At 41.7% G+C, this 120,987-nt stretch overlaps 1 protein-coding gene across 2 annotated transcripts; it reads left to right on the top strand.

Annotated features, from left to right (window-relative positions):
- Positions 1-45,624: 45,624 nt before the first annotated feature.
- Positions 45,625-105,762, top strand: LMAN1 (lectin, mannose binding 1). 2 transcript variants are annotated; one of them, XM_090037890.1, is made up of 14 exons: positions 45,625-45,949; positions 47,678-47,832; positions 47,921-48,028; positions 50,637-50,698; positions 51,503-51,602; positions 52,963-53,086; positions 54,733-54,791; positions 55,463-55,595; positions 56,229-56,422; positions 56,540-56,610; positions 63,147-63,300; positions 86,195-86,364; positions 89,900-89,987; positions 105,535-105,762. In XM_090037890.1, the coding sequence occupies exons 1-14, from the start codon at positions 45,757-45,759 to the stop codon at positions 105,760-105,762; spliced, it is 1,839 nt and encodes a 612-aa protein (XP_089894016.1). In that variant the 5' UTR covers positions 45,625-45,756. The 2 variants fall into 2 exon arrangements, with proteins under 2 accessions (XP_089894016.1, XP_089894017.1); XM_090037891.1 differs by lacking the exons at positions 86,195-86,364; positions 89,900-89,987; positions 105,535-105,762 and adding exons at positions 65,393-65,514; positions 67,829-70,890 and having other exon boundaries at positions 45,632-45,949.
- Positions 105,763-120,987: the final 15,225 nt, after the last annotated feature.

The raw sequence follows: 120,987 nt of genomic DNA, 5'->3' as shown, positions 1-120,987 counted from the left end.
TTGAAGATCCCTTCAAACCTCCCTTTCTTTCTGGAAGATGTCTCACTGGACCTATCGTCTTCTAGGCATTATCTACAAGGACCTTGAAACTCGTTATATTTTTGGGGGCCCAACTGAGCCTACTGTTTTCTTCCAGGAAGGCAGAGGGAAAAGAGGAACTTGGTTGAAAGCAGAGACCTCATTAAACTAAGGAAAGAGGTGGTTAATGGGAGAGGAAGGCCAGCTAGAAGCAGAGGCCTTGTTGAGCCAAAATATTGTTAGGTCTTAGTAGGGCAGTGTCAGGGCCACAGGGCCTGTGTGTCACTCACCTGTTAAATGTTGGGCACTTTTAAATCCCCCTGCTGGACTGACGGTACAACTCTTTAGAAATCCTCTAACATTAAAAAAGTTTGGTTTTTTTCCTCTCTACTGTTCCCGGCCTTTAAAGTCCCAGAGGAGAGGATATTAAGGTGGGTGATGTGCTTTGTAATGGCTCATTGCCAGCCATGAACAGAACCCAGCTAACCTGTTTATTTAAAGCAGGAGAACCTCTCTTGCACTGTTTGGGCCATGACATCCCCACAAATAATTAATTCCCCCTTTTTCATACATATTTTGTTCCCATGGGCCTTCATCATTAGTTTCAATTGCTTTCTGCTGACACACACTTGAATCCAAAAATGTATACTTTTTCTAGTGACGTGCTCCTTCAGCTAGCTGCTTGGTTACACCAGAATCAATCCATCAATCAAGAATCAGTCTTGATTACAGAGATTGAACTGAGCACTTGTCCAGGTATTCTGCGTATGCACAGGCCAGACTTAGGAATTTATCAGTGTGGGGATCACATGCAATAAGTGCAGCAGCTGCATAATCCCCTGTGAAGCATTGAGGGTAGAGGACACGTTATATTATAGATAGAAACTGGAAAGGATGAAGCAGTGTTTGTAGGCCAAGGTTGATTTATATTTAATCACTCTTTGGGGTGTCCCCCACAGCAGGAGCAAGAGAAAAGTAAGTATGTCCAAATAAGAATAGTCTTGTGACCACAAACTGTAAAGGTCAGACTGCAAATATTCATGTATAACTCAACCTGAGCTCCTGATTTTATCAGCCTTCTCATTTTGTGAGGGCATTTGGCTAAATATGGCATATCCTATCATTCTGGCTGCAGCTTTACCTTTTTACTGTAGCATTTCCCAAGAGGGAACCCCAGAATGATTAGAATAAAGAGTGGGTGGGAGATCTGTCTATTCTGAATATTTAAATCATCCATATGTAGCACCAGCACCTACGTACTACATCAATAGGCTTCTTCAAATGCCCGTAGGGAGTAGCAGTCAGAATCCTAATATCAGAAAATATTATAATCCCTGATAAATTATGCTGTTTTTAAATCCTATTTTTTATCCTTTCTCAGAGAATGAGAGAAAGCAATACAACAGCCTTGACCTCTGTGAGAAATGCATCTGATTCGATTGCTGCAAACCACAAAGAGCAGCTGGTTTTGACTTACATTTGACGGTGAAAGGGATCATCAGATTTTACCTTTGCGCTCAGCTGTATCCAAGCATGGCATATTACAGCTAGAAGAAAGATGTGTTGTTTTGTTTTTTACCCCCCAAGATCATGAGCAGCTGAAAACAAGGAAAGTTGTATCTATCAGGTAACTGTCATGTGGATACTTTTCTTCACTTCCTTTAAATCTCATTGATGTATTATAATACTGTAAATAGCTGATATGTATTTCAATGATATCTTGGTTCCCTGTTATAGTTCAGGTTATGAAAACAAAGAATAATTTCTACCTACACTTTCGACTGTCCACCTTTTTTGTGGGGGGCGGGAGGGGAATGGAGGAAGAGAGAGATGAGTGCATTTCACTTACTGAAAATCCTCACACATATATTACATAAAACACACATGTCCATTCTGAATTAGTTCTTTACAGTCTTCCTTAAATGCCTGAAGTGACCTGTGTCACTGTTCAGTTGCATAGGCTATTCATCCATCCTTTCATACATCGCTCTCACCGTTGCTTCTGACAACACCTTCACCATTGCCTTTCCCAGCATTGGGTCCTTTGACCATTTTCTTAAGGCTAAATATGAACACAAGGGGGCAATGGCATACTGCTCCACTCCCCTGTGTAGATTACATTAGTTTTATGAAGACTCTAGTTGCCTTAAACCTGAATGTTTCCCATTGACCTACAATGTTTTCATCTTTTTTACTTCCATTTATGCCTCTTTTTCATTCTTATGCTCTTATGGGAATTAAAACTGGCCCAAAATTTCAATTTGCACAGGTTTGGGAAGGCTTGCAGATTTCACCTCTTCCCATTTCTCTACCAGTAACCCAGTTCAGATCTGGTTCTTTGTTTTGAGTTACAAGCAATCTAAACCTTCTTTCTTAGCCTAGTGGTACTCTTGCCTCAAAATATGTCCTTTGTAAGCATTACCTTGTCCTGAATTGATCCCTCAGGCTCATGTCAAATTTGAGAGCTCCTTTTTTGATCACAAATCCAAGAGCTATGTAGAGTTTTTGGACAATTCACGTTTTGCACAGGATCAGACAAAGGACATTCACCAGAGAGAAGGGAGTCCTGGGTTCTGGTTTCTTTATCGAAGTCCTAGGATCAGGGATCAAACACCAGCTTTCCCTCTGCCCAGGAAATGCTCTAACCACTACGTTCGTGAGTCATGCTCCTTCTTGTTCATTCATTCTAGACAAATAATTTTTTGCAGCATGGCACAGTTTCAGAGGGAAGGGTGAGAAGTCTTAGCATAGCATAGCATGTCTTACAGCCTGATGGTTCAAGCAGCTCCTGGGAACCCAGAGAATCCCCCCAGGGAATGGACCCCAAGTCAGCCACTTCTTGGGTGAATACTTTAAACACTATCCTGTAGTGTAAAAGGTGGGCAATAGTGCTGCATTTTGTGAGGGCCTGTCAGACCTGATCTGAGAACACAGGGGTTAGCAATGATGGACTGGCTCCACAGTGGACTTAAGTGGAGGATCACTTTGTGCCTAGATATTGATCAAGCTTAGGCAGGAGCTAGATGCCTATTTGCTCAGACTGCAGATGCATAGAAACAGAGGTGCAGGGAACAAGAGAATTTAAAGCTCAATGGGGAGGCACTTTGTGAAATGTGGAACCTGAGGTCTAGGGGATCAATTTAGTGGTGTTTTTTCATATAATTTGGGGATTAGATAGTGCCTACACTCTGCTTAGGTGCCTAAAGCTCTGGGCGGAAAGAAAAATTATACCAAGATAAAATGGGGAGGCAGGGGGGAGGGGGGATGACTTACTGCATGCCAGCTGCTCTATCTCTATGCCTATCCAGCAGTGAGTGGACACTAAACCAGCAAAGCTTTCTCCTGAATGAAACAATTGCTAAATTACTCTGGTTTAATTTCCACTTACTCTGGGACAGAGCATACATATGAAACAGCATGAATCAGATGCTATTTGGCAAATACTCTACCCCCTTTCTAACTTTATATAATTGATTTGCCAATCAACACTTTTAGTGAAAAAAACTACATAAATAGACTTAAAACATCTTAGATAATGCTCATGAAACAAAAAAGAGAAAAGAACATGGGTTAAAGTCCAGCTATATTTCTTTATTGTAAATTTCTAGCACAAATAAGTGAGTTTGTCACTTTGCACTCACAGTTAAGTGCGGGCAGAATTAATGTCACTTCTGTTATCTTCAGAAATCAGGCTGTCAACTATCAAAATAACCTTTTACTGTTTCAGAAAACAACTGAAATAAAAAGGTGCAGCAGTAAATATTTGGAGCCATAAAAATATGTGCAATTATTTTCATATTTTGAGCCTCAAGACTGAACCCCCATGAAGTCCAGCTTGAAAATTTGGTCCAAAATGCTTATGAGGACAACCTGCAAAACTTCTTGTCACTGAACATTTCTTAGTTGAATTAAATTTCCATGCTCTGCACCCCATGCTGCACTTTTAAAAGACAGCGGTGTTTCTCAATAACAAAACTCATTTCCTATTACTTAAATGTGTTTGTACCCTTTTTGGGGGGGATAAAACAATATTTAGTGCATAAGATACACCACTTAGAAGAGGTGAAATGCTGTTCACCAACATTAAACAAATATAAGGACATTAAGGAGTAACCTCCCTGAAGTTAGAAGTCTGGCTCAGCACTGATGGAGAAATAGAGGCAATGTTACAGGCACTTGGTGCATTAACTACCCTTTTGCCCTTAGAAGTGATCTCTCCAGACGAGTTTGAAACATGTTGGGGGAGGGCAGCTTGCATTGTTGCTATCCAGGCTGGAACTTTCTCATGGGTAAATAGAGGCCTTCATTCTCCAGGAAGGCCCAACCAACCTCTTATACAAGTTCACACACACGGATGTAATGCAGAATCGCATCCATGTCTATGTACAAGAAAATACTGGGGTAAAATTTGCTCCCTGCACCACCACCAAGCCAGGTTTTAAAGTACCTCATCTCTTTTACTTGATCGGTATTTTATGAAGCTGTGCATTTCATGCACCTGCCAAAAGTTTTGCTCAAGCCACCTTTACTTTGAGACCTGGGGATGAAAAGTGCTATAAAAGTACTGAGTATCACTACTACTAAGAGGGGAAAGGGGAAATGCAGGCTGTTTGGTTGCCAGACTAGTGAATTTCTGCTTGAAAGTTCATTTAGCTTTGATTTTCAGCTGTGGAGCACTGAGAACAAGTGGTTCTTGCAATTCAGGGACCCTATCCTGTTTTTCCTTCTGCAGGCATGTCTCCCAGTGGCTCTGTGTGGATTTCATATGAAACAGAAGTGTAAGAATGAAGCCTCCGGCTAGCAGTAATAGCCATGTGATGAGGTCGAGACGGGACAATGGGAAAAACTGAACTTGGCTGCAACTGAATGCCACGCTGATAAATGCAACTCCACTGGTTTTTATAAACAAAAATTAAACTTAATTTGCTTCACAGTGGTTAAGGTGCTGTTAATTCAAAAACCACAGAATAACCCACTGGACGCAGTTAATAGTCAGCATACTACATAGGCCAGAACTTGAAAGCATTTAATATTCACTGAAGTGCTGCTTGTATCCAATTATAGCTCACTACTTGCCATCTTAATAATTTAAATCTGTCCACCCTTTCTGAGAGAAAAAAATTCACTAATCAAAGACATGAATGCACCTTTTGCTTTTGACAGCATTAAATTAAAGCTAAATGGTAGATCTTGAATGAGTTACTTTGCAAGAATAAAGGCATTAATGAGGTAATTTCATTATAGAGGCTCATCCAAGCCTATGTGAAAACAAGGGGAGTAAATGGAGAGGAAAGCTGCTGAGGAAATTAGGGTTCCTTCCACACTAATTAATGTTTTGGGGCATTTAGTACAGGCACCAAATTAACTGCTCCAAAGAACTCTCATTGAAAAAAATACATTGTTGCCCTCCCATGTAATTAGAAGACAGTACAACTAGAACACTTAATGAGTATAAAGCCGGCCTTTAACTTATTCTGCCCAGCCACTGAAAACATGCCATTATTGAAGCCTAAGTTTAAGGAAGCACTAAGCGTACAATATAGGATTGTTTAGGTCCTTCTGCTCTGTGAGCTGTAAACAGGTAGCCCCTGAATGAGGAACTATGAGACTCCTGGGAGGCCTGTCTTCCCAGCAAAACAGTTTTAAATGCATCCAAAGGAAAGAAAAAAAGGTGAATAGGCCCGGCACAGTTAGCACAGTGAATGCTCAATGCTGTCTTAAGTGATTACATGATGTTATGCCACCCCCTCTCATTGAGTTATCTTTACACTGCTTTTGTCTCCTCTAATTGGAGCTGATGAGGTGCTAATTGGTTGCTTTTTTAAAAAAGCACTACTTAAGCACTGGCAAACAGAGTGAGACAGCGTGAGTGGAGTTAATGAGGGTTTAACCAAAAAAAAAAAAAAAGCAGCAAGAAGTATTGAGCTTTCGGACATAGGGAAATGTTTTATATAAATGGCTTTGGAAAGTTGAATTTTGTAAGAGATAGGACACAAACTGTCATCCATGCACCCCCCACTACCCTTCACATTCTTCAAAGACACTGTAACCTCATTATTATCTTGATAGGCTTACAGAAAAGAACCCTCCAGGCAAAGCACTCGAAGCAGATAGGTCTCTCATCTACCTGAATGAGGGCTACTGCCACTTTCATTCGGTTGTTAGACCTTCTTCACTTCCCTGTTTGCCAACAGGCCTTGGACAAATGATGCCAAAGCATTTCGTTTGTGTTTATAACCCTCAGTGTGTCCCAGTGTGTTGGAACACTTTGCTGTCCTGTATGTATTTACTTAGACTGTGACATCTTTGAAGCAAAACTTCAAAGATGTTATGCACAACTAGACCCAGACACAGGCATGGGTGAACCAGGCGGCTGCCCAGGTCCCGGACAGACAAGGGACCCAAAAATGGGGGAAAAAAATTAAAATAGAAAAAAAAAAGTTGTAACATTGCACGTATGCATATACCTAATCCTGTGCTTTTAGTTCCACAAATTCAATCATTCAATGACTGAAGCAGTCAGTAATTTTTTACCATTGTCCGATTATTATTATCATTCTCTCTGGTGAAGAGGGGTGCAATACTAAAAGTTCACTCGGGGCATACAGCACTGTGTACAATGTCTAGCATAGTGGGCCTTTGGCTGTTACCACAGCACAAATAACACCAAAGAATCACTGATGGGTTTTAAGGTGTAACAGTGTATAGCACGAGCCCTTATCTTCTCCAGGAAATCTAAAGTCTTAGTTTCTACTGGTTTCCTGGGATTCATTGCATGAGAGGGCTTGTGCTAATGCAGTCACAAACCATACTATACAGACACACACCTAATGTAGGGAATGACAGCTGTGATCCAGCCATCAGAAATCCTGAAATCTTGGAGAACTCCCTGTTGAAGGGCATTGTAAGAAGTGTGAATTTTAAGAAGGTATTTTACAGTCATGTAAGAGTGGTGTGATAGCAGTAATAGTCCAGAAATTATGTAAGGCAAGGATTTCTTAGGGTGATACCTTCTATTGGACCAACTATGTAGCTAGGATAAAGTTAGACAAGACATTCTTTCTCTGATATTTCTACATTCTGGTAAAAAGAGGGGACACAACCCTCAGGACTTTCCCTTAATGTGACAATTGATTCCTTAAGTGAAGATGCTTTCATGGGGCCACTCACATCACTAAAGCCTGCAGCATGAGGTCCAAAATGTATATCTTCATTAATCCTGTGATTCTCTGGTTATAAGAGAGACATCAGTGGAAAGACCATGAGTGAGTTCAGTGGGAAATATAAAGACAATTACAGTATTTTACCACTGTATACACACAACTCAGTCCCTGTTAAAGAATGTTTCTAACAGCAAATCAGCTTCTCTTACTTATTCTGAGTTTGCAGTTAACAGGAAAAAATTGAAAAGATGTTTTATTAGTAAATTGCCCTTGTTTTGTCTATGACAAAATACATTCAGAATTGGCATGAATCTAGGAACAAAAGCTGGCTGAATTTTTTTGAATGAAAATATTTTTGTCAAAAAGGGAAAATGTATTTTTTTTATAAAAAACAACTTTAAAAAAGATTTTCATGGCTTAGAAAAACTAACATTTAAATTTTTTCTTTTAATATTTTGGGTGTGTACATGGTTCTTTAAATTTAGATGCAAAATATCATTTGTTTTGATGGCAGTAAAAATTTGGATACTGAGAATTCTTGGAAAAACCAAAAAGACATTTTGAATCCAGTGAAAAGAAACAATTTTGGATTTTTTTTATTTGTCCAGGCTATTAGTAGAATAATATTATTATTCAAGTACAGGAGGTTTTTCAAATATTTTTATACATGGGAGTATACCTAATATTAGAATGAAATAATTGAGATCTGGATTTACCAGCTCTATTGGATGCTTGGACAATTTCTTTAGGGTCTGATCCAAAATGTATGGTCTTTCCAAGGATTTCAGTTACATCAGATCAAACTCTTCTCAGCTGAAGAACACTAGGAGAATATTATAACTTTCCAAAAAACCAAACTTTTATTCAGGGTGCTTGAGGACATCTCACAGCTTTGCCCTTGCAAGAGTATTCAATCAATGGAATCAGCATTGTCATCTAATAAACTGGTTATATACTGAGCACACACAAACAGAATCCTTTCCCAGCTGCATTATTCCAGTTAGACAATACAGTACTTACTGGATAGTGTGGATAGAGACACTGGAAGGAGAGTTTCTTCTTTAGGATTAGAACCACCAGGTGATGCTCTAGTTCTTTTAAAGCTGTCCTTTTAAACAGTAGAGAAAAAACTTGCAAGAATTAAAGGGCTATAACTAGAAAATATATAACATACTGCAAGATGATTCAGAAGTATTTTGTTTATATTGCTGTGACATTAACATTAAAGGCTTAGTTACTGCTAAGTGCACTCAGTAAAATCAATGAGTTTGCAAACAGCCAGACACTTAGCTAAGTGTTTATTCCAGGTAATTTGTAGCCCCTATTCATATTCTAAAATGGGGAGCTAGTTGCATTCAGATTCCTTTGAATCTCTGCTTGGGCACTTGGTTTTCTTTCAATTGTCATGAAAATGAAGGGTTTTCTACTAGGTGGAAAATGAAAACTTCCTAATGAACAAGTAACAATTAGCTCCTCTAAATTTGTGTTCCTTGCTTGTTCAAGCAAGAAGGCAAACAGAAAACTGTGCATCAAACCCCTTTCTCTGCCCAGTCCCAAAGCATCCAGAGCTGAGACTTACAAATTGGTTTCTTATTCTAAGCTTTTAAACATTATGCTGCTACAGTTTTTACATTGCTTTCCAGACATGTTTGCTCAGTACGGTTGTGTCTACAGGGATCTTCACTCTCTTCATTTGTGTTGGATAACCTGCTTGTGTTCTCACAAAACGAAGGCAAGAGGTAATCCTTCTGGCTTCCTTTGTGTCTCCTGGAAAGAATAGCTTCTGGTTACCACAAGGCAGTGTGCCATGGGGTGTAAAATCACATGCTGTGCTGTCCTGGGTCACTGCTGTGTGTTTCCCATATCCAAGACATGATCTAGAGACATGTGCTACACCCCCTCATTTACCTCTTGCCCTGCTCCTGTCATTAAATGTGTTTCATGTCATCAAAGTGCTAAGGAGCATGGTGGATTACACCACTGTAAACTGGAATGACTGTCATTCTCTAAAAGGGAAGGCTGCTCTTGGTGGTTTAGGCACAGGAACAGGGAGGTGGGGAGCTCTGGTTGCTCCCAGTTCTGCCATTGTCTCATTGTGTGGCCTTGGACTACTTGCTCTGGTCCTTGGTTGTGTTAGCTATAAGGTAGAGGTATAAGCCTCACAGACAGGCCAAGGGAGGGTACATCTACTATATGTCATGCTCCTTCATCCTCAGGGCACATTGCTCTCCCAGTTGCACAAACCAAATCCAGAATGATGCCTTTGAAGTCACAGTGGGGGTGTCCCCCAGTGCTGCTCTGAACACCTCTGCCTCAGGTGGGGTGGCGAGCCCTGGAGGTGAGAGGGGCAGTCTTCTCACTTCATATCCAGGTTCAACATCTCCGTGGGGGACTAGGATGAGTGTGCTCAAGAGCAACACTCCCCAAGATACTTGGAGTGTCTATAAAGTACATAAGGGGTACCGAATGGTTATAGGCAAAATATTTGTTGTTTGTATTATACTTGCAAAACAAGAATATTTTTGGTTTCCATAGCCAAAGTGTGGTTTTAGATAACTTTTTTCTTTGAGCCTGATCCAAACTCCATGGAAATTAAGGAGAGTCAATTCAGTAGGATTTGAATCAAACCCCTTGTGTATGATGGGCACCTGACCTATGCATATATAGTTTATCCTCCACCCTCACACAAGGGAAAAGATGTCCACAAAGTAGTTTGCTACCCAGCAGTGACATTGCTAAGATTCCCAAGAAAACAACCTTGGAAAAGGGCAAGTGAACACACCCCACTTCCTCTTTCTCCTCTGTCTCTTTTCTTTCCCCCTCTCGGTGCTCTGTCCATTGAAGTCCGACACTGGCACTTCCTCATGTTGTTCATTCTGGAAGTGCTAGTTCAGCACAAATTCACTTGGGCTAATGTTAAATAATTAAGTCCTCTCAAAGGAAGTCAAGCCTATTTACAAAGTTCCTGTAGAAGGGAAAAGTACAAGGGTGATATAAAGGGAAAGTGACAAAGAGGTATTGTAACATAAGCCAGGCAATTCTTGAAAGAGAAAATCTCACAGTTGCCAAAGGAAATAACTCAAAGGTATTGAGGAGGGCTGGGGAAATGGACCAAGTATTTCTTGGAGGAAATATTCTTTCCTAATGAAGGATGGGCTGTTTCTTATACCATCTTCACTTGCTTCCTTCTTTTGTGCGGGCAATATTGGGAATCCAGGTGGAAAAACAACTCTGAAAGTAGAGGAGTACAGTTTATCCTTGCAAGAGTGAAAGAAGCCAGGAATGGTTATTGCACTGAGAAGGGGGGCAGAAAAAAGTTGCTGTCAAGTATGGTAGGATTTTTTTTTATTTAAGGAAAAATGTTGAAATACTTTATGCATAAATAGGCAAAAGTAAAAGAAATGATAGAACAGTAATAGAAATCATCTGATTTTCAGTTTCTGTTTTGCAAATGTACATCCCCATGCACAGAAATCTAGACATGAGGGACTGGCACATGCACACAGGATACTAGAATTCTCACATATGCAATGCCTTTCAGGTCCCTGGAGGATTAAAATGTCAAGAAAGTGCCCAAATGGAGACTGGGTTGTGGCTCCACTGGAAATCCCAAATGTGTCCATTTTGCAGTGTCTTGCACTGTACCATCAGCAGTCTTCAAAGAGCTTAGCAGTGTCATGGGTGAGGATATTCATTTTCCCTGAGCAGTGCACTGAGGCAGGCTTCACTGGAGGAAACCTGCCAGAACTTGCCAGCTATGTTGATGTGGCATTTCAAACGTGTCTTATATTCTACTCTTTAGGGATTTTTTTTCCTGTGGCTGGAAACAAACTGTTAAAGCTTGGAATACAGCCAGCAACCAAGTAGATGATTCTGTGAGATACTTAGTATTAAGCACAAGAGGTTGAAAGCCAGCTGTTGAGGGTAGAGCTCCTTAAGGCATTCAGCTTCTCACAAAATGGAACAGGCTCCAAGAAAGGACCAAAGGAAGCAAGGTCATCTATTAACTTTAAGGTGACCTTGGTTAATAAATGTTAAAAGATTTCACTGTAGCTCTGAGAAATTAATGTGGCTTTTATTAAAAAAGGCTGCTATCACCTAGGTAATTGTTAATGCCAGATAGATAGTATGAAACGTACAAATCTAAATAGACATAGCAGAATTTAATTTACTTTCCTATGTAGCAGCTAAAGGAAAATGTGTGTAATATACTTTATTGACAGCTGGAGAGTAACACTTCTCATCCTTGTCAAGGACAAGTTCTGTGCTACTTGATAGCTGCCTCTGTATGGTGGAGTGTCAAATTACAAAAATTGAGATTCCAAGTCTTATTTTATAGCAAAACCTTTACAATGTGCCATATTTTGTTTCTGAACTTGAAGGGTGGGAGCTCAATGAGAGCATCTACATGAGCCACCCACTGCGTAGTTGTTCATGCACAGTCATTTAGTACTTGCATAAGCAATTTGTGTTCTTGTTAGAGAATTAAAGCAGTAATTGAATTTTGCCTACCAGACTGGGACCTTTTCTGATGTGGATAGTTTAGAATTCGGAGGAAAAGAAACCCCATTTTGTGATTATTGTTACTATTGTTATATTATTATAAATATCCCTGTTAAAAGGCATATCCTCACCAATGACACTGCTAAATTCTTTGCGGATTGCTGATGGTACAGTGCAAGACACTGCAAAATGGGCACATTTGGGGACTGATTCCCAGTTGCTTGTGTATGTACTAATTGACTGCACAGTTACCAGTGTTACTATGCGGTATTGTTGCTGCATTGTTTTTACCTGACGCTACCGTCCAGTAGCAATGAGCTACTGTGTAGTAGCTCATTACTACTGCGCAGTACTGTCACTGTACAGTTAGTGCCTGGCAACACTACTGCGTGGTAGCAACGAGCTACTATGCAGTAGCTCATTGCTACTTTGCCATAGTGTCTTGTACAGACGTGCCCAACTGAATCTGGCTTACTCCTTGGCTTCTCAATTGTAAGGAACAAACCTTTGACCTGTATACATTGTTGTAGCTCATTTGAAGCCAGTGAATCTACAGTAATTTACATCAGCTGTGTATATGGCTCCCAAGTTACCCTTGCCTCTCTTCCGACTGTTATACTGAGTAATTCTTACGGTTAATTAGCTAATATTTGTAAAGTGATTTGGAGAAGAAAATATCCCACAGGGAGCTTAAAATAATAATATTCACAAAATGTGGTTTCTTTTCCTCTTAATTCTAAACTATCCACATTAGAAAAGGTCCCATTCTGGTAGGCAAAATTCAATACTGCTTTTATTCTCTAAAAAGAACATAGCTCTCTTAGATGATTAGACATCTTCAGTGGCTACACATCTGCTGTAGCTACTAATTTAAAATGGTTATAACTTAAGGAGCAGGAAGTTTTCTATTCAGTTCTGAATGCCTTAATGTAATAGTCTGCCTAGTTAATGAGCATACACCTCAAAGTTATCTGCGCTGCAGAGGCGATGACAATTACCCAGTGCTAGTGACAAAATTGTTCAGGTCTTTTCATGAACCATAAATGTACCTGTTTTATTCAGGTGTGAAAAGAATCTAGGCTCCAGGATCAGTTTTCAGAATAATTGGAGTACAGTGAGGCTTTGCATAAGGCAACATACCCAGCTTCTCTTAAATGCCAATTGAATGACAATGTCAACAGGACCCACAACCGATTGACTTTGCTCAAAGGTGAAAAGAAAGATTGTTGTCCTTTAGTTCTTCAAATGCTCAGTTTTCCTTGCTAGGCTCAGTAGGCGTGTCACGGAGTGAAAGACTAATACCCTGCTAAAAGCCAGCCCTTGCTTTGTGAATTCTCTCTCTGCTTTCATACTTATCGTAGATAAAAGTTGCAAGAAGGTGTGAGTGGGATCGCTGGAAGCAATGGAAGCTAAACAGCATGCAGCTTACATTTGAATAACTTCAGTTCTACTCAGATGCCCCCACAAGAATATGCTGAAAAATTAGAATAAGCTTTTTTGGGCTACGTTAAAAGGATACATTGCACTCCCAACACTCACCTTTACCCCCCATTCAAGCAGGCACTGTGTGTTCAGATGTCAGTCACACTTGCACTGATACAACCTGCTTACATGCGTTACAAGTGCAACAAAGGTGTCTGCTGTTTTTGCTAAATAAATCTTTCTGTTTACTATATTTGAAATCTTGTTGGCTAAGAGAGGCTTCACATAGATACTTAACCTAAGTACCATTACCATAGCACACGAGTGCCTCACTCTAGGGTACCCTTTTACATATGATGAAAAGGAGAGGCAAACAATATTTCTATATCATGATCACAATATTGTACTGTAAAGTGACCCAAGTTAGCTTGAACCTGTATCTTGAGCAGGTTTTGCAGTTCCGTGCTGCTGCAGTTAGACATCTAGTTTAACACTAGATCTAAGTGGTCTGCAGTGTAGATAGATGCAAAGTCTAATGGTCAAATGGAGCAGGACTTTCCATATCTGCAAACTAATCCCCTATCACTGGACTGTCCTTCCTGTGAAAGGTTCCATATCTATAACAGTCATATAATGTTACTCTTTCATAACTCACTACCATACAAATCATCTAGGGCTAAATCCTGCACTTTCCTCTTTAGCCAAGAAAGGCCCAGACTAAAGAGCTGCACCTATTCTGCTGTGCTAAAAGTGGAGCAGGATCTGGGGCCCAGACAGACCTCTGTCCTACAGGTCCTCCCTGTGCTCCATTGTTCAGGGTGGGGTGAATGGTGGGCTGAGAACAGGCTGTTGGTTTGACAGGGGTTGCTGTGAACTTGCTTGGTAGTTCTGTGAATGGGTACTGTGCACACATCAGCTTTTTCCTCTGGTGGCTGAGGCCCACAATGGCAGTGCCAAAGATATTGCTGGCCTGCCAGTTGTCATGTCTTGGTAGCTTTGAAGGGAAAATTCTGTCCTTCCCTTCTTCATCCTAAAATTCCCCAGAGTGCAGCCTGGCTCACATGCATGGTAGAATACATCCAATTTAAAATATTTGCTCAGGTGGGGACAGGACAGATGGAGTCCTTTAAAGATGGCTTCTGAGGTTCTCTTCTCATTTTCTTTCTCTTTAATCCTGCAGGTTTGGAAAGAGGTTGCAACCTCAGGTCCTGCTCCACCCAACCTTTCTAGATGGCAAGCAAGAGCAGGAGGACAGCACTCTTCAGAGCACTGATGTCTGTGTTTTGTGGGCATTTGGTCAAAGGGGCTGGAAGGCAGCAGCTGCTTGCTCTGAAGGGAGTGTCAGTCATGTGGAAGTCAGGAAACAACCCTTTCTCTCCTCCCTACTAGCAAATTACATGTTACCAGCTGACATAATGACCATAGGAGACAGGGGTAATACCATAATCACAAGTACTGGAGAAACTCTTTTTAAAACAACTTAAAAATAGCTATTCATTTCAACGTGTTCAATTTCTTTCCCTCCCTTTCTTCTACTCCTGTATATTTCCTTTCTGGACGCCATACTCAAACTGACCTCACATACACTGGCATGAATCAGTAAAGTAATGGGTTTAGTGAGATCAGAATCTGGGCTACAATGGTGTCTGCTTCCCTATTTCTTTCTTCCCCTTGCTCCTAATTACTGCTTGGTTTCTTTATTAGGCTCATTCCCTATTGTTCTCCTTGTGTCTTTCCAGACATACTTATTTAATCAGGCTTTGGACTCACTGTTAATAGTGATCCAACTGACAGTGTGATTGGCTGCACAATTGCACAGGAGTGCAGTATTGGTATATTTTCGTTGGTATTTCTTTGTTGATTTAGAGCATGTTATAAAGTTACTGATGTCAAACATGTTGTGAGATCTATGAAACTCATGGGCAAGGCTCCATTATAATATTTTTCTCTGTTCTCTATGCTTCTGTCTTTTTACCTTCTCTTGATCATTCCTTCTCTCTCAGTCTATGCTTCATTTTCTACCTGCTCTTTCTCAGTCACCTATTTGTTCATTCTCCTTATCTCCCTTCACCCGGGAAGTCACCAAAAGCTCTTAATTTGACAAAACGGAGCCTCTGCAGCAGGAGGCAAAAGTACAGTTTTAAGCAGGGAAGCAAGGATAAGCAATGGTGGAGGGGTTCAAATCACAGACCGCTGCCATCCAGCTTGTTCAGCAGCTGGACTTCTGAGGAGGACAGCAGCCAACTGTCTGGGCATGTGCCTTCAAGGGAGTGAACCAACCTCCCAGAGAAGAGGCTTACCCACAGAATGAAGATACCATTGCCCAGGAGCTAAGTACTTGTTTAGTTCTACCGATTACAGAAAACTGGAAAACCTACACTTTCCTCTTGGCTGATTTCTCTTTCTCTCATCCGTCAGCCTTCTCTGGTTTTTAAAGTGTTTAACAAGTAACAATAGCAGTGAAGACAATAGCTTTTAGCCTCTGCCAGGACCAGAGAATTATAACAAGGGTCCTTGGAGCTTTTTACACTACTTGCTAGCACATGGTAAAATCACACAGCATTGCATATCCGCTGCCATTGCTTCCTGCGCCAGCATGAGTATGCTAGCATGCACTACTGCCACATCTTCATTTTACTGAACACTTAGGGTATATACCCTAAGTGCACGTGGAATCAGACAGATACTGTCAGGGCTGCTTTATATATTTATCAGGCAAGGGGCTAAACCCTGATGGTCGTTGCTAAACCCTGATGGCTCCAATGGAATTTCTAAACCTAAGGAAACCACTCCAGTGAAGACTGTTTGCAAGGACAGGGATTGAAATTTTCCTCTACATAGTATTAGACCTTTTCCACAGATTGCTAACACTTAAATACTACAGCACCTGAGATGTGCAGAGAGACACAAGAATCTGGGGCAGGAGAGAGGAAGGGTCAGGTTTAACTACAGGGAGCTGAAGAAGGGAATTGGTTGCATAGGAAAGAGAAGAGTAGGGTCAGAAGAGAAGTCAGGTGAGTCATCCTGAACTCCACAGGGCAAGTTACTCTGAAGTCCACAAAAACTTCTGACTCAAGCCTAAACAGTACTCAGCCATGTGGGAAAACTAAGACAGGGACAAATATACATACATACATATATATATATATAGAGAGAGAGAGAGAGAGAGAGAGAGAGAGAGAGAGAGAGAGGGAGAGAGCGCGAGTGGTAATATACTGTTAAAATATTGCTTGTGCTCGCTAAAGTAAAGAGTCATTCATTTTTGGAACCCTTACAGCATCTGTATGTCTGTTTGCCTCAACTTTCCCATGTCCCTGAAAAAAAGATTTAAGTTCTAAAGCTTTTGTGGAGTCTTAGCTACTTTCTAGATTTTTCTGGTTCTTAGTGGCCAGCTATGTGGCAGGGGTGGCTAAGAGTGCCTTTCACCAGCTCTGGCTGGTGAGAAGACTGTGACACTTTCTTCCAGATTCAGATCTGGCCATAATTATCCACGCTCTCATAACTTTGAAGCTAGAACAATGCAATGCACTCTGTGAGGGGCTGCCCTTAAAGACCCTCTGGGACCTGCAGTTGGCACAGAACACAGTGGCCCACCTTCTGATGGAGTGGGGCACTGGAAGCTCATTATCCAGTGCTTAAGAATGTGTATTGGCTTCCGGTAACCTTCCCGGCACAATTAAAAGTGCTGGTTTGATCTATAAAACCCTAAATGGTTTGGACCCTAGGTACCTAAGGAACTGCCTCTTTCCTTATGTTCTATTGTGATCCCTAAGGACAGCCAAGAGCAACCGTCTGCAAGCACCATCAGTGTTCTAAGTCCACTTGGCAGAAACGTGTTGGAGGTTGTTCTTAGTAGTTCCTCTGCTCTGGAACTCCCTCGCTCTTATGGCCCATCAGGGTCCAAGCCTGGACATTTTCTGGAAATTATGTAAGACATTCTTATGTGGACAGGTTTTTAGCAGGGCGGGGTTACGTTCTGTAGCAGTGTTTGGGGAGTGTATGATTTATTACACGTTATTCTATTTTAATATTTTTCTGTTGTTATAATTGATCTTGTTTTTATACTAAACCACCCTGAGTCTTTAATCTAATCCAGATTATATTATAATATATTAATCTAATCCAAACGTACATAATTCCTGGGGGGATGATTTACTAGGTTTAATGTAGAAGAATGTTCTGACTGCATATAACAGGTATTATAATGTCTCATCAAAGAATGGAATGCCTATTGAAAATTTTATGAAACCTATACTGTCAGATTTGGGTCCCTATGTACCTCACATACACAGTTAAAGCCCCATGCTTTATCTATATTATTATCTTTTTTTTCTAAGAGTTTTATTTCCTTGAGTGGCATATAAGGACAGCAACACACTACAATAGTTTTGTGTAGTTCACCCAATGTGATGTTGATTATGCCTGAGAATGTCTGGCATGATAAAGCCAGAAGTTGTGTTGTACTACAGCAGGAATCAAGCATCTAAGTAGAGATTCTGGAAACTAAGGGGGAGGAGTGGCGAGCTGGTATAAGAAAGGAGAAGAATGTAATTAAGGGGGAAAAGGAAAGTGAGGGATAACTTGGGAATAAAGGAGGGTAGATACTAGTAACTGAGATAAAAGGGATGTAGGGGCTATAGGAAGCAAAGAAGGGAGATGGTTGGGTTGTAGTTAGATAAGGCTAAAGGCCAGACATCTGAGCAACAAGGAATCCTTAAGTAACCGAAAATGAGAGAGAAGAAAATCTGATGTTACAAGGGAGGCAGCCCTGTAGGTCACATGAGGTACTCCCTCAGTGGGATTCCTTCTCTCGGGTGTATTCTAGAAGTCAAAGTTCAAAGCCTGGGATGCTTCCATGGTTTTCATGGTTCACTTCTAGGTCATTTAGTTAAAAAGATTCTAAAATCTCCAGCCTTTAACATTCTAAGAGGTTTAGATGTTTTCAAATCAGTTCAGCTCATCCCTGCTTGAAATAAACATGAACAGGTCAGTTGTTCATTGTAATAAAATTTGACTTTTTGACAACACCATTGTCCATAGCTGCAAGAGATGATGATGCCTCTAACAGAATAGGAATGCCTTAGGTCAGAGTAGGTTTTGACTTTCTTCCCCATCCCCCCCCACCCAAAAAAAGGAAACACGAGACAGAATTCCTAAAACTTAGTTTGATGATATAAGTAGGAAATGTATTTGTTGATGATTATTGAAATTTAGAGATCCCTGTGAGAGCTGCAACCTAAGAAATTATTTTACTGACAATGTGCAAGACTTTTTATTGATGACCAAACTTTTTTACTGACTTTTTTACATAATGTAACTGTAACTCTTTTGTCTGAGCCTGGACAAGGGTGGGTTTAAGTTTATGATTTAATACTAACCATAATCAAAAGGTTTGGCTTTCAGTAATAAGTTTGCGGATTATCAGTTGAAAAGTTTCCTTGTGTTGGCAACTCTGCTTGACTGCAGCAATGGCTTCACTCCATGCTGTCACCGTCCCAGGGCTTCCCTACTCACCACCATACCCTGATGTCCCCAGCTATACCCTGCACCACTGACGATGCGTAGGGGGTACATGCAGGTTCATGTGCACCCCCTGCATGTGGTGGTGCACCCCCTGCAAAAAGGTGCTGCTGACACTGTTGGTAGTACCTGTGAGCAGTTGCCACTTGCCACTCCCCCCCGCCTTGCTTCTGACACCACTGGTGGCATCTGTGGGTGGTCTGTGGTTGCTGCTGGCCACTGCCGACACTGCCAGTGGTGTATGTGGGTGGGCGTCAACTACTGGCCAGCACTCGCCACCCTAACCCACCACCGCCGCCAACACTGTGGCTGCCTGTGGCAGCTCCCCACTTGCCTCCACCATTCTCCCACTGCTGACAGTGCTGTCACTGGCTGTGGGAGCTCGCCATGCCCCCCTAGCTTCCAGGAGCACCTGGCATTCATGCCCTGCACTGTACTGCCTCTCAACTCATCTGCCGTTTACCCCTGCTGGCTCCACCTTCCATTCTCAGCATGGACCCCAAAGAATGACTACTGTCTGCCTACCTGCAGCAGTGTTGTAGGCAGGGACACAGCAGCAGCAAGGGGGTGGAAGGACCATGGGCTGCAAAGAGAATGTTTCCTGCAGGTGCTGCACTCCCACTGAAACACCAGGTTGTACTGATCTGCTGTGTCTGTTCTTCGGTGTTTGTCCCTGGTGAGAGATCTTCAATCAAGTTCTGGTTGCTTAGTGTTTTTATGGCTAGTTCCATTTTTTTTTACAGATTTTATGGATATCAGTTTTTAGGCTTGTTTTGTATGGTCAGTCTTTAAATTTATGGACAGTTGGCAACCATGTTACAGCTGTAGTGTCTTCCCTGCTCCCATTTTGTGATTTGTATTTCAGACCTTGAACATCATTATTTGTCAGGCCCAAAAGTGAGTAATAATGTAAAAAGCATAGCAGATGCAGGAGACAGGCAAAACTGAAGTCCATAACTGTCTCTTCAGATCATAGGAAAGAAGAGCTGAAAGGGACCTCATGAGGTCATCTAGCCCACCCCCAGCTCAAGGCTGGCTCATTCCTAAATAAACTGTTCCAGCCAAGTGTCTGTCTGAATTACTCTTGAAAATGTCCAGGGATGGAAATTCCACAGTTTCTCTCCACAGCCTGTTTCAATGCTTGACCACTCTCAGAATCAGAAAGCTTGTCCTAAACTCCAACCTAAATTTCCCCTGTTGCAGCTTCAGGCTGTTGCTCCTAGTTCTGATCCCTATAGACACAGAGAAAAGCACATCTCCATCCCCTCTGTAATCACTTTTCAGGTATTTGAAGACTGTTATCAACACCCTCCCTCCCTCCCTCCCCATCAGTCTTTTCTCTTCTCCAAACTAAACACCCCTAGTTCCTTTAGCCTTTCCTCATAAGTCTTGTTTCTCAGGCCTTTAATCATTTTGGTTGCTCTTTGTTGGACTCTTTTCAAACTGTCTACATCCTTCTTGAAGTGTGGGGTCCAAAACTGGACACAGCACTCCGGGTATGATCTTGCCAGTGCTGAATAGAATGGAAGAATCACTTCCCTTGATTTGCAGGTGACACTCTTGTTAATACAACCCAGTATGCTGTTGGCTTTCTTTGGAACAGGAGCCCACTGTGGGCTCATATTCAGTTTATGCTACATTATAACCCCACAAGAAATTATTTGTATGGGATATTTCCATCTAAGCCGTTCATTAAGGCCAAGATGGGCTTCCAAAGTTTTAACCCATATTGCAGCACGCAGTTAGGAGTTCTGAATTTCAAACAGGCTGAGCACCTGGCAACTCTCTTATTGAGGTACCTATGGATTTAGCCTTCTAACTGTAGGGACCTTTTGAAGATGATGGCCTACCATTCTAGGAAGATTATAAATGGACCCGTATGCTCTATTAATAATGCTAGCTAATAGTTTGTTAATAGAAAGGAATCTTCTCTGACCTTATTCCTGCTTTGTGATTCATAATTAGTAGGTTGTGTTCCCTATAAATAATTAAGTACTATATTGTCCTTGCATTTCTGGTTGAAAAGGTTATGTCTTGTTTCATCCATTTAATTTAACCTTAATTGGATACATATATGAATTGGAAAGACTGTGAAAAAGAAAACTGTATAAGTTTACTTCCTTTTCACAAAGACTTCTGCACAGTGAAAGGCTTTGGTTTCCTTTTCTATGGAAACATCGAACATTAGTACAGTTTTCCTTAACAGAAATGCCAAAAAGAAAGAGACCAGGGTCATTTGAGAAATCAAGTGTTGGCTTATTGAATACTGACTATACTAGCATGCAAATGGCTCATTTATTTAAATACATGAAGTACCTCTTTTTATGCTACAATTTGTTACCCTTGATAAAGTTTTTGGGAGACACATTTGCAAAATCAAATGCCTGAATTAAGACTTGCCAGGAATCATGTTAAGTTAAATGTCTCCATTGTGACTGACTATTCAAGTTGTACTGGGATTTTGTCTGATTAGACCAATAACCTAATGGTAAAGAAACCACCAAAATTACTCTGCAGCCTGAAATCAATTAAAGAAGTCAACAGTTTGTTGATAGTTATTTAACATCTGCAGAATCTCAAAACAGTATTTGGCGCAATTTATGGGTTTACTTTGTGGGTACATATAGCCAAATAACACTCACAAAAAAAATTGTTATAAACAATTCACACTGGACTGAAAAGTTACAGCATCATTTTCTGAAGCAGAAGACTTTACCTTGACAAACTTGGCATTGGTCCAGTTTTGGGGAACAACTTGAATCCATTGTATTAAAAACCCCTTTTTTGTTGTTGTTGATTCACTCACTCCTTTTGAAATACTTTTGATTCTTGCCAACCTCGGTGATAAAAATTAAAGTTTCTCCCTGCCTATAAATCTGTAGCATTGGAGAACTTGTACACTGAATGGGTTACCTGTAACACTGTGTAAGTCCTGAAGCTGGACTGCAAAAACTACTTAAACCTGAAGCTACATTAAATACTACAGTGATATGCTTAGCCCAGCTATATCAAAGGTAGGGAGTGGTATATTTCACCAGTTGCCCCTTTGTTTTTAGGTTTTTTAATTTCTACTCCTTTTTATTAAAATATTTGGAGAAAGTATGTGTACAAGGTAATGGGGCTGCCTCAGTGCCACAAGGTCCCCAAATGGAAACAGATATATCTTAAGCTGTCAAGCTGTGCATATATTCAGGGAGCTGCTTATAAGGACCATTGGAGGTCACATGGTATTCAGATTTATCCTGATAGATGCAGCCAACATCAATGGACACTTTGAAAAAATACAGCCCAGACATTAATTTACTTTATTCCTAGATCCTATATGTATCCTAAAGCATATTTTATGACCCCTGGTGTATATTAATTATGTCACTCATAGAGAATATATGCTTTGTTTGCTTTTTAAAAATCGTTTGGAAAACACCTGCAGATTTTCAATAGATCTGAGGAGATAAACTGTCGATACAAGTGAGCTAAGGAAACATTTTAAACCTAATATATCATTTATACTCTTAAATTCTATGCTTTAATATTACCATTGTGTTACTTTATGAAACGTTAATCTGATTCCCAAATGGATAAACTAGAAGAGCAATTGTTAGTCTCAACAAGAGACCCAGATTATTACAGAGAACAACAGCATCCTCTATTACTGTTACTAGGCTTCAGTAAAAGCGATGTTAACAAAGAAGCACTATTTTGAAAGATTATTGAGAACAGTGACAATAATATATTAATAAAATAAAAGTATCAGTTTTTGTGCCAATATGACATGTGTAAAGACTATGGGGAGAATTTCATAAATAAATGTACTATTTAATAATATGTACTCTTTTTGATTAGGACAATAAAAACATACTGTCATTTTCACTTGTTATAATCTTTATTATGTTTCTAATGCAATAACAGTGCTGAAATATCTGGATTACAAATAGTTCAGGTGATGCTTAATTTATTTTCAGCTAAAAAGATAACTCATTGGGAATAAAATTATTTCATAAAAACTAGACCTGGTCAAAATCAGATAGTGTCTAACTTTGGGGGAAGATCGTTCTAAATCAGATTAAAAAGCTAAAATTGCCTGTAAAATGAAAATTTGAAAGAGCTGATTCAGAGACTTCTAAAAGTTTCATTTTGTTAAGTTTAAATATATTTAATTCCCATAACATCAGTTCAATTTGACTCAAATCCATTCAAATCCATAATGAAACAATGTGTATGCATATCCTAAATTAGTGTTTTGGTATAACAGTCAAAAAGTGACTGAAATGATGAATTTAAAAGTAAGGTGTTCTGACATTACCTAAACAAAATAAGAAATTCAATATCAAATACCTTTGTTTCAAAAATCAACAAGTTATTTTGATGTATTTCAAACTTAAGAAAGCAGCATTTCTGATGGAAACTGGTCTGATATAAAACTGGTATAAGATAACTTTTCTGTTATCTTATCTAAATCACTGGGTTGTTTGATTGTTTCTCCCTCCACAGGTCAACCTCAAAAGAAACTAGTCCCATATGCTGAGCAGAGGCAAAATCTTTACAACCAGCACTACTAAATGCCACAGTTCATTATTTGGTTCGTTATTAGGCTAAATTCAGGCCCTGGAGAAAGGAAACTGTCTGAGTCAAAGAGAGTTACACCTTCTGTTACTTGTAGTGAATTTGTCTCTTGTTGTGGATCCCTTTGCTTAAGCGTAGGTTTGAGACATTTTAAGATCAAAGGTCTGCATGAAACAAGTGGCCCACTGGGTTTAAGGCACACCAGTTTCTGTACCCAGTGGCACGCAAGGGATTGGCGTGGCTGGAGACCCTGGCCTCCTTACTCAGATGACCCAGCACCCCTTTACTGCTGGCTTACCTGGGGAAGCCTTCAGCACAATTCCAGACTGAGGCTCAACCTCCCCTCTCAGGAGCTGTAGTAAGATTTCTTAACATCTCTACTGAGGGGTCTTGAGAGCAGTGAAAATATGGGATGTATGTGCTAAGGTGAAGATGAACATAGTCTTTGTTCTATGGTCATAGTTTTTTACTACACGAACATAGCCTTTTTTCATCCAAGCAGGCAACCATATAAGAATAATTGGACTCACAATGTACATTCAACTGCTCATTGCTATTTTGTCTGGTATTATAATTAGGATGCCAATCTCCTATGAGCTTTGCTGCACGTCCTTTTCATTCTTACATTAGACTCCATTGTTTTGAATGTTACTATACTGTAACGTATTGATTTAGTGTTAGTTAAGTTTTTCCACGTGCCTCTCGCACTGCTTGCTTGCTTCCACTTTATCCATGTTCTTTAGCCATATGCTTGGCTTGTGAGATGAGTCTGGATGCCTGTCGGAGTCATACGTGGTGAGCACTTGGAAGCTCGGGGTTTTGCTCCCGGTGTCCTAAAGCCCTCAGGCTGACATTGCCCCGGCAGTTGCACAGGTAGCAATCTCCACCTGATCTAACCTTGGGATGAAGTGAACCTCCCGTATTCAGCGCATGTGTAAACTATGGCAGCTTACACAAAAATGGACAGTTTCACACTAAGACTGTAGTGAAATCCATGAATGACAACTGAAGTGATTTCAGTTAAAAAAATATGAGCTGTGCTGCACGTCATTGTTTTTGACTTCTCTTGACCCCACTCAGCATAATGCCCCAGTGACAGCAATCTTTGTCTCCCGTATTTTCTGTGGTAACCAGCTTTGCTAGCATTTGTTTTCTATTATCAAATAATTAAATGGTAATGTAATTGTTATTTCCATTTCCCTGGTTCTAACATGTTTTGCAGCCAGTAACCATTCCCAGTTCATTAACTGACTGACCTCCGCATTAACACCCCCTCCACTGGGGTTGCCTTGGAAACAAAGCTTCCTGTGCGTAATCCATGATTATCTAGCTCTTTATCCTACATGTGACCCTTAATTACTTGCTAAATTAGAATGGTTTTCTGAAAATCACAAGAGGAGGTTAATATGTTCTTCCAGAGCTGGTCAAGCTAAGATGACATTAAATTCACAGGGAATTCAAATTACATGATCCCTGAAGGCGTCTCTTTCAGAAGGAAGATGAACTCTCCCAATGGGAGGCAGCGCGCTATGATAATGCTTCTGTCACTCACTTCCCTTGCCCTGCTTCTCCTGCTACAGCTTAATCTGGTATGGATGATGTCCTACGTAAATATTGGGTTGATTAATTACAGTGTGAGATCCAGTATCCATTTGTCTTCAATAATTAACATTGTACTTGAAATTAAGCAATATACGTCGATAATTGCGGAGCTAGAAAAAGCAGTAGAGCAGCACCTGCAAGGGTACAGAAATTAGGGAAAGTCTAATGTAGAAGTCAAAATGGTCTTTTTCTCCATGCAAAAAACAGTGGTTTTTAAGATGAGAAATAAACCTAACATGAAGAGACAGTAGCTGGGCATGGCACACTGTGAATGTGGGGAGCTGGTTTGAGAAGGATTGACTTTGGAAATCTAGAAATTGTTGTCTTTTCATCAAAATGATAGAGTCATAGATTGATTCACAGATTGTAAGGCTGGAAGGGGCCTCAGAAGATCATCGAGTCCAGCCCCCTAAACCAAGCAGGAAAGACAACTGGGGTCAGGTGACCCCAGCAAGGTGAGCATCCAGTCTCCTCTTGAATATTTCCAGGGAAGGTGATTGCACCGCCTCTGGGGGGAGCTTGTTCCACAGTCCTGACTGTGAAGAAGTTTTTCCTAATGCTGAGCCTGAAATGGTCTTCCAGGAGTTTGTGGCCATTACTCCTGGTTTTCCCCTTGGGTGCCCTGGTGAATAGTTGCTCACCAAACACTTGATGTACTCCCGTAGTGTAGCGGTAGAAACTAAAGAGATTGCGATTCTGCCAACAACTTCCTGCATGCCTGGATAAGTTGCTTACTCACTCTTTGTGTAAAATTAGGAGATAACACTTTCTTCCTTTTTTTTCCTTGCCTGCTTCCTTCTAATGCTGCTGCCATCAAACCCAGGTTAGTGATTCACTTTTATATAAATACTGGAAAGAGAAGGCCACACCAGACCTCACTCAGCCTTGCGGCTCTCCTTTGCACCAGCTATCTCAGCAAGTCTACAGAGGGCATTGCTGCAAATTAGATTCATAGCAAATTTCTCACTTCTTTCAGCAAATGTCAAAACAGGGTTAGACCCAGGAGCCCTTAAGACCCTTGAGCCTACTTTTACCTGCTTGGAAACAGGCCATGAAGATAAAATCACTCATACCTATCAGACAGATATCAATGAAGAGAAGAGGGGCATGTAGGTGCCTCAATAAGACAGAGAACATTGGTGAGCTATTCACAAGTAATGTTCACAATGTCACTTGTAATACTTTTTCTGTTCTTATATTTTGTTATTTCAGAGTGAGATACATTTCAAGATGGTGCTAAACCTCTGTTATAACATAATCTAATTTATTGCCACTTGCCTTCTCTCCTTCCTTGATTATGGGACAACCTGTATTCCCAGAAATAGTCTTTATGGTCCCACTGTCTTTCAAGGTGTGTCTACCAGGGTCCAGAAAGAGCTCCCCTGGGTCTGTGGATGAAGGCTTGTGATGTGCAAATTATTTACTTTCACTTCTCTGTGGAAAGGCCCCTTTTTCACATGGATCTACAAGGAACAGCAAATAGATACCAAAGTAGTAAGAATTACATGAATATCTAGAGATTGACTGATTAAATGGAACAGGGATGATCTGGCTTGCTATCATGTACTAATTATTTGTTTCTGTCCCTTCTGACACCCCTCCACCAAGAGGGGTCTTGCTGATAAGCTTCTCAGGAGAGGAGAAATCAATTACATGGAATAGAAGCGCAGTTTGTTTTATTTACACATACTACTCACCAGCAGGGGGGATGGGGGGGATGGGATAGAAATACACTGGTGCACTTGCACCCCACTTTGATTCCTGATCCACCCAAAGTTTAAAACCAACTGCCTTGCAGTGGCAACAGCATTTCTGTTCAGGCAGGAGCAATTGAATTCATGGCTCATTAAAATCTACCTAATTCCTTCTGAACTCTTCATTCCACTGGTGTTAATGATCCTCTCTCCTTTTTAATGGTTTTGACACTCCACTAATCAAGCTAGTCTTTCTTCTGCAATTGTGCTGTTTGTTAGCTCTCCTGGTAGCTCCTATTTCATGGGCCTGCATACTGTCTTAAAATCATTCCAGTTAAATTATATTATTTGCTTCAATATTAAACTGAATAATGCAGCCCTAGATCCCTAGTGTGTTAGTAAAGCTTCTAGTTTCTTTTTACCTGAAGAAAAAGTTGTGTTGTGTTATACGTAATGATGCATGACACCACCTGCACTCCCCTTTTCAAAATCCTAGAGCTGCCTAGGCTCACCAGTCTGGGAATGGAGGTCATCAAACAATATGTAAGCCAATCACTTCTTTCAGAAATCTCAGACCAAGCACTAGTGCCAAGATCCCAGGCAGCAACTCTACATCAAAAAATTAACTACAGTCAGAGGGCAAACTCGCCAGCTGCTCACACAGCTCCCGCACCAAGGACTGCTGTCTCAATATGGAAAGTTACATAACAAAAACTAACAACATGTATTCCCGTGACTGAACATTTGCTTGTACTCTCAGAGAAAGAGTATTGAAATGTACATTACTTCTATGCACCTCAAAGAAGTATATAATACATTTACAGGCATAGTACAACACAAGTCCCAGTTTTTGCCTATTGTTTACATTATAACAAACATCAGTTACCTGCATGTTGGTTAAGTTTGTACACCATTAGGTGCATAGCTTCTTTCAGTTCCACTGCCTACTTTGTAATGCATTTGTTCTCTATTTAACTGAATAATAATTGATTGCAGAAATGGTGAAGGGGAGGCAGCTGTCAGAGTGCTATTAGAACCGTTGAAATTGTTGGAAGCTAGTCAGCTTTGGAGCTACTAATGCTGCAGCACTGACAATGCTATGTACTTAATGAATATCGCTTTCATTAAGTTTGAGTAAGTACATAGTTTGCATAAATAGATAGTACAAGATTGAGTAAGTCTTGAGGCTATGCACTTAAATTACATATAGTGTATATGGTAACAACAGGCACCTACAGGCTAACAGGTCCTAAGTGGGTAGACAGGGATTTTGTGGATCATTCGCTCAGAGTTAGACATTAGGGCTGTGTGAAACAGCACTGTTCGGCTTCAACTTCAGTTTTGATGTTACGACAGAACAGTGTTTCATTTCAAGTTTCATTTTGTTTCGAAAGCACTGTTCCATTTCGTTTTGTTCAAAAGAGTTTAGCTGTTTCGATGCTGTTTCGACGTTTTGCCCGTAGGCTATAATGGGGAAGTATGAAACTGCCTATAAGTTTCTCATTTCTGGCCTGATTCAGATGAAACTTACAGGGATGGTAGCCCCTTCTGAGGCCATGAAGTCTGCCAAGTTTCAAGACTTAGGTGCAGAGGTTTCTGGGAAACTGCATCTCAATGAGTTGACAGGCAGGAGCAAGGGAGCAGGAACAGCCTCCGTGATCCGGCAGGCAGATCGGGGGCCCACACGCCTGAGAGGAGTCTGGCACAGCCCTCCACTCTGGGAGGAGTCTGGCAGAGCTGCACTCCAGTGGCTTGCAGCCCCGTGGAACTCAGCCTGGTGGTGGGGGGCGGAGTGCAGCGCCAGCTCTGCCTGCCTCCCGCCACTGGGCTGAGCTCTATGGGGCCAACAGAGCTGATCAGATTGCAGCCTGGTGGTGGGAGGCAGGCAGAGCTGGCACTGCACTCCAATCGGCTCCACCAGCCCCATGCAGCGCAGCCTGGCAGCAGGAGGTAGGGAGAGCCAGGACTGCGCTCCATGCCAGGCTGAGCCACATGGGGCTGCAGAGTTGCTCAGAGCGGAGCCCTGCCTCTCCCCACCAGGTTGCTTTGAAACTTGAAACATTTCAAAACTTTCAAAATGTTTCGAGTGCCCTCATTTCGTTTCAAAGCTGGTTTGATGTTTTTTGTTTCATTTTGATTTCCCTGTTTCGAGCTCAAAATGCATCAAAACAGTTTCAAAATTAAACACTTGGTGAAATTTTGCACAGCCCTATTGGACATATCAATTCTGCCTTAGTTGAATTAAGTATAAATGCTTTTTGGATCTAGCCCTAACTGTTAAAATATATTTAATTGTGCCACTTCCATGACCTGAAAAAGTTACTTTTTCAAGAGAAGACTTACAACAACATTTCTTGAGAAACTTCAGAAAAACTCCATATTTTTTAATTTACTATGAACAGTTTTCCATGTTTTGGTGAAAAATTTTGTTTCACTATGTATACCTTGAAAAAAAAATCAAATACTTTTAAAGCCATTTCCTTTTTAAAAACAAGTTTCAATGAAAAAAAAAGATAATGGGTAACTATTTTTTAAAAGTTTTTAGGACTAACATAACTTTGAACATTAATGTTTTTGGGAATATTTTCATCCAGAAGAATGGGGATTGCTTAATTAATTAAGTCTATGGGCATATTACCAAAAGAGAGTTATACCTTCTGTTGGTTAGTTGGTTCTATGATAGTCATGTCAAGTGGTAGGAGATATACACACTTTTACCACATGGTCCTGTTAATTAATCTCCACTCAAAGGGTCAATGCTAAGTGAATGGATAAAGGGTACATTCTCATTTGGAACTTAGTTTCTCTGCCAAGATATCCAGAAAATACAGTGGGTGTTTTTTGAGTGGACATCAGCTCACTAGGAAATGTATCCATGAGGTCTATTCATTTTACCCTTGGAAACAAATTGTTAGTCCCTACTGAGCAGGATCCAGACCAATGGACCAATTCTGTTTCCGCTGCCCTCAGCAGTTTCCGCTGCCCTCAGCAGTACAGCCCTTTCCCTTTAATATATTTGAATACAAACTTAATCATCTGGACAGGATACAAAAGAATTCTTACAAGCAAGGAATATTTTCATATCCTGCATGAACACACTCACTTATGGGATAGTTCCATTTCTTGGTTGCTAAGTTGCATAATGAGAGAATTGGACAGGTGGCTGTCTGCATTTCAGGACAAACTCATTTAGTGGGAGAAAGGGCAATTTAAAAAAAATACATGCACAGTTCTGAAAATTTCAAAAAGTGTTTCATGATTCACTGGGGAATGGCAGACATATCACAGCCTCCTTACTGGGCAGCTTCCACTGTTTTTTCTATGTCTGGAAAACAGAGTTTTGAAGGTGTGAATTTCTATTTTTTTTTAATGAGCTTTAAAAAAAAATCTTGTATGCACAATTGTTAATGGGTGGCTGTTTAACAACCCCAGTAATATCTTTGGAAGGTATCCAGATTCTTGACAGCTCCCTAGACACTCCCCCTCACTTAAAATGTTATACTTTATACATCAAAATGTCTTTAGAAGGGTGAACATTTCTCTTTTATTGCTGGGGTGGGTGAACCTCATAGCACTGTCGTGGGGAGTGGGGTTTTGCAAACATCTTGAACTCTCTTGGTTTCACAAGGGCTTCTAAAACTCTTTCAAAATTAATGGAGGGGATTTCAACCCCTCCTCTTGCCTAAATAGGGAATGGTAGAGATCCCCTGGAATCTCCACATCTCACAGTGGAAGAACTAAATTAATCCAGTCTAACCTCAAGCTTCCCCACTCCTTGCACTAGGCCCTGGTCTTCCTGCTCTTACAATTAATATGTTTGGGGGTCTCAATAGTCTACCCTGTCTCTTTCTCCTGGAGCAATAGTAGACTGTGCCCTACCCATCTTCTTTCTTTGTGGAAACAGCCTCACTACCTTCAAAACTCTGCCCCATCCGGTGTAGAAGTGAGAAAGAAAATAAGTTTCTTCACAGTGTTGTGCTGCTTTTTTAAATGCCAATTAAATAGGATGTTTGCAAACAGGGAAAAAAACAAAATACAAATGGCATTTTACTTTAAACACGGTGTGCTCCCACGCTGAGCCAAGCACATGCCCAGAAAAGGCAGAACCTTAGTTGCACCTGGCTTTCCCAACTTCTGTATAGACAGGGCATTTGGGTGGTGCTTTTTTGGTGCTTTTATCTAATAGATAATTGAATCAGCTATTTAATAAAAGTGCCAAAAAGCCCTGCTGAAGCGTCCAATCTATATAGATGCTGCAGGGTCAGGTTGAAGTGATGTGCTGCCTCTTCCAGTAAATCATGGGCTTTGTTAGGGGAGGGAGGGAGGACTTCCACGTCTGTCCATGCCCATAGAGACAACTTAGAACACAATGAGATAAAGCAGGGGTGGGCAGTTATTTGGGCTGGAAGGCCACTTAATGAGTTTTGTTGAGCTGTTGAGGACTGCACACGCGCGCACACACACACACACACATATACACACACAAGAGCTCCCTCTAGGTCTCCTCGCACCCTCTCCTCCTCCCAGAGTCCCCAGCATGCAGCCAGGTCAGTCAGGAGCTGCACCAGCTGCACCTACCTGGCCCGAAGCAGTGCCTGGAACAGAGTATGCCACTGGCCCAGCCCAGCTGCATGCTGAGGACTCAAGGTAGGAGTGCAGAGAGAAGGGGGCCAGGAACCATGTGTTATCCAGGCCAGCTGGGCTGATGTCACACTGTTCCCACTTCTCCATTCATCCCTTCCCCTGCCTTGAGTTGCTGGCACACAGCCAGGCTTGGGCAGGCCCAGCTCATGGCCTTACTGTGTTCCTGTGCACCACTTCAGGCCATGTGGGCACAACTGGAACAGCTGGTGTGGCTCCTACCTGACCCAGCCACATGCTGGGGATTCAAGGTCAGGCTAGAGCCTGGGTTGGGCAGGAGCTGCGCTAGCACAATCCAAAGCAGTGCTTGGGAACATAGTGCAGCACCACATTAGCAGATCCTGCACCCCTAGCAGGCCTCAGCCCAGCCTGGCAGGGCCCAGTAACCTGTGGCTCTTGGCCCTTTTCTCCCTGCACTCCCTATCCCACCAGTGGGGAGAACCATACCTGAGCTTCAGCTCTCACTGGGGGCCAGGCTGTCTAATCTGTGAATGGCCACAGGGTTGGAGCTATGTGCAGACAGCCTTGCTGGACAGAAACCTATAAGAGGAATGGTTAATTATGGGGACGTGGTACCTGTGGTCACTCAGTGGTCTTAGTGCGGTTGAGTCTGCATTGGTCTTCTGTGGGGCTCCTCCTCCCCTACATCCCACCCCTTTCCACTCAGGTGTTGCTGCTGGACCTTGATGGTAAGTCTGGTCTCTGCTTGGTTCTTTTTCTTGTAGGTGCTATATGTGGTTCAAGCCTGTCCAGCACAACACCTGTGCCTTCACTTCAAAGGATTACAACAACAAAAGGTAACTGAACTTAAATTGCTCAGAATAGTTGGCTGGACAAGGCACAGATGCCTCAGCATTAGCTGAACTCCTTATTGGGGTAGTGAACTTAGTCCAGGATGCCTTGGGGCACCACTTCCAATTGCCCTTGTTCGGGCTCACTGCATCTGTTGGCAGGTGTCTGCAGGCTCCCCTTACCTATGTCCCTTTCAGAAAGTTTGGCAGGGATTGTGGTTTGGCATTATCTGTGGTGGCAAGGTCCTCCTCTCTACTAATGGGGGGAACACATGGGTTCTCCCCTTGAGTCTCAGCATATCCCCTGTTGTCTTTCTTCAGCCTGGCCTTTAGCTCTGCTCCTCTGGGCCAATCAGTGTATTTCTTTTGGCTGGTGTGGCACCAGCCATTAGGATTTCAGCCCATGCACCTGGGCCTGGGTTGATCCAAAAACAGCTGGGCATTCATTCCCTTGAGCGGGGCCATGTGCTTTTCTTTCTCTCTGTGCTCATGCCAACCACCAGCCTGGTAAATAGGTGACTTGGGTGGGACCCTGTCACAGGGACCACAGAAATTTAGGTACTGAGAATTAAAGGAAATATCTGAAAATACTGGTCCTGTTGCTTCTTTCCCCTTCCCCCCATCCCACATTTGAAATCCCTACATGAAATATTGAAGGCCAATTTGAAAATAAATTCTAACTGCCCCACATGGTTGAGCTGTGTAATTTTAGTACTGAATAAGGTAAAAATCGTAATTTTGTTCATTTTACCTATGGTCCTATGATGTTACATTAAGTCAGTTGTAAACAAATGCCTTGTTTCCTCCTTTAGCCCTGTCCCATGGTACAAAATAGTGAAGGTATGTTTTGCAATTCTGTAAGGTTTTTTATCTGAGGATCTAAAAATGTGAAATGCATCTTGACTACATGGGGTATGAACACGTCCATTTGGAGGCATTTCAAAAGGGCAGAAGCTGTTATGTTCTACTTGTTACCCGTGGACAATCCAGAATTGATACAAATATAACATCTAATGTTAAAATTGGAGTGGTTTTGCTATATTTGTATTGTTCCTTGCTTGTCCATATATAGCAACAGAAATGGAACTGCTGCAAATGTTGAAATAGTTCCAACTATAGATGTGTTCTTACCCACAGGGATTCGTTTATTCATTACTGATTTGCAACATTCTCAGGGTTATGACACACAACCTTTTTTAATGTCCTACAACAACACTTAAAACAATTTAGGACACGGAATAAGAAGTAACAAAGCAAACTGAACCTGCCTGAGGGTCATACATAGGCAACATATGCATTTAGCCCTTCAACTAGTACAGCAAGGTTAAGCTACTCCTATAAAAAGTGTTATGGATCATCAGATATATTTTCCTAGATAAAGCTTTGCTTAATTATATAGTTGTTATACTGTGTATGTCTATCTTCTTTCTGAAGCATCAATGCTTTGCCTACTATCAGTGGCAGGTTAATTGGCTACATGAAGCAGTATGCTGATTTGGCACAGTGTTTCTTTCTTCTTTTACCTTTTTCTTTATGGTGGTATCCATCTGACTTTGATACAAATATACCTGTAAGTGTGTTAATACATTGGTGATGGGCTTCACTGCTGCCATTGAAGCCACTGACTTCATGGGGAACTTGAGCAGGCCCATTGTATTGTTTAATGCTGTTGCATTAATATTATTGTTGGAGTGTTATGAGGAGCTTCTCATCCAAAAGAAAGTATGTTAGTCCTGTAATTAATGTTAAGAGTTAAGGTTTGCCAGCTCTGAGTCATAAGAGCTATGCTCCTTTGAATGTCAAGGAACCTGCTAGTAATCTAACTGGTAAAGATTGCCAACAGTAACACATAGGCCAATTGAACAAAAAGGTTGCTATACAGATAACAGAGATGTCAAGAAACATGACAAAGGTGGAGCCAGCACATGGAAGACTGGTAACTAGATTCCAAATTTCAAGCTTAGTTTCCTCTGGTTTAAATCCTATCAAATTGCTCCAGAACTAATCTAAGCACAGAATTTGACTCAAACCTCTCTCTGTCTGTCTTTGTTTTCCTCGGTCAACACAGAGTGTATCAGGGTGCCAGTGCCACTTCTCTACTTGGCTTGTGTCCTAAATGCTCTGCAAGGTATACTCCATGTCCTGAGGCCACTTAACCTTTTCTTGTGCCAACCGCTTGCTCCTTTCTTCTCTGTATCAGGGACATGCCAGCTCGTTTGTGCTGCTTTCCACTGGTGCGTGGCAGTGGGCTATTCACCAACACTTCTTTCTGCCTGGGCTTTTTTTCATCCATAACTTATTATTTCATCCTTTCATTGTTATTTTTATTAGTAGGTTGAAAAGTGGGGGAGCAGAGAAATGTCTCCCTGAGTGTCATGGGGTGTTAGAGCAGCATTAATTCTATTTAGAAATGTTAGTTACACAAATGTGATGGAGCACTTATAATTGCGGAGCTGTATGTGAATTAGAACCCACCCCCCACCAATGCTATAACTCAAATGTGTCTGAGTGAATGTCCCATCTGCTGGCATTTAAGACTGCTTGGCTTAGCTCTAGAGGAGGTATGTTAAACTCATGTGGCCCCACTGGCCCAGTTGAGACCACAGGGCTTCTCACAGCTTGGACAACTCATCTCCAGCATCAGAGTAAGCAGCCGCCACACTGAGTCCTGTTGGCAACTGAGCCATTGTGTCAGCACGGCTTCAGAACCCAGGGGTTTAATGCCACTACTTGCCCCCTCTTCTTTCCTGCCACTGATTTTAGTCGTCAGAAGCAACCAAAACCCCCAGTTTCAGTGGCAGGTAAGGGGAAGGGGGTAAACAACAGTGACATGAACCCCCTGGGTTCTGGAGAAGCCCTGTGGGCCAGATGAGCCACCTGTGTATGTCAGAGTTGACCGCCAGGCCATACATTTGACATCCCTGCGCTAAAGCATAAAGCATTCAACACTCACCCTTCAGATTTTTCTTTATTCACCTGAATCCTCCTAGACTCTTGAACAGTACCTGTAATATGGGGAAACTAGACCAAGAGACTGTAAGATGAAAGCTTGCATTTATGGCTTCTATCCTCTTTGGTAAATGGAATTCTTTTGCTAGTGTCCTGCTACTCGTGCAAAGCCTAATTCAAAACCCTTCCAGGCAGTGGGAGTCCTTGCATTGATTCTGATGGGCCCTGACCTGAGTTCAGTGAAAATGAGTGCAACTCAGCACTATGAGAGAGATCAGCACTTCTTGAGGTCAGGCCAGCAGTAAGGAGTGGGTTATCCCTCCTCAGACGCTATGGTGATCCCTGGCTTGTCAGTAGAATAAACAGAGGCTGTGGGACTGCTATAAATTCCTCTCTACTTCTGCGTGTCTGTAGAGAGCTGTTTCTTTCCAACAGGACTAGAAGCTTTCTTAATGCAACCGACAAAGAGCGACAGTGGGCTTGATGAATCGCATGTTAGGATCAACCTTTTGTTTTCTGTCAGCATACAACCATTGATTAAATCCTACTTGATCAGGATTAAACAGTTCCTAAAATAAAGTCTAGGATTTATGTGCTAGAATCTCACTCAACAGTCAGAACTGACTTCTGGATACAACTAGACATTTCCAACGCCTGGGATGCCCTCAATTTGCAGGAAGGTCTTCACTTTGATATCAGCTTGTGGGACTACAAGAATTAACTAGTGTTTGGTTAGCTTGATAGCTGGGGATCTGAAGGCTAGGGCACTGATTCTCAACCCTGGTGCCACAGCACCCTCGGTGCTGCTAGATCCTTTGATAGGTGCCACAAGGTACAAAGAGATAAGCAGTCTCAGACTTATCCCTGCCTGGATACGTCCTCACCCCCACTGTATGGCTCCTCTGTAAAGAACTTTGTACTGTAATATATAAATTAGTTTTTGAAATTGGATGCTACTCGGTTCACAAAAGTAATGGAAGAGTGACTTGAGTCCAAAAAGATTGAGAACCACTGGCCTAGGGAAGGGCCTGGCAGAAAGATCTTCCTCTTCCTCCTAAGCACTGATGATAGTGTAAAGGAGAGAAGGTTGTTTTGTTATGAGCTCTTGACATTTAGTACTCAAATTTTAAATTATGTCAGCCAATTGCAATTGCTCATATAGACCATGTAGGAGATTTTCGACTTTCTGACTGGATGAATATTAATTTTAACGAGAGAAGAGACAGGAAAAGCTATGAGGAAACTGCTCAGATAAGGAGTAATTTAGAATATGTGGCAGATAAAAATGATTAGGAACTATTAATAAAGAAACAAACTTTTTTCTTTTCCAGGCAACACAGGTCCTATCTGAGGAAACATTCCTAGAAAAACTAGTATATCATAAGACTTTGAATGCAATTTAAATCACCCAAAGTTCCTAAATCATTTTCGTTCCTAAGGATCAGATCCTCCAGGTTATACTCATTCATATTGATGTTATTGGGAGCACAGATCATAGAATCATAGAAAATTAGGGTTGGACAGGACCTCAGGAGGTCATCTAGTCCAACCTCCTGCTCAAAGCAGGACCATCCCCAGCTAGATCATCCCACCCAAAGCTTTGTCCAACTGGGCCTTGAAAACCTCCAAGGATGGAGATTCCATAACATCTCTAGGTAACCCATTCCAGTTCTTCACCACCGTCCTAGTGAGAGAGTTTTTCCTAATATCCAACTTAAACTTCCCTTGCTGCAACTTGAGACCATTGCTTCTTGTTTTGTCATCTGCCACCACTGAGAACAGTCCAGCTCCATCCTTTTTCGAACCCCCCTTCAGGTAGTTGAAGGCTGCTATTAAATCCCCCCTCAGTCTTCTCTTCTTCAGACTAAATAAGCCCAGTTCCCTCAGCCACTCCTCATAAGTCATGTGCCTCAACCCCCTCACCATTTTTGTTGCCCTCTGGTGGACTCTTTTCAACTTGTCCACATCTTTTCTGTAGTGTGGGGCCCAAAACTGGACACAGTACTTCAGATGTGGCCTCACCATTGAGGAACAGAGGGGAAGAATCACTTCTCTCAATCTGTTGGCAATGATCCTCCAGCTTAGAATGCTGTTAGCTTTCTTGGTAACAAGGACACACTATTGATTCATATTCAGCTTACTGTTCACTGTAACCCCCGGGTCCTTTTCTGCAGAGCTGCTGCTGAGCCAGTTGGTCCCAGCCTGTACTGGTGCTTGGGATTGTTTCATCCTAAGTGCAGGACTTTGCACTTGTCTTTATTGAATCTTATAAGATATCTTTTGGCCCAATCCTCTAATTTGTCAAGGTCACTCTGAATCCTAGCCCTACCCTGCGGCTTCTCTACTACTCCCCACAGCTTGGTGTCATCTGCACACTTGCTGAAGGTGCACTCTATGCCATCTTCCTGGTCATTGATGAAGACTTTGAACAAAACCGGCCCCAGGACTGATCACTGGGGCACTCCACTTGATACTGGCTGCCAACTAGACATAGAGCCATTTATCACTACCCATTGAGCCAAATGATCCAGCCAGTTTTCTCTCTACCTTACAGTTCATTTATCCAACTCAGACTTCCTTAACTTGCTTGCAAGAATGCTGTGGGAGACTGTATCAAAAGCCTTACTATAGTCAAGTTATATCATGTTTATTGCTTTCCTTGTATCCACAGAGCCAGTCATCTCATCATTGAAGGCAATCAGGTTGGTCAGGCATGACTTTCCCTTGGTGAATCCGTGCTGACTGTTCCTCATCATCTCTTCTCCTCCAAGTGCTTTGAAATGGATTCTTCTGCTCCATGACTTTTCCAGGGCCTGAGGTGAGGCTGACTGGTCTGTAGTTCCTTGGATCCTTCTTCTTCCCTTTCTTAAAGATGGGCAATATATTTTCCCTTTTCTAATTGTCTGGGACCTCCTCCAATCACCATGAGTTTTCAAAGATAATGGCCAGTGGCTGTATAGTCACATCAGCCAACTCCCTCAAGTACACTCGGACGCATTGCATCCAGCCCCAGGAACTTATACACATCCAGCTTTTCTAAATAGTCCTTAACCTGTTCTTTCACTGCTGCAGGATGCTCACCTTCTCCCAGAACTGTGTTGACCGGTGCAGTAGTCTGGGAGATGACCTTGTCTGTGAGGACTGAGGTAAAAAAGGCATTGAGCACTTCAGCCTTTTACTCAGCATCTGTCACTAGGTTGTCCCCTGTTCAGTATGGGACCCACATTTTCCCTGACTTTCCTCTTGTTGTTAACATACTTGTAGTAGAAACCCTTCTTGTTAACTGTCACATCCCTTGCTAGCTGCAACTCCAATTGCTCTTTGGCCTTCCTGACTTCATCCCTGCATGCCCAAGCAGTGCTCTTATACTCCTCCCTGGTCATCTGTCCAAGCTTCCACTTCTTGTAGCCTTTTTGTGTTTAAGCTCACCAGAGAGTTCTCTGCTAAGCCAAGCTGGTCGCCTGCCATATTTGCTATTCTTTTTGCACATCAGGATGATTTGTTCCTGTGCCTTCAGTAAGGGTTCTTGAAAATATAACCAGCTTTCCTAGTTTTCTGTCCCTTAGGCTAGCCTCCTAGGGGATTCTGCCTGTCAGTTCCCTGAGGGAGTCAAAATCTGCTTTTCTGAAGTCCAGGATCCATACGCTGCTGCTCTACATCCTTTCTTTCCTCCAGATCCAGAAATCAATCATCTCATGGTCACTGCTGCCCATGTTGCCATCCACTTCTACATCCCCCACCAATTCATCCCTGTGTGTGAGGAGCGGGCCAAGAAGAGCACGGCCCCTAGATGGCCTCTCTAATTCTTGCACCAGGACATTGTCTCCAATGCTCTCCAAACACTTCCTAGGGCTCCTATACATGCGTACAGAGCCTGATCCCATGTTCTGGAATTCCAGCATGTCAGAGCTGACTTGATTAAGCAAATGCCAGACTCAATTAATCGAGTCTGCTCTGACATGTTGGATTTTCAGCACATAGGTGCGGGCTCCATACACATGTATAGGAGCCCTAGGTAGTGTTTGGAGAGCATTTGTGTCTGGCTTTTGATTAATCAAGTCTGCTCAAAGCGTGAAAATTGACATGCTCCAGCAGCCTTCTGCGTCCCATGTATCAGCATTGCTTCTTGTCTCTGCGCTGAAAAAATGATGGTGGGGTGCTTTGAAATAAAACATGTTTGATAAACTTTAGTTCAAAGTGCACCACTGCTATTTTTTCAGCATGGGGACGCACAGTAATGCTGATACACGTGACATGTGGGTGCTTTTAATTAACATGGCTCACTAATTAAAGTGCCCAGCACTGCATCCCACCACACATGTGAAAATGTCCCTAGACTGCCTGTGCACTGCTGTATTGCCCTCACAGCATTTTTCAGGGTGATTGAAGTTCTCCCAGTGAGAACCAGGGGGTGCCTCAAAAGTATTTCAGTGTCAGCCTCCCACTGGTGTTTAGGCACCGAAGTCCCCACTGACTTACAGAAGGACTTGAGCTTATATGTGACTAGGTGTAGAAGTCTAACTTTTTGCTGTAAAATTTACACAAAACAAATGAGCCTTCATGGATCAGCTTGCAAAAGATGCAGACAGATCCTAGCCTGGCTTATTAAATCCCCTTTCCCAGGTGTGATTCTGCTTAGAGCTTCAGTGGCCCACCTCTGGTAAAACATAGCAAAGACATTGGTTTGTAATTTTTTCATTATCTCCACTACAGTTGACCCAAAGTAACTTCAAAGGCTGCATGCTCTCTCTCTGAAAAGGCTGCAGTTCCTTGAACCTACACATTTCAAAACTGACTTGCTGCCAGTGGTCATGGGATTCAAGCTCAGCTGATTGGTTGCTTGAAAGTGAAGACAAAGATAAAGGCTAGAGCAAACTCATTTTTTTTACTGGAGAAAACAGAGATAATATTTTCATGATTGCCCAGCTCTAATGCAACCCAGTGCTGTGGGAGTGTATGCAGAGAGGCAACAAGGAAAGATCTTTTTTAAACTGTGGTAAAAAGTAGTGGGATCTGCTGCCACTTCGTTATAGGTAGCTTTTTTTTTGCATTGAATTAACTTTTGTTAACTGAAGTATTAAATTTGAAGCAGTGTATTTTGCAGCACTTTAGCAACCTACAATGCTTTAAATAACTTCTGTACAATGGTCAAATTTCTGACCAGTGAAGAAGCCCCAGGAGCTTTCCTAGCCTGGAAAGTGCAGGGAGGGTCAGAGCCCCAACCCAAACACTGCACTTCTGTCGTGTTTAATAGCGCTGTAACTTTACAGTGCTATAAAAAGTGCTCTAAATTACAGCACTGTAAAATGCACACAGACCACTTCTGTACACACCTTTACTTACCACAGTCAAGCCATTTAACTCTTCCTATCAGACAGTAAGTCTGCACTGCAAAGTAGTAACTGTGATGCTAAGCTGGTTGGAAGTATGAAATAAATTATATCCCTAACTGTTATGCTGATAATCCATTCCTCCCCATGTAGATGTAGTTTATACTGGCCAAAGGAACCTTGCTAGCCTAGTTCATGCTATTTGGGAAGTTAGTTTAAATATACATATAGAATTATTTTTACCATTATAAGCCTTGTCGCCTTTAGAGAGTTTTGCAATAGCAGCAAAGCCGCTGTAATGTAGACTCACCTTCAGTTTCTGTCCCTGAAAATGGGGATACAAAGCTACTTTCCTAACAAAGTGGTTGTGGTGATTAACTAGTTCAGGGTGCTTTGAAAGTGTTAAGTGCCAGGAATTGGTATTGATCATGAAACTTAATCCCTCAGCAACCTTTAGGCTCAGGATTTGAATTTGAATTTATAATATAAAGTTTATGAGGTAAGAGCCCAATGAACACTGAGGCATGTATAGCAAACTGGTCTTCGGAGTGTTTTTTAAGCCCAGGAGATAAGAATTGCCAAATGGATTTGAGCAAATAATTATTATATTGAGATTTAAAAAAAAATACTTTAATTTGAATTTCAATTAAAATTTATAATTTTTCTCTTCTCTATCATAGATCCAGCCCCTAACAATCTATGACTCTATGAAAGAGAAGAGAAAAATTATAAAGAATACAATGGGCTGGCTAAATCTAATGGATAAACTGATTACATATACATTAAAAAGCTCATTTGCTCTTTCCTCCCTACCCCCATGTAGTTTATTCTTTCTTCTGCTGAGTTCCTTTCTTCACTTGCTACTTTCCTACAATGGCCCTGACTCACAACAGCATTTAAGGACACATTTATGAGGACTCTTCAAGTGCTTATCATCAGGCACAGGTCTTTTCCCAAAATAGCTGCAGTATACCCTGATAACTGGACAATGGAAACACAAGCATATGATTGATTCTCTGAAGATCAGTGGGAGAAGGAATAAGGAAAATCAGTTGTTCATTAAAACTTTTCAATTAAAAAAAATCTTTCCCCACTTTAACCTCCCTGGAGTTCCCCTGATTTTTGGTGTGGTAGATACTGTGTTTGTATAAATTCTAGTTTTTCCTCTTCAGCTAAGGGGTTTCAGAAGCTGATGTGGAGTCTTTATTGCTGGCAAACAAGAAGAAATTGTGAATATAGGTACCCATCAGTACAGAAAAGTTATATTAACTAGTAAGAGATTTACCTGACCGTATGGTTACTAAGAATAATTGATAACTGATTTGCAAATTGCTGCCCTCTGACAGTCTGCCATCAGCCAGACACTGGAGATTTACATACTGTAACAGGCTCCCAGGATTAGCCAAATACCAAGAAACTGAATAACCAGAAGGAAAATTTAGAGTTTTGCAAATAACTATATACCATCACTGTTCCTGAACTCTGGTTGAGATAAGTTCATTTATTATATAACCACCTAATAGGACTGTCTTTTTGTCTCCATACTGTTGGCATGCCCCTTACAGAATCGGATATCAGACCTGTTTGTGTGTGTCCAAGATCATTTTGTTTTCTAGTGCTCTCATTTTACTAGTCAGTTGCAATTCAGTTCAATAATTGTATTAGCATGAGAAGCTAAAAGAGTTACCACCTTAACAGACTCCTGCAGTAAGTGCTGAAAGTAGTTACAATCCCCCCCAAAGCGGCTTGACACTATTAGGCCTCTGAAGTGTTTGCCATTATGTTACGTTGTAGCGGTGGTCTCTGTTTTAATGCCCAAGCAACTGAAAACTACTTCTGGCCAGACAGGCAGAAGAGTTGAGTTTTCTGTTTCTTGGTTAGCTGGGGGGAAGAGATTGATAGTCCAATCTTCCTCTTCCAACTGACGCACTGGTTTTTTTAAAGCTTCCTCACAATTGTCCGGAAGTATGAAGGACTGTTTTCTTCTGCTCTGTTCCTCCTCCTCCTGCCTCTGGTCATCCCACGATTACCTCTTTCTGCCATTTATTGCATGAGAGCTTTTCTCTGGAAAGTCATATTATTTACTCCTTTGGATTTACTATTTCTTTCTTCTTGTATCTCTCCACATTTTTTGAACTCTCACCTGAAAACATGTTGTTTTTTCACTGGTAGATGTTTTGTTTCCTTTCCCCTTTGTTATTAATTTGGATCACTGACTAATTTGGATAAGTATGCAAGTTGCATGAAAGATACTATCAATATAAAACTGCATGAGATATTTCTATGCTTTAAAATATCATTAACTTTTACCAAGTACTCACAGATGCTTATATGACATTGGATTTTTTTTAAATTAATTTGAAAGAATACTCTGAATATAAAATATGGTCAGCGTTTGCTTTAATCCCATGTAATTCGTGAAGGGAATGTGCCTTTCTTGACTGATGTCTAAGATCCTATTCTTAGCCACATTAATGCATGTTAAAACAAGCCACCACAGCATCATTTCTTCTGAGCAGGTCCAGGATTATTGTCCTCTGTATTAGGCTATGAACCCATATAGTGACTCTTTAAATAACTTGCATTGACTAATTAGGTAAATGGACAGCTAGGATTCACAAAAGCAAATGAATAAAGACAGGGGAAAGAAGCAGGAAAAGAAGGAAGGAAACGGGAAAAGAAATTTTGCATATTGCTGTAATATGAAAGGAACCCATAATACAGAACAATATACCTAAAACAAAGTCAGCCATTTCCTGGGAAAATTGGCTGGAAGTCATGGTAGTGAAACAAAGGCAAAAACAACATACCCACAGGGCTTGAAAAAAAGATATGAAGTTGTTAGAGGTATGAAGCCAAACAGCTAGACCTCTTTACAGAAATGCTCCATGTTCTGTACACTCCCCTTTCACAGGCATCCCCCAAAACAAACTTTATGGACCTAATTCTTCAGGATTCTTCAAGAATTCTTCTTCAAGAGTCCAGTAGTTTCCAGCACTCACCAACTTGCATAATAATGCCCATGCATAGCACCTTATGTGACCCAGATTTATCTCTAGTGTGGATCTGGCTGCATTTATTGAAAACAACGACAGCCTTTTTGTGTCAAGGAAGCAAAAAAGATTTCAAATCATTACAAAAAATATGATCATTCACTAGGACCAAGAGGGGTTGTCACCCCTTTCTTCTACAACCACACCTATGATACTATGTTTTGTTATTTCATACAGTACCTCCAATTCCCCTTCCATCCTATAAAAAACTGACTTTGAAAGCCAAGTTCCCATGAGAAAATATTGCCATTTTTGTCAAGAACCTTGTTTCTAGAGCACAGGTAATCATCAACGTGTATCCCAGGGATTCACCTCACCAGTGACCATGAACTGTTTGCTTACTTCAATTGTAACATGAAGAAACATGTATGAAGGATGCATAGGGTTGAATCAAAATTTCAGGTTGTTTTCAAGCTGGTGCTACGGGAGTGGAATTAAACCAGACAGGGCTTTTGGAAGACCAGGGCCTAGATCAAGTGGCATACGACCTGATTAGAGCAGCTGGTGAAACTTGGCTTAGTTCTTTATTCAAGGCAACTATGGTCTGGTGCCGAAGTCCTGGCAGTGTGCCAAGTCTGGGTGGGCTTGTGTCATTCCCACATGGACTCTCTTCTCTAAGCTGCTCAGATGTGAACCCTAAAGCAAGGGAAAGCTGTTTCTAGATACAGAGACCTTCTTCTGGCTGCCTCTTGATTCATAGGAAAAAAGGACCACCAGGAGCAGGGGATGGGGTTGGGATGCACACCACTTTGATTTCTGCTCCGCCCAACATGGAAAACTCAGGTGGCAGCAACATTTCTGTTGAGCAGCAAGGAAGGGGTAGATTGACTTCATGGCTCATTATATTCTACCCAGTCCTTCTAAACTCTCCATTCCACCGGTGTTAACGACCCTCTCGCTTTTTAATGGTCTTTATGTTCCATTGAATAAGCTGACAAGGGCCTTTGGGTAAAATCTGGTATCTTTTATTAGACCAAGTAAATAGTTGGAAATTTTTTCCTTAGCCAGCTTTTGGGTTTAAAAACCCCTTGTCAGTTTTTAAACCTGAAAGCCTCCTAAGAAAAATGTTTCCAACTGTTTAGTTGGTCTAATAAAAGATATCAGATTTACCCAAAGACCCTTATCTGCCTGTGTCCTTAGAGCAGCAAACAGGGCTAAAACCTACACCTCTGAATAAGCTGGTCTTTCTTCTGCAGCACTGCTGCCTGTTAACGCTCCTGGTCATGCCTCTCCTGTTTCACAACCCTGCAGCCTCTTTTTTTAACACTAGCTCATGGCATTAATTCAGGGAAGTACTGGAGGCGGTGTCAAGATGATTAAGGAGGCTTGATTTTATGAAGATGAAAAATTATAATGACCTCAGGACTGATAAAACAGCCTATTTTTACTGTTTTATTTTTGCCTAGTTTATGGGGGTTTTTTTAGATGTATAATATACAACACAGTGAATTTATATTTGCTTTTGCTGCCATCCTAAATTGAAAACTACCCCTGCAGGCCACAGACTTATTAATAAAGCTTTTACTGAATTTTTCATGTGATAAAAGCGTGCATTATGTTCAGGGATCCTGGTTTTCTCTGAATTAAAAAAAAATCCACAATTTTCAGTTTAAAAAAAAAGTAACCCCAATAGATATCTATAGATATAGATAGATAGATAGATAGATTAATGGTGTTTCATTTACATCAAGGAAAAATGTGGATATATCTATCTATCTAGCTATATATATCTCTATATTAGTGACTGACATTTCATTTAAATCACAGAAAAATGTGGATTTGAGGTTACTTTTTTAATTATTTAAATTTAAATAATTTTTAATTTTAAATGAAACACCACTATCTATATATCTATATCTATGGATTTGAGATAACTTTTTAATTACTTAAAATTTTTAGTTACTTAATTAAAATTACTGAATTTACTTAATTACTTAATTGACATAATTAAACTTACTTAATTTTTAAATTTAAATGAAACACCACTATCTATCTATCCATCTGTCTATTAGTGGTGTTTCATTTATATCATGGAAAAATGTATTTGGGGTTCCTTTTTTTGAACTGAAAGTTGGGTTTTTTTTTAAAATCATAGAAAACCAGGATTCCTAATTCTGTTACACGTAATGATGACGCACCCGACGCACCCGACACCCTTTCCAAAACCCTGATTCCTCAACCCCTGCCTGGCAGCTGCCCCCCAACCCCCGATCACTGAGCCCCGCCCCCCGCTGACGACATAGGGAGGGGAGGACCGAGGCCAGTGGTTGAACGGCGCGGGGGCCTGGAAGGTGGGCGGGGCTTGCGTGCCGACCAGCCTGAAGCCACTGGCAGGAGGGGCGTGGCGGACGTGGGCGGGGCTCGATCGGGCCCCGCCCCCTCCGTCCTCGCGCGCTAGGCCATGCTGCGGGTGCTTTCCGTTGCCCTTTGCCCGCCACCCGCAGCGCCGCGCTCAGCCAATCAGGGGGCGCCCTGTTGGCTGCGCCGGGCGGCCGCGGTGGAGCAAGATGGCGGGGGCCGGGCGGGCGTGGGGCGGCCTGTGGCGGCGGCTGCTGTTGGTGCTGCTGGTCTGGGCCGGCGGCGCGGGCGCGGACGCGGGCGCGGTGGGGCCGCACCGCCGCTTCGAGTACAAGTACAGCTTCAAGGGGCCGCACCTGGTGCAGGCGGACGGCGCTGTGCCCTTCTGGGTGCACACGGGCAGTGAGTAGGGGCTCGGCCGGGTGGGGGGTGAAGCCCACGGGGTCCTGCTCAGTCCTGCTCGCCGCCGCCTGGCCGGACCGAAGCCGGGAGGGCTGCCCTGGCGTGTCCCCAAGCCCCGCACATCCAGCTGCGCTGAGGGGGCTGAGGACGGTGAAAATAATGATGGTTATTATCCTTATTTCTGGTGAAGGGGGGGCATGATACAGAAAGTTCACCAGGAGTCGGAACAGCTGGTGGCTCCGTCAAACCACTGTAGGCAGCTCATCCCAGCCTAGTGATGATGTGTCACTCGGAGCCGAGCGAAAGCTTGCGGCCAGGGACCAGCTCTTGAAACGAGTCCCAGAGACCAGGTTTTTAGAAGTCGTGTTAGGCTCATGCTTTTGTTGCGAGAGGGCATGGATTTGCATGGTTAGGTAACATCTCTGTGGTTTGCAGGAGGGTTATAGTACATCTTTATTATATTTCCAGATTGCTGCTTTGCCCATTAGTTGGCTCCATTTAGAAAACATGCAGATATGTGCTACTGGCAGAGCGTTGCTCTGTCTCGGGTGCTGCAGATCGCACAGATGTAGGGCTGCAAGGGACCTCCAGAGGTCACTTAGAGTCCAGCCACTGCCTGAGGAAGGGTCGGCCCTGTCCAAACCACTCTATACAATCCATAGTGGAAATGCTTCCTAAAACTACCCTCAGCCCTGACACAGCACAAACCTAACACCCTAATCTGCCACAGGTAAAGCAGGGGAACCACAGCAGCCAACATCCTGCTTCTGTGACATGTTGTCAGTACATACTTAAGAGGTCCTAGGTAGAAGGTTACATCCCCTACTACACAGGAAGGCAAACCCCCATCATCTGTGCCAGTCTGACCATGGGGTACAGTTCCTTCCTGACCCCAGATACGGTGATTGGTCTGACCCAAGACCCTTTGGCCAGGAACCTCCAGCTGTGGTCCTAGCAGGAGCACTGGCGCACCCCAAAGAAGCTGTATGTTGACTTTCTGTGAAGGAATTTAATATAGTTTAATGGGAATATTTGGACATCTTACAAATATCTATGTACTTTTACTAACTCTGTAGAGATGGTGAGATGCAGCGAGAGATTACTTTAGCAGCTCTTTATTAGTGTATGTTTTTAAATAAATTGGTTTCACATAACTTTTTATGTATTAAATAAACAGAGCATCTAAATGTGCGTTCCAGTAAATCTTCTCTTTAGAACACTATAACCACTGCACTTACTGGTCCTAACTGAGATTGGGTTCCCACTGAGTGCTTCATGTAATAGCAAGACCAAGTCCAAAAAGTTTAGGGTTTATGTTATGTGGGCAGGGAATGCATAAAAGGAAGTAGTGCTTTAGTAGTGGGCACACAAGGTAGGGAAAATAAGTAATCTTCCCAAGGTTATGTAGGAACATATGAGAGCAGAAAACTGAATGCTGATCTGCTGCCTTTGAGTCCAGTGCCCCAAGCATGAGACCAACCTTCTTCTCATGTTCAGGAACTTTGAATAAGACACCTGTAAACCATTCAGTAACTTTAGACAATTCACCATTTTTAAAAGCATTGAAGGAGTATAGCATATTAATTTTAATATTTAATACTACTATTTGAAATTGGTTGGTTTGGCAGTGAGAGCCATCTGCTACAAGGCTAAGGTTAAGTGCCTACAGGTAGAAGTCAATTGCTGCATTTGCTGTTATGTTCAATGCTGGTTTCATTCCTCTTTCAGATGCCATACCTAGCGCAGATCAGATTCGAATAACTCCGTCTCTGAAAAGCCAGAGAGGATCAGTGTGGACAAAAAACAAATCTGTATTTGAAAACTGGGAGGTTGAGGTGACGTTTCGAGTGACGGGGAGAGGCCGCATTGGAGCAGATGGACTGGTATATGAACTTGATTTAATTTATACAACAAACTTATTTTTTAAATGTGACTCTTAACTTATGACTTGCATTTAATTCTTGTGCACAGGCAATCTGGTATACTGAAGATCAAGGCCTGGAAGGTCCAGTTTTTGGGGCAGCTGATGACTGGAATGGTGTTGGTGTTTTCTTTGACTCCTTTGACAATGATGGAAAGGTAAGAGGAAGTTTCCAACTAACAATAGGGGTGCAAAATGGTCTTATACTTGATGTCTGTTATTCACATGAAAATATAATAGTTTTGATATATATCGGTTTAAAAATGACACCCTCCCTTTTGTTTCTTAGCTATGTAAAGAAAAAAATGGTTCAAGTTTGAAGGTTGAACCTTGCTTTGCAATTAATCTTCACAGGAAGTACATTTTTTATGAGGCAAAGGCTTTATTGGGACCCTCTTGCCTTTGGTTTCCTTTTTCTTTACCTGAATTAAATGAGGTGTGGTGTAGTTCAGTAGTTCTCAAACTTTTATGTACCAGGACCCATTTGTAAACATCAATGGCCAGTCCCAAGTCAGTTCCCCTCACTCCTGACGCACTGCCCCTCCATTTTTAAAGTTTGTTCACAACCCTTTCATATATTTTTGTGATTCACTTTTGGGTCGCGACCCACAGGTTGAGAAACACTGATGTATTTAATTTGAGACTACTGAATCTGCATCTTGAACTCAGCATGTATTTCATCTTTGCTTGAGTTTTCTGTTCTGGAAATGGCTTGGAACCAGAATTAGTTGGCAGGAAACTTTAAAAAGTAACTAGACAGTCCCAGGCATATTTCCCTCCTTCCTGGGTAGAGGAACACATACTTAAGTGGCTTCTTGAATAATAGCAAACTGGCATTGTAACTGTGTTTACTACTTTTACTTGTGGTAGTTACCAGAAATGAACAGGTACATCCAAATGTGAGCTTCTGCATCTCATTTAACAACCCCCCCCACCCATAAGTGTTAATATTTGAAGATCATTAAGGGTAAAAGTTTAAAACAAATTACTGAATGCAAGAATTGGTGTCCTACAACAGTACTTAATTTGGCCTTGGTGTATGCCTTGTATTTAATTCCTGACCTTACTTAATAGTAAGCTGTATATAACATCCTAAAATCTATAAAACAAATATACTCTGAATCTAGAATATGACAGAGATAATATTGTTTTAGCGAGCTACATTTTTTGAGTTACTTAAGATATTTTGGAATAGAACCAGAATTCGATCTTGTATAAATATTCTAATAAGCATGCCATAGTTGTCTTTTCCAGTAATTAGATTCTGCACAGTAGGTGGACCAGAAAGAAATTCTTCAATTCTTAAATATATGCATTAATCATATTCCCATGGACTCATAAATGCTTATGATTATACAATGTACATGTGACTGGTGAGACCAGCCCTGGTGGCAGATAGGTCCTAGCCTCTACCTTCCTGCTCTGACCTGGGGTGGGTTATTCAGGTCTGCAGCTGAAAGGCTGCCTACCACAAAGGAGAGGAGACTTTTACGTCGTTTAGACAGCCCTGGAGGCCAGCCTGAGTTCTGGCTGCAGTTGGGCAATGTCATCTCTCAGAATCTCCATGTTACTGTTTCCTGCATCTACTCTGGGATTTATATGAAAGTCCTCTGAGAGGCAGCTTCCATCTGTTCTTTAGTTGTTGTGTCAACACACAGTTAGTTGTGTCTCCACACAGTTAGATTTGAGATTTTTACCTCAGTTTACAAGGGACCAAGGCAGGGACAAGCCTTGTGCTGCCAATGTCATGAACTTGGTTTAAAAATATCAGGACTTTTCTAAAACTCTGCTTCTTTGCCCTCTAGATTTTGTGCCATTGATTATCCTTATATCCCTTTTTTCTGTTTCCCTTCACAGTCATGACAACTAGTTTTTTATTTTAAATGGAATTTAAGATTCTCAGTTCCAAGAGCTGGAGTTTTGAGCAGAAACACCTGAAATATAATAGTTTGCAACACTGCTAATACTCAGGATCTTCATGGGCAAACTTTTTCTCTAATTTTGATTTTCTTTAGCTATTTTCAACACTATTTTAGATCCATTTACTGTTTGTCTAGGTCTTATTTGCAAACACTACCTTTCACAGAAATCAATTACCTAGTTAACAATTAACACACAGTACTCAAAATTAGTAGTTGTTTAATCCCTTCTGAAACACAAAGATCTGAGTTTTATTGTTTACTAGCCTTTGGAAACGAGTCATTTGTACAAGCTCAGTCTGAATTACGTGCACATTTTTCCAAAACCCAGGCTGAATAGTTCCTGTGTGAAGTAGAAATGAGCAATTAAAATGTGCTTTTAAAGAACTTTCACTGCAATAAAAAATGAGTGAGAAAACTTCTGAGTGATTGAACATGGTTATTAGTCTTGCAGGATAACTACACTCCTGTTAAAAAGTAAAACTGTTAGTACATTTTCTTTGATCAGTATCATGCCTTAGAATCATCATAACTTACACTAACTTATATCATAACTTAACATGGAGGATCCTCAAAAAACATTTCAAGAAAGATTTAAAAAATACTGTGGAGTTAAGTTTCTAAATCCTTTCCTTTTTTAAGGATTGTAGCACAGAAAATATGCAGTTCTTAGAAATAATGTGTACTTAAGAGAGAACAATGTTTTAAAGCCCATGAACTCCAAGTGCTAATTTTCTTAGTCTTTGGGGACTAACAGTAGCATTGTAAACCTCCCCTCCTAATATCTTGGCTTTTTTCCAAACTTGTTATCAACTTTGTTTGTTCATACTGTTTGTTTTTTCCCCAGAAAAACAATCCAGTAGTGGTCATTGTAGGCAACAATGGAAAACTCCATTATGATCATCAGAAGTAAGTCTAGCTTTAATTTATTTGAATGTGGTGTTGATAGGTGAAATAAGGCTAGAAGTTTTTTTAAGAGGATGAAGCCAATTAAGAATACTGTTTCCATAGTTGTACTTGCACGTACCAGTATATATGTATATTGTAACTATTGATTTGAATTTACGCTCTAGAAACATGCATTATTTTTGTTTTCAGACTTTCTTTTTCCACTTGAGAAATGTTGTAGAGGCTTTCTTCCTCATTTGAATTAAAAAACATTTTCTGGTTGATGGGTTCCCCACCAACTAATGTGGGAAGGAATGTAGAGCCACCAGGTCAAGAACTTCCTCTTACCCCTGACTGGAGAGCATGCCACCGAATACCTTTGCTGGGACTTGTAGCTCTCTGGCTGGGGGGTTCTACATGTCTGTCCTACCTCATAGTGGTCCTTTTAAAAAAATTTTTAGTGCTTCAAATCGTTACAGCACTTGTAGAGACTGGTTGTCCCCTCTAAAATAAACTGGTGGTCTCATTCCTTGTGCTTGCATCACAGTTGACATCCTTTGTGGCTGTGTGATCAGGGCACAGAACTACAGCCTCACACATTTCAATCCCAATCCAAAGGCCCATGTGTTGAAAAGACAGCATGGAATAATTTGAATTACTTCTGACTGTGCAAAGCTTCCTGCACTGTTGGTCCCAAAGCTTTGTGAAAAGCAAAATACATGCTTGCTTTCTTGACATTTCTTACTGATATTTTAATGCCTTTTTATTTTTCTAGCTTGTAAATTAAAAAACAGAATTTTGTGAATAGATTTTCTTTTTTCACAGTGATGGTTCCACGCAGGCACTGGCATCTTGTCAGAGAGACTTTCGTAACAAGCCCTATCCTGTCCGAGCAAAGATTACATACTATCAAAAAACACTGACTGTAAGTATTTGACAGCCTGAGGTATCTTGTTCCCCTTCTGGGGCATTTACATTTTGATAGTTCCTTACAACTCTTCTTAACAACAACAGTTGTGGGTCTGGCAGGAGAAATCTAAGCCAAGAGTAGTTTGGTGAGCCACTCTGCAAGCTCCGGTGATACATCTGTAGTATGCTTGTTGTTACATTCCTAGGGTACCTTGGATAGGTACTGCAAGTTATGTAATGCTTCCATGGGCTAAAGTAATGATTCTGAACATGTTTAGTCTTAAGGCACCCCTTATTGGGCTTGGCACTGCTTTGTAACTTTTATGAATTGAGTGGTACCCAATTTTTTATATATATATATATATATATATATATATATAAAAGTAAGCGCACACACCCCCACAAGAGGGGCCTCAAGCGCATACATATATATACACACCTGTACCTATACCAGGTGCGCGCGTGTGTGTGTACACACACACATTTATCTCTTTATCTCCCTCAGCTGCATCTGGCGGCACTCCAGGGTGCCCTGGCACCCTGCTTGAGAATTACTGGACTAGAGAAATTTCAAAATTATTTTGAGTTGTTGTGGAATATAGCTGCTACAACTGAGGTGGGGTGAGGGGAATACAAACATAATATTGGGGTGAAGCAGGGATGAAATGAATATTCCTTTGGAATTATGTTTTTAATTCTGTTTTTTTAATAAATAATCATAATATACTTTAAATGTATGCAGTATTGTCCAGAGATAAAATTAATGTTAGAATCCAGTGACCGTTCATGATGTGAGCGTACCCTGCAACCAGCCCTGGTATGAGAGAGTTATTATCTGTTAGCCTGAGCAGTTCAGCTGGCTTTAAATACTGTTGAATGCATTTTGTGGAGGAAGTGTCTCTACACTCAGACCCAAAACATTATGTATATACTGAAGTCAACCTGTTGAGTGAAACCTGGAAGCAAATAAGTTATTACGTTTATTTGTGCAATGTGTTTTCTGCTACCTGGGCCCTAAGCGTAACTTTTAAAATTTGTATAGATGCTCTCTTGTCCTATCTAAACTAGCTTTAAGACTCATATTTCTTAATTTTCAAAGAGGAATCCTAAAGGAAAACAACGTTTACTTTTACTGTTTGATTAACTTCAAAATAAATAAACCACAACAACAAAAACCTGTATCTCTTGGACTTGTGCTTTTAATGATGGATTCATCCCACACTCCATAGCAAAGAGCTTCAGGAGTGAAACACTTCATGATTTTATAGTTTTAGAGCTTTCTGTAAAGAAGCTAATCAGTACATTTTTACTTTACTTATAGTGCTGTGTTTGGGGGAGGTAATTTCAGGTATAAATCCAGATGTTTGTCTTTCTAGGTATTGATTAACAATGGCTTCACTCCAGATAAAGAAGACTACGAGTTTTGTGCCAAAGTGGAAGATATGATGCTACCACCACAAGGACATTTTGGAATATCTGCAGCAACAGGGGGGCTTGCAGGTGATTTTATTTTTGTTCCATTTCCCCCTTTTTGATCCCACTCCTAGTTTTTATGTTTGAACGCCATGTTGGTTTAACTGGCTTCTTTCACCCCAGATGTATAAGACTTTAGTAAATTACCACTTGGCAACTGACATTAGAATAAACGTGGCTATAAATGGCAGAATGTCCAGGGGACTGGCACAGAATGAGGTGTAGGAATAAGGTGGAAATGACCTATGTAATAGGAGTTTAACATACGTAATAGTTGCTGATGTTTCTCAAGTGTCTAGCAAAGGACTCTCCAAACTGTAATGCCAGATCTGTAATTGGCACTTCACAAAAGCCTTGTTGGCTGTTCACTGTCCCTCTAGATATGAGTTGACTTACTGACAGCATACGCTGATACAGTTTGTACTACTGGTGCATATGCTGCAGATGATGATAAATTTACCCATTTTAGCTTCACAAGGTATGAGGATTAAATTTAAGGCTGTTGGGAGGTAAATGAAATAAACTTTGCCAGGACAGAGAAGCTCCAGTGGTTAGCAAGAGAGCCTTTTTGCAGTTACTGTTGCAGTCTTCCTGGCTTATAGTTTGGACTGTCTTATAGACCCAGTGGTCTTAGCTAGTCCTCTAAACGACCTTTTGTGCACTGTGCTCCTGGTTGAAGAAGAGGCTTTCCTTCCTTTGTGCACTGAAGAAGGATACCTCCTGTGCCAGCTACACTTGTTGTTCCATGTAAACTATATTCCATGTCTCATCCTGCTTCTTGCTCTCTGCATCTGCATGAACTTTGTATGGCTTTTAATCTCCTAGACATTCACCTTCATTCACAAGTACTAGGTTGACTGGGGAGGAAAAATTCTTGAAGGGTATGTATTACTCTAAAAAATACTCAAGAGACTTTTAAAAAACATCATGGGGCATTTCTGTCCAGCTTATTGGAATAGACTTGTTGGCAGTGGACTTAGGCACCTAGGCATGATTTTGTTTCTCCCTGCTCAAATCCTTGGGAAAATTGTTAATATAAATCCAGGCTGGGTGCCTTTTTCACCTTACTTCCGTTTTTGTGATTCAGTCTTAAGGGTGATACGATGGTGTATTACAAAAGTCAGTGGATTCATGGATTTTTCAGGGACTCGAGCAGAACTGAATAGAAAGGCATGTGGGTGTCTACGTCCACTTACATGCCAGATAGGTAGAATAGAATCTAGCCCCACATATTTTCTCTAGATCATGGATTTTCATGTTGGTAGATTCACATTTCAAGTGAATTGAGGACTGCCAGAACATTTTAAGCCAATCTGTATTTTTCGGGGGTGGGTGGGGTGTGTGTGTGTGTGTGTGTGTGTAGATAGCCAAGAGAAAAGTTAAATGGAGCAGCTTAGAATGTAGATAAGTCATTTTAAAGTACACTCTTTTAAAAGCAAACTTTTCACATTCTTTCCTGTCTCTGCAATGCCATTTATGTGGCCTACTAATCCAGCTGACAGTTTCTGAACAAGAGGAAGGCATCACAAATTCTGAAAGCCTAGAATTGTATTTTTAAACTTCCCCAATAAATCTGCATTTTCATTAGAGAACAACTTTTCCATGATTTGTAATAGTTACAGGATATGCAGGTTCATTTGTGTGTATTTTTGCTTTTTTTTTTTCTAATGCAGATGACCATGATGTCTTGTCTTTTCTGACTTTCCAGTTGACAGAGCCTGGGAAAGAAGTAGTAAGCATCTCTTTGTAATGAAAAAATATTTTACAGATAGGAATGTTGGTTGTGTAGTTTGCAGTCTATTAACATGTGGTGCAATCAGCAATTAAGCGTCCCCTTTCAGAACTTTTCAGTTTCAAAATGTTGGCATTTAGTTATACTGGCTGCTATCCTTGGAAAATGAGACTAAAATATGTTTCATTAGTAAAATCTCAAATAATAAAGTTTTAATGCTGCCCTCTTTGAAGGAGTGCTAGATTTAAAATAAAAATATCTTTGTTGTAAACACAAAATTTAAACAAAAAAGGTATACTTCTGTCAATTTCCATGCTAGGAAAATGAAGGTGTGCCAGTTCCATTTTTCCTCTTTACCTTATTCTAATATAGTCCTGCAGTATTTGTCAAGATTCCTTTTTCATAGGGGCTTTTTTTTCTAACTACAAAAAATCCACAAGAAACAACATGGCAGGAGAAACAGTGCTAGTACAACTACAGATGAGTAGGCTCTTGTAATGTCAACTTCAGTACAAGTGTTATACTTATGAGAGCTGAATGGTACACTTTCCAGGATGTAACATTGCAGCTGAAGCACATTTATTTGCTTTGAGATAAGTCTGGTTGGGAAGAGACTGAAAGCTTTAAGGGTTGCTAGTAATATCTATATATCTTATAAACTTGTTGTGTAGCCTGTCCCTGATGCAGAAATTCCTGAAAAAGATAAAGAGAAATATCAAGAGGAGTTTGAGCATTTTCAACAGGAACTGGATAAAAAGAAAGAAGAATTTCAAAAGGAACATCCTGATGTACAAGGACAGCCAGGCAAGTTAAATGAGCACACCTCCTTATCACAAATTACTCCATGAAATTAATCTCTTGTTTTTATGACTATTCATTCCTGATTGGTAGTAGACAACTGAACTACCAGGACTGCTATGGCCATCAAATCATGCAAACACAGCTGTCCTTATTGTTACTATGCTCATCTTTGTTCTTTTCTCCTTATTGGTTGTATATTTTCTGAATCTAGACCTATAGCATGAGTTCTCTGAGATTAGGAACTGTTTATGTGTGGACTTTTTTTTAAGGCATCTGACGCTAGGTTTTATGCAGAGGTATTGCTAGGGTAAAGAGTGCAAATATGGATATCCTTAGCTACTGGTAAATTGTGTGCTTATGGTGCAGAGCTAGAAATGTAAGTAAAATAAAAGATTTCATTGTATAGAATTGGAAGGGACCCTGAGTCATCGAGTCCAACCTCTGCACAGATACCATGCCAGATTGGACATCTTAGAAAACACAAGATGAAAGGTTTCACAATGACCCTAGGCAGTTTGTTCTATTATCCTACTTTTCTCACACTTATAAGAAGCTTTTCTTAAAATGAGGAAATTATGCATCTCTCTCTCTGAAAACAGAAGCTATAAATGTCACTTTTCCTTTTTGTTTTGGTAGCGGAAGATATCTATGAAAGTGTAGGTGATCGTGAACTGAGACAAATCTTTGAGGGGCAGAATCGAATTCATCTTGAAATTAAGCAACTTAACAGGCAGTTGGACATGATTCTTGATGAGCAGAGGAGGTATGTCTCTGCAGTGACGGAAGAGATTGCCAAAAGAGGATCAGGTGTTCCAGGCCAACAAGGACAGGTGAATTTTAAATTGTACCCCTAGTCATCAGTGAACATAACTTTAAAGATGTGACCCTTCCCTCTAACCCCTCACCTTTTTTTCCCTGTGTGCTCAGCACTATTATGTTTGTTTCAGGTTTCCCAACAAGAGGTTGACACGATTGTGAAAACTCAAGAGGAAGTCCTCAGACAAGTGAATGAAATGAAGTAAGCATACATGTTTCATGGTTTCATAGTTGGTAGGGTTGGAAGGAACCTGCGCAGATCATCAAGTCCGACCCTCTGCCATGGCAGGAAAGAGTACTGGGGTCAGACGAGGCAGTAGATTGTAACTGGATCTTGCCTTGCTTTGTTTTTACCCAAGCCTGTAACTCCGCTTATCAGTTCAGTGTAATTCTTTCCAATTTGCCCCCGTGCAAGTCATATCAAAATCAAGTCCTAAGAATTTGTATGTGGAGAGAACTTCTTCAGTTCCAGACTCAAGTTAGATAAACCTATTTTAAATGCCTTTTGCGTCAGTAAATGAATGATTTAAGACTTCAGATACCAGTAGCAAATTGAAGAGACATCAGCAGTGGGCAGCCCTGTCTTTTTTTTTTTTTTTTTCCCCCTCATTTTTTAAGAGCATTTCAGGTAAATGCGTTTTCTTCGATGCTGTATTGGTTTTCATGGGCAGAGTAGAAGGGTGTGGAATTTGCACTAATATATGTATATCACATGCACATAATTTGTATATATTTTTATACATATTTTTTTTTCTTTCCTACTGCTAGTGTGAAAAGACCGTGCAGGCAGGAGAACTGATTATGGAGGTAAAACAGGGAAAATGATCGAGGCATTCTCTAGAACAGGTTGCTAACATGTAGCGTGTGTATTAGGAGTGGCATGGGCAGCCCCGTGCGTGATAGTCAGGAGACCAAGGAGGGGGCAGGCAGCACAGCAGCAGAGAAGGCAGAAAGCAGAGCAGTGGATTGGGTAGTGGAAGGGAATTGGAGTGGGAGGGGTGTAATTTGTGGCATGCCAGCTAAAAGGGTTAGTCTCAACTGCTCTAGAAAACCTTATTGTGGCATCTAATTGCTGTCTGCTCTAACTTTCCTGGCCAAAGCAAGTTCCTTATGTCCTTTGGAGTTCTCTACTTTTCTTGATTACAGAGGCTCTTTTCTCCTTTTTATTTTCATAATAATTAAAAGGAACACAATAAACAGACTGAAAAATAACTTTTTTCCTAATCTTTTGGTTTCAGTAACTTTATTACATGCGACAGTGGGTTAGAATCAAGATACTGATGGTCTTTTATTCACTCAGTTTATATTCTTTAGAAAAGCAGACAACTTATTTTGTTTATTTCTTGTATTCTTTTTTTTTGATTTTTGTCAGTAGCATGAACAGTATTTTTTTGTCTTTGTGACATAAATCTCCCACTTTCAATTTATACTGCAAATTTTTCTTTCTTATACTCATAAGATTTTTTTTTCATATAATATGAACAAATGTAATACAACTGAATTCTGATTTCTGAGCGAAAAGTTTTTCTGTATGCCAGGTAAAGATTTTTAATGCCTGGAACAATTGTGTGAAACTTCATTATTTTCTAATATAGGTGTTCGCATACATCAGGGTATTTTAAGGAATTGAGCTTTCCAGGACATTTTCCTAACCTTTGCTAGAGTTCAGAAAATATTAATTATATAATTTTAATTACACACACACATGCACATTTTGTGAAATTATATATATATATATATATATATAAATTGGTAGTGGACGGGTCGATGTTGACCTGGGAGGGTGTGGGCAGTGCAGTCCCACAGGGCTCGGTCCTAGGGCCGGTGCTGTTCAACATCTTCATTAGCAACCTGGACGAGGGTGTGGAGAGCACCCTGTTCAAGTTTGCTGATGACACTAAGCTGTGGGGTAAAGTGAATACACCGGCAGGCAGGGACCGCATCCAGGCAGACCCGGATAGGTTAGAGAAGTGGGTGGATCTGAACAGGATGCGGTTCAGCTAGGAAAAGTGCAGGGTGCTGCACCTGGGGAGAGGGAACCAGCATTATGGTTACAGGTTAGGGGCTGACCCTCTTGGCAGCACAGAGGCAGAGAGGGATCTTGGAGTCAGGATTGACTCCAGGATGAACATGAGTCGCCAATACAACAAAGCAATAGGCAGAGCCAACCTCACCCTGTCCTGTATCACCAGGGGCCTCACTAACAGGTCCAGAGAGGTCTTGCTCCCCCTCTATGTGGCACTGGTCAGGCCACAGCTGGAGTACTGTGTCCAGTTCTGGGTGCTGTGCTTCAAGAAGGATGTGGAGGACCTGGAGAGGGTCCAGAGGAGGCCACTCGTATGGTTGGGAGCCTCCGTGGCCAGCTCTGTAAGGAGAGGCTAAGGGACCTGAATCTCTTCAGTCTCCGCAAGAGGAGACTAAGGGGGGATCTTGTGGCTGCCTGCAACCTAATCAGGGGCCACCAGCAGGGACTCGAGGAAAGTCTGTTCACCAGGGCTCCCCTTGGAGTCACCAGGAACAATGGCCACAAGCTGAGGGAGGATAGGTTTAGGTTGGATATTAGGAAGAACTGCTTCACTGTAAGGGTGGCCAGAGCCTGGAATAGGCTTCCCAGAGAGGTGGTGCTCTCACGTTCCCTGGAGATCTTCAAGAGGAGACTGGATAGGCACCTGGCTGGGGTCTTATGACCCCTGCCACCCCCAGTGCTCCTTCCTGCCCATGGCAGGGGGTTGGACTCGATGATCTGTCTAGGTCCCTTCCCACTCACTGATTCTATGATTTATTGAAACTGAAACAGTATCGATATAGATAGCCAGATACGTATATCACATCTCTCTCTCACGCTTATTTTTTTTAAACTTGAATTTGAGACAATAACACTTTTTGTGGGGCCTGGCTTTTTAAATGTCATGCTGTGTTTAGTATTTTGCTCTGCTATTGTTTCTGCATATGGAAGTTTAGCTATAGGTATCATTGCTAGATTTAGTATCTTTTCTTACCATAATACTCCTTTTAATGAAGTGACTGGGGGGGAAAATAACTAGGCACAGATTGAGCTAAATAGGAGATGGAACAAAGGTTTGTATGCAGCTCCATGCGTAAATAAAAACAGGATGTAAGAGAGATCAGGTGGTTAAGACAAAGCATGCAGTGGAAAGGATCTGAAGCAGACTGTTGCCTACAAAAGCTTATGCCTTTCTGAATGAGTTAGTCTTTAGGGTGCCAGTGTGCTTTCTGCCTGATCAGTGGATGAGCAAGCCCATTCAAGAGTCACCTCATCTGCATGTGAGATTAGTGGGGAAATTTTGTGATATTGAATTTTACTAATATTTTAAGCTGCAAGATAAAATTTTAAAAAGAGTTTCCCCAACAACATGTCTTTTTGTACTACATTCGAAGAATGAGAAAATGAAATAAAAAGCTTTATAAACTTACCTCATTTTGGTTAGGAAGTCTTTATGTTACTTTTATGTTTCTGATAGTTCAAACAGTCTTTATCTTTTGAAACAGAATGTGCAAATAATATTTATACTTTCATGTTTGAACAGCCATATTTTGCCAGTATTAGTTCAAGGACAACCTATCATTATCCATGTAAATAGGTCAAGCTCTTTTTTTTTTTTTTGTAAAATAAAGATTAGAGTACTTCCCTTTTTTTGTCCCTGTTCTTCTAGGAGGGCTTTCATTTTAATATTCTTGACAAATCTTTATACCAGGGAAGCAAATTAGATTTTCTTGTTAACATCAGCAGACTGGGCCTTCTAGTTGCTGCTTATTAGGTATGCATTTGCGTAACATCATCTTAATATTTTCTGCTAAGATTAAAGACATTTTTTTTATAGATAAAAATGAACAACAGTGTTTTTATTGGTCATCCCCTGAGGAACAGGACTTATTGTCAAAGTAATTTTCGTGGCAAGATTTGCAGATTTCTTAGTCATCTGATTACAGAAGAATCCTTGCCTGTGTAGACAATAGAAAGAACATGTGCTGCTTGTTTCTTTGTAGGGACAAAATAATTTAAATTTGACATGGGCCACATTTATATAGAGAAGTTATTTGATCTATTTGTTTTTAAAAGCAATCTATGAATTATGAATGAATGAATTTTTATTGTCGGGAATTCTGCCTATTATGGGTAGGTTTAGGAAAGGTGTTCAAAATCTCTAAATTGAACAATTGACTTCTGGCATAAAAACATATGATAGGGTTAGATGAATAATAATCTGCATTTGAGTAGATATCACTACCATAGTTAGATATAGTTTTCATGGCTTAGATGACAGAAAATCATTTCTCAAATGTTAGGGATGCTCTTCTGGTAAAATGGCTCTTGGTAAAGTACTTGAGAATATTAGGATATTTTTACTATGTTTGAATAGCATATAAAAAGTTCATTAAAGAAATTCTGGGGGAAGAAATAACTGGTGATTTGTTTAATTTGCCACATGAACATTTTGAATGGGACTTCTAAGATTATAACATTCTGAGACCAAAAATATAAAATGAGGGAGATGGACACCTGCTTTAACTGAGTATTAGCAAAAACTTTAAGCATATACTTTTTTAAGCCATTTTTTGTGGTAGGCTATAAACCGCAATGAAATGGGAACTTATTTTGGTAAATATTGGGAGTTATGTAATAACTTGTGACTGGCTATGTTTGGCTTTTTGTGAAGTAAATATTCTGGGACTTGCCTGAGATTTAACCAGAAAGACTAGAAGAACATGTAACTGGGGTGCTTAAAACGTCATCCCTTGTTGTTTACTGGTTTTATTTATTTATTTGTTCCTTTTTTTTTTTTTAATGGAGTAGTGTCAGGATGGGGAGGGGTTGCTGTCAGAAATCTGCTATGGAAAGGAGAATTCCTGGATGATAGTAATGTCCTAGTACGGGGGTTGTCAGCTGGGAGTACGCATACCTCTGGTGGTACTTGGGAAGGTCTTGGGGTATGTGGCGGTGGCATGGAGAGGCAGGGGTACTTGGGAAGTGTGCCGCCGCCTCTGTCTGCCATCGCTGCTGCGCTGCCTGCGGCCACCTGCTACTGCTGCAGTCTTCCACCATGCGTCACTGCCACGCTTCGTGTCCTGGTGGCCATCAACACCTTCCCCTCCTTCCATCTCCACCACTCCACTTATCAACTAACTGCGGGGGGCCCCTTATACTTGTCCAGGAGGGGTATGCACCAGAAGGGGTACACTCCTTCAAAAAAAATTGAAAACCCCAGTCCTAGTATATCACTGAGGTGTATGGCAGCTCATGAAATGGTTGTGATCAAGTCAACAGGAAGCCTCTTCAAGTAGTAATCTAAATAAACCTTAATCGCAATAGAGAGAACGCCTTTAATAACCTGTAGTTTGACAGTACATCTTCTAGTCCAGTCAGAGAAAGCCCTTCCCAGAATCTGCAGACTCTGCATTCCTGCTATAATACCTTTAAATATATATGCTGTTAGTTCCTTGTATACCCACTTGAATTCTGATTCTCCCTGCACAGAGTGTCTTTTTATTATCGGAATTCTGCATCTTGAAGTGTCATGTGACCAGAAACTGATGTAAAGTTTAGAGAGGGGTTAATAGTCTTCATAAATTTAATTTGTAGGTCTTGGTTAAAGGAAAGTTTAAGCATTAAGATTATAAAGTATATAATGCTGCTGGCAGAATATGAACTTTGCTTTCAATCTTGTAGCTTTCACCATGGATGTGATCCTATTTTGAACTCCTAAACAATTTTTATAAATTGTTTATATGACTATTTTTGATGCAGTATGTGCATTGTTAACTACAGTACCACCGTGAGTTACTTCAAACTCATATGACATTGGTTTAGAAGTTGATTTACTAAGCATTGGATAAAGGGTTAGGATTTACCTTCAAGGAGCTGTGGTAAACCCTCTTGTCTGAACAAAACAAAGTTTCAAGTAAATTAAAAAGAAATTCAAGATACAAATTTTGATTGTTTATTCTGTTAATAATGAAGAGATTAATGTTCACATGATAAAATATCTTAGCTGTAGACTTTAATCCTCTTTGCAACTGAAAAGAGATGTCAGAGTAAAGAAAAATTATATAATAACATATTGATTAAGTAGTGCACAAGCTTGCCTTCATTGATTTAGTTTAGTTTAGCTCTCAATACTAGTTATGCAGTTTCAGCTTTTCTATGGATTTAATTTGATTTGTTGTAACAACAGAATGAATCATGTGAAGGCAATATTAAGTATTACAGCAGTGCATATGGGAAATGAGATTCTTGTGTAAAAGGTAATCGTGGAACATGGATGGTCTTAAATCTTTCCTTATCCCTAAAGCCTCCTCTTTATTTCTTACATGACTCTATTATATTTTTTGGAGCAGTTTTATGGAAAGATTACATTATATGATATTTTTATCCTAAAGCCTTGAATAGAACTAACGATTCAAAACACTTCATTAAGGAATAAGCCATAGCAGATGCCTTGCAATAGAATATCACTACATTTTGCTATCAGTATAGCTTTGGGACAAGCTGCAGCATACAAAACTGGGATTCTTGTGCAGAAGGGCATTGTATAAATGGATATTTTGAAAAGGTAAGTGTTCTAAGTATTCATGGAAGGTGAAAGGAATGTATCCGACCCTTAGCAAAAAAATAGGAGATTGAGACTATTTTGAATAAACTAAAAATTCTTTGTGATGCACATGCTGTGGCTCTAAGAAACTGTTCTTTTCTGAAGGGGATGTTCTGTTTTGTTTTAGGAGTTCCATGGGAGAGACCCTTCAGTTGGTCAGTGGCATTCAGCACCCAGGGGCTGCAGCAGGAGTCTATGAAACAACCCAGCACTTCAATGATATCAAAGAACATCTTCATGTAGTAAAGAGGGACATTGAGCATTTAGTACAGCGAAATATGGTAATTCTTACACTGCTAGTACATAGCCTGGTTCCAGTAATGTAGCATATCGCTATATATGAGATGCTAGGGCAAGCTATCGTGCAATACTCTGAACAATTAATCCTTCATTAAGCCGTTTCCTAAAGACCTCTCATTCAGTTAAATCAAGATGGAACAGTATTTGGAATAATTAAGTGCTTTGAAAAGTTGGGTACAAAGGCCATGACTTTTTTTAAAACTGATTTGAAAACCCCTCTGTAGTGTGACATGTAAGTCTGGTACTTGCTCATGTAAAGAGCCAACTAAATGTGTTACTTTCCATTTGAGTGTACATGGTTCTTGGTGTGGAATTATATGTAAGCACTGGGGGTGTCTGAAGCAGGCAGTATTCGATTCTGATTCAGATTCAGCCCAGTTTGGGGGACAGTGATTCGATTCCCTCATTTGGATCACTGTCTTGATTCAGTTTGACCAAATCTAAATATTCAGTTCTGATTTGGAGAATCAGCAATTCAGCCATAGACACAGCTTTATATGTTGCTTTTTTTCTATATGCCTTGAGGTACCAGGCACAGTTTGTGAACACTGAGATGCTGAGGCAGGTGGAGTGTCCCACGGGTGCATGGGGGGGTCCACCGTGAAGCACATTGAGGACCTCTTCCTCCCCCTGCAACCCTCCAGCTCATTAATCGTCTGTGGGGGGACCCTGGGTGCCCCCCAAGTCCAGGAGGCGCCAGTTGCTGAGCTGGAGGGCAGGGGGAGGGTGGTTCCCCACACGCTCCATGGTGGACTGGAAGTACTTCTGGTCCACTTCTGGGTCTGCCACCAAGCGCATGGGGGACACCCTCCCCGATGCTCCCATGGCACGCTCCATCCACCCCACCATCTCTGTGCTCATGAGCAGTACCTGGTACCTCAAAGAGATACATAGAAAAAAACATACATAAAGCTGTGTCTGTGGCTGAATCATCAGATCTCTTCAAATTGATTCAAAGGGTTCCGATTTGATTCGGAGAGATTAAAGGGTCACCTGATTCAATTCAGATTCGGCCACCGAATCAGGCCAAATTTCCGAATCGAATCAGCGACTGAAGCTTCACACAGCTCTAGTAAGCACTGTAGAATCTGACCAAAATGTTAATAAGATTTTGAATCTGTAGGTGGTAAATCTTTACATAGTAGTAGGATTTTTTTTTCAAATCCTCTAAATAATTACCTACAGTAATTGTCTGTAGCTGGTCTGTTTAAAAAATCCCCTATTAAGAAGTCCTAGATTCTCTCTCTCTCTCCCCCCCCCATCTCTCACACACCCATATTTATTTATTTTTATGTGTATACAGACTTATTTTGTCTCTGGTAGCAGGCTTGAGAGAGGCCTTGAGTGTGGATATGCATTCTATAGTATAGGGGAAAAACTCTCTTAAGTACAAAAGTAGAATACTTGAAACTTCTGTTTATGTTTTTTGACCTTCCAGGCTCCCCACATTGAAACATAAGGTCAGTATCTTATTTCAGCTAAGCCTGACTGTTAAGAACTACTGCTATATTTTTTTTTTATTATTATTTATTTTTTTTGTGGACAAGTTTATAAATTGACTACACCATGTATGCAGTCATTCCCTCTGCAGCAGTTGCGCTCCCCCCCTCTTCCTGGTGGGGCATATGCTAACAGTAGTCTTGTGTGTGTATAAATTGGACATTTTACCATTCCTGACTGTATTTTCCTATAGTAATCAGAAGAATTATCATGTGGATGGTCATCAATCTCATTACCATTTTGGTCAGGCGCTACAAGACTTATAAGTCTAGCTTTATTAGTTCAAGACACCTTCATAACAGTTTGAATTCAAACGGCTTTTGATACGTGCAGAAACCATTCTGTTCTTAAGCACTTTACCAAACACTTATCTCTTCACTCCAAGCAACATCAATTTGTTTAGCTAAAATACATCAAGTTGCCATTTAAGTGACTTGCCTTCTCTTCCTTATTCTTTCTATTATCATAGATACACAATTCTAGTGTCATGGGTATTTTCAGAGTATTAGTCTTAGAAAAGCAAAGGTGCTAATTGAATCATCACCTTCTTAACAAATATATTTTGCTTTCTAGCCTTCAAACGAGAAACCTAAGTGTCCAGAATTGCCACCATTTCCATCATGTCTATCTACAACGCACTTCTTTATATTCGTAGCAGTACAAACAGTGTTGTTCATAGGTTATATCATGTATAGGTAAGTTAAAAGTTTTTAAAAAGTTGGGTAAATGTCTTTTAAGGCCTCTGGCAGATGTTCAGTTTCAGGTGCCATGAGATCTAAGCAGTGATCCCAACAATCATAGTTTCTTCCATGTGAAACACGTGGCAGGACATATGATTTTTGGGATAAGACGTTAGATCCCTATCACAATTTCTTTATCACTACAAGAGCTCTCCCTGTACCAGCAAGTTGAAACCCAGGTGCAGACAATCAGCTGATTCTCAACTGGGGCCGGGGACTGAAGCGGAATCTTAAACTAGCCCCAGCCAGGTCCCTGTCCCTTGCTGACAACGAGCTGATTATTAAAACCCCAGCTAAGGTTTTACAGGTCTTGGCACACTGGGACTCTGGGATTGGGCTGCTACAGCTGGGAATCCAAACCCAGGGTCCAGGGAAGAGTTAAAACCTGTGTGCTATCCAGCTGGGTAGGACATGGGGTTTTAATGCTCCTGGCACATGGGGACCCCAGGATTGGGCTGCTGGAACAGCTTTGTCCCAGACCCTGGTGCTGGCCCATGCTGTTTACTGATGCTCAGGTGCAATTAACCTGTTCATTGCATCTTAAGTGCAATGTGTGTCAGGGGCCTAACTGTTCTTACAGTTGGAATCTCTGTGGCCTCTAACATGCAGGTAAAGGGATGATGGCATCTAATGTGTGATCTACACAACTGTGCTTTCTGCTGTGCTGCATGTGCATGGCAGGAGGTGCGATTGTGCACCTTATTGCCAGTGCAAGGGGAACCCAATTCCAGGATCCCTTGCACCAGCAAGAACCAAGCTCCCATGGATGGGCTCTTCCTCAGTTGAGGTGCTCTGAGTTGCAGGGACAGTCCATGCACCCCCGGAGCTGTGAGGTAACAATAGCAGTGATCTCCCAGGGGTGCATGAAACTCAGATGCTGCGGGATTGCAGCTGCCATGATCCCTAGTGTCTGGGAGCACATGAAACCCACACTGAGCATGGTGTACCCCTGCAGCTGGGAGCTGTATCAGCTGATGGGGCTCCCAGCTGCAGAGGAGATCCTGCTACACTTGCAAATTACAGCTTACTTGCAACCAGCCATAAAGTTAACACACATCTTTGAAGTATGACTTTGTAGCCGGTTGGACCTTTTAATTGTGTGGTAAGTACTACTTTGCATATGTAGCTGGTCTTAAGATAATTGTGCAGTTAACCAGTTAATTGTATGGTACCTATAACATGTCGAGGGGCCCTAAACTAAAGTGGAATGGTAATTGTGTTTTAAAACAAATTTTTCTTTACAATGATCTGAGATGTAAAAAAAAAAAAAATTACTGCATATAGATGCACACTCTTATTTAAGCAGGTGGACAGATTAAAATTTTTTAGTCTGCTTTTCTATTGCACTGTGCTCACCAATACTTAGCATGTAATTGAATTCAAATACTGCAGGTGACTGCCTCTTTAAAATTTGTCTTTTAACTGAAGCATTTTTGCCAGTATTGAGAACGTCTTAATTTGGTCTTGGAATCTCTTGTGTGTGGCAGATGGGCCTGAGTGGGTTTAAAAAAGTTGGGGGAGGGGATTGACATTTCTGATTTCTTGAATAACTAATCCCATGAGGGTACACTTCCAATGCTGTAAATAAAGCTTCATTGGAGGAAATCCTATTTGAAGATATAAGGATCTGCACCCTACCCCCAACTGTGAGGAGAACAGAGAAAAGAGCTGAAGAAAAGGGCGAAGGGTACTCCACCATGCATGTGTGTATTTGCATACTTTCATGGGATGATGAGTCACCTCAATCTGGTAGTTAACACCATTGCTAAGAGCATTAATATTTGTTCTGTATCTGCATCCTCTAAAAGGGAAGAGGGCTTTTTTCATAAGGATGGCTTTTGGGAAGATGACTTCCAAGCTGTACATGGAGATTAGGAAGAACTGAGAAGTGGCAGACCTCTTTTTTCCACCCTCTTAACTGTTAGCATTTCCATTCTCTGTTCATCTTCAGCATCCCTGCCTGTTGATATATCTATATGGTTGATGAAGAGAAAAAGCAAATACCATTGTAGAAAAGTTCTTTATAAAACTCCTGGTGCCACTGTATATGGACAGTTGATCTGTTTGTCTGATCCCAAATTAGAGTATGTTTATACTTCAAGTTTGTGAAGCTCTGAAATGGTATTTATTAGGTTTCCTAGGTATAAAAACAGCTGCTTTTTCAGTCATCTAGACTGGAAAGAGAGAGAGTGCTAATTTTATTAGCTTTCTAATGTAACTGTATGCATTTAAGTTAATGTATTCTTCCCTGTTTTTGTTTTTTTTTTAGGACCCAGCAAGAAGCAGCAGCCAAAAAGTTCTTTTGATGACTTGTTCATTTTGTGTGTATAATACTGCTGTATGTATGCACAGAACATCACCCACGTCTGTAAATGAGGGAAATTTTAGTGTTTAAAAATACTTCATTACTGTAAATTATTGAATTTTTGTTATACAAAGTGAATTCAAGTTAAGCTGTTAATACAATGGTTTAAAAACAGACCTGAAAGCTGTGGGGCAAGTAAAAGAAAAACTTGTGGACCCATCCTACTTTTTCTTTTTAATTAAGTTTCTAATAGATACTGCATGATACTCCTATTGTTTTGTCAACAATTTCTCAAGATAAAGAATTGGGGTACTTGGGTTCAGTTGCTGTTGATGAGCATTGGACACACAAGGATTCACAAAAAAAATACCACTAAGTATCCAGACATATCAGATTCATGTTTTTGGGTTTTTTTAAATGAACCGCTTTCCTCAATATTCCATTTTGGTGTGTCGGGGGGAGAAGCATGAAAAAGTGCTTCATTTTTCTATTTGCATTTGTCACTTTGGCTATGATTCAGTGACTTGTTTCTGCAGTAATAAGTTTCTGCAAAACAATTTTTATAATATGTGTATGATGAAAGATAAAGGTATTTTAATAACAACCTGACTAGCATCTTCTGGACTATAGAACAAAAACTCTCTGAACGGAGGAAGCCAACAAAGGCTTGTCATTTTGGTTTTAGAAATGGTTTGTGGGTGGTTGGGGGTTTCTTTCTGGGGACTTTTTGTTTGTTTTCCGGATTTTTTTTTTCTTGTTTTGAGGCTGTTGGGGAAGATGGGATTTTCCAGTTGCCTGTTAGTATTTGTGAAGCATGTTTTGTGGGATCAGTATGTTTCTATGCCCAAGTCTTTCTATGATTTTGTTTATTGTGTTATAGAATCTCCTTTCAACAAAGATTATATTGTTTTTGCCTCAAAAATCCAGTTGACATAATGGCATATTTAGGTTGGGAATGCTCCTTTAGTTTTTTGATAAGCCTGTTGTCTTTCATGAATCAACAGAAATATCATAGCAGATACTTTAGTCAATATTCTACACAGGTATTCAAAACTAGGAGTATTATGTATGTGTGTTAAGTATTTTTTTCAGAAGCTGTTGCCTCAGATGTGTTCTGTTGTTAATTCAGCAGTTCTTACTCATGCAAGCATTGTGAGAGTTCACTGTTTAAGTGTTCAGTCTTATGCATTTGAACACTTCAATATTGTTATCATGTGAGCTTTTGCTCCAGGATGGAAGTAGAGCAAATATTCAAAATTAGGAATAAAAACAGATTCGCTCTGCCTTGTTTACATATCCATAGCAATCTGTCCTTGAGTAGCTCTCTGTAGAGTTCAGATATAATTCTTAAATTGTAAATCACATAATGAAAACTGAACGTTTAATGTTTTTAATTACACAGTTTATCTCTTTGTACCTGAAGAAATTGTGTACCTTTTAAATTCTGTACAACTTTAATTCAGTTGAAAGAGACAACATATGCTGCCAAGTTCAGTGTTACAAAAAATTGTTAATATTGTGCCTGAGAATTTAGAGGGACAATAAACTATGCAATATACTTTTTTCCCCTTAAACTGTATAGTAATATAGAAATCTGCTATACCAACAAAATGTGATTCCCTCCATACATATTTATATGGCTGTGATGTGACAAACTTTTTGTAAATGGTATAGCTTAATAAATCTATTGCTAAATTATAAGAAGGCTATGTTTGCCACAGCTGTAAGCTGTGCTGCAATAAGCTGTATTGTGCAAAAAGTACTGGCTCAAACTAATTTTGCTGGGTAAAAAGGTGCAAGTCCAATGGTAGAACCTTTTCACTGAGTCAGAATAACACAGCGTGGTTATTAAACTGCCCACATCTCTCACCAGCAAGCATCTACAGGTGCCTTGGGCTAGGCTATTACAATATTGACCCTTTTTCATTGATCTAAATTATTGTAAAATAAATTGTTCAAAGGGTGACTAAAATGCACAGTATTGCTTCTTTCACCCTAAGCTTTAAGCTTCTCACCACCAGTGCTAAATACAACAAAACTCCCACTCTAACGGTAGACTTTGTAGCACTCTTACGCAGAAGGAATAGACCTCATATGGACTACTTTTCAGGATATATTTGGCATGGTGATAAATAACTCTTTAAGACTTCCTCTAATTAATGTGCTTATTCCTTGACACTGTGAATCTCTCCAGCTATGACGTATTGTTCAGTTTGAAAATGAAAATGTTGAAGGTAACCAGCGGTATTGTATCTTGTGTTGAACAAGCTGCAACCTAAAATTATGTTTACAGTATACCGTTCAAATAAAATGTTTGCTGATTGGATGGAGCTGATGTCAACCAGTGATTAACTTGCCCTTGATTTTAGTGGGCTCAGAAGAATGCTGAAAACGTAACTTCTAGGGCAAGATGCATGTTGTCTTGCATCAAAACAAGAATTATCCCTGCCATTTGTTGGATGGTAGGAAAAGTAAAAACTGTCTTCATAATAACTTGGGCTTGCTGTTCTTGTTCTTACCATGATTTTAATTTTCCAGTCAGAATATTTTTATCAGCTAAAACAGTGTTGCCTTCCTGCTGCTAATTATGTTAACAGTATAAGTTCAAACCATTGTTTTTTCAAACAAACAATTGAGGTTTATGGGGAGAGGGAAACTTGGACCAGGTTAACAGTATGAGGGTAAAATATTCTAGTCTGAATGCTAACAGAGAGCTCTGGATGATTTAATATTAAAATTTGGCCATACCAGGATGTGGTACCATGTTCAGTAAATAAATGGTCATATCTGAGTCCTCTAAACAAAATGAATAGTTGTTGCGTACAAACTTCTTCAATTTACTGTTCCCTGTTGAGAGGGTTGAAGTTGTTCACATTTCAATTACTGTAACACCAAAAAGGCTGTCCATCAATTGTTCTAAAATTTTAAACAGTTGAAGTTTTCCTTATGTTTGTTTCTAATGTAATTTGATAGCTGGAATTCAAGATGATAACCTTATTTGAATAAAGATACATATTTTTAGTAAACTCTCTTTCTTGAAATTGCTACAGTAGAAAACATTCAGTTCAGTTTTATCTGTTGCCTAACCGAGCTGCTAGAGCAGGCATCACTTTGGAGTGGTCTATGGTGATGTGCAGTGAAACTGCCCATGGGATAGGAGTTGGAAAGTCTGCATTATTTCAGTTACTGTAAAGGTAATAGCTTTCCTTTCTGCAGCCAGTGAATCTTTTATCAGAAGCGCCTGGCCAGTTTGCACAGGTTCGGGAATTTTATACCTTGAGTGCATTTAACATTCTAATAGTTGTATTAAATTAGGCCTTGAACACAAGGTTTTTCATATACTGGCTCCATGCTGCTTGCCCTTCTTTTGGCATTTAACATGAGTGTGAACACCCCATCCCACTTTCAACTATTGCATTCCAAAAATGTGGCACTGGGGGTGCCTCAAACTCTTTCCAGTTCTTGATAGCAGGCGTGTCTGTATGTTTGGGATGGGGGGTGGGGAGTAGTACGACATCTCCAGGTGTACAGAGTGGAACAGAGCTTACTTTTCTTTAACAATCTCAAGACTGACACCAAGCCAAGGTAGACATCCCCGGCCTCTCAAAAGAAAATATTTTACAATTTAGAATTCAAACGTTACTTCTAGGTCACATTGCACTAATTCTGGTTTCTTCCTGTCCCCATTTCTTTCATGGAGAATAAAAATAGATTCAAGCGCCTCTTGAGCTCCTTTTGAACAATCATATTAATAATCACAAGTCTTCCTCTAAGAGAATTTCAAGTTCCTAAAAAGAACAGGCATTTTTTAATTTGATAAGTCTTATATAAAGCTGTGTTTCTTGTTAGTATTTGAAGTTAATTTTCTTTTCAGGCTTGCTCACATACTTCTAAGCAACTGTTAGAACAAACAGCTATATGACGTGTATTATAGTGTCTTGGTTCACTTTTACATTGGGCAAGTTAAGCAAAATTGTTAGCAGTATTACCACTAAAGCAAGGCAGTCCAGCTGGTGGCTCTTGGGCCACATGTGGCCCCCTGAGGGGTTAATTTGCAGCCCCAAGTTCTTGCCCAGCTGCTGCTCTCCCTTTCTCTTCCCCCCCTCCCCCCCACTCCTTAAAGGCTCCAGCTGCAATAGCAGCAGGAGTTTCCAGGCTTTCCCTCCTTACACTGGCTGCTGATTCCTACTCCCACCCCAGGAGGCAAGACAGGACAGTGTGGTGCAGCACAGGGATGAGGGCATGTCTGGGCTATGCAGAGAGGTTATGTCTGCATTGGGTGGGGTAGTGGTGAGGCAGTGCCTGTGAGGGGGAAATTGTGCCCATGCAATGTAGCAATAGGGGGAGGGAGGGGTGCCCAGTGCAGTGGTTGGGGTGGTGATGCTCATGATGGGTGCACAGAGTAGCAGTGGGGACTCCCCCACTCACCTGATGTGGCTCTTGGGGCGTGCAGCACCCAAGGGGCTTAGAAGTTGGACAAGTCTGACAAAAGCTCCATCTAGACAAGTCACATGCTTGTTAAACCACTTGGGATCATAGGTAATCAGATACCTTCAAGTAAAGAAACTATTACCTTACCACTTTCTCCAATTCCTTTTCTAGGCCAATTCATGCAAGTTCTCTCTTACCCAGAACAATCTGAATGCAGCTCGCTTTTGTCTTGGTCTTTGTGCTGGATACTCAAGGCCGTCTGGGCCTTAAAGGGCGTGTCCAGATGAGCGCTCATGTGCATCTTGCAGCATCTCAAAAAGCAATGGAAAAAAGTGGGGCAAGACATGGTCCCGGACCGTGCCCTGAGGCAACCAGAGGCTGGGTCCTCCATAGAGATGCTCTGATAGCAGCCAGAGCGTCTCTATGGCTGGCCCTCACCCTGGTGCTGAAGCATACTGCCTGCCTGTGCAGGGAGCTGGACCTGGGCTCCAGTGCCTGTAGGTAGGAGGGTAGTGGGGCTGGAGGATGGGTGAGGGGACCATGGGGGGGGAACCTCTGCCTGCTCCCCCGGTCCCCTGGATCAATGCCCTGTCTGCCTCCCTGTGCCCCCCTGACCCCTGCTTGGCCCTGTCCAGTGCCATCCCCCTGTCTGCCCCACTCCTGAACGCCCCCATTGCTATCCCTCTGGGCCCCAGCAGCCTGGCAATTAAATGTCCCCCCCCACCTTGCACTCACCAGCAGTAGCAGCTGCCGTTGGGGTTATTCCCCCCCACCCCCGCAGTACGTGGCCGGGTTGCAGCACAGCAGCCCAGCCTGGGCCCCACTGCCCCATGCGGCATGGGGGAGTTGTGCCAGGAGGCCCCAGAGCCCCTGCTCCTGCTGTGAGGAGAGGCTTTTCTTTCTTTCTTTATTTTTTTTAATTTTTTTAAAGTGCTGGAGGCTGGGGTGGGGGGTCAACGATTGGGCAGGTAGGGGTGCAAGTGGGGGCTGGGGCTGGGCAGGCAGCCATTGGGGTGGCTGCAGGAGCTGGCAGGGGATGGGGCCAGGCAGGGCAGCAGTCTGGAGGACTGGGGGTACAAGTGAGGGTGGGGTATGTAGCCCCTGCGGGATGGGGAGAGGGACTACCCTGTGGGGGCCATTTGGCCCCTGTGCGGGTGGGGGGCAGCAAAACATATAGGTATTTAGAATTTACTTTATTATGATGATAGAGATACTGGTAAAACTTCCAAATTGCTTTAATGCTAGATATATCAATAAAACATTGCCCAACTGATTGCTGTCTCACTCTCTCTCTCTATGTATAGCGGTCTTTAGTTTTACTTGTGGAGGAACATGGACCTCAGGGTATTTTAAAGGATGACCTTGGGATTTTTTTATCAGGGATTTTTCAGTTTTCCAATAGGGAACACCAGAAGTCCTGCTAGGGAGGTCAGTGGCAGGACCCTGCCTGCTCAGAGCTGGCACCTTGGACCCTGCTGACTGTGGCTGACCTCCTGGCCAATTGGGGCCAGGAGGACATGCTTTGACAGTTCAAAGCAGGACACCACACTGGAAACATCTTCCGGGTGATAGCTGCCCAGATGGCTGGGCAGGGGCACACATGGAAGTAGTGCTGCACAAAGGCCAACATTGCAGCCTCAGCCCACTGGCAGCTGGCTCAGAGGGGCAGGTGCCTCTACTGGCTGTGCAGTCCCCATCCGGGTCTGGTGGGTGTGCAGCAGGTCACAGCCAGGCAGCAGCCCCCACTGCCAGACTACTGCAGTGGGTAGAGAGTGCAGGGAACTCTGAGGGCTGCTTCAGCAGTATGGCACAAGGGGTAGTAAGTGGCTGGGCCCCAGAAGCTCCTGAGAGTGAGTAGCCCTGAGCTACTTGACAGGGCAGTTTTTTTGTACTGATGGGGCCAGGACAGGTGCTGGCTCTGGGCTCTAGCTCCCTCTGACTGCAAATCCAGGAGGAGCTAGGCAGGCTTATTTTGCCCCAAGTGGCACAATTTGCCCCACATTAAAGTGCATGTCTGGGCACATGCACTGAGGCAAAAAGCCCTGGCTCAGATTTGCACCGCTTCTACTTGAGCTGCTGCAAGTGCACATGCCTGCATGTGTGGATGTGCCCAAAGAGTCTGATGTGAAGGATCTCCAACATGCCAATGGTGATTCTTAGCTTGTGTTGCCAGTTTCTCTAAGCAGCTTTATGTAAACATTGAGCAAGAGGGCTGGTAAGACACATGATTGGATCCATTGGGTTAGGAGCCCAAGGAAGACCTTAGGTGGAATAGAAGCACTGAAGTCCAAAATTGTGATCCAAAAGCCCCAGCTCAGCTGCTACCCAATTCTGCAATAAATTGCTAATGCAGTTTATGACCAGTCACAATCTCCAGTTTTCCCCTGAGTAATTGTCCGGGTATTTGCAGCATGAAAATGCATGTTTCATCCAGAGACTTCTTGTTTTAGTAGTATTGATAAAACCCTTACCCTTACACCCCTCTCTTCACCCTCTGGGGTGTGTGTATTTCTTTTCCTTAGTTCCTATAACACTGTCCAAGTCTGAGTATGCTCGTCACCCTGCATCAAGGTCTACTTATATTTGAAGTCTTAGTATTTACTTCTTATTTTCTTCATTTTACTTTGTCTTATCCTTTTCCCCTTTCTTTTTTGATTCTAGGAATGAAGGGAGAAGACTCTAGCCTTTGGGATGGATATGACTCCTTTTTGTCCCATTTCCTTTAACACCCCCCCCCTTTTTTTTCTTCCTAAATCTGCCATGTAAGCCTGCCCTGTGATTCTGGAATCCTTCCTGTTTTCACTGTTTTTCTTTTCTCTTAAGACCTTTCACTTCATTCCCTTCCCTGGTGACACCATTGCAGAAATAATAGCTGTTTCTCCTGTTGCAGGTGATCTCCAACCTTGGATAGATTGCCTGGTATTTATACGGTCTTGGCAAATCACAGATCAATAAGAGGTGCAGCATCTGCAAGTCCCTAAAATCCAGGATACAGGAAAGAGAGGAAGCTCTATATATTCTTGGCTAAGGTAATGGGTCCAGCTCTAGCGACCTGAAGATCAGTTGGATCCCAGACCACAACCCAAACCACTACCAGCAGTTCCCTCATCAGCACAAGGAGGCTTGGTATGACTTCATTGCTCACGAACTTGCACTAAAGGAAGGACCTTTGGTAAGAGTGCAATGAGATGACCTGCTTTCTCCACTTGGAAGTCTGCAGATGCTTCCTCTTTCACAAAACTGCCTCCAAGTCACCAATCAGGCTCTGAGACTTCTCAGCCTATCAAGGTCCAAGATAAGTTCTGGGTGCTGTAGCACTGGAGCCATCTAGTTTTCATGTGGACTTGGGTACTGGTAAGTGGTGTTGTCTGGTACCACTCATGTCTCACTAGGACTGCTTGAGAAAAGGAAAACTGTTAAACATATGTGCCCCATCTCCAAGACTCACTAGAGTGTGCAAGTGATAGCAGATGCCTTTCTGGTACCATAGCCTCTTGCAGCTTTCCTCGTCAGGGTTTGATAGACTGGTTATTTAGGTCCTATATCTAAGCCCATCTTTGCCCTTCCCAGTGACCCTTCCAAGATGACCAGTACTGAACCAGCACGATCCCTTTAGTATTCAGGTTTCTGATACCCTACTTGATATTTTAGGCCAGTTGCACTCCTGGTAGAGGTAGCTTTCTCCTCCACATTTGATTCTGGGCTGCACACTGGACCTTTGTATGAGTTTCTGCCACTACCACTTCCTTTGTTAAGCCGATTGGGATGTCAGATGAGCCAATCATCCCATGATGTCATTCAGCCTTCAGGTCAATAGCCTCAGGATTCATCCTTCTTGAGGTGCTGTTGTTTATTGCTATGTCAAGACCATCAAAAAACAGGCAATTTATCCACAACCATGGTTGCCTGTGTCAGTCTAACTGGATCCAAGGCATTGTTTATCTTCAATGCTGTATCTGGCCTATCTTGGAATAGAAATAGCTCAAGCTGTCTCATGGGCTGCATCCAGATGAGCACTGCAGGCCAGTCTGTGGTACCACACACTGTACATTTAGGTGTTCTCCATTCATGGGGTTCATTTCACCCTGGAAGATCCTGGGGTCAAACAAACCCTCACAAAAAAAGTGCACGCAGAGGCAATGCATGCCACCCAAAACTAGAGCCTGGCCAGCTGGAGCTTGGCTCCAGCTGCTGGCCAGGCTCCAAGAGGCAGGATCACTACAGCCGCAAGGCCCCCCGCAGTGTTGCTGGCCCCAGCCTCCCCTACCCCACCCATGGTAATTTGCCACGTGCCAAAGAGCATGTGGCACAGACATTCCCCAGGGACAAGTGGTAGCGGCACAATGTGTGCTGCTGCTTCTTGTACCCAGGGAAACTAATGTCCACGCATATGTGGAGCTGGCCACAAAGGTCTTCCCTTCTACCTGGGTGAAAAGTTGCCCCTGTGTCATTTGTAGTAAGAGACGTGGGCAGTTCTCCTGATCTCATAAAACGGGTTGCAAAGGCATGAGAGATGCCCCTTCTGGGTGAACAGTGTTTAGTGGAAAAACAGGACTGGCATAAGGTCCAGTGGCAACAATCTGGCTACAGATAAATTAAAATTGTAAATTAGAAACAGATTTCCAGCTATCAGAAGAGTTACTAGAATAGTTTTCCAAGCAAAGTACCAAGGGAAAGAGCATGAATCTTTTTAAGACTGAGCTGGGTAAATTTGTGGATGGGATGGTTATGATAGAGCAGGGAGTACTGGCACACCGATCAGTGGAGTCACGCCTTTGTGATCTCCAAGCTGTTGTAGTGTGGATGGCATCCGGTAATCCCATGCCACAGGATTTTTCCTGGTTGCCGGTTGTGGCCAGGAAGAAATGTTCTCCCCATGAATGCTATTGGCTTTGTTAGGGGATAAGCTGGAGGGAGGGATTTGCTGAGGCTTTGAGATGTTGGCCATAGCTAAGACTGGCAGTTCTCGATTGCATGCATTTATGCTATTGCCAGTACTAGAAAGCCCACAGGCTTCTGGTTAGTGTCCTGCTTTTCCACTCAGGGTCATAATCAATCATGAAATGTAGTGTCAGAAAGGACTTTTCCCCCCTTATGTCAGATTGGATTGAACTGTAGGGGTTTGACCTTTCTCCGTAGCATAGGGCATGATCCTTCGCCTATGTTGTTCTGAGCACATGTTAACTGACTGCTTCCCTATCCATTGGCAGTGCCTTTGTCTCCCCTGCTTATACTAAGGTTGTTCTTGGTGTTTCAGGTATTGTTCCTTCTAGCTGGAGATAAAAGTTTGAGGTGGCAATTTTTAGGATTCCTTCCAGTCCTCTTTATTCCTATGAACATGTATGTAGATGACACTTCTCAAGGAACTCCAGCTTCTGGTAAGTAGCTGTCACCTTTCTTGGCAGTGCTACTCCCAAGCTGGGTATCCCCCTTCTGTACTCATACATTGGTTTTTCTACCTCTAGCATTTTATGCTTCTTTGTCACCAAATTTCTATTTGTTGTCTATATCTCTGTTCTCCATGTTATCGAGATTTAATCTTATTTTCCAAAGTGTTTACAGCCCCTCCCAGTTCTGCGTTGTCTGCCCGTTTGCTCAGCATTCTCTCTCTTCCAGCATCTAGGTCATTAAAAGAGGCTGATGAGGGAATTGTCTCTTGGTCTCCTATTTCCTGGATGAGTTACGTAAGAGCACCACCATGGTCTACTTCATTTTTTGAAGAATGGCTGCAGATGGTTGTTATCCAGACAAGATGCCAGGATGTGGATGACGTTGCTTCCCTGATGCCTTCAGGTGCCAAAGTTTTGAAGAGGGGCAGGGTTTAGATTGCGCTTTGTCCTCAGCATTTCCTTCTACTCATCCTGCTGGCTATTTGGCATGCCTTTTAAGGTACTTAACTCTTCCTATGTACAGGATAGGGAGCCTAAATACCTAGCAGGGTTTTGGATTCCACTGCAGGAGCCAGGCACCTAAAAATTAGACATTGTAGCAACTGACTTGTAGGTAGCTATGTTTGGTTTGATTTTTCATCCTTAGATGAATCATATTCTTGCACTTTGGGATGTGCGTGCATATCCTTGTGCTTTGGGTGGGGTGAAAGGGGTAGAGATGAGATTGTGATTGGAATCTAGGGCAGAACACTGCGAAGGGGACTGCTGCCAGATCACAAACTAACCCGTGACAAGGCAATTCAAGGCCTCTTTCAAATGTTACATGCAATCAGTTGTCACATACTTGTCATAGGAGAGCTGGCCCCAGAGTCCACCGTGTGACTCCTGTCCTGCTCTTTCTCCCTGGGTCCCCTTCCTTTTCCCTTGCCTGTTACACCTTGTTGTAATGAGTTGATTGGTGAAAATGGAGGCTGCCCTGGCATGCCAGAGTAAGTCTTCATCTGTCCTTCCTGGCTCCCACTACTCACAGTCCTGGTCTTCAAGTGCTAGATGGGCCCTCCTGGCCTGCCTGTGCCTGCAGGACACCTTTATGGGCTATTCGTGGCCTCCCTTCACCCCTACAGCTACAACCAACCGGACCTCACAGATGTTAACAGTTAATCAAACCACAGAGAGGTCTGGCCTCTCCAGGCCATCTCTAGCTTACCCTCTCAGGATGTTGGCTCCTGGCTTTGGTTCTGCCCTCTTGGGCTCTGGCTCTTAATCCTCCCAGCCTCAGGCTGCTTCTAACACCAGGCTTTGGCCCTCTTGGCTGCTGTCTGCCTGCGATTTGGGCCCAGCTCTTGGCAAGGACTCAGACACTCATGTGCCCCTTGGCCACAGCACCACTGCTGTTTGGGCCCTGCCCCTAACGAGGCTCCCTAATGTGCCTCTCCGGTACTCTGTGACCTTCTGCTCCTCCTATTCTAGTCACAATTCAGCCCACCAGTGTAACCATAAATCAAAATACAAGCCCCCAGGCTATAATTCAACTATTGCTATACTGGGTCCAAACATAAACAATTGCTCATTGGCTGTACCACAACTGTCCCCCACACAGTCATACTTCCCTGCCAGTTCTCAGCACCTTACTCGCAGTCCTGGAGCAACTCATTGGGGGTAGCAGGTCATTTGCTCCCCTACAGCTCTCTTACTGTAGGGCTTGACTCCCTGCCTGGTTTCAGGCACTGGCTTTATGAGCCTCCTAAACCCTGCCCCTTCCGGTCAGATGGCTCTTTTCCAACAACCAGGGGTTTCCTATTAGGGCCTGATGGCTAGCTTCCGGGGCAGCTTAAAACTGCTACGCCTGCTGCCTGAGCAGGGCTAGCAGTCCAGCAATAAGCAATATGCACTCTTAGTTTGAGTCCCTGGCTGCCTACTCCCCTACAGCAGGGGCAAAGTCCAAACCATGGGCCGCACCAGACCTGCAGTGGACTCGATTACCCAGTAGCCCTTGCCTAAGTCGCTGTGGCCAGTTTCCATGGAGACCGTAGCAGCAGTGGTGCCCTGACAGTGCAGGGCCAGGGTTTCTATGGAGGTCGGCCCCAGCAGCACTGGCAGGGCACACAGCAGGGCAGGGAGCTGCTCTGGGGCCAGGATCTTGCAGTGGTGACAGCGTGGTCCAGAGCTGTGATCTGCTGCCTGTACTCCCCAGACAAGGGCATGCAGGCAGCAGATCTTGGATCACAGCTCTGTCCTGGCTCTGGACCATGCTGTCACCACTGCAAGATCCCTAGCCCTGGAGCAGCTCTCCTGCCAGCTCCTGGGGTCTCCACAGAAACTCGCTACAGTGATACGGGCAGGGGCTGCTGGGAAATAAAATCTGGCCACTGGTTGGATCTACCATTTTGCCTACCCCTGCCCTACAGACAGTCCATAACATGCAGTCTTTTCCCAACTTGTGGATATCCCTGCTGCTGTCTCTGCCTTCAAGTAACAGGAGCCTCTGGCTCCCTGTTAGAATGCTAGGTTCTCAGCCATCTGGGCGATAGCGATCATTGCCTACTAGAATTCACTATACAACGCGGGTGTCAAAGGCCTGCAGCAAGGCAGTAGCCCTTGACTTCAGGAGGGCCTATTTCAATTAGTTAAGGAGATTAGTTGGAGAGGCACTGAGGTCCTGGAGGGTAGGGGAGTTGGGAGTCCAAGGTCATTCCTTAAGGAGATGGTCCTCCAAACCCAAAGGGTGATAGTCCCAACACGAATCAAAGAGGGCAAGAGCACTCAAAAGCCCCCTTGGCTCACCAAAGGCATTCAGGAACATCTGAAAGCTAACAAGGAGGTGTACACCCAATGGAAGGGAGGGGCTATCACCAAGGAGGATTATACCTCCATTGCTCGAGACTGTAGCGGGGCTGTTAGGAAGGCTAAAGCGGAGACAGAACTAGGACTAGCAACCAGGATCAAAGATAAGAAGTCCTTTTTTAAATACATAGGGAGTAAAAAGATGTCACTGGGTAACATGGGGCCCCTGCAGGACACGCTTGGCAGGCTGGTGGTTGCACCAGATGATAAAGCTGACCTCTTTAACAAATTCTTTGCCTCCATTTTTCTGAGCAGGGACTGGGACATCCCCCCCCCACTGGGATTCTGGATGGACTCAGGAGAGGCACCACCAGGCCTAGGGTAAGGGAGGACTGAGTTAGAGAACTTCTGCTGGGGATGGATGTTTTTAAATCAGCAGGTCCAGGTGATCTCCACCCCAGAGTGCTGAGGGAATTGGCAGGAGTCATTGCAGGACCCCTGGCTTGGCTTTATGAGCACTCGTGGTGCTCTGGCCAGGTGTCAGAGGACTGGAAAAGGGCCAGCGTGGTCTCCATTTTGAAAAAAGGGAGGAAGGAGGACCCAGGTAACTATAAGCCCGTTCACTTACCTCAGTCCTGGGGAAGCTCTTTGAAAAAATTATTCAGGAGCACCTCTGCGAGGGACCAGCACAGGAAATTATGCTTAGGGGGCAAGCAACATGGGTTCATTAGGGGCGGGTCCTGTCAGACCAACCTGATAGCCTTCTACGACCAGGTCACAAAATCCTTGGATGCAGGTGTCGTGGTGGACATAGTCTTTCTGGACTTTAGGAAGGCCATTGACACTGTCTCTCAGCCCATTCTATGACACTAGACCTTCAAGCAATTGATCATGTGATAAAAAGGGTGAACCAGACATAAAGGGCACTTTTACACATGTTCTGATTAGAACGTGGCGGAGCCATAGCTAATCAGAATGCTCTAGCATGCTGCAGCATCTTGTGTATTCAGTGTCCCACTGTTTCAAAATGGCAGTGGAAGTGCTTTAATTAAAGCTTGTCAAATGAGACATTGAATACATGAGACTCTGTGGGCCTTTTAATTAGAGTGGCTTCCAAGAGCCACTCTAATTAAAAAGTCACCAGTCCCCCATCCCAGAGCATGTGTATAAGTGCCCAAAGATGCTAGTCATTGAATGTGGCACATCTTTGTGGCTGGTCTGCATCATGCTTTAATTTGGGTGTATAAGATAGTAGTTCCAAGGGAGCGTGGGGATCCTGGCCTCAGAAGTGACTGTACTGTACTGGGCTGCCCATACTTCCTTGAAATCTGCTGGTGCACAGGGAGCCCTTCATGGGAGATGAGCTTAGTGCCTGCAAGCCCATTACCTTTCCCAGCATGTTGGGAACCTGGTGCTGGGGAGCTGATCTCCCATGTGGGGCTTTATGCTTGCTGACAGATTTAAGGGGACACATGTATTTCAGGACTGGTGAGCAGCACCTGGGTCTTGGGCTACACAAGCATGTGTTAAGCCTACAGGCAGGCAGAGAGGGGCAGGATGGGCTCTGGGGACTTTTAGTCTGCATTGCAAGAATTGCCCATCCTGCTGTGCCAGACTGTGAACATCAGGTATGGCAGCATGCACATTTTTTGGGATCCAGGACAAAATTCCTCAGATTCCACCCTACAGTGAAATAAGTTTTATGGAAACTCCAGTGAAGATGAGAGCATGGTAGATTGAATATCTAAGACTACACAAGTCCCACATAACTAAGAAAAATTATATATGGTATAGATTTTTCAGAGGGAGCAAGGATCAGTTCGTCTTCTGCTCCTTCCTTCTCTTGGTCAGAGCAGCCTCTCAAATGCAGCCCTCTCCTCAGATTGGGGATCCTGGTCTGGGAGGGTTTGTAGGGGGCTTTGCTCTGCTGCTCCAGTCCCCTCCCAGACTAATCCAGCAGCAGGGCCAAGCTTCATTTCCCCAAATTGGGCAGTCCCTGGTCTGGGGAAGAGGTGGGGAACACTGCCTTGCTGCTCCCCACTCCTCCCAGACCAGACTAGGAGGGGAGCATGCTGACACCTGCAAGATCTTTCTTCTGGACTGGGCAGGTCTCCCCCAGGAGGGATTGAATGAATGCTTGTTGCTTCTACTGGGAGAAGCAAGAAGCATGATTCTCCTGATAGGAATGTAATGCTTGTACATGGCCTCATGTAATGAGCTAGGGATAAATGCAATGTATTCAGTTTCCTAATCTTTTGGCGTAACACTTGAGACCAATGCTTCTTAATAGAGTAAACACTGGGTAAAGAACAAAATAAGCTCAGTACGTGTTCCAGGCTGGACATAAGGAAGAATTTCTTCACTGTCCAAGCCCCCAAGGTCTGGAATAGCCTGCCATTGGAGGTGGTTCATGCACGTACATTGAACACCTTCAAGAGAAATTTGGATGCCTATCTCGCTGGAATCCTATGACCCCAGCTGACTTCCTGCCCCTGGGGCGCGGGGCTCTATTCAATGATCTTCCGAGGTCCCTTCCAGCCCTAATGTCTATGAAATCTATGAAAGCCTGTCAGCTATAGCAGCCACCCGGGCCAGACTAAAATTTATGGAGGATGAGCAGTGCTCTGACACTGGGCATTATAGAAACCCAAAGTACTACAAGAAAAGAAACCTGTAATGGAAAGACCTGTGGAGAGCAGCTGAAAAAACAACACATGGAGCTGCACATGCTGTAGCAAACAGTGTAAGCCAGGATAACTTCTGCCAATTGGAAAAGTGCACAAGAACTGCAATGGATTATGTCAACTATAAACACCAGCTAAGTGAGCATTTGCATGGGTTCAGGTGGTTTGCAGTGAAGTAGCAGCATAGATGTATCACTGCTGGCCTGATTGTTTCTACTCCAGAAAATTGGTGCAAAATGGTGTAAAAATAATTCAAATGCCTGTTTCAGAGGATTGCAAAGCCAGTCCATGATCCATATTTAGCACCACCATCACCTGCTGGCATTATGTTCAACAGGAAACTGAGAACCAGAATGTCTGCACCGTTACACGCAGATGTCAGAATCACTGGGGACTCACAGCTATACAAAGACACAGACAAGGCAAAACAAAACCACCATATAATTAGGGTCCTGGATGCTGCCTTCCTTCATTAAACTGATGTTATGCCGTTCTGTAATAAAAATATTGGTCTCATATAGCATAAGTAATACACATGACATAAACCCCAGTACCAATAGAGGTACTATTGGCCAGTGACCATAGTGCTCAAGTCCCAAAGAAGATGCACAGGTCCGTGACAGTGCAGGATGTCTCCGAATTGAACTGAACCCTGTTAGGTTGGTCCTTTGCTTTTGAAGTTTGGTGTTTATGTTAATACTAGTCTGGTTTGTTATATTTGGCTGGGTAGGGAAGAGGTGGGGAATGGAGGGGACTCTCACAAGAGCTAGTTGACAGTTTGCAGTGAAGGATATGTTTTATGTACAGGGGCTCATGTTAAGCAGTTGAGCTCAGACAGGAATCGAAGCAGATCTTGGACAGACCCCTTGGCTCTGAATGATTTTTGAACAATGCACTGTGCAGCAACTCCCTGGCAAGTGCTGTGGGCCCTGTGTGCAGGTGGAGGTGGGACTTGCAGACTTTCTGAGAAGTGTCTAGAGCCAGTGGACCATGAACCTGTACAACATGGCACATGATATAGTTTGGGGATAGAGACCCTACCTCGGTTTCACATGCAATTGTCCTGGACAATGCACTTTTCTCAGTGTTTCTTCGTTAAACATCAGCTATGATCCCCGTTAACAATTTACTTTCTGTGATTGTCTATATATCTCCTTTGTAAAGGATTTAACACACATCTTTTTTTTAGAAACATAACATAATGTAAGGTATTAGCTACAACTCTTACTGACTGAGTAATTTGCATTGTGGCAATCCATGCTTACTTAAGACATGACTTTGCACAGATGCAATTGCTGAATAGTCCTTGGCAGAGCTGAAATGCATACACTACCACTCCTGCAAATGAAGCAGGATTATTTTTTGCAAACCATTCATTCTGTTTGCATGATGTATAAATGGATAATGAGCTGTACATATGTTTTATCCATGAATTATTTGATAGTTTGTGCACAAGTCGATAGTGGGCATTCAGAATTCTCTGCTCAAACTGTGTGATTAGTTGCAGTTTGACTTGCATGGTCTTGTTTCTGTTCCCTGATTGGAGGATTTAAATTTGGGGCTCAGTCTAGCTAGGTGCTGAATGAGTCCTCACTGCAGGAGGACTGGTCCTGACCGGAGAGCCTTCACAATATTTATGCAGAATGTTAAAATGAAGCATAATTGTAAAATCATTTCACATTTAAAAAAAATTCTAGTTATCTGTAGGAGATCAAATCCATTTTATTATGATTTTTACATTCTCACTTCTAAGTGATATTCATCTATTTTTTAAAGGAAAGTTAAAATCTGTTGATTAATTGGTGATAATCCAGGATTACCGAACATCCTGCACTTTATTTTTTTTAGTAGCAGGGAGTGCTTTAATTAGAAAGGTCCTAATGTAGATTAAGGCATTAGCCATGCTGAGATCCTCCCATATCTCCAATGAAATTATGATAGTGTCAAAAGAACCATTTGCATAATCAAACCTCAAGAACAGTTAATTAAACTGCACCCAATTATCCTCAGTCTATTATTAAAACATAAAAAAGTATGCAAGACAATTGAGATATACTGAACGTTTTTCCCTACCTGAGATTACACTGTAAGTGGCAGGTCCAGCAAAGTGGTACATAAATCATAAATAAACCTGGAGTCAAAGACTTTACTCATATGAATGAGTAAAGGTTTGTAAAAACAAGGCACTAACCAGACAATATACTGGCGAATAGCAACAAAATGCTGTGATCTAGCTGAATGAAAGCATTTCTCTTACCTGGTGGTTAAGCATCTTCATCAAAAAAATCTCCATATCATGCCAGTCAGTAATTCTCTGTACGAAGACACAATGGAGCCACAAACATATCACAATGTTGGAAAAAATAGAAGATACGATTTACTTCCTCTGTGGAGGAAAAAGTTACAATGACAGTAATGACCCATTCATCTGTCAAAGAAACTAAACATTTAAAACCCTGAAAAAGCAGATGAAGGAAACCCATGCTTCCTGTCCAATGGGATAAAACAATATTAATGGATAAAAGGATTGGGTTTGTTTTCTGCTTAATGAAGAATCCTAGTTTTCAAATCTCGTTGGATTTTCTGAATCCAACAGGATTTTCTCCTCAGCAGTTTGCATTTACAATTCCAGGGGAGTCATTTAATCAACTAGGTCTTACTTTAATTCAGATGCAGTGTGTGCCCAGGGAGGCTTTTCTCTTCATGTAACTGAGAGTTTGAAGACTAAAGAAATGAAAATGGTATTGGTATAATGTGAATTTTTATGTACAATTAGCTTAAGGTATTAATATGAAAAGTAGATAGTTGCATCTAATGATTTTTGGAATAATCTGAACCATCTGCCTTGAGATACTAAGAGGAGTTCACCACTTTAATCCAGATTATGGCTGACAAACTGTTTTTGGCATCCACGTTTCAGTAGCATTGCGCCCTTGAAGAGCGGGTGAAGCTGTAGAAATTCCCTAGCTGAAGAATTTGTTGTTTCTTTTGGGGAACGTTTTTTTTAAATTTTTGCTTTTTATTCTCCCTGCCTCAGGAAGAAAATGGCTTTTTTAATGAAAAGCATGTTAAGCAGCCAGGTAAAGAATTTAGGCCTTGGTGGTGGAGGTGAGGAAAAGACAGAAGAAAGTAGTCCTTCTGACCCAGCTGCAGCAGCAGGAATGACTAGAGAGGAGTATGAAGAATATCAAAAGCAAATGGTTGAGGAGAAGTGAGTACACGTTCCCTTATTATCAATGTTGATTTATCCAGGATGACGTGGTTCATATGAGAAGAACCCCAGAAAAAAGGGCAGAAAAGTATTCCCTCCTCTTTCTTTTTTAGCAGAAGGCATTTTGCCTTTGCTGTACAGTCTCTCTCAAACAATTACTAAGATGTTTTGGATTATGGCATCACCCTTCATCGTGCATTTCTTACTTCCAACACTCAGGGACATAACTTGATACTGAATTAATGGTTAAAATGAGAGAGACTAACATGCTGAACTAATATGCAACTGTTTTTGTTTTCTGTTGCTGTATGATCAAGGTAATTTCTTTATTTTTTTTTAAGTCTAGGTGTGCCGGTGTCCTAAAGGAGGTTGTAATCCTAAAATGCTGAAAGTGATACGGTCTATACTTTTTTATAACACTACGTCCAATTTGCATACACTATTTAATCACAACCTTGTCAATTTTATGCCATTTTTCAGTCGCCTCCAATGCTACTAAATGGTACAGCTCAGTAATTTTAATTTGCTAATAATTACCATGCTTGACCATGTTCTGTGATATAAAGTTGTATCACCATTGTTTAACTATTAATTAACAACAGATATTGAACATATCATTTTTAAGGCACATAAAATTATAAAGGAAACCCTTGAATTGCAAATCATTGTTGTATCTGTTTCACTAATGATCAGTTGCATAATGGGTGTCTAAATCCTACATTTAAGATGATTATAGGTGAAAGGTTAATGACTTACAGAATTTAAAGTATCCAGATCTATATTTAGCAATACTGCTTCCATTATAAAGTCCTGAACCTTTGTTTGAAATCTAAATTTTAAATGTTGCTCACTTTTGTTATGAACTTTATAGAGGGAGAATTAAAGAAAAAAAATCAACTGGCTTAAAAAAGATGGTGTGCTCGAAACGATATGCCAAACAAGAATTCTAGGGTTAGGGCAAGGATGTGAAAAAGAAAATCATGTTCTTTCAATGGTGTTTTGGAGTCTTTGTGTTTAATGTTAGATGTTAAGCTGTATTACAGGTGAATAACCAAACTATATTCCTTTCACTGCAAATGGGAACTATAGTTTTGAATACTTTAGTTTATTCACACAGAAAAAATGAATGCTGGAACTGGACACTGCAGTTATAAATGTGTCTGTCAAGCTTGATCACAAATAAGAGACCTGCTTTTACTGTCAGCCTAGTTTTACTCAGTGCTGCGGCTACACAGACCAGGGATCAAAAAGGTTAAATGATGTGAAAAAGGTCGTGCTATGAGCCAGTGGCTCAGACTGGATTAGGATCCTTCCCGTGGCCCTCCTGCCTTCCATCTTTTTTCTATAACCTCTAAACAACACAGCTTTGCATGTAAGAATGCTTCAGTTACTGTTTGTCAGGACTGCAGGTAATACATGCGTGTGAACAAATGAAAGATTTGCTCAAGGTTGAAAGGGTTCCCTAATAGGTCCTATAATTCATTATCCTACGTAAAACTAGAATTCAGTTGATTACCTCCTGTATATCTTGAGGTACCAAGTATTGCGCAGATTCCTTGTAATGATCCCAAGGACTTTGTTTCCACCAAAAACACAGGAGAGACCAGGATGTGACAATGAACATGGCCTCTGCAAATGGCAGTAAAGCAACTGGGCGAGATTGCCTGGAGGGATCATCTGGGTGTATTTACCTCGGCTTCAGAGGAAAGCAAAATACTCACAAAGGTCTCTCTCATTTTAACCAGAGGAACATTTCTTTCCAGGTGACCCTGGGCATGTGAACAAGATGCACTGGTTAGGTGACCAAGGGTATTTTCAGTACAACTTAAGAGCGCTGCTTGAACATATTTAATATCCCATCATCCACTGTGGCCAATCTCCGTATGCCTTAGAAGGAGGAGGGAAGGATTAAAAAAAGGAGAAATGGATCATTAAATAGAGCTCATGTGAACATGATGTTTTCATTTTACTGAAAATGTTGAGGTGCCAACATTTTTTCCCCCCTGAAATGGAGTAAAAAGAAATATTTTCCATAAAACAGAATACTAGAACAATTTCCATCAGGGACAGTTTTCACTTTGGAATTTTAAGATTTGGGTTGCAATTTGAAATGTTGGGGACTACATTTTATTTTATGGGCCTTTTGTTTTCATTTATGTTATATTTATAGTATTTCACAATATGTTATGACCCATAAGACTTGAGGTATTCTGTTTTTTTATTTTATTTTATTTTATTTTAAAAAGCCTTAAGGGCAGCTGCTGCTTAGTGCTGAAGGAAACATCATTTTTATATTGAAGTGTCTCTGGCGTCTTTCAACAACTGTCAACATGCCAAACTGTTTCTTTATACTACAAATCATGTGCTGCTATTGCTATGACAGGAAATGATGTGAAATAATATAAAAACAAAAAACTTGAAGTGACATTTTGAAATGACAAGATTTTCTGGAATTAATCTTTTCCCCAAACAGGAGAAGAAAAAAACTGGAACATTTAGGTGGAAATTTTCATATAACTTGATAATATTTCATAAAAAAATGTTGGTGTCATTGAAACAACTTTTTTTCTAAGAAAAAAAGCCATAAGATCTTTTTTCTGTCCTGCCCTATCACGAACCTCTATGAACAGGATTACCTGTGAATCACTTTCACTCTGATTCACTAAAATGGCAGACTGTAAATAAGGCTATGAGAAATCATTTAATTCTGAGGAAAGTAAACATTTTATAAGGATAATGCTCAGGGGCCAAATCCTGGAATTTTGATTAAGGAGTGTGGATTTGACTCAGAGGTATCTTTATGTATAAAAATACCTCTCATAACTGAGACTTTGACTATCAGAAAATTAGGGTTGGAAGGGACCTCAGGAGGTCATCTAGTCCAACCTCCAACTAGCTGAGGAGTAAGCAGCATTTTGGCCGGATTTTTTCATGTGCAATAAACTTGTGGAGATAGAGGTCTCCTTTCAATACAGTTTTACAGAAGCAAGGCTAAAAGTCACTTGTCAGAGTATCATGAAAAAATCTGAACTTACATATTTCATTGTACAGAACTGCACCAATGATAGCTGTTATCAAAGCATGGAGATTCATAATAGATATAATGGCATGACATTTGTCTTTCATTAGACTTGCTTTTGCATTTCGTACAAGGCTTCATGGTCTATTGCTGTAAGAACAGGCCTGGGTGTCAATGACGGGTATTCTAATTCCACTTTTAGTCCATTTGTGGTTCTGGACAAATAACTTGATCCCTGTCTCAGTTTCCTCTGTAAAATGGGTATAACATACACCTACGTTCCACAGAGATGGTAAGGCTGATTAATAACTTACTGGAAAGTGTTCTATTGCCAAGGCCTTTTCTTCTGTTGTCTTCAGACAGCTATATTTAAAGAGTAAGATGAGAAGAGAACAAATACTGACTGTTTTCTGTGGCTAGGGAATCAGTTCATTGTCAAGAACAAACTGGGGAACTTGTCACATTGTATTTTATGACAAAACTCAGAAAATATCTGTCTTTCATGTTGATTTTCAGGATGGAGAGAGATGCAGCATTTGCACACAAAAAAGCTGAGAGAGCTTGTCTACGAGTTCATCTAAGAGAAAAGTACAGGCTCCCTAAGGTAAGACAGCAGTCTACGATCTTTACCCAGTCTATATTGTGATTTTTCTACCTGGTGGAGAGGATTCCATACTGATACACCATTTTGCAGTAAATGTGGACGCTTGAGTCTCTTCCTCTTCACCAAACAGGTCCCTACTATACAAAAATGGAAAAAGCAGGGCCAAAGCTTTCAAAACTAGAAATTCATTTTTGGGTGTCCAACCTTAAACATACCTTTTCAGAGACTGCTCAGATACTTCTGTCTCAAGCTGGGCACCTAGAATCATCAGCCACTTTCGAAAATCTCAGGAACCTGCCTCTCATTTGGATCCTACTTATTTTTAGAAGCTACATTCACAGGGGGAATTTAAGTATTGTGACATTTTAATTTTAGGGATTTACTATGCAATGATATTCACAATTCCGAGTTGTGAAGATAGAGGTTTCCTGTATAGGGCACAGAGGCAATTAGGTCACCAAGAATGGGTGTCACAGAAACCTGTAACCAGCATCAAATACTTCCTGAACTGGGCTGTGCTACATGTGAAGAGTGTGGTTTAAGCCCCTTTCTCTCCAAAGCTGTGTCTCCCCAGCACACTCAGGTTCTGTCCACCGGTTCCTGCTTGCACGTGCCAAACCCAGAAATGCCACCAGAGTGACTTCCCCCCTGTATCACCCTACAGCTGCTCTCAAGACCTGTGTCATCATCACTCATCAGCATGATTAAATAGTCACTGAAGTGACTTCCCCACCGGGAAAGTCACTCTGGGTTTGGGCCACGCAAACAGGCATGGGTGACTGGGGTGTGTTTGGGAGTGTCCCTCTCTTAAAATCCTGGTGATGCAATGTAGATGTGCCCAAAGAGGGCTAGGTACCTTCCCAGTTCAGCAAGGAGGGAAATGCCTACCACCATGTGGGATTCTCTGTTTTGAACCCTCTCTTGGGGGGCTGGGTATGCTTCAAGTCAGATCAGTCCTTTCTTGGAAAAGAGTGAAGGTGGTGCTGGCACCCTTTTGCATTATACTCCAGTCACTGAGGATGTGGGAGAGCTGTGTTCAAGTTCTTCCTCTGCCTCATATACAGCCATCTACTGCACAGACCTGGCAGCACCACCACCTGGAGGCCTCGAGCACACAGCTGTACTGTTTGGCTCATGGTCAGCCTGGGGAATGTAGCAGAATGTCCCTCTTCCCTGCTTCATTTCTCTGTGAACAAGATATTGGCCCTGCTCTTTTATTTCATGTCGGGAGTCAGATGCCTAAAAACCTGTGAGGATCTGCAGAGGCATAACTGAATGCTGGAGCACCATGGTGGTAGCTGCACATGGGGCAGCATCAGTGGCAATGCAGCGGCAGCTGGACCGGCAGCACAACTGCGCTGTTTTTGTGCACCACCCTTCCCCACCACCGAGAGTCAATGTCCAGGACTGGTGCCCTGGTTACCCCCCCTCCCACCACCCCCTTTTTCATTTCACTACCCAGAGTCTTGGTCATTAAGAATATTATGATCCATGCCTTTCTGGCATCTATTGAGTTCGAAAAGATTGTTTGATAGCGCTTGGGATAACTGAGCTACTAACAATTTCTGTCTGACACAGAGATTACTTCTCTCTTATTGTGAGCTTGTCAGGTGTGCCTGAGGAGCTCTGGTAGGCAGCTGTAACAACTGCTTGAGTTAACCTAATTTGCCTGTGCTTTGTTTCAGATTTCAGTTTTGATTTCCTTTGCTTTGAAAGACTAGTTTATTCTCACTAGTTTATTGCCCTTAGTTTCCTACTCGGCACTCTTTCTAAATAAGGGACACCTTTAAAGGCTCTGTGAACAGTTCTGAGCCACTCAGCCTGCTTGGGCTCTCAAGCTGGCCCTCCAAAATAAAAACCTTAAGAATGGCTGTAACTTGTGGGCCAGGCAGGAACCAGCTATGTATTTAAACATGGACAAGAGTCCATCATCCATCTTTTAGTGGTTGTAAATAGTGTTCAGTTGCTGATTCATGGGAGCAGTAGAGCAAGGAAATGAAGAAGTTAGAGAGAGGAGAACTTTCTGTCTGGGGGTGCTGTTGTGAAAGGGCAATGAAGACAACAGATAAAGAATTGCTTTGCATGTTTGTGTCTTTATGGTTTTGCTTTGTGTTGTAAATATGTTTCGAAAACAGTCAGGACCCTTGGGACCCTTTCAGCCTATTACAGAAAGGCCCTCTATATTTTAATAGCTCATGCAAATCCTACTATAAACCAGCATTAATATTCTGGAATAGTGATACAGTTCTCTAAACTTTAAAAATGATGTAGAAAATTGGGTACATGCTGCAAGTTAAATTAATTGAAATAAAAGTCCCCTGATTTCAACCTTATAAAATTTCATGGGCCTTTTTCAAATGAGAACTTTAATTCTGCTGATATCACGATCCTTTTCTTTCTATAGACTTTTGCTTCCCATAAACAGTCCATGTTTCCCTAGGTTTAACTCTACACTTCTGTTTGTTCCAACCGTTTTGCACTACATATGACCAATACTAAACACCACAGTGTTATGAATATTAAAAAAATAGAAATCAGACATCTTGGCCTCTTACAGGGCAACAGATAAATTTTATGTAGCAGCTGGAGAGCCTGGGTGAGGTTACTGGTAACACGAAGAGAAAGCTGTGATCTGGTTAGGAAAACAATGACAGTGATCAGGCCAGATGTTTTTCCTTGCTTTTCTTAGGTAGGGAAGCTCAGCTAGGTGACTGTATCTGTCATGTATCAGGAGCTATGTATCTGTAGTGAGCCAAATACACCTGGGCAAGAGGAGGGTCCTTCAGGAATCTGGTAACTCTTCTCATCTACTCAAGGAAACAAGGGATGAAAAGCAGAGGAGGGGTTCAGACTGCACACAGAAAACACTGAGGAGAACACCAAGTGGAGAGCTCTAGACAATGCCCAACTTACACAAGTTGTCCAGGGAATCAGCAACTATGTTCAGAATGTGAAATGAATTTATACTGTGAGGATTTTTACAATTAAATTATTTCTTTTGCTTCCTTCCACCATGTTTCCCTGTACTTGGTAGTTGTCTTTCTAATTGCACGATTTTCTTCCATAATATGGGCCCGAAATCTGGTTAAAAAACCAAAAACACAATAGTTTTCTTTGCAATAGTACCAATCCTGTAAGTAGTTAGTGTTCTGAACTCCCACTGACACCAATGTCTCACAGCCAAATTGCACTGTATGAAATATGCCTGCAAAGGAGGCAAAATGGAACTTTTAAGGCTGATTAATTAATTGTGAGCAAGTTAATTACCAACTGCTAGTATAAGGCAATGAAAAAATTAAAGATAGGCAGTAGAGGGAGAATAGTCTATATTAAAACACTGTACAAAATAGATGAAGCAACTTCAGTGGGAGTTTCCCACCCGGGGACTTACAGGTTCAGATCCACAGGGGTTTTTATGTTTCTTGTTTCTATACTCTTCTTTTTACACGTATTTAGAACAAGATGGGTTGAAACAGGTTCAAAGAGGCTGCTTGCCTTGCAGCCTTAGTTCTTCCGTGGGTTTAGTCATATGATCAAAACTGCTTAAGGGGCCCATAATAAAAAGGACACTGGGCTGCCACGTAAAAATTAGAGCTGGGTGAGTGTCATACCATGTCTGTTGGTGGCAGAGAAAATGTGAGCACTACCTACTCAGCCAAATGTTGTCCCAACTGCAATCTTCCCTTGAGTCTTGGGTTTCTCCCCCCTCCATTCAGAAATAAACTCTTCTAAACATTTGAGTGATCTCAGTGAATGACAATTTTTTTACTGAATGTTGATATTTTAGCTTTAATCCAGGTGGTCTTTTTTGCTGCGTAGAACTCCATAGTAGCCCAGGTGCAAAGATGCTCCAAGCGGCTGCAGCAATCTGATCGAGAGCAAGGAACTGCAGGACTGAGGCCTAAAATTGGCTCAGACAAGCTGGTTTAAACTAATCCTACATAAAAGAAGACAGTGTCAGGTACAGTGTAGTATGATTGAAGTTGTCTTTTGAGAGCAGAATGTTTCAATGTGTTTCTTGAACTGTTGAGGGCAGAACATTTCATCCTCTGATGTTTTTCTGGCTTTCCTGGGTTTAGAAAACCTCTGCGTATTCCCATTCCTCCTTGACTTTTGCACCAGTTTCCAGGTTCTTCAGTTACCATAGCTGACTTGAAACCATTTGCAAACACTGAATTGCTAGAAAGCTTTCATAGATTGAGCGGGCTTCTTGCCAATGGATTCCTAAATAATGTTGTTGGTTCTTCAAGAATTATCAAGCTGAGCCAGGAGCTGTTCCTGACAGACCTTGGAAAATGTGATCATTGCTTCAAATCCCTTTAAAGATTACTAGCAAGATTATTTTTCCCAGGTTGGTTAAAATATCCACAGTGTACAAATATAGTAGGGGCTTGGTCCCCAGCTCCACTGAATTTGCTGAGTTCTGGGGGTGTATTCCTCTAGCAAGGGTTCCTCTCGACAGCTTCCACTGGCTCCTTCGACAAGTTCTTGAAGGACTAGATATTACCTAGAGTTCTCCAAGGTTGACTCCACTCAAGGATCCTCTGTTTTGACCCAGATTACTGGATCCCAGCTCTCTCTCATTCTTCTTCTGCCCTGGAAGTCATGGACTTTACCTTGTCTTGGCAGATTGTGACCACCAACCCAGATTCAAGCAGACTGAGTTAAGATATTTTGATCAAAATAATGCTGAGTCAGTACTTTGTAAGTAAGGATCCAAGGGCCCAGATCTACAAAGGTATTTAGGCACCCAAGCTCCCAATGGAAATAATTTATTTCAGTGGGAGATGAGCCACTGTAAATAGGAGTTTACATGAACAAGTTATTGCAAGATGAGCTAGAGTAGAGCCTGCAGTGAATTTTTCATGAAAAGAGTACATGTAAGCCGTCCCCACAGAACAGATCATGGCTGTAAGTCTGCAACCTAGATTGCTTGATAGTAATTTGCTTTTGGAGCCACACTCTTAGGGGCTGTCTATGCCATCTCCATGCTGAGCCCCGGACACCTTTAAAACTAGCTTGACCTGCTCCCAAATCTATTCTTGGGCTCTCTCACCTGTGTGTGCTATTGGTGTGCACTCAGGGCCTCTCTGACGTGGGTATTATGCCTCACTTGTGTGAGGGGATACATACTATATGGAGTAAGTAGCCAGGACAGGCTCCTCATTGGCAGTCCTTGGCTTGGCATGACATTAAAGTAGTAAGGCCATTAAGTCATCTAAAATGCCTTTGTGGGTCTCCCATACAGTGTACATAAAAGTCCAATTACTGTGTCCGAAAACTCACAGCATTTTCCTGCATAGTCATCTCTTATTGGGTGGAGGTGAGATGATAGCCCAATTCAGTGTCAAGAAGTCTCCATGCAACCTTATAATTGCTGTATTAATTAAGCATCAATAATGAAATTAGCAATCTACAGGGAGTTCAACGCACTTAAAAAGTCCTCAGCTAACAAACTATTAATCCCCCAGGGTATTTCATTCATAATTGCTCAGGGTTACCATCACAGAGATTACATAACAGCAGGGAACAGAGAGTCAACTTTGGGCCTAGGAGCAACTACCTTATTAAGGTCCAACTTAAAGAAAAGTTAAAGAAAAAATCTTCCCATGAGCTGTCAGCTCTTATGATTTTAACTTTGCCAAAGTTAAGGTTTGGGAATGGACTGTCTGGGATTTAAAAAAAATAAAACTATGGCATCATCTCTTCTGAGGAACCAAAGAGCGAATTTATATTTGAAATGTTTAAGGAAAATGTAGGATGTCAGCAATAACACTAACACAATTGAGCCCCTCTGTTTTCTCCCATTATCTGACCACTCCTGTAATCTAAATTCAGGTTATGTCCTTCTCTAGGCATTAACTTGCCTAAACTCCCACTTTTATCCACACTTCTATTCCCTGAATAAATTCCTTGTCCTTAGTTCCAGTTGGATACATGAGATTTTGCTAAAATAGTAAAACCATAGCCCATATTCTACTGATCACATAAGATAACATTTACCTACATTTCTCTTTAATTTTTTACCAACATTTTATTACAATTTTGTTTAACAAAAAGCTGTTTTCTTTTTTAGTGATCTATGCCTTATTCTAGAGGTCAAGTCCAAAAATTTTTTCACATACCCTGAATGAACACAAAGGTCAGGCACATTTGATCCATTTTTGGGCTGCAGAATGGCAGCAGAGATCCAAAGTGTGGTTCAGACATAAAACTGACATCCTTTAGAGTAGCATCAGCATCTTATGAAGTGAGCTTCAGCCCACGAAAGCTTGTTCTCTCTTTCTTTCCACCCCCCATGCCATTTATAGCTTATTTAATTAGTCTATAAAGGTGCATCTCTACCGTGCCTTGTATGATTTAGAGTAACCCTTCTTTGCTCTGAGAAACAAAAGACCCTTGACTACCTCTCTCAGCACTGTGGGATGCTCCCCACTAACATGAAGTGCAGGGGACCACCAGCAAACAAAGCTAATCAGTGTGTTACTTAAGGATTTTCCTCTGTTGAACCCATCACCCATCTCAGCCACTCTCTTACCTCCTGTCATGAAGAACCTCCTCTAATAATCTTTCATGTCAGTAAGGCTAGCAAACTTGTGTAAGAAGTCTGCTGTAGGTATGACTTTTCATTTTCTAGAAAGAAAATGAAAGATGATAGAAACCACAGGTACAGTCACAAATTTGTCAAGGTCAGTGTTGGAAGCTGTGCTGTTAAGCAAACTCTGGATGGTAAACTTTATAGCATTATTCCATGTAGAGGCTCTTTTGGGAATGCTTTGTGTAGCACTCTCCACCACAGCTCTGCATGTGATAACAAGTTGGAGGGAGTTGTACTACATACTAAAAACCAAGCAGAAATTATTCTCTGAGCATTAGTGAACGCAAAGCACTTTAAGATTACAGCTATTTTACGCCTGTGGGAATCTGTACCAGTCGGTAACACTGGGCACATCTACACATTCATTAAGGATAGTACGTGCAATGACTGGTACTAACTCAACACACCATAATTAGCACTTCTGTGCAATAGTGACGGCACACACTTTTTTGTGGTGCTAATGAGCAGTGGACTAATTCTTCCGCGCATTAGCATGGTTTTTGCCTGGTACGTCTCATGTAGTGTCTCATGTAGACGTGCCCACTGAGTCTGAGATTGTGGAAGTCCTGCATCATCTTTATATTCCCAATCGTCCACTAGAGACATCAGCAGAGTCCTGCAGATGTACTGTCAGAGCTCTGAGAAACTGCACCTGACTACTGAAATGACTACTGAAAACCGTTTAGGAAGTTCACACGGCCTTCTCGCTGCCATATTCACTAATACTGTGAAGACATTCAATACCTTTTTTAGTTCTGACCTAAACAGCTGAGAAAGCTGCTGGCAAATTGTAATGGAAAATTTAAAAACTCACTCTGTCGCTTGTAGCTGAAGTATATTTGATTTGGTTCCTTCCAAGAATGTAACTTGTTACTAAAGGCTTCACACCTGTCTCTACACAGTAGCTTGAAGAAATCCCTTTCAAAATATCAACAATTTCAAAAGCTGGATTTTGGCAACGAAGTAGTTAAAATTTTCCATCAGTTAGAAAAAGTAAATTCTGTCATCTCAGACAGTGATTACAGATTCCCAACACACAAGAGATGAATGTGAAACTGCATTGTACCAGACAGGCATAACTTTCTAACTTCAAGCCAGTAGAGGCCCTCTAGTGACCATTTTATAAAACTACATCCCTCTTTCTTAAATAGCACAGCCCTGAGTTTGAAACTAAAATGCACTGGTCTGTTTTAAAACCAAATAAACCTTGTGGGTTTGTGAATGTATACTACCCATGTTTAAATAATAACGAAGAGCCTGGCTCTTAATCAGGTACAAAACACAAATATATTTGTCGGGGCTGCTAGCTGTCATATAATCAGCCCCAGCAAATAAAATGGCCTCTGTCAGTCAACAGTGGCTTGACCAAGTGTATAGCAATAAAAACGTCCATTATCAAATAATGTGGTAGAATTTCTGTAAACCATACTGTGTGAAATGCAGTTGATCTTCATTGTGTAACCAAGGCTTTCTCTGCTATCCAGTGAAACACATGCTCGCTATTTTGACGGAAAAATGAATTTGTATTGGCCTTTAGGCTGGGATTTTCAAAGTAGACTAAAGCAGAGCAAACACTTAATTGTGTCATAGTCAACCATGGTGGTAGTCAATAAAATCACAGCACAGATGTCTGAAGGGATCCAATCTTTAACTTGAAAAATATAGGAATCAAGGGATCTTACACATGGTATTTCAGATCTTACGCATGGTATTTCACTGAATTTCTCTATAGTCTCGAATCCTTTCTGAAACTCTTTGTTGCTCCAAATCATATACTTATGCTTATCCAAAACATTGGTCTTTTTTTCCAGTAGCTAGAAAGAAGAAATAAGTGAGCACTGATATCAAGAAACTGGTGGAACTTCTCTTTAACCATCCACTAATCTTTTACCTACCCATCAATCTCAATTTGACACTCAGCCCAAAGCGCTACGTACTACTTTCTTTTAGATTTGGGTTCTGTAATGCTGGCCCATAATGAAGAATAAGAAAAATGTATACCCAGGGCATGCTGAATTGCAAAAATGTTTATTATATGAAAATGGAAGTCAGCCACTGGACACAGAATTGTTGATTCTGTTATTGGCCTAAGTTTCTAAAAACTAGAGTTAAGTTAGCACACAAGTAGAAAAGTTTCATGAATCTTTGACTTTTTTTGTACATTTAATATTTATGTACTTTCTTTTCATTAGCCATGTTTTATGGCTGTTACTCTTACGGGTCTGTGCCCTGAAAGGTGTGTTTTTTTTAATGGCCCAAGGGCAGCTAGGTGCCCATCTCCTAATGATGAGCAGGAGTTGGGTGTCCAACAGTGACTTTGAAATCTCCCCTGTCCTACTTACCTAGATCTTAATGCTGTAGTAAGCTCTGTCCAGGTGTCTTTTCTGCCTCCTTCTCCCTAACTTCCTACACAGGTATGCACACGTACACTTGTACAGCATGCCGGTGATTTTGTTGTCGGCATCCAACTGGTTTTCACTCAGTTCTCTTTCAGGCAGAACTTCTAATGGCAATAGTGAGGGTACTACCTGACAAGGGAGAGAGGCCCTGATATAGCAAAGCAATTAAATGCACAGTTAGCTTTAAGCATTTTCTCAAGTGCTTTGCTAAACTGTAGTTTGAGTAACTACTGCAAGATTTGCCCTATTTAATATGTGCATCTACCTAGTACAGTATTTTCCTGGCTTCAGGTCAGCTTCTCTCCTGTTCATCTACCTTTAGACAATGTATACATTTTACACTGAGAGAAAACTAAAGTGACACTCATATTTTTCCCCATACAAGGTCTGTGATGCAGTACTTGAAAGCATGTTATGCTCCTAGATTTGATATTATGCTCTTAGATCAGCCCTGACTGCACTGACCATTTTGAAAAAAAGTAGGACTGAATCTAAATATCAGGGAATTGGAAATTTGTTAATGTTAAGGATATTGAAAGATGTAAGTAAAATAAAGAATCTCAAGATTAATCAGTTTCCTTCCCCCTACCCCTTTCATTGCACAACCTAAAGCTTGGTATTTGGGTCAAATTTATAGGAGAAAAGTCCCTTAATGAACCTTAATCCCATTAAAAGAATTGTCAATTCGGGTTTATCGTTTATGGATGAAAACATCTTTGCAGAGTGTGGTGTGTTGACAACTTCTGCTTCTCCACAGTGTTCAGTGCATCACCTCTATCCAGTTTTTCTCTCTACTACCTGTTTTGAACATTGTAGTCTGGCTTCACCTTAGTAATTGATTTTCAGCTGATACCAGCCTTAACTTTGCAGCTCTCACTCAGGTGAGTAGTTCCTGCTTACCCAAATGGTCCCACTGAACTGACAAATTTGCAGGATCAGGCCTCAAAGAGAGCACATTTAAAAAAAAAAAATAAAGCTTGTGGATTGGGAGAAATGCCTATTTTCCTGAGACAGCTTTGACCTCCAAGGTTAAAGTGTCTCATGTGGAACATCACCCCTATGGGACTATTAGGCAAGGCCGAGCGCCTGGGGAAAATGCAGCTATGCTTTGATATTTTATTTTTAGTCTAGGTTATTTTGAAAACAACCATCAGGTTTCTGTTGCAATAGGAAAATACTTTAAAGATGATCAGCAAAGGAAACAAAATTGGGTCTTCTGTGAGTTTTTTATAATGCATACAGACAGCCTGACACTTTTTTTAAACAAAAGTGTTAAAATAAGGATATTTTGATTATGTTTTATACTAGAAATTCAGGTCTTTTCTCTCCTGGTTTTACTTGAAGGGTCCACTGGCAAATAACAGTGGGCATTATGTTATCAGCAGGGATCCTGGTTTTCTCTGATAAAAAAATATCCCCAATTTTTGGATTAAAAAATGGAACCCCAAATCCACATTTTTCTGTGCTTAAAATGAACTCTAGCCTTGTGGTGTTTTATACACACTAGCATAAATCAAAGCAGCCCATTACTGATTTGTGTTACAGCAAAGTCTATAAGCTCCAGCTGAGAAGTAGGACCCACAGTACAGGGTTGTGTTCAGACTCCTAGGGAGAGCCCCCCTCCTGCTCTGAGAGATTCACAGACAGGCAAAGGGAGTGAGATGATCTAGCAGAGATGACCAGGATCGCGCAGCAGATGTGGCAGAGCTGGGAATCCTGCTGTCCTGGGTCCTACTCCAGTCTCCCGACTTCTTTGCACCTTACCTCTCTGAAGAGGCCATTCTTTCTCTCTCTTTAGCCATCAGTTGTTCTCCTCTTGATAAATTCAGAATGGGCTCCATTTTCAAGCTCTCTCTCTCTTTCCTTCCTTCACCACTTTGGAAGCATTATCCAGCCTAAAAGTTCATTAGTTTGTTTTTACATTGTTTCTACATTGGACAATACTACTCCATTGGGCACACCCGTGCCATGCAATTGGAGGCTCAAAAGACTCTTGGTTCAAAGTTTCAGAAGCAACCTTTGATATTAGAGTGATGTAGCCATGCTGGTCCAGGAATTATACAGGAAGCAAGGATTTGTGGTGGGGTGACATTGTGTGTGTTCTTCTTGGATACTCAAGTCTAACTTATTCATTGTGCTCATGAAATCCAGGGTTGACTGAAAATCTGCTTTATTGTTGCATTACCAAAATACCACACATCTCTTACTCTCAATTTGTATGTGAATGGCTTATAATAAATTGCAAAATAATAATATGGAAAAGGCAGTGAGGAACCAGGTAGAAAAATAAAAGCAAAGAGTCAAGCAATCTTTGCAAAATGTTACAATGAAATGAGGATAGGAGAGGGGGAAAATAGTAGCATGTTGTCAGTTTAATACACAATAATTCCTTAAATGCACTATTGATGTCTTGGACTCTGTATTGGTTGTTATAGTTTTAGAGATCAGTAAATCAATGGCTAGCTGGTTAATGTGAATATATTTAATGTATAGGCTGCTTTGTTATCTGAAGTCTGCTTTCTCCCTTCTGTAAGACAGGCTGGGGAGTTTCAAAATGAGAAACTTTTCTGATGGCAAAAATTTACTTAGGAAAAGTTTAATATGTTGCTCACTATGTGAATAACAGAAAATACTTCTGCTTGTTTATAGCATTATAAACATCTCCCCCACAGATCTAGTAGCAGTAACACATATTCTTTCTAGCAATAGACAGCACACTGATTTAGTAATAAACTCTGGTGATGTCCTGCCTTAGCATTTCCAACTGCACAGGAAAGTAAAACATAGTGTAACAATAAATGTATCATAAATATAGTGTTGTGCCAATACATCTAAAAAGTAAATAATGATTAAGCGATTATGCAAGCTGATCCGCTGTCCCTCACTAACAAAATGAGACTGCCTGGCCAGTGCACTTCATTGATTCATTCATTCTTTCATTGATTCATTCATTCATTTGAATCCAGAACCTCTCTCAATCTCTGAAACACCTCCTGCTGACAGCATTGCCGCATATTCCTATTGGGCCTTTGCCACTGTCATGCTTCATTTTGGAGATGTAATGAGGCATTAATGCTTATCTTTGATGTGTGAACTGTGTCAAAATATCCTGTTCTGATGAATGCTGGATCCCTTGGAATTCACCACAAAATTTGAACAAAATGGCCATTGTTTGGGATATTGACATAGTCCCATTGGCAGAGCTTTTCACCCGGCAAGCAGGAAACGAGGGTGGATCATGCTTGCTGCATCTCAAGCCCTTTAATTGCTTAACCAGTTCCTTCTCTTGTCTCACGCTTGCATTCTCAGACTCCCGCCCAACTTATATCCTTCCTTTTGTTGTCTAGCTCCTCTGATTACCCCACCGCACAGTGCCACAGCATTGCTCTGATGAGGTACAAGGCAGTCTCTCATTTTCAACTTGTCAAAGATGCCAGCCAAAGGCATACAGACTCCTAGTTGCTGTTTGTGTGCATGATTTAGGGAAGAAGGAACCAATTCATCCAATAAATCATTTCTAGGTTCCATGCTCTAATTATTTTTGAGAATCTTGCACTCTAAGATTTCATGTTGGCCATTTGCTCTCCCTTAAAATCAGCTGAGTTTTAGACCTGAGTTTACACTCCTGACTCTCTCTTCATGCTACATCCCTAGCAAGGCAAAAGGATTCTAAAGGAATATAGATAGAAGTAATATGTCTCCATATTAATGCTTTTTCATTTTGCTAGAGCAGGAAGATATTTAAGTGACTTGAGCTTAAATGGCAAAGCCTTGAACTGAATAGCTTGTTTTGCCATCCAATAACTATAGTTTTTGTCAAGGAAGTGGAACAGTTTCCGTTCTACTCCCCTGTTTTCCTATGCATCTGACTGCCAAAATCTTCACTGTTTGGGCTGAAATGTCATATGTTTGTATGAGTATTTTTATACGGTTTGAACAGGTTCTCTTTGCTCTATCTTGGAGAAAGAGGAAGTTAAAAATGAAACCAATGAAAACTTTCCCTTGTCAAATTCTAATGACATGGGAAGAAAGGGGATTGAAAAATGCCTTGAGCATTTAATATGATGAGTGTGCTGAACAAAGTCTTGATCACATGCTGGTGTGCTTCTCCCAGAGCTTTTCTCTGCATTGGCTACATAGATGACAAACACTTCTGGGCTTGTCTTCCAACTAGTGTGTAAAGCACATCAGAGGCATAACTGGGCAGTTCTGTGCCCCGGGCAGTGGCAGTGGTGGTACAGGGGACTGCAGCTGCGGTCAAGCTGCCCTCAGTGACCTGGCCAGTGGCATGAAGGCGGCTATTTTTGCACCCCTCTCCTTCAAATCACCATCAGGGCTGGTATCCCAGTCACCCCGCCTTTAGTTACGCTACTGAAGCATGTATGAGACCTTTGACTGTTCTATAAATACTAAGTGGTAGGACAAGTTAGGCCTTATTCAACACTGGCAGACAGTTCAGCCCTATGGAAGAGGGACATGTCCCTGACCCATAATAGTGGAGGAAATGTGCATAAGTAGCTCTTGAGCACAGGTGTTAGGGGTACAGCCTCTGAATCAGAACTTCCCAGACCTTCATTGCTGGCAACTACAAGTGAGAGAGGAGCAAGTGGAGGAAACCCTGGACATAGCCAGTTCACTCTCCCTTTCACCATCCGCTCTCTAACCCTGTGACAGCATCCTGGGCAAGGATGGACCTATGGTCTGACCCAGTAAAAGGCAGTTCTTATGTTCTTATAATCCCTTTCCTTCCACTGTATTTCTAAAGAGCAACCTTTTGTAGAGTGAGAGTTTTTGCCCTTCTGGTCTAGCCTTTAATACAAAACATGGAAAAGCAACAAAGCAGATCAAATAAAAACTAGGGACTTTTAGCCAGGTATTATAAATAGAACCCTATTTTATTCTAGGCAGAAAAGATGTGGTTTAGTAGCTGAGATTCACACTTAATTTTTTTTATCGCTAGTTATTTTACCTCTCCAACTGTGGCCAAAGAAAGGTCTGGCAAATGTACTCTCCATATTTTGATGTAGTGGAAAAGTGAATATCCACTAATAGCAGCTCTTGCCTGGAAACAGAAGGATCAGAAAAAGCAACTCACTTGTTGAGTTTCTAATTTGAGGGTTAAGGAGCTGGCAACCCAGCTACCATTCCAGTGGCCAAATTCAGACAGGGCAACCCCTCACCACAACCACCACCATTCATTTGACTAGAAGCCTTTTCCAGCAGACCTAGGAAATAAAAATATTGTTTGCTGGCTTTCACTTGCACTACGCAACCTGACACATTGGCTGTGCTTTCAGGATCTAACAGATATTCTGTCAGGGTTCCAGCTGCAAACGCAAGGGATCCTGGCACATGCACAATGTGCACAGTAGTTTTTCATTTAAAGGAATGGCCACCTGATTTGCCCAGAGGAAAATAAAAACAAGAGCAGCTAGTATTTAAAGTGAGGGTAGCCAAAGTGCAGCCCACCAGGCAAATTAGTCTCATATGCTCCCATAACACAGCACATGTTATCCTCCACCTTCAACATGGAGGTGAGATGACGGGGGACAGATCGTCACTTGGAGTAAATTGTCATCACTCCAATGGTTAATCACCTGGGGTTGTGACAATTTATACTGTCTGAGGATTTACCTAGGTATAATAGGCTCTGTGTTGCTGTGAAAATGTCTCATGCCCTACACAATTTACTACTCAGTAGGGGAAAGCTTAATAGTGAGATGTCCAAAAAATATAACCCCAAACTGAAACAGGGCATTATAGCCACACCATTTTTCTAACACTAATATCTCCTAGACCAGTAGTTTTCAACCTTTCTTGTACCAGGACCCATTGTAAGCATCAGTAGCCAGTCCCAACCTAATGCCCCACAGGGGGTGGGTGTGTGGGGCAGGGGGGCCCCCTTGCAGGCTGGAACTTGGCCAGCCTGCTAGGGAAAAGCTGTGGTTTCCCACATTTTTCTTCTTTAAAGGAGAATCCATTTTTAAAGTTTGTTCATGACCCTTTCATATATTCTTGCGACCCATGGGTTGAGAAGTACTGTCCTAGACCTAGTGCACAGTAAGTGACTGCATAGAAAATATGGTACAGCACCTCTTCTGTAGATCACAGATCAGCTGAAGTGAATAACTCTGCATGTTAGGTAGGGGAATTAGCCTACCATGATTTCTTTTTTGTTTTATACAGGACCATCTTGACATGGCAGCTAATTGTGATAGCTGAGATTTTCCAGAGTGTCTCATAATGCTAAGTACCTTCATTTTGGAGGGTCCTCCTTGAAGATGCATTTTTTTCCAGAAGCGATGTGCCCAAGACCTTCTGAAAATAGGGGTCCCTCCCTTAGTGTCTCACACTGGGCACTAAAAGCCCCTAGTCATTTCTAAAAACCTTGACTGACATGTCCATGAGGTACCATCCAGTTTGATCTGAAGTCAAACAGTGAGTCCTATTGACTTCAGTGGAAGGTGGATCAGACCCCATATTAGCAAAGGCTAGTACTGTACTGTACTGAATGTGCTGTTCTTATTATTCTCCTCCTTTTTTATGTTAGAGCGAAATGGATGAGAATGCAGTACAGATGGCTGGAGATGATGTGGGCTTGCCAGAAGACCTTCAGAAAATGGTGGCAGAAGATCAAGAAGAAGAAGAAGACAAGGAGTCTTTTCTTGGCCAGTTACAGAACCTCCAGAACATGGATATGGATGCTATTAAAGAAAAGGCTCAAGCCACTTTCACTGAAATAAAGCAGACAGCTGAGCAAAAATGTTCTGTAATGTAAAAGGCAAGGCACAGTTTTGTGAACCATACGAATTTAATATTGCATCACTGGGGCTGCTGGAGAGGGCAAGGACAATTAAGGGAATACCACATAGTTCCACAGCAATGTGTGTAAATATGACGGAGAGAGACTTCTAAACCTCTAGGTGTTCACAAAATTAGGTGAGGTCCCTGCTTCCATGGCTCAAAGCTAGAAATAATCATCCATTTTTAATGTTTTGTTTTCCCATGGTAGAAAAATATTCCTTTTTTTAAAAAAAAAATGCATTTTTCATAAATAAAAAGTTCATCAATTATTTTTTCACAAACTTTGTGCCTTGTTCCATAGTTTCAAAAAGTTTATAAAAATATCAACATAATTCTTAAATGATTTATTATTAGCAAAACGGGATGTTTCAAAAAGGAAAGATTTCTCTAATCACCCTAATATTGTTTCAAGAAAGCAATCACAAAAAAGTGTTCGAGAAAAATGAAAGTTGGGTCACTTCAAACCAAAAGCATTTTTACAAAACTTCTTTTTTTTCAGTAGCTGTGATTTAAATTTCTGGGGGACAAAAACTCTTCTGATCCTAGGACTGTTCAGAGAAAATACAGTGATTGCGGAGTGAGTGAAAGATTGGGGGTTGCACTAGAGCCAGGCATATGGAATAATGCAAACTTTCTCATGATGTTTTGATTAGCTGCTTTTCAATACTGACCTAGAAGCTGAACCTGCTATTACAGAAGTAGACTTCTTGATTGCCATTTGTGCCAAATTGTGTGGGTTTGCAATGAAGAGAAATATCAAGCCTAAGCTATGATGAGAACGCTAAGTTGGTTTCTTTTGAACAAGGAAGCGGCGCTGTAGAAATGCACAGTGATGGTGTTTGGTAGACCTGTTATCCCCCCAAGTGTTGAGTGAGTAGTACAACTCACTAGTTTACCTTGTCCTCTTGCAGTCATAGTTTTCCTTCATCATGTAATATACATGTGTGTGGGCAATGAATTGGCTTAGAAGCTGGGCTATGCCCATGTTGACCGTGAGATCCACTTCTTCCACCTCCTTTGAGATGGCCCTGCCAATGCTTCTCATGCCTTTCTGTAACCAAAAGATCCTTTTGTTAACTGCAATAGAATAGACTTTGGTTCTCTTAAAATATGTTGCATACAAATCCCCAAATAAATAAGCATAGTCAGTTAAAGAAAAGCAGCTGTCTGACACTTAGAGCAAGATTCACAGAGAATTTAAGTACCAAAATTCCCCTTTTATTTGCCTAAATCCAAAAGGGATTTACAGAAACTCCTTCTAAGCTACTCAGTTACCCATGACCCCCCAGGTGCCTACCTTTTCTGTCAGAAAATCTACTTAGTCCTCTAAAGTTTGACTACAGTGCGTATCCAGAGCTGTTGCCATCTTGGCTGACCTCAGCCTTTGGGCACATATTGCCTGCCTAAGGCTGCTTGGGTTCACAGACTAGGCCTCCCTGAGAGGCCCCATGTGATACGTGTGCTCAGAGTACCTTTAACACATGCCAACAGCATTGACACACTCAGCCACATTCCTTTGAGTAAATGAGAAACAAACCCTTTGCAGGTGGGAACCGTGACCACTAAGGCAATTTTCCTAGTCACTGGGGATAACCGCTTTTCTGGCACGGGGTAGTACCCACAGAGGTAATGTATAGTTAACCTCTCACTTGCTGCTAGAGTGGGAAGATCTTGGCTTTATGCCCACTTTATGGAAAGGATGGAGGATGTTTGCCAGTACTAGGGCCACTTATGATTTTTGACTGACTCATGGATTTGGAATTGTTTTGGATGATTTGGCTTGGAACATGCAAAATTTTAAAATTTTAAAAAATAATTTAAAAAAATGCTGAAACTATAAGGGGAAGAGGCCCCTCCACTTCCTCGCTTCTGACCTTTTGGCTCAGATCAAGTATGGAGACATCTGAATTCTAAGACCCTTGGGCTTGGGCCTGCACGTAGGATGGCTGCCACTGGATTTGGGAGTATTTGAAGTCCCAGGATGAGAGCCTGGGATGGAGGATGCTCGCTGGTTGTAGTCCCATACATGGTGTTTAGAATGATTGAGTTCTGTCTGCTTAATCTACATGGTTTTTGGAACAACTGAGTTCTGCTCAACTGATATGATTTGGAACCTGATTTGGCTGATTTGACCTGGAACACAAAATATATTAATAAAAAAAATGCTGAAAGCCAGATTTCCTTCTATCTCATCCCCCAGGAAAGTGTGAATAACCTTGGCATGCAAGAAAGGAGAATTGGCTCCTACCTGGGACCAAATTCCACGATTAGGGGAACATTATAAGATATGATTAATCATGATTTGAATTTGTACAGCACCTTCTATCCCAAAAGCTCCTAGAGTATAAAGACACATGATGACCAGCAGGGAAAAGCTTGGCACATACCCACTGACTTGGGTAAATGGAGGCTTTATTTTGGTTCTTTTTCTAGCAGGGCTGCCTATGGACCAGGTAGTTATTGGTTAGGTTGCCGGCAAGTCTTCTCTTCTGACTTTGTGGACACCAGGTACATGGAAAGAAATTTCAGTTAGTGACTATAAGTTGACTCCTTGTTCATAGCTACTGTAAAGCACTGTTTTGTGGTTAAGACTGTGGGGCTGGGACTCCAGAGATCTGGTGCAGTACTTTGATGTTGACCTCCTGGGCATCTTGAGCAATTCAACTATTCCTAGTATAACACAGATAACAATGCTTCTCTGTGACACGGGGCACGGTGAGAGTATATTCATTATTCAGTTATTGTACGTAATTTGAAGGGATGCATAAGTACTTGAACAGATGGGACATGTGTGCAACTGGCAAAGGAAGTTTGTCCCTGGATTAACACCTGTCTAGAGGTTTATGAGTCTCTCTCTCTTTTTATCTTTAAGAGAATAATTAACATATGATAGATAAATGAACTAAAATATGATCACTTTTTAATTTAAGAACCCAGTCCTGGTTTCACTTGCCTGTAAATAGTCAAGGGCAGTTTTAAAGTGAACTTCAGACATGAGATCTAGCATCTCCCTACCTGCTCTCTACAGCCTCCACATTTTATTATTGCACTTAGGACTTTTAATATTGGGATCAGCACTCTGAACTCCATAGGAAAAGGGTATCATTCAGTACCTACTCCTGAGTTAATTAAGGAGCTTTTATGAAATATAACTCATGGACTCCTGTTCCATGATCTTTTGAAGGTAAGACCTTCAGAAGGTGAGTATAGTATGGAAAAGCAGGAAATCCTCAGAGGGCAGTGCTAGATACAGAGACATGACTGCTTCTCTGTTATTGATGATTTAAAAGGATTCGGTCAACTTAAATCGTATTACCAAATTTTCTTTCCTCTGTCACCAATTACATCATGGATGCTTAAAGCAACTGAGCTTTAAAATCCAATTTACCTGGTCTGGTTGATGTTCTTTCCTTACTTTTTGTACGTCTCCCAGCTAGACAGTGGGAGTCGATGAAGTCTGTTTCACTTCCAGTGTTCAGTTAAACTTGTAAAGGTTTTGGTGGAACCTCTCTCTTGCACCTCTTGTTAACAGACTCTTGTGTAAACCTTGCCCAGTGCTTGCACTTAGCCTGCTAGCTTTCCTATGGGTCCTGACGCTGTGTGTGGGGCAGGTACTCTGGCAGGTTTAAAGTCCACCAAAATGTTTACAAGTTTATCATCTCCCCAAGCCTGTGTTACTGCCCCCAATCCGCAGTGCAAGTTCACTTGCACAGAGGAACTGAGAAGAGTAAATGGCTTCAGGTGTTCATTTATATGTAACAATGGGTTGTTTCCTTATTTTTTGGGGGTGGGGGGGGATCTTCAAATATTAACCAGTTACAAGTATTTAATTTATTTCCTACTGTAATAAGTTCATGTAGTTTAAACTGGTGGTCTTTTACAGTGTATTGGGAAAAACATGGGCAATCCTATTTAAAATAAAATATCTTCCTAGTACTCACTTGCAAGAAGAATGCCCTTGTGAGTTTTGGTTACACATTTTAGCAAAAAGTTTAGACCAGTGCTCGTCTAACGGTGGAAACAGATGTTGCATTTGTGCCACCATAAAACAAGCAAGCAGGTTTCCATCCCCCTTGTTGCGCCACAAGTTTCCAAAATTTGTGGCTGTTACAAAGGTGGCACTAGTTGCTACCACTTTATTGCAGCAAATGTCCATTTGCTTTATGGCATGAGAGTGCAGGTAGCCCAAAGCTGCCTGTGCTCTCCAGCTGGCCTGGGGAATGAGAGGCCCAGTCCTGTGCAACTGAGGGATTTCTGCACCTGCCTTCCCCTCTTACAGAGATGTGCCCTGAGCAATTTCCAGGCCATGTCTCTGTAAGTGGGGACCCCACATAGAGATGTGCCTTGGAGATTTCCCAGGGTATGTCTCTGCCAGCAAGAAAGCTGGGGTTCTCACTTGGAGACACAACCCTGGGAATCTCTGTGGTGAGTCTCCATAAGCAGAAAACACGTTGCCTACTGTCCTGCATCAGGCAGGGGCCCAATTGTGCAGGACAACAGCACAGGTGACATATTTTGCCCAGTGAAGCAGACAGGTGTGGTGGGGGACATCCTACAACAGCTGATCTGCTTCATTTGGTGAGATCTGTTTATATAATTGTTAGATATTTCATATGGCCGGTGGGTACCTACAATGGATTTAGATGTGTGTGGGAGAAGTGAGAGACGGGTCATTATTTCCTTTTCTGTGCCTGAATTTTGTCCATATTTCTACTGTTGCTTTGAACAACGGGTGGTAGCAGAAAAAGAAGAAGCAACTGCCAGAGTTCAATCAGAACATCTCATGGGTCAAACTTCCAACCAGACTACACGGCTGTACACCAGCTGTCTTGATTTCGGTATGTTTCTGTGTCTTACACTCCCTCCAAATATATGTGCACATGTACACATGCACACTCACTGTTTCAGGTTAGCATTATCAGTTAAAGTCCAAACCCTACAGCCACCTGCCAATTGTCAGTCATCAAGTATGCACACATTACAAAAGGGTGTCACTCCTAATATTGCCAGACTTCTCAGGGTGACACGTAATTTAATTATCATATTTGAAAAAATGGTATATATTTTTCACTCATCTCAAGTACTGGGATCCAGAGCCACCTGAAAAGGAATCTGCAAAGGAACCAAAAATTGGATTTCCTTTTTCTTTTTCTTGTCCTTTTCTTTCTTTCTCTCTTTTTTCCTCTTATAATGTGGAAAGTGAGCCCAAGGTTTCTAAAACTAGCAAAAGGCTTCTTGGAAGGAGGATTTTCTTACCTGATTGTACTTCAAATCTTGTATTTCAAGGGGTGCTTGAAGAAGTAACATTGTGCCCTCTGCCTCCCTTCCCCTGCCTTACTGTAAATGTAATTATATCAATATAAGTCATTCCTGAAGGAAGGAGGTTAAGCTATATCAGTGTAAGGCACATTTATACCAGTACAAGTGCATTCACAGTGGGTGCATCTACACATGTGCTTTACTGCAGAATTGACTAATTAGCTCTGCAGTAAAGCATCATAGCCCACATGTGCACTGGTATTAGGGTGCAGTAAAATAATTAACTCTGTCATAGGATAGTACAGTTGGGGACAGTACTATCCTACAGCAGAGTAATTTACTCCACTTAAATGCACGTGTAGATGCTGACAGGGGCTGGTTGGGGCACAAGGGTGCTACAGTGTGGGGGCTGCCTGCCACTTAGCCCCACACTTTAGCACCCTCGTGCCCCAGCCAGCCCCTCCACCACTTGCAGCCACCACCTGGGGCTGCTCCACCCCAGCTCAAAGTTCTGCGGTCATTTGCAGACGCTGTGCCCAGAAGCAGTTTTCTCTGGCATGAATTACACCAGAGTTTATCATGTTGCATTAATTGCATGTGTAGATGCACCCATTAGGTATAGTACTTGTATAACTATTTTAGTAAGGAATTACTTTTCTATCCACTATAATTATAAAAGTTAAAAGAACCCCAAAAAGCTAGGTGCAGAGCAGGCCTAACCTTTTTAAATGTTTATGTTTTTATCAGTGCCCATTTAGCCCAATTTCTGGAAAAAGGAAACCTTTGCAAAAAATTAACCCCCCCCCCACTCCCCCTACTTCAGGTAAGGTGTGAAAATTGACTATATCCATCTACTGAAAGCCCCTGAGAATCTTCTAGCAAAAGCCATGGAGATCAGACTGGACAGGTCTCAAACTGTTAAGGTAAGAAAGCAATTAGAAGAAGAAACCATTTCCTCCCTTCATTAACTGGTGCTGCCCTGTGCACTACTGCCATCAGTCTCCAGGCAGACTTAGGGAGCCTGCGGAGTACCTTGAGATGTGTACCTGCTGGTCAGTACTGTAAGCTCTCTGCTCTTCAGGGACTCCAGCTACGAATGTCTGTTCAGGCATCTCCAGGTAAGTTTTTCTACAAGGAAACCAAACTTGAGAGAATTCTCCCTGATCACTTGAACATGTGTATGAAGCCAGTATTTTAAAAGCTTCCATTCAAAAGATTTCCAAATTTCTGATTTGCATTATCTATTGGGTGCAGTGGTAGAAGTGCTGCCTTTTCTCTAACGTATTGGCCTCTTAGTCTCTTGAGATGGAAGCTAAAGATCCAGCAGCCATTTAGAAATGAGGAAAGGAAAATCTCTCTGTGTGGTCAACATTTCCTACCTCATTTTATTGAAAACAGATGCTATTACCCATGGCTGCTGATCAGCCCTGTAGCAGTTACTTCACTTCCCTAGATCAGTGGTTTTCAATTTGTGGTACATGGACCCCCTGGGGGGTCCAAAGTCTATGTCTAAGGGGTCCGCGAAAGATGACTATGATCAATCAATATGAATACAATTCAAAGGGGTGCACTCCTCCATTTGAAATTTCCAAAGGGGTCTGCATCTCCATTCAAATTTTTTGGGGGTCTGCAAATGAAAAAAAGCTGAAAACCACTTGTTTAGGCACTTGCTACTATTCCAGTTGCTCAAGTCCTCCTGTGAGGGCCTGAGAATCCTCAGCTTTTACTGGAACCCAGGCTACTTAGCCTGCCAAAAGATTAGCTCCTGGCTTGGTAGAGCTCTACACTTAAAGTAGCGAGGGTAAATGTACTAATGCTTATCATGACCTCCTCTGAAATACCTCAGTTCTACTTGCATCTGCTTTTCCTACCTATCAAGGTGCCCTTTATCACACCCAGCCTATGACCATAACATACTACTAGCAGCTTGCAATCCAACCTGATCCCTTGTGTAGAGTCTCCGACTTCTCCTATCACTCCCTGGTTATTCTCTCCATTTCTCTCCCTTTGGAAAACTATTCATAGCCAGCTTGTTTTCCAGCTTGGCTGGACATGCAAGTCGACAGCAAGAAGATGAGTCTAAAAGAAAACACACAGTGAGATACAGGAGGTAAAGGTGGTCAAAAAGATTGATTCTAAAATTCTATGGAAAATAATGTAAATCCAGTTACCTGCTGAATTTTCCAACTTGTTTCCATTCTGCAGAATTTGAAAGAGAACTCTTAAGTTTGCTTGTTTAAAGTTTTCATGTAATTGTTGTGAACACGTGACATGTTTGAACACCTGAATTTTTGAACTGTAACATCTTCATCTTGCTGCTGCTGAGGGCAGGAAAATGAGTGTTGCCTACAGGAGGATGTTGCCTCCCATACCCTTTCCATGTTTCCGTTTGGCAGACTGTAACTTGCCAAACTCTGGAATAGTTATAGAGGAGCCAAAGGAAAAATAAAAAGTGTGAAGTGAGGAAAATGCATCATAGTACTCATTTTAATGAACAAACGGGGAGAAGAAAAGGGGTAAAAGGATAAGAACCTAGACACGCTAAATTATATCACTTTGGTTTCAGCTAATAAAGACAAATTTTAATTACAACAAACTAAAATGTCTTCCTGCTGTTTGTTCAGATGCAAAATTTCAACAAGCTTTGACATGAAGGTCTGCAGCCCAGGGAGGACCAGGGCTCCCTCAGACTTGCTCCAGACACGACTCAGTCTACAAGGCCTCCTCACTTCTGGAAACCTTTCCAGATGTCTGAACAAGGAACCTTTCAATAATTGGCTCCAACACCAAGAAGCAGACAGTTTCCAGGCATTGGCTTCCTTGAATCTGGACAGTTTGTTTAAAGGTTAGAAGGCTTTGAAATCCCTTATGCATGATGGTGCTGTAGGTTAAACAGAATTTGAGTCTGCTTTACCATGCTGTGTAACTATTTGCCTCAACCCAATTTTTATGGGCCCAATCCTGCAGCCCTTAATCACATGAGCAAGCTAAGCTTCAGTAGGCCTCCAGTCAGGTTTGTTTATACAGGCCTCCTTGTCAAGTATGTTCTTTCTGGGATTTCATTGAAAAATTCTGTTAAATGTAATACCTATTCAGTGACATTAACAATGAAAAATGCAGCCACACGTGGCTTTCAGAGAATGGAACATGTTCTTTTTATGATGCCTGGAAACTAAAGTATATTTTGAAAAGCAGGGAGTTGTAAATAGTTGGATGATGGTATCCACTGGTGTGCAGAGGATGGAGAAAAATTAAATCCTTCTGTTTCCCAGAAGGTCCCAGTTGCTCTGATTGCTCTGAGGCAAGGCAGGGAAACGTAAAATACTGCTGGAAGCATTTCATCATCAACAAGAAATTAAGCTTACATTTTATTTTAAAGTAACGTTAAAGTAAATATGATCTAAATAGCTGAGGTTTAAAGTACAGCAAAGCAGAGTTAGATCAGATCTCAGGAAAGGCTACCTGAATGTAACAGCAGTAGGACAATGGAACAAGAGAAGTTCTTTAGCAGCGCCCCTTTACACCCCTATCTCTTTTCACTACAGTGTGCCTTTACACAAACAGAGAGATGTGACTGATAACCAGGCCAAAAGTTTGATGTAGTCTGTGGTCTTGAAGGACAAACCCTGCATTGTGTGGCTCAGCCCTTATGACCACTACAGCCACATCAGAGAATTTGGTTGCATACGTCAGTCATCTCCCTTTACCATGATCCAATAAAGTACATGGACTAACCTCAGCATACATATGTGACCTTTCTGAGGCAAAGAGCCCATTGGCATGGTTCTCTTTGCAGAATACAGGCCATGGGATACCACACAGCACTACTGGCTGGTGAACTTAATGGAAGTACAACCCAGCTCCCAGCAGTGTCTTAAAATCATAGGGTTAGAAGGCACCTGAAAGGTCACCCGGTCTAACTCACACAGATGCAGTATTTGCTATTCAAAACCAACCCAGACAGGTGCCCACCAGCCTCTTCTTAAAAATCTCCAGTGAAGGAGATTCCACAATTTCCCTAGACAGCTTGTGCCATTATCCTACTGCTTTTACATCTATGAAGTTTCCCCTCAAATTTGATCAAAACCTGCTTTGCTACACTTTAAATCTAGGTGAGAACAGTTATCTCCCTCTTTATGACAGCCTTTCAAATATTTAAAAACTGCTACCATACCCCGCCCCAATCTCCTTTTCTCCTAGCTGAACATGCTTCATACCTTCAACTTTTTGTACGGTTGATATTCCAACCCCGTTATCAACTTTGTCACATGCTTCTAGATTCACTACAGTTTCTCCGCATCCTTTAAATGCAGTACCCCAAACTGGAATATCAGTGGGAATCTTTGGGAGGAGCTAAATCCAATTTGCTGTGTAGGTGACTTCACTGTGTTCCCTAATCAGGGACCACATTATGTCTACAAGGTTTTGTACCTGAAAGAACTACTCGTGCTCGTCTCACCACTCCTTAGCAGATATGGGATGGGACCCAGCTGAAGGTGCCTCCAACTCAGTGCACTGGACTTTGGGTTCAGAGCACTTGTGGGGCATCTGCACAAAGGAGAAAGAGGGAAAGTTTCAGGGACTGAGTGGCCCGATACTTAGTCAGGGAGGAAGGGCGACAACAAAGAGGCAGTTCAGATCTTGATCCTCCCCACAGAGATTATTGTAAAAGCTAATGCAGGCAATGTCAATGGACCTGCACTGCCAGGGGCCAAGCAGCTCCTATAACTGAGCCTCTGATGAGTACCTGAGTCGTACTGAAATCTCATTCCTTGTTGAAGTTCTCTTCACCATGTAGACAGGGCTTCTCTTATGTGACTGGTCAGATATTTCCTCCTAGTAACGCCAGCAGGTTATGCCCCCATATGTCTTTTTGTTCTTTAACGAATACAGGTTGTACTTGTATTGGTCTACAGGCAAAGGGAATCAGAACTTGTGGCAGAGGTGATATCTTTTCTTAAACCAATTAGATATTTGAAAAAAAAAATCTTTATTTGCAAGCTTTTGGGCACATTTGCCTTTCTTCTGGCATTAGAGAATGCAAAGACTGTAAAATTTCTCCTAGGTGGAAATGAAAATTCATATTTCATAGGACAGCTGAAGGTGTTGTAAGATCTCCTGGTTGAAAAAGTTCTTTTTGTGCTAATTAGGCTCAGATAAAAGTTAGAGCAGTCTATTTACCTCAAAGTTGTTCGAAGGTAAGCAGGATGTTGAATTATGTTTCCTTCTGGTTATGATGCTTCATATTTCACAGGAGTGTGGGAAACAGCAATGCTCTCCTGGACAAGGAATTTCTCTTGTGTTGAGGCAGCTTTGAGCTCTGTGAACATGCAGATTTACCTCAGAACAAAAGGCAGGAGCAAGGTGTCAGCTTTCAGGTTCCAAGGTAGTGAATTTTGCTTCTTTCTTGTAAAATTATTAAGTTTTCATTTAAAAAATTGGTCTAATAAAAGATATCACCTCTACCCTGAGGTCTGATTCCTTTTGCCTGTAGACCAATATGGCTACAACCTGTATCCCTGAAACATGGAAGATACTGAATTTAGCCATTTTTTAAATGAGAACTTCATTAATTTTACAAGGAGGAAGCAAAATTCACTACTTTGGAACCTGAAAGCTGACACCTTGCTCCTGCATTTTGTTCTGAGCTAAATCGGCATGTTCACAGAGCTCAGAGCTGCATCAACACAAGAGACATTCCTTGCCCAGGAAAGCATCCATCTACCCATCCTCCTGGAAATATGAAGCAACATAGCCAGAAGGAAACACAATTCAATATCCCGCTTACCTTCAGGCAACTTTGAGGTAAACAGACTGCTCTAATATTTATCTGAGCCTAATTTGCACAAAATGAACTATTCCAACCAGGAGATCTTACACCTTCAGCTCTCCTGTAAAACATGAACTTTCATTCTTACCTAGGAGAAATTTTACAGTCTTTGCATTCTCTAATGCCAGAAGAAGGGTGTGTATGCCCAAAAGCTTGCAAATAAAGACTTTTTTTTGCAAATATCTAATTGCTCTAATAAAAGCTATCATCTCTGCCATGAGTTCTGATTTCTTTTTTCTTTAAAAATGTTTAAAGGCATTTAGGTGGCCAATTGACACAAATCCTCCTGATTTCCATAAGAAACCAGATTTGAGGACAGGAGAGCTCTAATCTCCCAAGGTTCTGGATATTCACAGTGCACCAGATGCTGCTCCTGCTCCATGCAGTGAGAATCCCACTGATTTGATGGAAAGTCTGCAGAAGAGAACTGGTCCCTAAGCCAATACTGATCCATCTGGACATTTCAGTTGGAGTCAGGCACCTTCAAGAATCTGGGCCCGTGTCTCTTCAAAGAGAGCATTTACAGCCAAATTCTATTTGCCTTGCTACTGAGGCCCCTAAGAACCTTTAAGCATTTAGCCTGCATCTTACCAGTGCCTAGTGTAGAGGATATTGCAGGCTTCTGGCACTGAGCACATTATTATTCTATCCTATTTATTTCTATTTCAAGAACAAGCACATTGGTGCCTTAAGATGGGACCATTACACTGCACACACATCATAAAAGGAGAGTCCCTGCTTGTATTATAAACCTTCCTTCTGGTACGTGCCAACTGTACTGTCATGACTGTGCAGTCCTGGAGCTGTTGATCTTGAGCGTGATCACAATTAAACCAATTCCAGTCCATCAGAGCAGAAATGGGCAGTTCTAATTAGTGTGCTGTTAATCTCAATCCACTTCCAGAAAACACCATAAATCAATTAAATGCCAAGATTAATATGATCCTGTATATGTGTACCTTTTTGGTAAACTGCATATGTTTAAATGGCATTTCTGTCACAATAATCTGCTATGACATTGACTTTTTCAATATATACTGTACTTATGAGTGAGACAGGAATTATTGAAGACAGGAATTACTGAGTTAGACTGGGTGACCTTTCAGGTGCCTTCTAACCCTATGGCCAATGTGATTGTAGAGCCGCTAGCTATCATCTTTTCAACTCATGGTAATTGGGAAAGGTCCTGGACATTGGAAAAGGGCAAATATAGTGCCCATCATTAAGAAAGGGAAGAAAGAGGATCCAGGGAGCTACTTACCAGTCAGCCTCACCTTAGTCCCTCCAAAAATCATGGAACAGATCCTCCATTTTAAGGACCTGGAGGAGAAGAAGGTGACTAGGAACAGTCTGCAAGGATTCATCAAGGGCAGTTCATGCGTGACCAACCTGATTACCTTTTATGATGAGATGGCTAGCTCTGTGGATGCAGGGTAAGCAATGGATGTGATATACTCAGCTCTAGCAAGGCTTTTGATATGGTCTCCCACAACATTCTTGCCACCAAGCTGAGGAAGTACGAGCTGGATGAATGGGCCGTAAGGTGGATAGAAAACTGGCTGGATTGCTGGGCACAAAGGACACTACCCAATGGCTTAATGTTTAGCTGGCAGCTTGTATCAAGTGCAGTGCCCCAGGGGTCAGTCCTGGGACCACTTTCATTCAGTATATTCATCCATAATTTGGAAGATGGGATGGAGTGCACACTCAGCAACTATGCAGATGACACTAAGCTGCAGGGAATAGTAGACACACTGGAACGTAGGTCTAGGAATTGGAGAGACCTAGACAAATTGAAGGACTGGACCAAAATAAATCTCATAATGTTCAATAAGGACAAATGCAAAGTCCTGCACTTAAGACACAACAATCCCATGCCCCAATACAGCTGGGGGCTGACTGGCTAAGCAGCAGCTCTGTAGAAAATGACCTAGGGGGTTACAGTAGACAATAAGCTGAATATGAGCCAGCAGTGTGCCCCATTGTGATGAAGGCTAACGGCGTACTGGGCTGCATTAGTAGGTCTGTTGTCAGCAGATCCAGGGAAGTGATTATTCCCCTCTATTTGGCACTGGGGAGGCCACACGTGGACTACTATGTCCAGTTTTGGGTCCCCCACTACAGAAAGGGTGTGAACAAATTAGAGAGAGTCCAGCAGAGGACAACAAAAATGGTTAGGGAGCTGGGGAACATGACATGTGAGGAGAGGCTGAGGGAACTGAACTTATTTAATCTGGAGAAGAGAAGACTGAGAGGGGATTTAAGAGTAGCCTTCAACTCCCTGAAGGGCAGTTCCAAAGAGGATGGAGCTGGGCTGTTCTCAGTGGTGGCAGATGACACAGCAAAGAGCAACAGTCTCAAGGTGCAGCAAGGGAAACTGAGGTTAGATATTAGGAAAAACTTTCTCACTAGGAGTGTGCTGAAGCACTGGAACAGGTTACCCAGAATGGTGCTGGAATCTCCATCCTTGAAGGCTTTCAAGACCCAGATAGACAAAGCCTCGGTTGCAATGATCGAGTTGGGGATGGTCCTGCTTTGAGCAGGTTTTGCCCAGATGACTGCTTGACGTCCTTTCCAATCCTAACTGTCTATGATTCTATGATGTACATAATTAATTGCAATAGATCCAAGCACTAAAAGGGACATAAGCATTTTTTTCTTAAAACTACTATAGTTTAGCTCTTAGGCCAGGAAGTTTTCTTTCACTTCCACAAAAAGCTGGCAGCCTATATTTGTGTTTGCTTATTTTGTTGGACACTTGTAGACACAGACTCCTGACTACTGAAACTAATCCTTACATGTTTTAATTGAAAAAAATCCCCCTTTTGGGGAAAAAGAGTGCTCTCAGTGGGCATGTCTACATGTTCATTAATGTGCATTAAATTTAGTACCTCCATTGTGAGGTACTAGAAAAAGGCCCATTAACTTATTTAATGGGCATTAGTGACAGCACTTCCCCCCCCCACATGCTTTAATGCCCATTAAAGTAGGCTAATGCGCATTAACGTGCATGTGTAGATGTGCCCAGTGTCTGTGATCCTGAAACCTTTGGAAAGTGCTGCTAAGTTTCTTTAGGTGACCTAGCACTTATCTAATATTGGATAACTTTGTGTAACTCTGTTGGCTAGAGTGGTAAATCCATCTTCGTTTCTCTTTCAGCAATAATGGTGTGGAAGGTTTGCTGCAGAGGATTACTGAAAATTGGATTGGTTATAAGGGATTCCTCTAAGCTAGGGGTGGGCAATTGTCTAGGCAAGAGGGCCACATGGGTTGTTTTGGTGAGCTGTTATGGGCAAGCACCCCTCCCCAGCGCAAAAACTCCCCAAAACTCCCTATGTGGGATGAGACCCTAGCCGGTGGTGTTCAGGAATGGGATGGGAGGATGAGGCCAGGATCATATGGCAGGGTTGTGGGGCAGTGACAGCATGGGGCTAGGGCCAGGTCAGACGGTGGCAGCATGGGGCTGGGGGCTGCCACTGCCACGTGGGCATCCTGGGGTGAGCCGTCAGCCGGCATGGGATGGAGATAGTGCCGCAGCTCTGCCTGGTGGGGCTGAGAGACTCACGGTGGGCCAGGCAAAATCATTCTGCAGGCTGGATCTGGCCCATGGGCTGTATTTTGCCCACCCCTGCCTCTTCACCCACCCCAGCAGAAAAGGAAGAGGTTCATTCTTGCTTCTTTTTACACCTTAGGAATACCCAGAATGTCTAGTTTTGCCTTCCCTGGTTGTTTTTCCCCAGTTTCTGGGGGTCTCTCAGCCTGCTCCGAGATATCTATTGGCACATGATGGCGGTGGGGGTGGGGGTGGGGGTTGGTAAGCTTTCACAAAGACATCCTTTCCGCACTGCATGCTTTCAGGCATAAAAATTAAAGTTGTTAAAATGGTTACCAGTCTGCCTCCAAGTGCTATTCCCTCTCAGCTGCTTGGGTTCCTGGCTTTTGTGGTGTCATCATTTGATCAGCCACCACAGAGTTTTCTATAATTTAATTACTTATATTTTAAAACCCAGAGTGGATTATTTCTAACTAAAACCCTTCAGACTGCCTCAGTGCATCATTAAGAAGCTAAGTCAGTCACAAGCCCAGTTTTAACCCGCCTTTAAATTCTGG

This window comes from Crocodylus siamensis, chromosome 3 (genome assembly GCF_052110815.1).
Source record: "Crocodylus siamensis isolate JL-2025a chromosome 3, ASM5211081v1, whole genome shotgun sequence".
NCBI classification, from domain to species: domain Eukaryota; kingdom Metazoa; phylum Chordata; order Crocodylia; family Crocodylidae; genus Crocodylus; species Crocodylus siamensis.
This window is presented reverse-complemented; position numbering and strand designations above follow the sequence as displayed.

What these genes read in the sequence shown, in the direction of transcription:
- LMAN1 (XM_090037890.1), top strand. Translation starts at nt 45,757, where the DNA reads ATGGCGGGGGCCGGGCGGGCGTGGGGCGGCCTGTGGCGGCGGCTGCTG. An exon ending in ATTTAGTACAGCGAAATATG is followed by an intron (nt 63,301 to 86,194) that starts GTAATTCTTACA and finishes TGCCTCAGGAAG; the next exon opens with AAAATGGCTTTTTTAATGAA. An exon ending in AAAAGTACAGGCTCCCTAAG is followed by an intron (nt 89,988 to 105,534) that starts GTAAGACAGCAG and finishes TTTTTATGTTAG; the next exon opens with AGCGAAATGGATGAGAATGC.